This window comes from Odocoileus virginianus, chromosome 23 (assembly GCF_023699985.2).
Source record: "Odocoileus virginianus isolate 20LAN1187 ecotype Illinois chromosome 23, Ovbor_1.2, whole genome shotgun sequence".
Lineage (NCBI taxonomy): Eukaryota > Metazoa > Chordata > Mammalia > Artiodactyla > Cervidae > Odocoileus > Odocoileus virginianus.
This window is the reverse complement of record NC_069696.1, coordinates 53181097-53312898: the sequence shown is the minus strand read 5'-3', so window position 1 is coordinate 53312898 and position 131802 is coordinate 53181097. Positions and strand designations below refer to the sequence as shown.

The 131802-nt window shown below is 41.4% G+C and overlaps 4 protein-coding genes across 9 annotated transcripts; 2 read left to right on the top strand and 2 right to left on the bottom strand.

The window, feature by feature from the left end:
• The first annotated feature begins 39743 nt into the window (after positions 1 to 39743).
• SNRPF (small nuclear ribonucleoprotein polypeptide F) lies at positions 39744 to 47291 on the top strand. Its single transcript, XM_020900637.2, has 4 exons — positions 39744 to 39854; positions 41725 to 41850; positions 46539 to 46603; positions 47161 to 47291. Exons 1-4 carry the CDS (start codon positions 39852 to 39854, stop codon positions 47225 to 47227), a joined length of 261 nt encoding a protein of 86 aa, XP_020756296.1. The 5' UTR covers positions 39744 to 39851; the 3' UTR covers positions 47228 to 47291.
• On the bottom strand, positions 46302 to 84344 carry CCDC38 (coiled-coil domain containing 38). 6 transcript variants are annotated; one of them, XM_070454149.1, is made up of 17 exons: positions 84117 to 84344; positions 78993 to 79049; positions 76476 to 76576; positions 75205 to 75370; positions 74636 to 74700; positions 72157 to 72320; positions 71953 to 72033; positions 67339 to 67493; positions 65523 to 65612; positions 63691 to 63748; positions 60289 to 60358; positions 58425 to 58576; positions 57100 to 57235; positions 53164 to 53352; positions 52050 to 52255; positions 50394 to 50490; positions 46302 to 48459 (listed from the first exon to the last, which is right to left on the bottom strand). In XM_070454149.1, the coding sequence occupies exons 1-17, from the start codon at positions 84184 to 84186 to the stop codon at positions 48346 to 48348; spliced, it is 1971 nt and encodes a 656-aa protein (XP_070310250.1). In that variant the 5' UTR covers positions 84187 to 84344; the 3' UTR covers positions 46302 to 48345. The 6 variants fall into 6 exon arrangements, with proteins under 6 accessions (XP_070310250.1, XP_070310251.1, XP_070310252.1 ...); XM_070454150.1 differs by having other exon boundaries at positions 46302 to 48456; XM_070454151.1 differs by lacking the exon at positions 53164 to 53352.
• Positions 84345 to 84442: 98 nt separating this feature from the next.
• On the top strand, positions 84443 to 98674 carry AMDHD1 (amidohydrolase domain containing 1). The gene is made up of 9 exons (XM_070454154.1): positions 84443 to 84594; positions 86357 to 86463; positions 88066 to 88130; positions 90059 to 90336; positions 92465 to 92690; positions 94472 to 94596; positions 95929 to 96022; positions 96814 to 96974; positions 98081 to 98674. Exons 1-9 carry the CDS (start codon positions 84458 to 84460, stop codon positions 98166 to 98168), a joined length of 1281 nt encoding a protein of 426 aa, XP_070310255.1. The 5' UTR covers positions 84443 to 84457; the 3' UTR covers positions 98169 to 98674.
• A 4529-nt stretch (positions 98675 to 103203) lies between these two features.
• Positions 103204 to 129227, bottom strand: HAL (histidine ammonia-lyase). Its single transcript, XM_070454148.1, has 20 exons — positions 128654 to 129227; positions 127759 to 127819; positions 127626 to 127653; positions 126934 to 127008; positions 126770 to 126842; positions 126611 to 126677; positions 126243 to 126280; positions 125299 to 125424; positions 122317 to 122456; positions 120006 to 120053; positions 119253 to 119400; positions 118392 to 118487; positions 118239 to 118297; positions 117212 to 117292; positions 115874 to 115939; positions 115389 to 115554; positions 112571 to 112705; positions 107496 to 107604; positions 107327 to 107396; positions 103204 to 104849 (listed from the first exon to the last, which is right to left on the bottom strand). The coding sequence occupies exons 1-20, from the start codon at positions 128898 to 128900 to the stop codon at positions 104709 to 104711; spliced, it is 1974 nt and encodes a 657-aa protein (XP_070310249.1). The 5' UTR covers positions 128901 to 129227; the 3' UTR covers positions 103204 to 104708.
• Between the last annotated feature and the right edge of the window lie 2575 nt (positions 129228 to 131802).

Sequence of the window (131802 nt, the reverse complement as noted above, 5' to 3'; positions counted from 1 at the left end):
GAGCGAACTGAACTGAACTGAGAGCGCAAAGGTTCCACTCAGATTTTCTAGCTCTTCAGCTTAAAATCAAATAAACTATTCCCCAGCACACACAGCTTAGAAGGCCAACTCTAAGATGCCTATAGTCTCCTAAAGCAGCAATTTTTAACAATGTTATTCATGTTTAGTTGATTTACAATGGTGTGTAAATTTCTGCTTACAGAAAAGTGTGTTCTTTTCCATTTTGGTTTATCGCAGTTTATTGAATGTAGTTCCCTGTGCTATACAGTAGGACTTTGTTATTTATCCATTCTATATATAATAATTTGCTTCCTAAAGCAATAATTTGATACAAAAAAAAAACTTCTCAAGTGGGATTTCAAGATAAATAATATAGGACAATATATTCAAGTTGCTAATTAAGCTAGGTATGCTTCTAGTTTGGTTTTACCTCCAGATCTTAATTTCACTGGATAATTTTTAATCCTAAACTTGGGCTGTGATTTCAGACACAAGCACTTTTCTGAATGTTTTCATTTCAGGTCTCACAAGATTACCGTGCAATTTAGCAGGTAAATCTGTGACATAATTTGCTCTAACCCTAAACTGAGTATAATAGACCTCATCGTAGAACACAGATTCAGTTACCAGGAACATCAGAGAACCTCATTAAATAATGTCAAACCATACACCATCTTCAGAGATCAGGATAACAGCTTCAGAGCATTAATACACTTTGAAAGCCTGTCAGCTGAGTGGTAAAGAAAATGGAAGACCTTAGCCACCCAGGAGATCGGGGTATCCAAGGGCATGTGATTGCAGTTGCGAAAAAGCAGTATTAGAATTTATATTAGAAAAAAATTCCAAAGAAGTAGGAGATTTCTCAGTCTACTAATGACCCTTTAGGGCACTTTAAGGGAAAGTCCCTGTAGCTCAAATGGTAAAGAATCTGCCTGTGAGGCAGGAAACCAGGGTTTGATCCCTGGGTTGGGAAGTTCCTCTAGAGAAGGGAATGGCAACCCACTCTAGTATTCTTGCCTGTAGAATTCCATGGACAGAGAAGCTTAGTGGGCTACAGTCCATGGGGTCGCAAAGAGTTGGACACGACTGAGCGACTAGCACACACACTAATGACCCTGTAGGAAGTTGGCTCTGTGGAACTATCATTTTCTCTGGCTTCCTACCCATCCAACAGGGGTAAAGAAGGAGGTTCAGATTACTGTGTCTTACTCTGGAAAAAAAAATGTCAAAACCTGCAGACTTGAAGAAATAAGTAGCTAAATACACTAGCTTTGAATTATTTTCTCAGTCTCACTGGTGTGGTCTTGGGTATAGTACTTTTAAACACACAAGGAGAGCTGAATACACTTGTAATTTTCTAGTATGTGTTCTTTTTTGTATACAAAAGAATATTTAATCGCCCCTCTATGGACTCAGAATATTCTGCACTCAGTAAACAAATATCTTGGATATGCATGAAATCTAAAGGGATCAGTAAATAAAAATAAAAACCCCCTTTGAAAATTTGGGATGAACCTGTCCTAATGTGCTTACTCTCGACAGGACTTAAAAAAAAAACAAAACAAAACTACTGCAACCAGTAACAATAGCTAGTGTTTATTAGAGACTTACAGTGTGACAGACTCTGTGCTAAACATGTGACATGCATCACCTTCATTCCTCACAGCTAGGGTAGGGACAGACCTTCAGTCATCATCTTATTTGACAAATGTGAACTGAGGCTCCCACAGCAGGGTGGAGACAGTAACCCAAACCCCTGTTCTCTAAAGCCCATGATCAAAGCCTCTATGTCCATCATGGGTCTCTGGGAAATATGGAAAAGCAGTAGAAAGAGCAAACCCATTGTAATGAAAGGGCAAGTCAGCCAAGACGGCGGCTCAGGCTCTCTTGCCCCATGGCCTCTCACTCTGGCCCCGCATTCTGTAAGCAATGATCGCTAACAGCTGAGATCACCGACAGCTCTGTGTGTGAGCATCACAAGGCTCTCACTTGCTCACGAATGCTTGTTGAGGCACACTGCATGAGCGTCACCATGAAAGTCGGCTGCTGCTGCCCTGGGGCTGCACTGGAGCGACCTCATGATTACACTATATGAGGTTGTGATGTGGCTCTGTTAGGGTTATGTTGTGGGTGCCGCCACAGCGGCTGCATCAGGCAGGAGACAGGCTGTGTCTCTCCAGGAGAGAAGAAATGTGCCTTCCGTTCCTATGCGCCTCAAGTCTCCTTCCAGCCTTAGTCTGCCCCTTGCCCACCCTGGGTCCAGCGAACAGTGTGGACAGTGTGAATAGCAAGACAGTTGGCGTCACGAACAGGATGAACAGCAATACACCCATCATACCAAGAAAGAAGTTTACATTTTGGTATATACTTTTCTGATTGTATTTCTAACCATATAATTTTTTTTCATACTCTGACTTCTTATTATTGACTTATTACAAATTATTTCAAAATAAATCACCACGGCCAATAGCTATTCCAGTGATTGGATACTCCTTGTTCAACTTAATGCCACACTTGTTGGACATTTGGGCCATTTTCAGATTTTTCTGTAAATTATATTTGCATAGCTATTTATGTGAGCTAAATATTTTCTTAATCTGAGATTGTTTACAATCATTAAAATGGAAATACATTTAAAAGTCACATTAATTACATTTAAGGTCACATTGCACATTTCTTTTCAAAAAGGGTTATTTCAGTTTGTACAACTACCTCTAATATAGTGTCTATTTTACCTCACTCATACCAGGACTGGGTATGAGTGAAGTAAAATAGAAATATTTTAGAAATTTAAATATTTAAATATATAAATATTTAAATAAAATAGAAATACTTTAGAAATATAAATTTCCTAGTTCAGTATGTGAAAAGTGATTTTTTAAATTTGCATTTCTTTTCCTGGATTATATGTAAAATTAAACATTTATTATAAAATTTTCTATGCTTGCTAATCAGGTTTTCTTTAAATTTTTAATTTATTTCGGCCATGTTGGGCCTTTGTTGCTGTGAGCAGGCTTTCTCTAGCTGCGGCCAGCGGGGGCTTCTCTCTGCTTGCAGAACCTGCTTCTCATTGCAGTGGCTTCTTTCGTTGCGGAGAACGGACTCTAGCTCACCAGCCCAGTAGTTCTGGAACACTGGCTTAGTTGCGCTGCGGCCTGCAGTATCTCCCCAGACCAGGGATCAAACCCACGTCCCTGCATTGGCAGGCAGATTCTTAAGCCCTGGGCCACCAGGGAAGGCCACTAATTGGTTTTATTTCACCCTTTTTATTAGATTCCTAAGGTGGAAGCTTGGATTATTGACTTTAGTTCTTTTCTAACATATGCATTTAATCCTCTAAGCAAATTGATTTTGCTGTGTCCCACAAATTTTAACAAGTTGTACTTTTATTTTTCTTTAATTCTAAAAATCTTTAAATTCTTCTTGAGATTACTTCTTTGGCTTATGAGTTATTTAGAGGTATATTGTTTAATTTCCAGATATTTGGGGATTTTCCAATTATCTTTCTGTTACTTGCTTCTACTTAATTCACTGTGGTCTGAGAACATACCATGCTTGATTTCTGTTCTTTCAAGTTTATTAACATGTGTTTTATGGCCCAGTATATGGCCTGCCTTGGTATATATTTCTTGTGTGTCTGCCGTTGTTGGATAGAGTATTCTATAAATGTCAACTTGATCAAATTGACTGATCTGTTCAGGTCATCTATACCCTTACTGTTTTCACCTTTTTCAATTTATGCTCACTTTTTACAACTAGTGAACAAAACAACAGAAAAGCAAATAAAAAACTTTACACTTAAAGTTTATAATGGAGGAAACAGATTTCCATGCATGCTTTTCATGAAGTTTTTCATTTTTGCCTGTTACCTCATTCTAACAATGAAAAGGATGTATGAAAGGAAAAGGTGGGTGAGAGCATAAGCCAGAAACACAGAAGAAAGTGTTGAAAGGAAACACCAATTACGTCACTAGCCTGAGATTTTTCCATATTCTAAATGATGCTTTCACACCTATTTTAAAAAAAAAGCTTATTTTCTCTTTGTCTTCTTGAGAATTCATAATTTTTAATTAAAAAGTGATATTATAACTCTTAAAAAGAACATCTATAATCTTGTGATTTGAACTGACCTTGTTTTCACTGTAAAATATCACAAAATCACAGTTATAGAGTTGTAAAGTATGGAAAGTTTGGCTGATAACATAGATTATAGTTTTGAGAGCTCCTTCAGAAGCAATCAGACTATTTGGAAAACCTCTTTCATAATAAATGTCTTCTTCCTTTAAAATGTAATCGCCGAGCCAATCTCAGAAGCAAACACTGACTGCATACTTGTAGCAAGCCGATTGTTGTATTTTAGTTAGAACAATCCAGAAACGTGAACCATAGGTTTACTTTTTAACTCCAACCCTGTTCAAAGATCACTTATTGGCCTCTGAAGGAACAGGTGGCATGTCTGTTACAGTTTAACAAGTGGCCTTTGGGTGAGGTATAGTCGCTCAGATACCTCTGGATGCTTTGGACGCTCTCAAGTGTGGCAGGCTGCACTTGCTAAAACATTCTCCTCTCTAGAATTGGAAACCCAGAGTCTGTGTCTCAGGCATTGAGCTGGTATTCCAGACTTCCCTTCTGAGTCATAGATGAAAAATGCCATCTTGCAACTGAGGCAGCATTCCTTTGCTAAGAAACCACATTCCTAATTTCCCAATGTTGATATTAATGTCCAATTCTTGGTATATAAGATAACTTTTGTGTTTGCAGTATACATATATCTGAGCATTCATCTTTCTGATAACAAACTTCACAGGGACTTTTTTTTCCTACCATAGGTAACTTTAATTATATTAGACTCCCCCCAAATTCCAGACTCACTTCAGATACCAGCAACTCAATTATATTTCACTACTCATAGCTATTGAGTTGTGTTGAACTGGAATTGTATTATATATTCAAAGTTAATGTTAAGGTTATTTACTTTCTTCAGAAATTGAGTTCACGTTTTTATGAATATGGTATAACTCTTCATGTATTTAGGTCTGCTTTAAGATATTTCAATAGACTTTCATATTTTATTCATAAAAATATTGTCAATCTTTAGATTTATTCCTAGACACTATTTTATCTTTCTAAGTGTCTTTTTAAAAATAGCATTTTAAAAATCATTGTTGTTGGCATATTGGAACATAATTGATTTTTTTGTGTATTGATCTTATATCTAGCAACCTTACTAAATTCTTAGTTCTGATAATTTTTTGTTTTTTTGGACTTTTCTGTATAGACAGTCTTATCGTATGTGTATACCTTTGGTTTATTTCCAGTGCTTATAAATTTTATTTGTTTTTCCTTGATAGTTACACTGGCTAGAACACTTAGTATATTTTCAATAGTCACAATACTGGATGACTGATGAGCTCCTTATTTTGTGAGGTAAGCAAAGTGTGTGTGTGTGTGTGTGTGTGTGTGTGTTTTGGCCAGCTCCAGCTTGTAGGATCTTAGTCCTCTGACCAGGGATCAGACCGAGGCCCCCTGCCATGAAAGGGAGGAGTCCTAACCACTGGATTGCCAGAGAATTCTAAATAAAGTGTTTAAAAGTTTCATTTTTGTTTTTTGTTTTTTTTTAACCCAGCACTAGGTGTTTTGTACTGAGAGAAATCAAATTGTCTAATCTGCCCTATTGCTAGAGTCATAGCCTACCTTTAACCATTTCCCATACCTTTACCTACCTTTTCTACTAGGTAAATTGCTCTTTATACATTTTCTGAGTCCATGTTTCAAATTCACTTTTCTCATTTCCAATGGTGTATTTTTGTGAAATTGAATATTGATTGTGAAATCAATACCCTAGTGAGAAACTGTCTCTCTCTTTACATTCAAATTATTGATACTTCTTAATATTCATGGCTTCTAGGAAAAACTTAATTAAAAATGAATGTATTTTCAAAGCCAATGAGATGACTATGGGTCTACCTAGCACATCAGTGTCCTATGTATCTTCCTACAGTCTTTCTAGTGCTTCCAACATGCAGCTTGCTTTCTTGCACATCAGAGGCGCCATTTACATTTCTGTCTCTGTGAATGGCACTCCCTGAAATTCTGCAGCACACGACCTGCAAGGCTGATGTGGTGGCCTTGCCTATGTATTTCACTTTTCTGTCTAATTAGGACTCTGGAGTCTCTCTCAAGCAAGTAGTGATAATCTGCAAATGTCTGACTCCAGAAATAACCCTAAATGTGTTTCAAAAAGATTCTTTGGCTACAAGCAGAAAAATGCTGTCTAGGAGACATGTTATGATTATAATGTAGCTATAGTAGGGTAGCCTCCTTCTTCCACTCCAAGTCAGTGTTGATTAAATGTTCTTTAATTTTAGTATTATGTAATTAAGTAAATTGTCACTTCTGTTTATATAAACACACGATTAGGATGAGGTGAAAAAAAATGGAAAGGATTAAATGCATTGCTTGGGGGAAAGAGTCAATGTAAAACTATTAAATTAAAAATATCACCAGTAGTAGTAATAATATCCGTGATTAAATAATGGTAAGGTGCTAATGATAATAATGAGTCTTAGTTGTTTGGTTTAGTTTCATTTTTTTACCTGACGTATAGTTGATTTACAGTGTGGTGCCAAATGTCTGCTATACGGCAAAGTGACTCAGTTACACACAGATAGACACTCTTTTTTATCTTCTTTTCCATTATGGTTTATTACAGAATGTCAAATATAGCTCCCTGTTCTGTACAGTAGGACCTTGTTGTTTATCCTTCCTATATAGAATGATTTACATCTGCTAATCTCAAATTCCCAGTCCTTCCCTCTCTCACCCTCCCTCTCCTTGACAACAAGTCTGTTTTCTGTGTCTGTGAGTCTGTTTCTGTTTTGTAGATAGAATCATTTGTGCCATATTTTAGATTCCACGTATAAGTGGTATCATATGACTTTGATATCACTTTGATATCTCTTTCTAATTTACTTTACTTCGCATGATAATCTCTAGTTGTATCCATGTTGCTGAAAATGACATTATTTTGTTCTTTTTAATGGCTGAGTAGTATTCCATTGTATATATGTACCACACCTTTATCCATTCATCTGTGGATGGACATGTAGATTGTTTTGACTATTTTGAATAGTGCTGCTATGAACATAACGGTGCATGTATCTTTTTGAACTATATTTTGCCCAGGTATATGTCTAGGAGTGGGATTGTTGGATTGTATGGTAATTCAATTTTTTAACTTTCTGAGTAAACTCCATACTGTTTTCCATAGCAGCTGTACAACTTACATTCTCATCAACAGTGGAGGAGGGCTCCCTTTTCTCCATACTCTCTCCAGCATTTGTTATTTGTAGACTTGGCTTAGTTGCAAATTTAACTTGCTTTGGGGCTTACTTTCTGCCATAAGAAGTTCCTAGGAGAGTGGACTATATACCATAGCTGCCACCTTCTCACTAAGAAGTGTCAGTGTTAGCGACATACGCCAGACACACAGTGACACCAGATTTCCAGTCTTTGAGCTATCATCTTGTGCCCAAGCAATGTCAAAATTAATTTATCTGATGACACCCGCAAAGTCCTCTTTAGAAAGACAGATCTTCAGTTATAGACTGAAAAGGGGCAAAACTTAGAGCCAATTCATCTTTGAACCCGTACATCCATAGCTTCGAGTTACATATATTTCACTGATTCATTCAGTATTGGGTAGCACAGTTAGGCCTCACAGATGATAATACCACAAAGGAAATAACGTGTGCTGAGTACAAAGTTGTTGCTGTTCAATTACTAAGTTGTGTCTGACTCTTTGCACCCCATCGACTGCAGCTCACCAGGTTTCCCTGTCCTTCACTGTCTCCCGGAGTTTGCTCAGACTCATGTCAGCTGAATTGGTGATGCTATCTAACCATCTCATCCTCTGCTTCCCTCTTCTCCTTCTGCCCTCAATCTTTCTTTCCCAGCATCAAGGTCTTTTCCAATGAGTCTGTTCTTTGCATCAGGTGACCAAAGTATTGGAGCTTCAGCTTCAGCTTCATCATCAGTCCTCCCAGTGAATATTCAGGGTTGATTTCCTTCAGGATTGACTGGTTTGATCTCCTTGCCGTCCGAGGGACTCTCAAGAGTCTCCAGCACCATAATTCGAAAGCATCAGTTCTTTGGCATTCAGCCTTCTTTATGGTCTCTCACATCTGTACATAACTACTGGAAAAACCATAGCTTTGACTATATGGACCTTTATCAGCAAAGTGATGTCTCTGCTTTTTTTTTTTCAAATTTTATTTTATTTTATTTTTCTGCTTTTTAATATACTGTCTTGGTTTGTCATAGTTTTTCTTCCAAAGAGCAAGCGTCTTTTAATTTCGTAGCTGCAGTCACTATCTACAGTGATTTTGGAGCCCAAGAAAATAGAATGTGTCACTGCTTCCACATTTTCCCCTTTTATTTGCCATGAAGTGATGGGAATGGATGTCATGATATTAGTTTTTTGAATGTTGAGTTTTAAGCCAGCTTTTTCACTCTCATCAAAAGGCTCTTTACTTCCTCTTCACCTTCTGCAATTAGAATGGTATCATCTGCATATCTGAGGTTGATATTTCTCCCGGCAGTCTTCATTCCAGCTTGTGATTTATCCAGCCTGGCATTTCACATACAAGCTAAATAAGCCGGGTGACAATATACAGCCTTGTCGTATTCCTTTCCCCATTTTGAACCAGCCTGTGGTCTCATGTCTGATTCTAACTGTTGCTTCTTGACCTGCACACAGGTTGCAGTAAGGGCTTGCAACCAACCTGTACTGTCAGAAGAAAAGCACTGGATGGAGCCGAAAGAGGAGTGTAGGTCAGTCATGACCTCGATAGAAAAGGATAAAATTTGGATGCTTGGACGTATTTGCAAATAATGATGCTAGCATAGGAACTAAACAGAAGGCAAAGATAGAGACCACAGGTTATATAAAAAAGCTAAGATTAGTCAAGAGTTGGAAAATAACTTAAGTTAAAAAAAAATAAAAGCAGTCTGCCCTGCCAATGTATAAAGTATAGTAGGCTTGTCACTACTATAACAAAGGTCAGCATAGTCAAAGCTATGGTTTTTCCAGCAGTCAAATAAAGAAGGTTGAGCACTTAAAAATTGTTGCTTTTGAACTGCATTGCTGGAGACTCTTGAGAGTCCCTTGGACAGCAAGGAGATCAAACCCTAAAGGATATCAATCCTGAATATTTATTGGAAGGACTGATGTTGAAGCTCCAGAACTTTGCCACCTGATGAGAAGAGCCGACTTATTAGGAAAGACCCTGATTCCAGGAAAGATTGAGGGCAAAAGGAGAAGGCGGTGGGAGAGGATAAGATGGTTAGATAGTATCACTGACTCAATGGACATGAGTTTAAACAAACTCCGGGAGACAGTGAAGGACAGAGAGCCTGGCGTGCTGCAATCCATGGGGTCTCAAAGAGTCAGACACCACTGAGCGACTGATCAACAACACCCTTAGGTGGCCAGGGACAGTAACTGTACTACTTCATCCTTATATCCCCAATGCCGGGCACAGAATAAGCTCTCAATAAATACATGTTGAAAATGGAAGGATGATCAATTAGATGGATATGTGACTTAATTTAAAATATCCCAACTCACAAATGTAACATGTGGCTAAAGAAAATCTGTTTCTGAGTTGTTTTTATGGGTGTGGTTCACCCAGCATTGGTGACACATCAAGAAAGATAACAAACAGACTTAGAACAAGCTGCAAAAATGATCTCACTGTAAACAGCATGGGTGCGCCGGGTAGATCAGTTCTCATACAAGCACAGTCATCATAGAGAGCTTTCATATGACTAAGAAGCTGCGAACAGAAATCGAAGAGATTTCATCATTAAACAAATAGGAAACATCAAATAGGTAATGGAAAATTTTGAATGAGGATAGGAAGAAACATTTTTAGTTATTTTTATAACCTTCGGCCTTTCATTCCTTTTCACATATTGACCTTTCTCTCTTCCTATTCCCCTTGTCCTCTTCCTTCCCTACCTTACAAGGCAGGGATGTTTCCCTCTGATCCATTCAAGAGCACCATCTCTGGAGGTTAAGTAACTTGCCCAAGATCACCTAAGAAGAGACAGAGCCAGGATTTGAAAAATTGGACACCAGGGCCGATGGCTATTACCATTCTACTAAACTAGATGATGCAGTAGTTACATGGCAGGATGAAAGCAAATGCCTTGAAGTTGCCGTGGGTTTTCTCGATATTCTGTTGTTAAGCAGCATTATCCTTCAACTCAAAGATTCCAAGATTCCAATCTTCTTCACCACAAAAAGCCCCCTAAATGTTTCCAAAATATCCAAAGAAATTTGAAACAAGAAAACAACAAAGATCCAGGAATCTCCAGGAATAAAGAATAGAGGTGGGGTGGGGGAGAGGGTGAGCGTTTTACCCACCCACTTAACCTCATTCATAAAATGGGAGCAATAATGATATGTATTTTGTAGTATACAAAATACATATACATGTAATATGTATATGTATTTTGTATATGTATATTCAATTCCATAGAATTGAATAAGTTCATTAAAACACTTAGAATAATGTTTGGTACATTGTAAGCATTTAATAAGGTAACTGTTATTTATCTTTTTTCTATCAGGAGTTGTTGTGTGTTTTTTTTCTGATTTTTTTTCTAAAAAATATTTCAGTTTTCTAAAACATTTTCTAAAAAATGTTTTCAGTTCCTGTCACCCAAAAATGTGATTTCTACCATGTACTTGTATTTTTTAAAACTCTATAGAATTTATTTGGATATTCCATGTTGTAAAACAACACAGCTCACCTTACTCTTTTAACTATGAATTTATATTGCTTTAACAAAAGTGAATTAAAAGATTATTGATCTTGTTGCAAAGGCAGAATAGTGAGATGCTTAAAAGCCCAGACTCTGGCATTCTAACTCTAGAAGAATCCCAGTTCTTCCACTCACTAGCAGAGTGACTTTGGGCAAATTATCTACCCTCTGTATACCTCAGTTTTCTCATCTATAAATTAGGATAGTAGTAGTATCTACTTCATAGATTTCTTATGAGGACTAAATAAGTCATTTCAAGTAAAGATCTAGGAATATACCTTGTACATAGCATGCACTTACATGAGTTTTTATTTCTCTTATATTTTGTCTATATAGTTGGAAAATGTATTTTACCAGTTGATTTTTTAACATTTAGCAGCAAAATGTCCATAGGGAAACATTCAAATTCCCCTACTCTAAATCCCTAAAATATATATAACATGTGGTTGAAATTCAGACCTTTTTATCTGCCTAATTTTAGTATATTATAATTATTGCTTTAATTCTACTTTAATCCTCAGATACTTTGTTCAGGGTAGTTGTCGTTTATTCTCTTAGCCTGTTACTTTTCCTAAAACTCATGCTTAAGTTTAAACTTGTTTATATAATTTTATATTAAGCCCCTTTCTATCAAAGCAAACTGTTAAGGTATAGTAAATGGTAATAAGTGCTTAGAATATTTTATCTTTTTTTACAGACTCTGCTAAACATTATAAGGCTTAGGACTCAAAAATTAAAATACATGTACATATTTTTAAATTTTATGCTTAACCACTGTTTACAAGTGTTGAAGTTAGCAACAGTCTCAAATCAAGCAGAGAAATACGCTAGTGACTCATCACATTTTCATGCTGCTTAATTTTTAGGCTTCCTGTGTGAATTAGCTAAGAGATACAGCAATTTAAATAATAATGACTAAAACTTTTTCTATTTCCTGTTTAATTTCTTTCTGAAGGAAAGTATTGGTGTTTGAATAGTTCTCAGATATTCTCTATTTAAAGAAAACCAGGGAATTAGAATTCTGTTAACAAGCATATTTTCTAGACCTAAGAATTTTAGATGAAGGGAAAAAGTTAAAAGAAAAAAATTTTTTATTGTTTAGAAATAATAGGTCTATGTAGCTCTAGAGTTTAAAAAGTTCAATCAAATATTGTCAGTTTCACATGATAGAATGTTATTTTGTGAACTCTCCAGCCTTGTCCCAGTGTCTGACTTCATTCACATACCTGCACAGCAGATATTGCTGGCAGTAAGACAGTCACAACCTCCCCTTGGAAAAAAGATGAATGAAGAATATTTGCCATTTGGTTCACTCCTTGGAAAATACTAGAAGTATAATAGGAAAAAGAATTAAAACTATAAAGAAATTTTTAAAAAATTATTAAGAAGTCAAAGTGATCACTTCTCTTATTTATAACGATGGAAAATATTTTATTCCCATTACTGAGGGTGTAGATAAGGCTTTCTTGAACTACACCATGTCTACTCATAAAACTGAATATTTAAAAATATAATGTACAAAATTTAAAAACTCTCCTGGTCCAAAATCAATTGACTATTCAAAAACCTGTGTCTTCCTCTGCTTCCGTTTCATGATTTATAAAGAATGAGCTTCAGCACTCTTTTTAGAGCATAGGTTGAAAAGGCATTTTAATTTCCATCTCAGGGTAATTTTAAAACCACATCAATTATTTTTCATGTGCAGCTGTTTTTTATCCACAAATTATTGCTCTAGGCATTTTTACTTCACCACACAACTCAGAAGAGAAGGAATGAAGGGAAACCAGCTAATCTACAAATATTTCACCAACAGTAGATCAGACCACATAAAAGTGAAGGGGGAGTTATAAACCAACATTTCTTTAGGAATAAGAACTACTCATTAATAGTCTGAACCTGGATATATAATCCACTTTAGTGGTGCTGGTTTAGTCACTTCAGTTGTGTCCAACTCTGCGACCCTATGGACTATAGCCTGCCAGGCTCCTCTGTCCATGGGATTTTCCAGGCAAGAATACTGGAGTGGGTTGCCATGCCCTCCTAGGGGATCCCCCCAATCGATGGATCAAACCTACATCTCTAAGGTCTACTCCGTTGGCAGGCGAATTCTTTACCATTAGCACCACCTAGGAAGCCCATAATCTCCTTTATTTGCATTTAATTGTCACTAAAGAGTTGACTCCTGATTTATTTTCCCCCTACCATTTACTCATTTAATAAATATTGATCTATGTGCTTGGAAACATAAGTGAACCGTAAGAATGTTCTCAACTGGCTTACAATCTGATTGGGAATATAAACAATTGTACACAAAACAAATAGAGAATAATATAATGCAATAAAACACAGTAGAGACTGGGAAGCCCAGAAGAGGAAGGAGAAGAAAAGCAGCAGCAGCCGATGGAGATGATAAGCTAAAGAAAGACAGGAAAGACATTCTCCAAAGGTATGAGTGAAGGTCTAAAGTGAATACGGAATGTTTGGATACACTGGGTAGGCAAGTCATAGGAGCAAGGTTCACAAAGGCCAGTAGAATAACAGAATTTAGCTCTGGAATGGAACTTAGATGTAATCTTTCTGAAGGTTCAAAAAATCTCTTTTATAGCATCTCTGAGTGATAGCCATTTAACACCTACTGTTACATGTTTCTTGTTTGTTTGTTTAGCAAAACACTAATTATGCTCCAGGTTCTACTCTGAAGACTTCACCATTAACTCAAGTGGTCTCATAACAGCCTTGTGATAGAAGTATAATTGTTTTCCCTACTATACAGATGAGTAAGTGAGGCAAGGAGAGGATAGGTCATTGGCCTCAGGTCACGTTGCTGTGAGTGACTGATCCAGGATCCTCATGCAGAGTCCACACTCTGATCAGATGTTTACCCCTTTCGAGGGTAGATGATCCTTCCACTTTTGTCCAGATCAAGTGATTAGACATGAGGTTGAGACATGAGACATGTGGCTTCTAAAATTTTTCCTATATTTCAGCATTATTTCTGATGTAGATTTGCCTCATAATAATTCAGATTTCAAGCAAAGTATACTGTAGAACTCTAAGAATTTGAGTGAAAATCTTCCCTTACAGTGGTTATACTCTAGTGACCCCAATATAAACCAAAGGCATCAGAAATCAAAAATGCCCTTAACCTACCAAACATCATAGTTTAGCCCAGCCTACCTCAAATGTGCTCAGAACACTTACATTAGCCTACAGTTGGGCAAAATCATCTAAAACACAAAGCCTGTTTATAATAAAGTGTTGAATATTTCATGTAATTTAGTGAATACTGTGCTGAAAGTGAACAACAGAATAGTTATATCAGTGATTTACCCACTTTATTGTGTGGCTGACTGGAGCTGCAGCTCACTGCCACTGCCCAGCATCATGAGAAATTGTACCACATATCACTAGCTCAGGAAAAGATTAAAGTTCAGAATTCACAGTACAGTCTCTGCTGTATGTGAATCACTTTGACATCATCAATATAAATTGAACCAGAAAGAAAGTACTTTTCCAAAGAGCATGAGGAAGCGGAGCTACCTTTGAGGAACACCTGGGTCTGATGCTACCTCCCAGCAGCTTTTAACTTCTCCCCAGGCTGAGAAATTCTCAATTTTAAAACATCCTAATAATTTTAAAGTATCAATAATGATGGTAAAATAAACAATCAAATTTAGTATGTGGTATTATCATATAAAAACAAAGTATTTTATCATAGAACCAGACTCCGACACAATGCTCAAATATTATTACAAGATTTTGGCTATAGAACCAGAAATACCAGTATTTAAGCCATGACTCATATAAGATGATTTTCTCCAAGGAGAAGGTTGGTCATTCAATTAATCACTTAGTATAATAGTGTTTATGAAGAAAAGTTCAGATGTTTCTAAATTCTAAGACCAGAGAGAAAAAGTTAAATCAATGGCTGAAAATTTACAGATTTTATTGAATAAATGATGAAATATTTGGTTGTGAAAATATGTTTTTCTCTCTAGAGTTACAAAGTTTATATCATTCTTTAAGAAAACATCTTAGGAGCATCATCAGTTATAAAGAAGGATCAGAATTCAGGCTTTTTGCTTTAAGGAAAAGGAACTCTGAATATTTCTTTAATTGCCCAAATAAAACAGCTGCAATGCAGCCTTTTATACCTCTGATAAATGCCATATGCTCTTTGATCTATTCGCGTTGTGAAAGGTTTTGGTGGACAAATAATTAGAACTCAAGATAGATTCTGTTCACTTATAGCAGGTTCCATTTTCTACATGTAAGTTCACAATGGATGCTATAACCCACTAGGTCTATACGCAGTCACTGCACCAAATTAGGACTTGAAAATATTCTTCATTTACTTTACCAGGGCCTTGCACATTTATCAGGGTTGCAGGTGTGTGTGTTAATCACTCATTCATGTCCGACTCTTTGAGACCCCATGGACTGTAGCCAGCCAGGCTTCTCTGTCCATGGAATTCTCCAGGCAAGAATACTAGAGTGGGTTGCCATTCCCTTCTCCAGGGTATCTTCCCGACCCAGGGATCAAACCTGGGTCTCCTGCACTGCAGGCAGATTGTTAACCACCTGAGTCACCAGTAGGATTGCATAATAAGAGAAAAATAAACCCTGGTACAATTTTCATATCACTGACATGATCTCTGTTGAGTAAAACCACAATTAAAAGAAAAAAGAGCAAACTGGCTCAGTATATCTATTGTAACTATGGCCTTACATTGTTTAAATATAAAGAATTGTCATGTTAAAGAAAAATTCTGTTTGTTATTCAACACCTGATATTGGTAGCTTCAGACTGTGACCAACAGAACTGAGAGTTCCTGAAAAGAGGAGACCTTTTAATAAGGAAAGAATCTGAAACAAAGACAATAAACAGATTTCAAATTTACTTGGTTTTAAGAGTCTTTACACGGTGTAGTGAAATTTCATTAGTTTGCATTCATAACATCAACTAATATCACCTAGCTAGTGCCAAAGGTTACTTTTGAAATATCTATGATGCAATAACATCAATAATACAAATTTAAAATAGCTCTTTCCATTTAGAATGCATAAAATGAAAACATCTGGACAAGGTGACTCAAGGAAATATTTTTAATTTGTAGAGCAATTCCTGGGATTTAGTTTGCTCTGCAGGGAGGAACAAGCTTCCAATAAATATTTTCCCAAATAAATATGTTATTACATTTTTTTCTTTTTTTAAGTAGTCTAATAGGAAAAAAATATATATGTAAATACTTTGATTGGTATCTATAAATCAAATGTTTCTGAAGTAGATATTGCCCACATTTGCCTATACCTGGATTTACAGGGTTTGTCTCTATTTTCATTCACACGATCAAATCATTAAGCCACCGTCATGGATGCAGGCATCAGCCACACATTCTAGTTATTGCTGGAGTGAAAGTGGCGGTCAAGAGGTTTAGGAAAAGCAACTAGGTAAGTGCTTTTGCCCATCTCAAGAAGGGGATTCCAATCTGGGGCCATGCATGAGCTTTAATGAGGTCTGCAAATCTGCAGAAACTGCATGAAAATTTTTGCTTAAATGAACATTTTCAGAGTCTATAGTTTTCGTGATCATCAAAGGTCCTTATCCCCCTAAAAAGTTAATAATTGTTGATTTAAGGAGTCTTTGTTCATGGAAAATCCAGTGTGCCAATAAAATGCTATATGACTTTAAATTAAAAGATCTGAAATGGGAATTCCATGGCAGCCTGGTGGTCAGGACTCGGTGCTTTCACTGCTGGGGCCTGGGTTCAGTCCTGGGAAGTAACAGCCCCTGGGCCTTGTGCAGTGTGGCAAAGGGGGGATCGGGATGGGGAACACGTGTAAATTCGTGGCTGATTCATGTCAGTGTATGACAAAACCCACTACAGTACTGTAAAGGAATTAGCCTCCAACTAATAAATGGAAAAAATTAAAAATTAAAAAAATGTGCCGAGTAGAACTGAAAACAAAAAAAAAGATCTGAAATGATGTCCTGTCCCCGGTTGACCACTAACTGAGTTTTGAGATTAGAGTCACAAGTTTCTCCTGAAAAACACTTCAAACACCCAGTTGCCATTTGAAAGAAAAACTATTCTAAATGTAATGTGATACATTTTGGTAATACTAAACAGTTTTCTGTTAAAGTCTCTTGTATCCCTTCTTCAGTTAACAATATTTTGGCAACAGTGTTACATGCAGTAGATGTTGAGAATAAAAACCAGGAACCAAAACAGATATGCCCCTCACCTTACAGGATGTATATATAGCAGAAGGCACTCAGTTTTCCTCCTTCTTTACATCAGCTGGAGAGGGAAACAGATGTCTAAGACATACTCAAGTTCATCTAATTTCAACTCAAAGCACTCACATTTAACTGAATGAATGAAGTAAAGTGACATCTAGTGTTGGTTAAGTGGCAGTGAACCATGTATACATACACTGAGGCTTTAGCTTATTCTTTGGAAATAATGTTAAACTTGACCAAGCCTTGAAAGCATAGTTTTGTTTTCATTTTTAAAGATATTTTAGAGTAATTTTGAAGTAATCAGAATTTGAATGTTGATACTGTTTTTACTTTCATAAAAAAATCTCAAAGTGCAGAGAGAAGTATCATATAGACACTCAAGTATCTATCACCCAATTTTGGCATTTTACTGTATTTGCATCAGATAACTTAAAAGTAAAACATAGGAGACACATTTGATGCCCTTTGAACTCTCTCCTGGCTTCATTTGCATCTTTTTCTCCTCAGAAGTAACCACTATCTGGCTTACTATTTCTGTGGCTGTTTTTATATTTTTATTACATATTTATGTGCCTATAACATTTATAAAATAATACTTTTTATGCTTGATTTATTGATAAATAACACACACTGAATAAATCCTCTGAAGCTTGCTCTTTCTATCTCAATACTATACTTTTCAGATTTATTCACATAGATCTTTAACTCTAGTCATTTATTTTAACTGCTGTATGGTAGTAATCCATTGACTGAATTATAGCACGATTTCTTTATGGACATTTAGATTTTTTTACAGGGCCTTGTTCTTTTAAACCATGCTACAGTGAACATTCTTGCATGTGATACCTGTGCACACCTTTGAAAATTTCTCTAGGCTGTATACCAAAAGGTAGTACTCAGGTGTATACTTTAAAAAAAACTATAGATATTGAGAAATTGCTTTCCACAGTGATTGGACCAATTTACACCCTCATCAGCAATGAACAACAATGGTGTAAAGAAATGTCTATTTCTTCACCATCTCACCAACACTTGATATTGTCAGGTGTTTAAATCTCTAACTATCTGCTTGGTATAGAATGTTATTTCATTGTTATTCAGTAAGTGTTTCGCTGATTAGCAGGAAAACTGAGTTTCTCTAACAAATGTTTTTACCATCGAAGTGTCTACCGTGATTCGCCTGTACCTCTCTGTCTATTGGATTACTGACATTTATCCTTACTGAATTGTTGGAGCTCTTTCATTGGATAACTGACATTTATGCTTACTGAATTGTTGGAGCTCTTTACCTACTTTTGATATAAGTATTATGTAGGTTCAACACATTGCAGATATTTTATTGTTCCCAAGTTTACAGTTTGTTTCTTCACTGTGTTCATAGAGTCTTTTATTTCTGATTGAACCAACTTTAGCTCTCTTGCCCTTTCTCCCTTTATGCGTGCTAAGTTACTACAGTTGTGTCCAACTCTTAGCGACCCCTGAACTCTAGCTGACCAGGCTCCTCTGTCCATGGGATTCTCCAGGCAAGAATACTGGAGTGGGCTGCCACACCGTTCTCCAGGGGATCATCCCAACCCAGGGATCAAACTCACGTCTCCTGCCTTGGCAGGCAGGTTCTTTACCACTAGTGCCACCTGGAAAGCTCCGTTTCCTCTTCATAGCTCAAGGAATTTTTTCATGAGCTTTTCTCCTAGAATGTTTGAAGTCCTGATTTTCATATTTAGTTTTCTATATTGCTAACTTTTGTGTATTATGTGAGGTAGGAAATTTGTTTTCTTTTTTTCCTATGAATAGTAATTGTTCCTGCATTATTCACAGAAGAAACTATCTCTTCCTTACTGTTCACAGTAAAAATTAGTTGTGCCCAATTTCTCTTGTGTAGCACTACTTGAATAGGACCTTTAGTTTCCCTCCACTGAATCCAGTGTATCTACTGATGCAATGAATCTGTGGGCTTTTCCGTACTCACTGAAATGCTGGACCTGGCTTGCCATCTGCCTGAGAAACACTGGGCAATCTCAGGCCATTCTTCCTAATGTTCCAAGACTGTGTCTGTGTTCTCACCAGTTCCTGCAGTCCATACCCTTGTTTGTGTTCCTATTCTGGGTTCTGAGTTAAGGTGACAAACCATCCTGGTTTGCCCAGGACAGAAGTCTCCCCAAAGCAGGACTTTAAGTGCAAAAAATGGGACAGTCCCAGCAGACTGGAATGGGCCAGTTGGTCACCTTAGTTCTTCCACCTCCAGGTTTAGCTTCCTCCCATGCTGACTCCTTTACTGTTTAAAGCTGGTGCTGTCTCCGTGTTCATCGGTCATCTTTATACTGAACTCATATTTGTTGAGCAGCTACTCGGTCAGAGGCTGTGTGAAATGTTTTCACATAGCGTATCTCACTGAATAGTTGAGACTGTTATGCGTCTTTTTACACATGAGGAGAACTTATATTGATAATTGGCAAGAATCACAAAATTAGTGACACAAAAGACTGAAAATATTTTATTTCTACTAAACTTGCTATCGTCCCATCCGTAGGAAAACACAGCTGTAATTTCATATATGGGATCCACCCTTATAGGAACTCAAGTACTAACTGAACTTCTGGGTGGAATTCCATTATGCCCAGCTTCTTGCCGTCCATACAATTTTGGTCAAATGTTATTCCTGGTACTTTTGACAGTGCATGAAGTCGACTTCATTTATTATAAAGCAAAAGTCACAATTCCATTTGTTATACAACAGTGCAAACATCTCAATAATTTATTAGGATAAAAAACAAGAAGAAAGAGAAATACAAATATTATAGCATGGTGCTTCACACTGCTATGTCAGATTATATCCCTTCAGTCAAAATGTTACTGCATGGATGTGAGATCCTTTCATCTTACTTCATCCACTTTATCAATCTTTTCCTTTTTATAGCTTATTTAAGAAATCCTTCATTGTGATCTCTACTTTACAAATCCCAAATCTTATGTATAAATTATTAATACAAAGCCATTTGTATTAATACTAGTTCCGCAAATATTAACATGACTTAGATGGGAAGAAGAGAATCCAACTAGTTTGGAAAACAAATTTCTTTGTTCCTGAACTTTTCAATCTTTATTTTGTCAGTTTGCTTTGTTACTTCCCTACATAGAGATAGTATAGCATCTTTCAAATGATTTGACCTTGGGACATTTTTGTTTGTTTTCTTTTCATAACTTTTCCCGTGTTTTGGAATATACATAGAGAAATTCTGCTTTCATCCATCACAGCAGAATACCCTCCAGAGGGCAGCAGATTCCCTTGGCATATGGACAATTACCTCTTGATTGAATAGGCTGACAAGAGTCCTGGAACATAGTCTATGATTATTCAGTTCATAGATGGAAAATGTCTAGTTCCTATAGCAGGAATAGGCATTGAAATCTAGCTGAAAATAAATGCGTGGCTGAAAATAAATGTGCAGTACTAAGATATAATACTGAAAAATAAACCAATGGAGTCTCTCATTAAACACAAGTACATCATTGGATTAAATAGTTCAGATAACAGATCACATCTTTTCTTTTTTTTTCCATTTATTTTTATTAGTTGGAGGCTAATTACTTTACAACATTGCACTGGTTTTTGTCATACATTGAAATGAATCAGCCATGGAGTTACATGTATTCCCCATCCCGGTGCCCCCTCCCACCTCCCTCTCCACCCGATCCCTCTGGGTCTTCCCAGTGCACCAGGCCCGAGCACTTGTCTCATGCATCCAGCCTGGGCTGGTGATCTGTTTCACCCTAGATAATATACATGTTTCAATGCTGTTCTCTTGAAACATCCCACCCTTGCCTTCTCCCACAGAGTCCACAAGTCTGTTCTATACATCTGAGTCTCTTTTTCTGTTTTGCATATAGGGTTATTGTTACCATCTTTCTAAATTCCATATATATGTGTTAGTATACTGTAATGGTCTTTATCTTTCTGGCTTACTTCACTCTGTATAATGGGCTCCAGTTTCATCCATCTCATTAGAACTGATTCAAATGAATTCTTTTTAATGGCTAATATTCCATTGTGTATATGTACCATAGCTTCCTTATCCATTCGTCTGCTGATGGGCATCTATGTTGCTTCCATGTCCTGGCTATTATAAACAGTGCTGCGATGAACATTGGGGTGCACGTGTCTCTTTCAGATCTGGTTTTCTCGGTGTGTATGCCCAGAAGTGGGATTGCTGGGTCATATGGCAGTTCTATTTCCAGCTTTTTAAGAAATCTCCACACTGTTTTCCATAGTGGCTGTACTAATTTGCACTCCCACCAACAGTGTAAGAGGGTTCCCTTTTCTCCACACCCTCTCCAGCATTTATTGCTTGTAGACTTTTGGATAGCAGCCATCCTGACTGGCGTGTAATGGTACCTCATTGTGGTTTTGATTTGCATTTCTCTGATAATGAGTGATGTTGAGCATCTTTTCATGTGTTTGTTAGCCATCTGTATGTCTTCCTTGGAGAAATGTCTGTTTAGTTCTTTGGCCCATTTTTTGATTGGGTCATTTATTTTTCTGGAGTTGAGCTGGAGGAGTTGCTTGTATATTTTTGAGATTAATCCTTTGTCTGTTGCTTCGTTTGCTATTATTTTCTCCCAATCTGAGGGCTGTCTTTTCACCTTGCTTATAGTTTCCTTTGTTGTGCAAAAGCTTTTAAGTTTCATTAGGTCCCATTTGTTTATTTTTGCTTTTGTTTCTAAAATTCTGGGATGTGGGTCATAGAGGCAGATCACATCTTTTCCTTCTTCATTCTTCAAACTACAAATACTAACCAAATGTTCTATAAAGAATAAAATGAAGTATTAGAACCAAGATTGGGAAATAATTTAGATAAGGCAGCTTGTTACCTCAGTGACTTTCATTCGTGGCTGTGATTTAGAATCACAATACTAATGCCCAAGTCCCACCTCAGAACAATTAAATTTGAAGCTCTGTGTTTTAGTGTTAGGCATGAGATTAAAAAAATACTCCCAGATGATTTAATGAGCTGCTAGGGCTGAAAACCACTATATTATGATGATCAAATAATGCTTTAGGGAAGTAGTTTCTGACCTTTTCAAAGAGGAGCAGAAATTTAGGCTTTTCCCCCCACAGGAAATGGTTTAGGTGTGTGTGCATGCACACTCAGTTGCTCAACCGTGCCCAACTCTTTGCGACCCCATGGACTGTCGCACACCAGGTTCCCTGGTCTGGAGAATTTTCCAAGCAAGAATACTGAAGGGGGCTGCCATTTCCTATTCCAGGTGTTTTAAATGTGGAAGAATACAGAAAGGAAGAGTCATTCTTACAGCTTCTGTCCAAAGTTAACCTACATCAACATCTTTATTCTTTCTTTTAGTCATCAGAATTGCATACAACAAAATCAAACAATAACTCCACATTTTATAGTTCCTAATGGCATCCGGTCCCATCACTTCATGGGAAATAGATAGGGAAGCATCTAGTTTATTTTATTTTTTTGACTGACTTTATTTTTTGGGGCTCCAAAATCACTGAAGATGGTGATTGCAGCCATGAAATTAAAAAGACTCTTACTCCTTGGAAGAAAAGTTATGACCAACCTAGACAGCATATTAAAAAGCAGAGACATTACTTTGCCAACAAAGGTCCGTCTAGTCAAGGTTATGGTTTTTCCAGTGGTCATGTGTGGATGTGAGAGTTGGACTATAAAGAAAGCTGAGCACTGAAGAATTCATGCTTCTGAACTGTGGTGTTGGAGAAGATTCTTGAGAGTCCCTTGGACTACAAGGAGATCCAACCAGTCCATCCTAAAGGAGATCAGTCCTGGGTGTTCATTGGAAGGACTGATGCTGAAGCTGAAACCCCAATATTTTGGCCACCTGATGCGAAGAGTTGACTCATTGGAAAAGACCCTGATGCTGGGAAAGATTGAAGGCAGGAGGAGAAGGGGACGACAGAGGATGAGATGGTTGGATGGCATCACCGACATGGACATGGGTTTGGGTGGACTCCAGGAGTTGGTGATGGACAGGGAAGCCTGGCATGTTGCAGCTCATGGGGTCTCAAAGAGTTGGACATGACTAAGCGACTGAACTGAACTGAAACTTAACCTCAGGAAACATTTCCTAGACTTAGAGCAAAAGACATCATTTTTTGCCTCCAAAACTTCATTATCACTTACCTTAACAAGTAGCCTATCACATTACAAGTCAATCCATTGGACCCATAAGGGCCTCATCTGACAAAAATGAATTCTGTTCACTTGCCACCTGAATAGAGCTAAGAGGATTATTTGTGCAAAAACTAACCTGTGAGACAGAGGAGGATGGAGAAAAAGATTAAGAAAATATGAATGAATATACATCTTTCCTGGATGGCTAGAATGAGAAGTGTAGGCTGTAGTTACAGATCAGAGGTTTTCTTCATGCAAAATTAACAGATTTACAATGGGAAGTGAATGCATGGAAATGTGTCTCCTTTACATCATATTCTTACCTTGAGCTCAGTTAATGTCAATAACCTGGTAGGATGGCCATTTTTAGGGCATCATAAAACTGGAGACCTCCTGAAAACAATGATATGTCTTTGGACTAAAAGATAGTATTTGAAAATAAAATTCAGGTAGAAATATGGATGCAGGTCCTCTGACAGCTGATAGAGATTTTAAGCAAGGAAACAAATCCATATTTTGTAAAAGACTTTAGAAATCAAACTAAAAATGCCTAGCTAGGTCTAAGAAAGTGTACTTTGAGTGGTCCAAAGGAATGTATTATTATTACCCATATTTTATGGATGAATCAGAGAAATTAATTTCCCCAGGACTGCAAGCAAATAAGAAACAGACAGGCTTCAAAGTCTGCATGCTTGACTACTGCACTGTATTGCCTCAGAACTTGCAGAAAAAAATTCACGTTGCAGTACAGAACACACATATTTGTGCATATCACATATATTTCCTGTTGTAAGACACTTAATTTAACATCTCTAAAACTGGGGTCTACAATTATAATTGACACCTATATTGATACATAAGTGATACTTATAACTATAATTGACACATGAAACAATGGTGTGTCTTTGAAATATAGTAAAATAAATCTCATAGGCACTTGTATTTTCTCTTTCTTATAGAAAGATGTTCATAAAATCAGAAATTTTTTTAAAGAAAAGTTATTAAATAAATACAAATTTCTGCAAATGAACGTTCACTTAATCTTTTAGACACCAACCATTCATTGAGTTTGGTGATCAAAGTAGCAAAAACTCTGAAATCAGACAGACTTATGTGAAATACTAGTCAAAGCCATTTTCAAGCTGTGCGACCTTGAACAAGTTACCTAATCTCTCCAAACCTCAGTCAGATGATGTTAATAGTAACTCTTAAAGTTATCATGAAGATTCAGTGTAATAGTCCATTTAAGGGACCAGCACAATGTGTAGTACACAGGTAAGTGGTATCCACTATTATCACTATTAATTTTAAAATCTTTTACTTACCTCTGTTGTGTTACACAGTGTTCTAAGGTTAGGTAATGACCTTAAAACAATGAAATAAAGAAAAGATTTAGCTCTTATAAAGCTCATATATATCCTAGTAGAAAGGGACAAAATTATTAATATATATACTTTGTGGTCAGCACAGGCAAATCACTTAGGGTTTAAGACGTGAGTTACATACAGTAACAGCAAAGTAATGCTCAAAATTCCCCAAGCCAGGCTTCAACAATACGTGAACCATGAACTTCCAGATGTTCAAGCTGGTTTTAGAAAAGGCAGAGGAACCAGAGATCAAATTGCCAACATCCACTGGATCATCAAAAAAGCTAGAGAGTTCCAGAAAAACATCTATTTCTGTTTTACTGACTATGCTGAAGTCTTTGACTATGTGGATCACAATAAACTGTGGAAAATTCTTCAAGAGATGGGAATACCAGACCACCTGACTTGCCTCTTGAGAAACCTGTATGCAGGTCATGAAGCAACAGTTAGACTGGACCTGGAACAACAGACTGGTTCCAAATTGGAGAAGGACTACGTCAAGGCTGTTTACTGTCACCCTGCTTATTTAACTTATATGCAGAGTACACCATTAGAAATGCTGGGCTGGAGGAAGCACAAATTGGAATCAAGATTGCTGGGAGAAACATCAGTAACCTCAGATGTGCAGATGACACCACCCTTATGGCAGAAAGTGAAGAAGCCTCTTGAGGAACATGAAAGAGGAAAGTGAAAAAGTTGGCTTAAAGCTCAACATTCAGAAAACAAAGATTATGGCATCTGGTCCCATCACTTCATGGCAAATAGATGGAGAAATAGTGGAAACAGTGGCAGACTTTATTTTGGGGGGCTCCAAACTCACTGCAGATGGTGACTGCAGCCATGAAATTAAAAAGACACTCCTTGGAAGAGAAACTATGACCAACCTAGACAGCATATTAAAAAGCAGAGACATTACTTTGTCAACAAAGGTCCATCTAGTTGAGGTCATGGTTTTTCCAGTAGTCATGTATGGATGTGAGAGTTGGACTATAAAGAAAGCTGAGTGCAGAAGAATTGATGCTTTTGAACTGTGGTGTTGGAGAAGACTCTTGAGAGTCCCTTGGACAGCTAGGAGATTCAACCAGTCCATCCTAAAGGAGATCAGTCCTGAATATTCATTGGAAGGACTGATGCTGAAGCTGAAACTCCAATACTTTGGCCAGCTGATGAGAAGAGCAAACTCATTTGAAAAGACCCTGATGCTGGGCAAGATTGAGGGCAGGAGAAGGGGACAACAGAGGATGAGATGGCTGGATGGCATCACCGACTCGATGGACATGAGTTTGAGTAAACTCCGGGAGTTGCTGATGGACAGGGAGGCCTGGCGTGCTGCAGTCCATGGGGTCGCAAAGGGTAGGACTTGACTGAGCGACTAAACTGAACTGAATATATAGTAACCTAGTAAACTAACTGCTGGGCTTCCCTGGTGGCTCAGTGGTAAAGAACCTGCCTGTCAATGCAGTAGATGCGTATTCGATCCCTGGTCAAGGAAGATCCCCTAGAAAGAGATGGCAACCCACTCCAGGATTCTCACCTAGGAAATCCGATTGACAGAGGAGCCTGGCAGGCTACGGTCCATGCAGTCACAAAAGAGCCAGACAAGACTTAGTGACTAAATAACAACAAACTAATCACTAACATCTAATAGTAGAAAGTCCCTTTGAAAGTAGTTATGTCCTTAACAAGGACAATTAAGACATTTCTACTTACGGTCTAGTAAGAGATTCAAACTAGTCAATCCAAAAATATTTTTTGAATCAAATTAGGCTGCCTATCTCTTCTTTCTAGTTTGCTGTGAGCTGGGAAGCTACAAGGGGCCTTCTTACAGACAGTTTTTTTAAAAACCAGTTTCCCTCTAAAAATGCTACTGTAGAATCACAGGAAATTTTAAAATGTTGAATATTTTCAATCACACACTTTAATTTCAATTACACAAGTAATTACAATTACTTCCAGTTACATATTCAGATACTAACAATTACACATTCAGATGTTTCACTCATTGCCATGTGTCATTCTGACATAGTAATTAAGTTGTCCTTCATCACTAGGGTGACTTTTTTTTTATCATCAATGATATGCTGAGTCACCCAAAAATTGAATCCACCACATAAGATGAGTTCGGCCTCAATGACTTCATGATCTTTTACATAACTGCAACCATCTTTACGTTTATATAAGATAAGAACTAGAGCAAGTGAGATGGTTTAGTGGCTAATTTCTTTGTATCAGATGAGAACTAGAGAAATCATGCTGGTTTCATGACCCTTACCTCAAGGCTCAGGAAAAAGTGTCTGAGCCAGTACAGTTTCTCAGTTCCAGTCTAAGACCATGTTCCACATAATATTCCTGGTCTCAATTTAGGAACTGAAAGAGATTTTCTTAAGTATTTTCTTTTGTGAATATGAAAGTAACATATATACTGGTTTCTGAATATTTGGTAAAAAGAGAAAAATATAAATATAGCACAATCTTATCACCCAGAGAGAGCCAAATACTAACATTTTTACATATTTTTCTCTAGAAAAAGGAAAACAGTAAAAGAGGTGAATACATATATATAGATAGATAGATAGATTAGGGACAGGATATAAACAAATGTATAGGTGAAATCAACAAGTAGAGTGCTTACTACTTTATGAAAATAAATAAAAACAAGATGTAAATGACTCTTAGAAAACTATAAATTACATTAATTGACTCAAGAATAAGCAGTTGTTGCTGTTTAGTCACTAAGATATGTCTGACTTTTTTGTAATCCCACCAACTGCAGCCTGCCAGGCTTCTCTGTCCGTAGGATTTCCCAGCCCAGGATACTGGAGTGAGTTGTCATTTCTTTCTCCAGGGGATCTTCCCAGACCAGGGATCAAATCTACGTATCCTACATTGGCAGGCGGATTATTGACCACCGAGCCATCAGGAAAGTCCCCAAGAATAAACAGTAGAAAACCTCAATAGATCTTCAACTATGAATGAAACTGAAAACATTTGCAGAAATTTACCTCCATGAGGTAGATACCATTATAACCCCCATTTTACAGAATGAAGAAGCTACATGCCAAAGAATTAGCAGAACTGGGACTTGTCAGTGGTTTCCATGATTGCAATCACCACACTCTATGTGGGTCTGGACCCCAATGAGGAAAGATTCTTCCTATGGTAGACAAGCCATTTAACAATCAGTAACCCAGCGCCTTTTCTGTGCTAAGCATTGCTGTGGATGCCGGGGACGCAAAGATGAATAAGTACACCATGGTCTCTGTGTTCAAGAAGCTTCAGGTTGAATCAAGACCAACAAATAACTATACAGACTATACTGCAACATAACAATTGTATTGCCAGAGACTAGAGGAAGGACTGATGCCATGGGAGATAGGGAAGGGATCATGCTGAAAATACCATTTGGGCTGTCTCTGGAAAGGCTGGCAGAGAAGGGAGAAGAAGGCATTGCATGCAGAGGGAAAAGCACGTGTCAAGCAGAGCACTACAGATAATCTCCAAGTTGATGTGTCATTAAATCTCTCTTCGAAACAGTGCAAAGAGGCATTATGCTGCTTTGGACAGAAGGCAGCAGTTCTCAGCAGCTTCTTCTCCTTCCATCATGACAAAAAATGCTCTCAGTTCACTTTAAGGGGGCAGTGATATTTGGCAGAAATCTACTGCATTTCTTCCTTAATGAGTTGTCAGAGATTCTGCCATGCCATTTGTCTTCTAAGCAAGTTATTATGAAGGCTGTCAGTAAAGAGTAAAAATGAGGATAAGCAATATATTCACCAGTCAACAGGGGGCTGAGAATCTGTGCATTCAGAAGCAGCAGGGGGCTGTGGGAAAATGTCTGTCCTTTAAGCAAGCCTATGAAGGACTACCATTCAAAAGAGAGGGTAGATTTGTAAGAAGCTAGGAAAGTCTTTAATTTCAACTCGCAGGAGCTTTCTTTGGTTCCTATATCTGCTTCCAGACAGAGAGTAAAATAAAGAATAGCAGACATTCTGATATAAGAGTGATCTTAATTTGGACCCACATCAAAACCTAATTTGGAGACTGACGGACGAGTCTGATACTATACGGAAGGTTATGTGTATCGGTAATTAAGTGGACAATCACATATGTCAAAATAAATCACATTCAGTCTGCAGTACAGAAATTTTGCTCTCTAACTTAGGCTATTAACTATGTGTAGAATTAAAAATTAAGATAGATTGTATTTGTTTGTTTTCCCTGGGCTTCATACAGTTTGCATCAGAAGTGCTAAGGAGCAAAGTTGGAGAAAGATCCTGGCTCTGAGGTTCAATCCTTGTGGGATTTTGTGCAAGTTACTTAGCAACTCTAGCTAATAATAGCTGCCTCACAGAGTTGCTGTAAGGATTAAATGAGATGATATATGTAAAGTGTTGACATATAAGTGCTCAATAAATGGCAGTCATAATGATGCTGCTGTTGACTTAAACATTATTATTATACAGATCTGAGAACAGTCTAGACTTTCCCCCAAGCATAGCAAGTTCCTATAAGGAGAAGAAAACTTTTATTGTCTAAATAATTATGGATAAGTAAATTATATTATGAATAAAAATATTTGTGTGCTGAATAAATTTAATCTTGTGTCAGTTATAAAATCTAATTTGTCATATATAATTGGATAGGAGCAGAATCAGCTTTAGTTCCCCTTCTAAATTATTACATTTCTAATTGCTCTATTAGACTTTGGGAATCAAGATATAGACGTTTAACATCATTGCAAAATCTCATTTTACAGTGTGTGGTTTTAAAAAAATTATATTTTCTTGCCTAACACTGAACATACATGGAAAATGGAAAGGCTTAATCTGTAAGAAACACTGTTACTTAAACTGAAAATCTATTCTGTCTTTTATCTGGGAGGATGAAGGATTAATCTCATATAATTGAGACCATGGTTACAATTCAAGTTACAATAGTTACAGCTATATCAAAATATATATTTTCTATTTTAATCTTCAATTTATTCCAGTTATTAATTTAGACTATCAGAGAAAATGATTTATTTCAATCCCTTAATTTGACTAATGCAAAACTAAGGCCTACAGAGGTCAAAGGACTTCACCGAATATCTATGGGATCAAGTGTAGTACTAAAAAACATTTTTGTTTTCAGAATTGCAGCAACCATAAATAAGTTGATAACTGCTAGAAATAAATATTAGAACTAATTTGATGTGGAATAAACCTGACTTTTAAAATCTTAACTGGTTCTCACACCTAAGGATAAATATCAACTATTTGGAACATTGTAAATAAACTTAAGTGCCTCATTTCTACAGTTCTTTACACAATAGCCCACTATATTTCTACAATACATGGACAGGTTCTTCAGTGCCGTAAAAGTCAAAATGCTACTCAAATTCCATCATTTTAGACATTGGCTAGCAATGGATGTAGCATTATATTTGGCTTTGGGAAATTTCACTTTCTTGGTATATAACTAATACACCCCTCAAATATTTGTCTATATTGTATTATTCACTGTAATTACAGTATATGTTCACCAACAAGATCAAATAAAATTATTTTTTAACAAAAGATACTCTCTGTGTTTAAGAATAACAGAGAATGGCTATTTTTCTACAAGTCAGTTGATGTTACTATATAAAATATACAGTAATTATGATTGAAAAAACTAAAATAGACTTCTTAACCTTATACATCAACAATTTTTCACTCATTCACATTCAGTCATGCATGCAAAGCTGTCGTTTCCAATCTAGACTATTTCTGGTTAGTCTCTGCTCTTCGGAAGCAATGCCAATCAGAGTGATTATGTTATCACTGTTGTGGCAATTAAATGCTCTATTTTTTTTTTTTTTTTTACTACTGAAAGCATGACTGATCTGATACACAGTCAAATCATGTATAGTTCTGTGTCTGATATTAATGAATGCCCAAAATGCATTTTTCCGAAGTTATTTCTTCACAGTTAAAATGACTCTATTTACAATGAAAATCCTTCCTATTTTAATCAGTGGTTCTTAACCAGGGGCAACTGTGCCACCCTGGGACATTTGGTAATATCTAGGAAAATTTTTTCACAACAAACTATGGAAAATTCTGATGAGATGGGAATACCAGACCACCTGATCTGCCTCTTGAGTAATCTGTATGCAGGTCAGGAAGCAATAGTTAGGACTGAACATGGGACAACAGACTGGTTTCCAAATCGGGAAAGGAGTACGTCAAGGCTGTATATTGTCACCCTGCTTATTTAACTTATATGCAGAGTACATCATGAGAAATGCTGGGCTGGATGAAGCACAAGCTGGAAAAAAGATTGTCGGGAGAAATATCAATAACCTCAGATATGCAGATGACACCACCCTTATGGCAGAAAGTGAAGAACTAAAGAGGCTCCTGATGAAAGTGAAAGAGGAGAGTGGAAAAGTTGACTTAAAACTCAACACTTAGAAAACTAAGATCATGGCATCTGGTTCCATTACTTCATGGCAAATAGATGGAGAAACAGTGGAAACAGTGGAAGACTTTATTTTGGGGGGCTCCAAACTCACTGCAGATGGTGATTGAAGCCATGAAATTAAAAGATGCTTATTCCTTGGAAGGAAAGCTATGACCAACCTAGACAGCATATTAAAAAGCAGAGACATTACTTTGCCAACAAAGGTCCATCTAGTCAAGGCTATGGTTTTTCCAGTAGTCATGTATGGATGTGAGAGTTGGACTATAAAGAAAGCTTAACGCAGAAGAATTGATGCTTTTGAACTGTGGTGTTGGAGAAGACTCTTGAGAGTCCTTTGGGCTGCAAGGAGATCCAACCAGTCCATCCTAAAGGAGATCAGTCCTGGGTATTCATTGGAAGGACTGATGCTGAAGCTGAAACTCCAATACTTTGGCCACCTGATGCAAAGAGCTGACTCATTTGAAAAGACCCTGATGGGGGAAAGAGTGAGGGCAGGAGGAGCAGGGGATGACAGAGGATGAAATGGCTGGATGGCATCACTGACTCAATGAACATGAGATTGAGTAAACTCCAGGAGTTGGTGATGGACAGGGAGGCCTGGTGTGCTGCAGTCCATGGGGTGGCAAAGAGTCAGACACAATGACTGAGCTACTAAATGAACTGACTGAGGGACAATTTTGATTGTCATGACTGACGAGAGGTGGATGCCGCTGGCATCTAATGGGCGAAGTCCAAGGATGCTGCTAACATCCTCCAATATATAGGACAGGCACCTCGCTTCAACCCCAACAAAGAATTATTTGATCCAGGATATCTGCAGTGAAAAAGTTCTGGAGATTGATGGTAGAGATGGTTGTACAATAATGTGAGTGTAGTTAATGGCAATAAACTATATGCTTAGAAATAATTAACATGGTAAATTTTATGTTATGTGTATTTTACTACAACAAAAACATCAATATATCAATAGTTCTGAGACAGAGAGCTTTAAATCACTGAGTGTCCTTTTATAAGGAATACATTTCAGTACTTCTAGGAAGGCCGAAAGACTCTACACCTGGGAAAGTGATGTTAATAAAGCAAACAACTTTACTTCCTTCTATTAAATCATATTTTGTTCTCTCTTGACTTACCTCCAAATTTCTTTCATCCACTAGTGAATGATTCCAAACAACAGTTTCCTCACCAACATGCACACTGTTGAAACAAAAATGAAAACAGAAACTATAATTAGATTGTTTTTCCCCCCCTTAGGCTAGTTTCAGTTACATGCAACCAAAATCTTGACAAAGATAGGACACAACAGAGAAACTCGGACAAAGACCAAATGTAAGAAAATTTAACACGTGGGCTGTATGGAAAAGAAAGAAGAAAATAGCAATAAGCAAAAGACATGAAAACATATGTTCAGTTCTCTAGTAGTCATGGAAATACAAGTTAATATGAAATATTAATTCACACTAAACAAGTTGACAAAATTATAAGAGTTGGTAATACTGTGAACTCACAAGAGGCGTTGGTAGAAGTGTAAATTGATACAACCTTGTAATGGTTAATTTGATGTGTCATCTTGACTAGGTTATGTTATCTGGTTGCTTGGTCAAACACCAGTCTAGATGTTGCTATGAAAGTAACAATATATTTTTAGATGTGATTGACATTTAAATCAGTAGACCTTGAGTAAAACAGGTTACCCTGTGGAATGCGGGTGGGCTTTACCCTATCAGCTGAAGGAATTAAAAGCAAAGACTGAGGTTGCTCAAAAAAGTGATTCTGCCCCAAGACTGCCCTGACTATATTTTCAGTTACTGAACTGCTCTGCAGATTTCAGGCTCAAACCAATAATATCAGCTCCCACCTGAATCTGTAAGTCTGCTAGTTTGCCCCAAAAATTTTGGGCTTGGCCCACAATCTTGTGAGCCAGTTTCATGAAATCTCTGCCCGTCTCTCTGCCTCTCACTCCATATTGTATGTATGTGTGTGTATAATCTCTGTGTGTTTATGTGTCTGTGTGTATACACACAGAACCTCTTGGTTCTGTTTCTCTGAAGAACCCTAATACACATCCACTTTGAAGAACGTTTGGCAATTTCTGGAAAAACTGAAGATGAGAAGGTCTAGAAAAGCTGAAGATGGGCATAGTCATTTTCAGATCTAGATATGCAGCCTGCAGTTCCTCTCAAAGGGGAAACTGAAATTGTCATGGAGAGGTGTAAAATAAGAAGAAGGAATGGAACTTCTATGTCTTACAGTGTGCGGTGGGGTGGGAAACAAATATGACAAATGTTAGAATGTGCTAAAAACAGAGATGGAGTATGTTTCATGTTGCCATATTGTTTTCTGCCCTTCTGTATTTTGTAATATTCTGACACTTCAATAAAAGCAGTTTTATAGCAACTTTTGTTAAACCTGATGGCAATGGAAGTGGCCCTGACTGACAGGCCAAATGCACTTAAGCTCAAAGGGGAAAAGACAGCCTCAGCAGAGAACAAGGATGGGTGAGGATAGGTTAAAGGAGAAAGTGAGTGACACTTGAGAACCCCAACACTTTCAGAATTCCCTTTGTGCACAAGACTTCCTTTGACTTCAAGATGGCTCATTTATCATTAACTGGCAAAGTAGAGAACACACATTTGTCAGATTAACATGACGCCCATGGATATCATTGGTCATCTTGACCTTCACTACTTTGTTAAGGCAGTGTTTGCCAGATTTCTGTAAAGGTAGTGTTTTCTCTTTTTCTAGAAGTTTTTGAGTATCATCTTGGAAAATGTTATAAATGGTTAATTTGCTATAATATCAAGTAGAACCCTTTGATGATTATCACAAATGATTTTTATTAGAAATTGAAAGAAGACAGATCACAGCAAGGAAAAACTATAAAAAGACTTGAATAGGACAACGGTAGGAAAAAAATAAGAGATGTTGCTTAATCCCTAGTACTTTGCTGTTTTTCTCTCTGCCTTCCTTTGTCTTAAAAGTTTTTTTTCTTCTTTCTTTCACTAACTGGGTCCAACTAGGTCCAAGCAGGCAGGAACCCAGCTTCTATTTGTTAATCTTTGGATCTCCAGAGCCTGTAACAGAGTCAGTGATAAATAGATACTTATTGAAGAAAAGGGAAAAGAAAAGATGGGAGAAAAAGAGGAAATAACTGACCATAACAGATTATCAATATATTCCTTAATATTTATTTTCTGTTACATAATCTTAAACTGAGCTTCACTGATTTATATTTTCTCCCTCTTAAAATATTTTCAAAACTAGATTTTTTAACTCAATATCACTCTAAATTTCTATCTTTTTCTATTGGCCACCTGACCTAAATAAAGTTTTACCATGCTTGCTTTAACCCATAGGAATTAATTTCAAATGCTGAAACTTCTAATTCCCTAGGAGGTAAATAGGCAAAACTGTTAGCTACACTAAAAATATGTACCAAATCAGACTACAGTATTGTCCTTACTCGTTATTTGTAGGAAATATACACTAAAGTATTTGGTGTGATAGAGAATCACGTTGGCAACTTACTAGCAAATGATTCAGGAAAAATAAAGTTAATGTGCTGTGCTTGCAATGTTTCAATAAATTTGAAATTATTTCAAAATAAAAATAATAATTTCCTTTCCATGAATGTGATTGATTAATTAATTGATGTCCTAAGGGTTAGAAAGAAGCTTACATGACTAATGTATTAGTTTATGTAAGTGCTGCCGCTGCTGCCTAGCTCTATCTGACTCTCTGCGACCCCATGGACTGTAGTGGCCCTCCAGGCTCCCTGCCCATGGAATTTTCCAGATAAGAATACTGGAGGGGGTTGCCATTTCCGACTCCAAGGGATCCTCCCAACCCAGGGATTGAACCTGAGTCTCCTGCATTACAGACAGATTCTTTACCAGTAGTGCCACCTGGGAAGCCCTAATTTATTTTAGGTGGAACCAAAAAAAAAAGCCACAAACCTGGTCACCATTGCAAGGTTTCCCTTCTCTGAAAGCATCAACCTAAATTAAGACTAGAAAGAGCAGCCATACCTTTTGCTTAACAAGAGTAGCGTCTGCAGTGGAACTCCCAACTGGGAAGAAGAGAACAAACATTCAGACTACAGTTTCAAGGCTTTATTCCCTTTCTCATGTACAGTTCTACTCTATGGCATGTCTGTAAGATAATCTAGATCACAGCGAGTCCGGTCATCATTTTCTTCCATGTGTTTTATTCATTCAGTCAGTACTGGCAAAGTGAAGCTCTACCTTGGGTGGCATCTGATTGAGTGATGGACTAGGGCCAGTGAAGGCAGGAATCTGCAGACAGAAGGGTCCGTGACCTGACTGCATTCCATGGGCCAATACTTGTGGGCTCGATGTGGCCAGACACTTCAAGGATTGTGCTCCAGAAGAGCAGACTGCCTGCCCCTTCCTAGTTAGAAGAGCCTTGCATGTAGAGGAAAGTGGTCTTTGAGCTTGGTTGTCAGCTGCTCAGGGCTGTTCCCTACCAGTGCTGAGAACACTTAGCACTTGGAACCTTTGTAGAGAGAGCCGGGAGCCACCAAGCCCAGCAAGCTTATTACCAAGCAACCCAGACAGAGCCACAGGATGGTCAGTAGACACCCTTGTTTGTCTCACTACACTCTGTCAACATTTATCAGTAACACTGAATTTTTGTTTACCTGGAACCAAAGGAATTTGAAGTGAAGTGCTTGTTGCTCAGTCATGTCCAATTCTTTGCAACCCCATGGGCTGTAGCCCACCAGGCTCCTCTGTCCATGGGATTCTCCAGGCAAGAATACTGGAGTGGGTAGCCATTTCCCTCTGCACGGGATCTGCCTGACCCAGGGATCAAACCCAGTCTCCGGCACCCTAGGCAGATTCTTTACTGCCTGAGCCACCTTGGAATCCAACAGGGTGGGTAACAGGTGAAAAGTAGAATAACAAATGTATTTTTTTTTTAAATTGAGGGACTTCCCTGGTAGTCCAGTAAAGACTCTGCAGTTCAAATGCAAGAGGGAGTGTTCAATCCCTGGGCCCCAACTGGGGATGATGCCAAAAAAGAAAAAAAATTTAGAAGTTTGATTCACTGGAAACACTGGAGGAATGAGAGAGGCAGGAGACTGCACAGCACAGGAGACTGTGGGGGGAAGGTCCATGTGGTTTGGTTTGGTTTGTGTTTTGAGAACAGTGAAGCCCACTTTTGTACAGATAAACTTCCAAGTGTCTGTAGGATTAGAAACTTTACTCAAAATTCACCACTGCCACCCTGTGGAAGTACAGCAAGGAATCAACCTGTGTTTAAAGTCAATATTTGAAGCTGGTCATCTGGTTGAGGAGTTCCTAGTCTTTTTACCTCTGCATACATGCTCAGTTGCTCAGTCATATCCTACTCTTTGTGACCCCATGGACTGTAACCCACCAGGCTCTTCTGTCTGTGGAATTTTCCAGGCAAGAATACTGGAGTGGGTTGCCACTTCCTTCTCCAGGCAATCTTCCCAACCAAGGGGTTCAACCCGTATCTCCTGCATCTCCTACACTGGCAGACTGATTCCTTACAACTGCACCACCTCTAAAGGGTTTTACTCTCTACCTTTCCCCCAAATTGAATCTATAATTTGTGAAACTAAAAACCATCATTTATTGACAATTTACTTGCCCATTTTTATAAACCAGATACATCTATAAATGCCAGTTGAGCTTCTGATCCATGATTATTAACTAGTATTTATATTTTTAGTTGATCTCATTTTAATAAAAAGCAAAGGAGCATCAAGTTTTCATCAGTCTTATACAGTCTCTACCAAACGTACTGACCTTTTCCAGTCCTGTGGCAAAAAAAAAGGTCAGCACATTTAATAGAGACTCTATGCAGATATGCAAATGGATCATCGAAAAAGCAAGAGAGTTCCAGAAAAATATCTACTTCTGCTTTATTGACTACACCAAAGCCTTTGACTGTGTGGATCACAACAAACTGCGGAAAATTCTTAAAGAGATGGGAATACCAGACCACCCGACCTGCCTCCTGAGAAAGCTGTATGCAGGTCAGGAAGCAACAGCTAGAACTGGACATGGAACAACAGACTGGTTCCAAATCGGGAAAGGAGCACGTCAAGGCTGTATGTTGTCACCCTGCTTATTTAACTTATATGCAGAGTACATCATGAGAAATGCTGGGCTGGATGAAGCACAAGCTGGAAGAAAGATTGTCAGGAGAAATACCAATAACCTCAGATACACAGATGACACCACCCTTATGGCAGAAAGTGAAGAGAATCTAAAAAGCCTCTTGATGAAAGTGAAAGATGAGAGTGAAAAAGTTGGCTTAAAACTCAACATTTAGAAAACTGAGATCATGGCATCTGGTCCCATCACTTCATGGCAAAAAGATGGGGAAACAGTGGAAACAGTGTCAGACTTTATTTTGGGGGGCTCCAAACACTGCAGATGGTGACTGCAGCCATGAAATTAAAAAGACACTTACTCCTTGGAAGAGAAGCTATGACCAACCTGGACAGCATATTAAAAAGCAGAGACATTACTTTGCCAACAAAGGTCCATCTAGTCAAGGCTATGGTTTTTCCAGTAGTCATGTATGGATAAGAGAGTTGGACTATAATGAATGCTGAGCGCTGAAAAATTGATGCTTTTGAACTGTGGTGTTGGAGAAGACTCTTGAGAGTCCCTTGGACTGCAAGGAGATCCAACTAGTCCATCCTAAAGGAGATCAGTCCTGGGTGTTCATTGGAAGGACTGATGTTGAAGCTGAAACTCCAATACTCTGGCCACCTGATATGAAGAACTGACTCATTTGAAAAGACCCTGATGCTGGGCAAGATTGAAGGTGGGAGAAGGGGATGACAGAGGATGAGATGGTTGGATGGCATCACTAACTCAATGGACACGAGTTTGAGTAAGCTCCAGGAGTTGGTGATGCACAGGGAAGCCATGCGTGCTGCAGTCCATGGGGTCACAAAGAGTCAGACATGACTAAGCGAGTGAACTGATTGAACTGATTAAATGTACCATTTGTTAGTTGTTTTGTTTACTTTTAAATAATAAAAAATAGTTTGCAAAGCCTTAATACTACCTGCTAAGTGAGCCAAGTCTGTGGCCTATGTTCATTGATCTAATCCAGAAGTTTTCAATGGGGGACAACTGTCCCACCCAGAGGATGCTGGGCAATACCTGGAGATATTCTTGGTTGTGAAAACTTGGAGGGAAGGGGTTGCACGTGGCATCCAGTTGGTAGAGGCTAAGGATGCTGCTGTGATCCATTCATTCTACAATCAAAGGGCAGGCCCCACAGCCAGAATTGTTTGGCCGAAAATGTCAGCAGTAGTGAGGGTGAAAACTGTGATCTAGTCCAAAACTGTATAAATGAAGAAAATGAGACCCAGAATAATTAAATGATTTTTCCTTTTATTTTAAAAAACTCAGTCTGATTTTAAATTAGAAAATTCATTCAAGGATTCCAGAAATAGAACATAAAACTTGGACAGACATTTATCCAAAAATATACGAGAATCCAATAAGCACATGAAAAGATGCTCAACATCATTAGTCATTAGGGAAATGCAAATCAAAGCCACAATGAGATGGCTTATTAGTAGGATTACTAGGATAACTATTGGAGAAGGAAAACAGCAACCCACTCCAGTATTCTTGCCTGGAAAATCCCATGTACAAAAGAACCTGGAGGGCTACTGTCCTTGGGGTCCCAAGAGGTGGACACAACCGAAATGACTTAGCACATGGGATAACTATGATAATATTTTTTAATGTTAAGTGTTGGTGAGATAGTGAAGTTAGAAATCTCACACATTGCTAGTGGGAACATAAAATGGTGCAGGCATTGGGGAAAGCAGAGTGGTACAAAAATTCAAGTACAGAATTACCAGATGACCCAACAATTCCACTGTTTTTATTAAAAGGATTCATCCGCGATAGCATGAACATCCTCCAACTCAACTATAAATGCAGTATAAAGACCGTTGCGGGCCTCTGCCCCCAAGGCAGAAGAGAGAGATGTGCGGGAAGACCACCACGCCATATTCTAGACTTCATCTGAAATATATTCTGTACTTGATCTTCTCCGAGTTTCAGCTCCCTTAAGTCTATCCAGTCTTGCTTCTAACTCCAGAGACCCAAACTCGTTCTCCCAGGTGTACAAGGACTAAGGAGACCCCCACCAGCTAGAAGTAGAAAGTAGAACGTTAAGTCGCTTAGTCGTGTCAGACTCTTTGCGACCCCATGGGCTGTAGCCCGCCAGGCTGCTCCGTCCATGGGATTTTCCAGGCAAGAATACTGGAGTAGGTTGCCATTTCCTTCTGCAGAGGATCTTCCCAAACCCGGGATGGAACCAGAGTCTCCCGCACTGCCGGCAGGCTGTTCACCGTCTGAGTCACCAAGGAAACTCTCGCTGGCCAAGCTGGCGAGAAATCACGATCCCTCTACAGGGTCCGCAACAAACCCTCGAGGTAAGAGGAGCGTCTCACTGCCTTTGCTGCGTCGCAGGTACTCATTCTTCCGGCAGAGCGAAGTAGCTTGTTTTCCAATGGCCGCGCGCTACAGGGAAGGTACGCAGCCGTTGGCGCCTATGGTTGCCAGGAGACAGGCCAGCCACTTTCTCCAATCAGCGTGCATCTCTTTGAGTCCAATCACAGAAGCCAGAAGAGCGGTAGTCTGAGGTGAAAGGTCATGCTGCTATTTGGCGGCCATTTCTCTTAAAGCCCTGTGTGGTTACTTCAGTCTCGAGGGTCCCACAACAGTTGCGTCGGCGGCGAGTAGCCTACAGCGTTTTCCCACTACTGCTGCAGTAGTCGCGATGGTAAGGAGAAAGAGAACGACCGGAGTTGCGTGTGAGAGAGAGGGAGGCTCGCCGGGCCTGGCGGTGGTTTCGCGCGCTTCCCATTCATCCGCGTGAGGCGCCGCGGGCTGGCTGGCCGGCTCTCTCTCCACGCCCCGGTTGTCTGAGGCGCGCCCTCCTTCCGAAGCCCTGTCTTTCGCTCCCTCGGAGTGCCCCTGCCTCCTTCCTCTTCGTTTGAATCTGAGCCTGAGGTGTTCTTGCTGCCTGGGGCCCGGGGTCGGGGTAAAGATAAAGCGACTTTTCACGTCCCACTTGACGCACTCCCAAATCCTGTTTCGTCCAGTGATGTTGGGAGGCCCCACAGCCTTTTGGAATACTGAGCCCAGCCTTTGAGTATTCTCAAATGAATTTGTTCATTTAGCAAATGTTTACTGAGCGCCTGCTACCTACCAGGGCCTGGGCCCGGTAAAAGTTCTAGGAATGTAGGGTGAAATTAGTTCTAGGAATATAGAAATATAGTTCTAGTAATACAGGCTTGGAATGTAGGGTGAAAAGTATTGATGTGGACCGTGCCCTAGGTTAATTCAGTCGGTATGGTAGAAAGACGTTAATCAAATAACGATAAATGTGTACTTTCAAGTAATGTTAAGTGCTGAGAAGGGCTGCCGTGGTACATCAGAAGGGTGGTTACGGTGTGCAGCTCTTGGAGGAGGGATTTAACCTGAAACCTAAGCGTTGTGAGAATACAGCTCCTTAAAGAGCAGGAAGAAGTGTGTGAACGCCCAGCTCAGGGATCAGGAGCACAGGCTCTAAACCGAAAGGAAAACCTGACCAGCTGAAAGAATTGAGAGCAGGCTACAGCCACTTGGCTTCTTAGGCTTTATGAGGGGTTCTGGATTCTACTCCCAGGGGCATTAGGAAGCCATTGAAGCATTTTGAAGCAGAGATAAGATAAAAATAATACTTGCCTTGTGGCTGGTAAGTTGGAGAAAGACAAGAGTGAAAATTGGAGTCCCACCTGAAATCACCCCGAATATGTTTATTCTAGAGGAGTTCAGTAGCCAGGTTTCTTGGTTCTTTTCCTTCTTTGAGCTGATGAGTGAGCAGATGAGGAAAGGGAATAAAGTCTGAATTGACTGGGGATACTATTGGTTTGCTGAATAAACAAGTTTAGGGATTGCCCATAGGTAGGAGACACTGCAAGTCAAAGAAGAGCCAATACTATCTCCTGGAATTCGAGGTGAAAAGCTGTGGAACGAGATCTGCCCCCTGCCGCCTCCTGTGGCCTCACACAGAACTAACTCCTGTGTCCCAGAGATCACCTTATTGATTCACTATTCCCTCCTTTTACACAGGTAGCCCACCCTGCCTAGATCAGCCCTTTTCCCTCCAGAAATACCTCTCATCCTTTAAAACAAGGGCACTGCTTATTTCAGGCAATCCTCCCTTTGCTTTTAACCCCAGATGTTTGGTATCCTTGTACGCAGCATATCTCCTCTTACTACATTGGAAAATAATTCTCTATTTGTGTGTTTTGACCCTCCCACTGTGGGCTTCATGAGAACAGGGACTGTCATCTGCTCTTTTTTCTTTTCCGTTTTTGCCTTTACCTTTGTTTCTTTGTGGCCTTGGAACAATGAGTGATGTATATTAGGTATTCAGTGTTTCTTAAGTCAACAATGCATACTTCTGTAAGTTTTGGTGGGTTGAAGATGAAATTGGCTGACTAGGTATTTTAATTTCTCTGAAGCTCTTCAACAAAAGTGAAAATTATGTAATAAAGTGAGAGGAAATCAAGAGTTTGCTTCATTTGGACACCATAAAGTATTGGTGGTTTAATAAAGAAGAGAATTAATCAAATTGGATTCTTTTTTTGTTGTTCTTTATGCAGAGTTTGCCCCTCAACCCCAAACCTTTCCTCAACGGATTAACAGGAAAGCCGGTAATGGTGAAGCTTAAATGGGGAATGGAGTACAAAGGCTACCTGGTGTCTGTAGATGGCTATATGAACATGCAGGTGAGCTGACAAGTTATAACTGACAAAAATAAAGCAAAATTAAGGAATAAGGCCAGGGAGGATGCTGTAACTGTGATCACTATGTGTGAGATTGGGCACAGATTTCACTCCTAGTGTTTACAAGTAAGAGCTCAGACATTTGGTTCACAGTGCGGTAAGACAGATACACTAGAGTGTACAGAAAAGCACACATTTTTGCAGCACTTGGCTCTGAGAGAAACTTTTCAAGTGAAGTCTTTTGATGAGTGCTAAATATATAACATCAAAGTAATTTGATAAAATCAATTCTTGAGGGAGAAAACAGACCAACCAAAGGAATTGATGAACTGACTATGTGTCTGTTAAATTAGCTACTGTAAATGTTTCGGCCAGGTTTTACACTTTGTGTTTATTTGTGATTTTAGAATGTATAATGTAAAATTTACCATTTTAATCATTTTCAAGTGTGCAACTCAGTGGCATTAACTACATTCACACTGTTGTGCATCCATCACCATTATCCATTTCAAGAACTTTTTCATCATCCCAAAGTGAAACTCCTATGCCCATTAAACAAGAACTTCCCATTCCCTCTGCCTCCTGGTAAACACTTTTTGTCTTTATTCTAGGTACCTCATATAAGTGGAATCTTAAAATATTTGTCCTTTCATGTCTGGCTTATTTCATTCAGCGTGGTATTTTCAGGGTCCATCCATGTTGTAGCATGTATCAGAATTGCATCCCTTTTTGTGGTTGAAGTAATGTTCCACTGTGTGTAGCAGTCCCTTAGTATCTTGGGTCGTTGGTTCCAGGACCTGCCTGGGATACTGAACTCCACAGACACTTGAGGTACATAGTTAGTTCTCCATATCGCGGTTCTGCATCAACTTGTCCATGCAGTTCAAACCTCTATTGTTCAAGGGTCTACTGTATATACCTCATTTTACTCATTCTTCTGTTGTTGAATATTTGAATTGTTTCCACCTTTTGACTATTGTGCATAATGCAGTGAACATAGGTGCACATGTATCAGTTAATAGTCTCTACTGTCAGTATGGTAATTCTTTAATTTTTTGAGGAACTGCCAGACTTTTCCATAGCAGCTGCACCATTTTACATTCCACCAGCAATGGATGAGGGATCCAATTTCTTAATATCCTCACCAACACTTGTTTTCTGTTTTTATAATAGTAGTCATCCTAATAATATCAAGTAGTATCTCATTGTTTTGATTTGTATTTCCTTAATGATTAATGATGTTGAGACCTATTTATGTGCTTACTGGTTATTTACATATCTTGAGGAAAATGCCTATTCATGTCCTTTGGCCATTTTTAAATTAGGGTGTTTGTTTTTTGTTGTTTAATTCTAGTAGTTTCCAGCCACTTTTTTGAAGAAAATATTTGAGGTTATATTTTCCTGAAGCATAGGCATTTGTGTGACTGATTAATGACTGATGAATGAATTTTAAAGGATACCTAGATAGGTGGTCCAGAGAAGGCAATGGCACCCCACTCCAGTACGCTTGCCTGGAAAATCCCATGGACGGAGGAGCCTGGTGGGCTGCAGTCCATGGGGTTGCAAAGAGTCGGGCACGACTGAGCGGCTTCACTTTCACTTTTCACTTTCATGCATTGGAGAAGGAAATGGCAACCCACTCCAGTGTTCTTGCCTGGAGAATCCCGGGGATGGGGGAGCCTGGTGGGCTGCTGTCTATAGGGTTGCACAGAGTCGGACATGACTGAAGTGACATAGCAGCAGCAGCAGCAGATAGGTGGTCAGTCCAATTGTGACTCCATATATTCTATACTGGTTATGTTTTTAAGTGAATACTCATAGGAGCACTTATAGGCTCAAAGCTGAGATTTTCCTTAATCTGGAGTTTACCACCCGAACAGACCATGCCCAGGTGCTAAGCAGTAATCGTTTACCAGGGCTATAGAAAAATTGGAAGACTAGACCCATTGTGCTAAAAATGTTGCAGACATGGTGGTGATTACACAAGTTTGTGAATATACTAAAAATCACTAACTTGTACACTTGAAGAGAATTTTATGCTGTAAGAATGATATCTCATTAAAAGAAAGGAATAAAAAAAATACCTGCCAAATATTTGGTTTTAGAAGTAATGTGGCTTTCTAGTGAACCGGAGAGAGTTATGAAATGTTATCTCTGAGTAACTAACCACATCAGTGATGCTTTTTTGAGTTTTTTCACTGGCACTGAATATATCAGTGAACAAAACAAAGTTGCTGTCCTCACAAAGTTTGTGCTTTAGTGATGGAAGATAGTTATGTAGTGTGATATCAGGTAATGGTAGATGCTCTGAAGAAAAGGAAAGCAGAAATGGAATAGTGTGACAAGAGTGTACAGTATTAGATGGATAGCCAGGGAAAGCCTCTCTGAGGAAGTAAATTTAAGCAGAGACCAGAATTGAGTGAGTGAGTGAAGACTATCTGGTGAAACTGAAAGTCGCTCAGTCATGTTCGACTGCTTGCGACCCCATGGACTATAGGTCATGGAATTCTCTAGTCCAAGATACTGGAGTGGGTGGCCTTTCCCTTCTCCAGGGGATCTTCCCAACCCAGGTTTCCCACATTGCAGGCGGATTCTTTACCAGCTGAGCCACAAGGGAAGCTCAGGAATACTGGAGTGGGTAGCCTATTCTTTCTCTAGCAGATCGTCCCGATCCAGGAATCTAACGGAGATCTCCTGCATTGCAGGTGGATTCTTTCCCAACTGAGCTATCAGGGAAGCCCTTTCTTGGGAAAGAGCATCCCAATTTGAGGGAACAGAAAGTTGCAAAGGCTGTGTGACAGAAACATGCTTTTTCTGTTCAAGGCTTGGCAAGAAGGCCAGGGCAGAGTGAGTTAATAAGTATGATAGAGAATTTGGAGTGGTAGTCATGGAATGCCTTTTAAGTGATAGAAAGACTTTTGGATTTTATTTAAAACGTGATAATATACAAACAGCTCATACAGCTCAATGTAAAAAAAAAAAAAAAATGGGCAGAAGACCTAGACATTTCTCCAGAGAAAACATACAGATGGCTAACAGGCACATGAAAAGATGCTCAGCATCACTAATTATTAGAGATGCAAATCAGAACTACAATGAGGTGTCACCTCATACCAGTCAGAATGGCCATCATTTAAAGGTCTACAAATGATAAATGCTGGAGAGGGTGTAGAGAAAAGGGAAGCTTCCTAAACTGTTGGTCAGGATGTAAATTGGCACATCCTCTAGGGAATAGTATGAAGGGTCCTTAAAAAGCTAAAATTTATAGAGTTACCATATGATCCAGTAATCCAATTCCTGGGCATATATCCAGAGAAAACTAATTCAAAAAGATAACATGCACCCCAGGGTTAAGTCTTAAAGAGGAAAATGTAGAATATAAAAAAATGATACAAATGAACATGTTTACATAAGGGACTCAGAGACAGGGGAAACACACCTTAGGTTACCAAAGGGAAGGACGGAGAGGGATACATTGGGAATTTGGGGTTAACAGATACACACCACAGTATGTAAAATAGAAAAACAAGGATTTTATCTATAGCACAAGGAACTAAAACTACTCTGTATTTTGTAGTAACCTGTAACAGAAAAGAATCTGAAAAATGTTTGTGTAACTGAATCATCTTGCTGTACACTCAAAACTAGCATAATAATGTAAATCAGCTATAGTTCAATTTAAAAAAAAAAAGTGGTAGAAGGCCTTTGAAGCATCATTGTATAATTTAGAAGCCAGTTAAATGTTGATGAAAATCTGCTGGAAATAATCACTTTTTTTAAAAAGCTGGTTGATCTTTTGCATACAAAACTGTCTGCAGTAATTTCAGGCAAAACCATATCCTCTACAAGGTTATTTTTGTTGCCTAGGAGAAGGAATAGTATCCAGTAGCATGATTGATTCATTAGCGTGTTTTAAATGCTTTATCTAACATCCTTTCTAATCCCTGTTTTTCTTTCCCTTTGCCCACTTACCTAGTTTTTGATGGAAATTTATTTGTTTTCTTTCCTGTTCATTTGTTTTTTGAGCCCCAGTAGTACTGACTATAATTTTTTTTAATTCACAAGTAAAGTTTATTAACTATATGTAGAAGGAAAGCTAAACATTTTGATGTAAAGTTAGAAATAATAGAGTTCTCTAAAATAACCATAAAGGTCGCTCTTAATTATTTAACCTCCTCTTAAGAACTTTTTTTTTCCTGTTTGTTAGCACATATTTTTTTTAAATCCTTATTCAGTTCTTTAGTTTGGTTGTTGAATAATGTAAGAGTATTTGGCATTTTAACCATAGCTTTTATACCCATTGGGTTCCTCAGTATGATTGATACAATGTTGTTACCCCAAGAAGTTACTGTCTAGTTCTTTAGAACTGAATTATTGAAGCTTATTCATAAATTGGAGAATTCCTGACATGTTAATGTTTAATAGAAATATACATTACTGAGAGATTTTTAAAATTGTGTTGAAACAAGCTTTATTATATATTAGTTCTACATCCATCAATGTTAACTTTACTTAATGTTCTACATGAAACCAAAAAGGACTACAGTAGTATTGGAAAGCTAACCTAATTGTTGTAGATAAATATACGTCATTGGTACAGAAAGGTCTCAGTTAATAAGTTCTCTCACCAGTGTTAGGTATATAATACTGTTTTCCTCCGGTATGATAATACATTTTCTTCTTATTTAAAGCTTGCAAACACAGAAGAATACATAGATGGAGCATTGTCTGGACATCTGGGTGAAGTTTTAATAAGGTAACAATGTCAGTAGTATATATAAGGAGTTGGTGATGAGCATTAGAAATACATGTTTAAATAAACTATTAGTGCCTCAATCTCAGACTTATTTTTTTTCTAACTACTATTAATTTAGAATAAAATGCTACAACTAGACTTCAAGAGTCATGAAATTGTTAAACTTGGCAAAGCAGATTTAAATACTTTGGAGCTGTTCATTCTTAAGGTTTTTGTAGTGTGGATGTTAAACTTTGTAGCTCTTAACTGTGCCTTTTTCAGTGGTTTTAGTTGCAAGAACTTGATTTTGAATTTTGGGTGGGTCTGTCAGCTGTTAGGTATTTGTATTTTACTTTCTAGAACTAGCTTTACACCTCTAAATTCTAGTCATTTTAACAACAACATTGCATAAAAATAGTACTGTGTGCTCTATAACAACCAAAGATCATTTTTTTAAAAGAGAAATGATGTGTTGTAATCTTAGCGTTAATATTTTTATAATGAAAAAAATCTAGTAATAATTCAGATCTTACATGGTTTCTTGTTGAAACAACAAAATGGTGTCTTTCTGTTTACAGGTGTAATAATGTCCTTTATATCAGGGGTGTTGAAGAAGAAGAAGAAGATGGGGAAATGAGAGAATAGCATCTTTGGGGGGGGAATTTTTTTATATATATTTGTAGACAATAAAAATCTGTTTGGTTTTCAATTTGACTGTGAGCGGCTATTCATGTTCAGATACTTACTTGCATATTCAGATGAAACAGTTCAAAGATTATTCACAGAACTAATGCTTTAAAAGCCACCAGACTTTATTCAAGTTTGTTTTCATGTAAACCCAATGCTGTATTTTTTTTTTCTATGAGAGAAATTTATTTATATTCTTTATAAATGTTTGTGAAAGTGGATGTCAGCCCTTGGAATTGTATATTAACTGAGACCTTTTAAAAGTAACTGTTTCTTTTAAAGTTATTTTTGAGCCACTTTTGACATATATAAATATTTTCTTAGAATTCATATAGATTGTGTTATTTTACTCAGTAGTCAATAAATTATACTTAACACTATATCATTGTAAGCTAAATGATGTATACATTACAGCTAAAATTGAAACACCACCTGAAAATTAAAATAGTTTTGAGTATAGAATACAACAGAAATTGTGACATCAAATGCAAGCTAAAGGCCTGTGGTTTGTTCACTTTCTTAAGTGAAGAATTAAGTTTTCTGAACAGAACACCTTAATGTGAATTAGAAAGCAATCTCAAGGTTGGTTATGTTCAGACCACATAATGTAGTGGTTTTCATTTAAGTTTTAAACTCCTCAAAATCAGTATTTTTAGAGTTGTACATTGTTAAAATGTATACTTGATGGTGATAAAATGTATATTATGAATTTTGCTGTGGATCAGTTGAAAAAAAATTATTTGAAGTCTCATGTTGTCAGAATGCCATTATTGCTCTTAAATGGTCACCTGCCATATAGTCACATTAACGAAGTAGCTGTGGATGTGTATCCCCAACTGGGACAACAGAAGGTATAAATGTTTAGCTATATAAAATAATGGTTAGGATATGGATAATAAAAGTCTTGAACAAAATAATGTAACTCATTTCCAATCATTAGGGTCTTTTAGAATAAGGGCCTGATTTCTGAAATTGGTTAGGCCTGTATGTGTGGCAGAATATTGCCATGACTGAAAAGCAAAATCTACAGAATATGCCTAAGGCATTCTGGTAATAAATGTCTTAACTGCTTCTGTTCAAGTGAAAAAATACTCTTCCTCCAGGGATTTCGTTCTTGTATCCTTGACTAAAAGTAGTTCATGTTTGTTACCAGATGGAGGTTTTGAACGGTAGATAAGTTGTCTTCCCTGCTGAAACAAAAGAAAAAAATATTTTTCATGTAACCGTTTTCTATTGAAGTATAACCCCAGAATACTAATTATTAACTTGATTTTCCCAAAGAATAATATAGTTTAAAATAATCCATTTACAAAGAGATTGATGACTAATGGATGTCCAAACGCAGGCAGAGTTATGTAGCAAATGGAGTACCATGGTATGCAGAAGACAGAGCAGTTAGGTGTTATGGGGAAATAGGAGGGTTTAGATAGTCAAATAGCTTGTGTTTCAGATACGGTAAGCCATGTTTGAGGCCAACACTTCATTTCTCAGTAACCACCAGTAGGAGGAGTAGCTAGTTCTCTGACTAGGAGTCGTACTTTCCTCTGCGGAGCAACAGTTACTAGCATTTAAAATCCTGGCTTTTGGAGGTGTTCCAACCAGGAGAGGCTTAGAGACACCCTGAAGCATACCTATTTATTCTCTCTGGGGCATATATTCAACTTCTGTCATGCTAATTTTTCTCTTTGAATTTTTTCTCTCCCTTTTGTTTGTTTTGCCTTTATATCTGAATTTGTGTAAATTAAAAGGATAAAAAAACTATTGTATTGGACATGAAATCTGATGAGACATCTCCATTATGTCTCAGAAAAGGCACCAGCCCTGTGTGTGACCACCCCTGCATTGCAGTATATGTGGCATTCCTGGCTCCAGGGAACTAAATAGCACTGGCAATCCCCACCCCTGCATTATAACAACAAAAATGTCCTTAGAGGACCAGAATCCTTGAATTCCTTCTCTAATGTCAGATTCCCCCACCTCCCCACCCTGCACCAGTCTCCTTTGACAACCTTTGTTACTAATTTCTGCCTGAGAAAACTGCCAGCAATGAAGTGTTCTGAGTGAAAACCTCTTTCAGAGGTCTTCATATATTGTTGACTTAGCAGCATTTTTTTTCCCAGTTTTCTTGCAGACCCCATTTGCATTCTCATTTTTAGTCTGTTAACTCAGTAAGCATTTATTGACTGTCCACTGTGTGCCAGGCATTGGGGCTACAAAGGTCATAAAACTCATCAGTGGTCACTTGGTGGGCTGAGTAAATAGTAGTTTATACATGTAGCAGGGTGTTAACTGGCTAATTATCTCTTGGAAGAAGAGGACAAGTCAGATCTTCATAGGCAGAGTTGAACTAGGTAAGTACAGATCCTTTTAAAAAATAAACACTTAAATAAAAATCATTACTTTTTTAACATAGTAATATTAACAGTTACCATACTTCACAACTTCTAAGTGCTTCAGTGGCTGGTTGTGAGGAGCATAATAAGCATTCACTATGTGTTAACTATGACTGTGCTTAGAATCAGCATCCACATTAGTTCTGCAGATAACTATGAAATTGCTTCCCTGGAATATGATTTCAGACTCAAACTCAGAGGAGGAAGAGAGGCATATAAAAACAAAAGACCCTTCATACCCAGGGGGAGTAATAGACCACATGTACTCGGAAGCTGCCCCATCCTAAACTTCTTATTGAACAGGTAATCTTGAAATAGGAAGAACCTCGGCTTCTGCTTACATGCTGCTGCTAAATCTGAAGTGACTCTGGGTAAATTATTTTAACTTCAGCTATAAATCTCAGTATTTTCACAATGTGAGAATTAAAAGACCCTTCCAGTTATATACAATCCACTATTATTTTTGCATTTCTCTAGTTTCATGCACCTGGAGCTAAAGAGGTGAGGGAGAAGTTTCTTTTACCAAAAAGTGAGTTTAATGGAGAACTGTAGACCCAATAGTTGAATTATTCTAAAAATAACAAGGAACCAGAGAGATCAGTTGAAACTGTCAGCAGACTTACTAAAGTTTAACCTGGATAAATTAGATGAGTTGGGTATTTTGTTTTTACATTACAGAAGCCCTCACACACTGATGTAGCTGGACCTATTAATATTAACAAAACACAGACCTTCTTTTTCTTTGGTTGTGCTACTGCTCTTTCCAGGGCAGCTTTTAGCCTTTCCTCCTGGTGTTTTTGTTTCTCTCTCATTTTCTCTTCACGCAACCTGTCAAAAGAGGAAGACAGTGTTCTAACTATAAATCACAGTCAAAAAGATCTACATCAATACTATTTGATAAAGAATTACCTAAATATTGTTAAGTCTCCTTTAAGGTTAAATGAAAATAATACTTCGTCTTCCCCCTGTAATTGTGGGTTTTGAATATTCAGGTGAAATTTCAAGAACAAACCCTGTTTATGTTGAAATGGAAAGAAAGTGCATGTCACTGTTTTGGAAGAAGCAAAATCTACCCAGATCTTGGTCCAAAACAAGCACCTCAACAGAGCCCTCTCATCATTTCATTTACAGTTCGGTACTTTATATTAATCTGTATGATGGCCACTTGGATTATTGATAGTTTCCAGTTATTTTCCCCTCTTTTTAAACCTTTGTTGAAGTATAACATGCAGAAAAGTACACAAGTCACAAGTGTATAGTTCAATTGATAAACACAAAAATATACTTTTCAATAAATCTCTTTGAATGTTATCCTCAAGGCCAAGAAATACTATTTTTCTTTGTTCTCTTTAGGGTTGTTAGGATAAAATTAAATGAGATGACCTATACACACTGTCTAGTCCACTGCCTGTTGCAGAATAACCACTTGCCAAGTGATGACTATTTTATGGATGTATATAATTATCAAGGTAACATTCACTGAACATTTTTTATGCAAAATTAGGTATTGCGTTAGGTGCCTCCAAACCATGGGAAAAAATCCACTAAAATTCTTTTTATTGAAATTTTCTACTGTGAAAAATGCAAATATTCTTAGTGAAAGTGAAAGGTCATCTTGTGGAAGGAGTGATTTCTCATAATTTCTTTAAAGTGTGCTTCATATTCAACAAAATCCCATCAGGATCACCTTACTATATTCTAGTCTTTGTTTTTATATGGGGGAACAATAAATCCCCACACCCCAGTAAAGTGGTAAGCAATAACAAAGTATCTAATATGAATGTCTGGTATTAGCGTACTTAGTGTATTCCAAGCATGCTTTAGTGCTTTTACATAGATTATTTAATTCAGTCCTCACAACTGTATGAGATAAGTGGCATTGCCATTTTACAGGTAAGGAAACTTACTTGTTGGCAGTTAGGAACCAAGGAAAAACCCTCATTACCTAGCTCTTTCAAACAATTTCTTCACAGATCGAATCTCTCTGTAGTTTTCTAATTAAGGAAATTCTAGTCTTAGGCCCTTTCACCACAAGTATGATTCTCCTTCCACATGATAATCCTTTGAATATTTTCATAAGTAGGGAATATTCAATCTGAAAATTCACTTTTTTTCAGACTGGAAGGACCCCTTGCCCATCTGAAACTATGTCATTTGTCCCTGGTGAACTCTTTCCTTCACAGTGCTCATTTTACCATTGGTAATGACATTTATTTCATAAGAATATTGATGAATATATCTCCATACTAAATAATAGCTCTATGAGGACAGCAGGTGTGAGTTTGATTCCAGTGTCTATATGGCGTATAATAGAGACTTGCCACATAACAGACTTCACTAATGTTTAAGTCTTTTATTACATGTATATCATAAGACAGTGACTGTACCTTTGCCTTCGTTCTTTCTGTTTCATCCTCTCAATTGCCTCCACATTTTCTTTAGGAATGGAGTCAATGAGATCACTCAATTCTACCAGGCGAGACTCTACTTTTACCAGCTTTTGAACTGGGTTGAGGCTTCCAACCTCAGCATCTCCAATGCAGACTCTGTATACTTGGTTAATTTTTTTACTAAGAGAGTCTATCAGTTTTTCCTGAGATTAAAAAGAAAAGGAGAGCAGAAAACATCTCATTACTGTTTGCTTGTTCATTCAATAAATGTAAAATTCCCCTTTAATATATTGTAATGAAAGGCTTTTATTAACATGTTCTACTAAATACTTCCTTTTTTAAAAGAAAAACTTTAATACAACATTAGAACAGTGAAAAAAATGCAATTTATGTCATAAATCATAGTCAGAGCAGGCTTCCCTGCCACAGTGTGGGAGACCTGGGTTCAATCCCTGGGTCTGGAAGATCCCCTGGAGGAGGGTGTGGCAGCCCACTAGTATTCTTGCCTGGAGAATCCCAGTGAACAGAGGAGCCTGGGGGACTGCAGTCCACAGGGTCACAAAGAGTCAGACACGACTGACCACTAAGCACAGCACACAGAGCATTACTATAATAACACCCTGGATTATTTCTTTAAAAGTATTTCAGTCTAGGTATAAAGTAATTTAATAGGATGCTTGAATGTTTTTGTGTATCATTCCCATTCAAGTAGACACTACATAAACATTTAAATCCTTTTTTTCCCCCACTTCAGTACATTTCCTCGCAGCAGTATGTGAACTCTTTTTTTTGTGCTTACTACCCTAATTGCTAACACTATAATCCTGTCGGACGGTTTTCTGCATACATATCTTATTGTCCCTTATAGACTGTAAGCACCTGGAAGGCAGGAGCTATTTCTTACGTTTATACTTATATATAAAGTAGCACCCATGTAACTATGCACTTAATAAATGTTTGCTGAATAAATGAATGCATTCTCAGAGGGAAAATAAGCAAACAGCTTCCCAGGCTGGCCTACAAGACATTTTGTTTTCATTCTCTCCATCTGGAAGCCATTCCAGTATTCTAGTCTAAGCGGAAGTAGGCCACACCTTGCTGAGCCCTGTACCTGGCCACTGCGCCGTATTAACTGTTGGTAGAGATGTTCGAGCTTGTAGGTAACATGTTTTGGGATCGTAAGAAATCTCTCTTTCTGTGTCTCCACTGTATACCCGGCATTCGCAGATAAAAGGATCTCAATAAACTTCTGGGCAAAGTAAATCGTTCTCCTGGTAGAATCCTGCCCCCATTCCTGCTTCTGCTCAAGAAGATGAGAATCACCATAAAGCCATGGGCAAATAACACTCAAGACAGACGTGGCTCCAGGAGCCATGGGAAACCCCTCCTGAAACCACAGACTCATTACAGAGCTACCAGCACTTGGTCACAAATCAAGACCTGTCACCAATAGTTTACTTCAAACAGCTTGTCTCTCCCACCTCGTTTAACAGGCTTTCTGATGGTCCTATTTACTATAAAGCCCCCTTTCTTTCCTCCTACAGTAACACTTACTGTACTCCCTACTTATATTTAAAATATGATTTTAGGAAGTTTGGAGAAATATCTATAAAATAAAAGGAAAACAAAAGTCCTGTTTGCCATAAAACTCCTTTTTTCTCCCCCTTTCTAAATGACATTTCTATCCCGTTTATACTAGCAACACAATCTTTTTAGAAATTTTAGATATATAGAAAAATATAAAAGGAAAAAAGTAAAAGTAACTCATCAAGGGGATAAAATATTGTACATTGGACATGGAAAAGATTACTGCAGTGTGTGTCACTAAAAGTATATATTCTGAGAAAACATCTTGAATGTGAGAATGATTAGTAGTTGATGGAGATATGGATGGTCAACAACCTTTCATCATGTCTTATTACTTTAAGTTCCCCCTGTCAAACAGGAGAGGGGCAGACAAGGAGAGATGTTTTATTAAGATAACAAGAACAGCATAAGAAACAGGATTGGGGAATGATGTATGAAAAACAGATTGAGGGCCTGGCCCAACAGAGCAAAAAGGCCTAGAAAAAGGGAGCTCCAAGCATAGACGGGCCTGCAGAAGACAGAAACTAAGTGTAGGGCCCATCTCTTGCACTGCCACCAGATGGCGGGCCCAACCAGAGCGCCTCGGAGGAGAGGCAGCCGAGAGGCTGCAAACGGGGAGGAGCCGCGGCCCCGCGCTGCTGGCGGGACAGGGTCTTGGGAGGTTTGAGTTCTGGGCAAGAACTGCATGCCTTTAGCAATGAATGGGAAGTGGACAGGGGAGGGGGGAGAAGTCCAGAAGACATTTAAAGTCCTTTCCAACTCAAGGATTCTGTCATTCTAATTCAGCTCACTTTCTGCTAAGTGCTGACCACAGACAACTTTCCCAGAAGAACTTGATCAGCTCCCTGTGCCAAACAACAAAATCAGAGAAGAGGGCATTCAGCAAATTGAACAAAGGGATATTTCATACTCCACTTCATGTTCAGTGAACAAACAACTGCACGAAACATGTACGACTCTCAGAAACATAATTTGAGAGAAAGAAACCAGACAAGCGGGTATATTAATGATTCCAGTTATATACAGTTCAAAAACATGAAAGTTAGGTGATGTGAGTCAAGGTAGTGGTGACCTTGGCTGTACGGGGGAGACCAGAAGGGGCAGGTGGAACGCTTCTGGGGCTGGTACATGGTGTGCTCACAGTGAGTAAATTCCTTGGGAAAGAAACTTGGGATTTGTGCAATTTTTCAGTATTACATCAGAGTTAGATTTAAAGTTGTACATTGTGTACTGTTTTTAAAGTAAAATATTAAGTCAAGGGAAAATGTTTTTAGGGGATTAAATACAGTTAAGAGTGGAAATTTTAAAAGAACAAAATACTCATAGCTCCAAAATACCTAGGATAATTTATGAATATCAGAATTAGGCACTGCTCTGCTTATTCACTCATAAAGGACCATGTTTTGCACATTTCAGTATATGAAAAGAATGGGAGTGGGGAAGCTGGGAAATTCTTGGAAAAGAACACTTTCCCCTGCCAGTTTTCCTGTTCTGCCTCTGCTTCTCTGCCCCAACATTTCACTTTTCTAAGAGACACTATGAATTATTAACTCCCAGTTTTTCAGAGTGTATAATACATGAATGCCAAAATTATACTTGTGACCAAAATGTCATAGTCTTTTAAAAAGTAATTTTGAGATCAATTTTGTCTTCTCCATTTCAGGATCAAGCTGCCTCAAAGTTTGAGTATTGAAATACTACTTTTTTTCATAGCCACCCTAAATTTGGAAGAAAGGAGCTTGTGGAGGGCACTGGGAGATACCACTGATATCTACCTGACATTTTTCATGTTAATCAGCTTCAGAACTATTTAAAACAGACTGAAAGGGTGAAAACAACCCAAGTGTCCATTGACAGAAGAGTGGATAGACAAATTATGATATAAAAATATAGTGGAATATTATTTAGCCACAAAATGAATAGACTTCTGACTCATGCTACAATGTGGATGAACCTTGAAAATATGCTAAGTGAAATAAGCCAGACACAAAAAGTCCAGAAACTGTATACTTCCATATATATGAACCACTGAAAACAGGCAAGGGTTTCTCTGGTGGCTCAGTGGTAAAGAATCCACCTGCTAATGCAGGAGACAGGGTTTCAATCTCTGGGTCGGGAAGATCCCCTGGAGAAGGAAATGGCAACCCACTCCAGTATTCTTACATGGGAAAGAAAGTACGGACATAGACAGGATCCTGACAGCCTACAGTCCATGGGATCGCAAACAGAGTTGAACACAACTTAGTGACTAAACAAGACAGACAAATTTATAGAGATAGAAAGTAGAACAGAGGTTACCAGAAGCTGGAAGATGGGAGAATTGGGGAATTATTGTTTAATGGATACAGAGTTTCTATTTGGGATGATGGAAAAGTCCTATAAATAGTGGTGATGATTATGCAGCACTGCAAATATAGTTAATGCCACTGAAGTGTACGTTTGAAATGGTTAAATGGTCAATTTTATGATATGTATATTTTTTACCACAATTTTTTTAAAGGTGTAAAAAAGACTGCATTGAAGAGCTGAAAGGTGACTATCATCATGCTTTTTGCTCTAGCAGTGCACAGCCCCATCCCTTCCTTCCTTGGTGTTACACCACATAAGAAGTGTGGACTGTGACTGGAGCCATAAACAGGCTTGTTTTTGTAACCCTGCCTGCTTATGGGTGAGGGAGCACAGTCATCTTCTGATAGAGTCCCCTTAAATCTATCCCTGTTTGAAAGTCAAGTTCATAACTATAATTGTGATACTAGTCTCACATACGAGTTTTGAATTTTTATTTCATTCAAGATTTTACAAGGAAACCAATGCTAGCTGGAGTTTATTATGGGTCTTAAAACTAGCCTGATCATTCATTCAACAAACAGTTATGGAGCACCTGCTTTATAAGGTTGCTAAACTTAGCTGAATAGAAGGGTAAGACAGCCTTGCCCTAGGGTTTGCATCCAGCTGGGAGAGACCTGCATGCAAACAGGTGAGCACACTAGTGTATGTCACAGGTGCTCTGGTGATAGATCTCTGCAAACCCCGGAGGGGTCACAACCTATTACAAGCTCAGTGTTGGGAAGACACTCCATTCAGTGCTGAGTCAGTGCTTCCTGTCTTCATTATTTGCCCTTCAAATTAATACCAAAACGATCACAGACAGTGAACTACTTCATATGTATAGTCATGTGTATACTGACTAAAACAAATATATTTATAGGTGGGGAAATCTCAGCATCATACTTGGTAACCTTTTAAGAGAGTGCCAATGATAATTGAATGTTTTCTATCTGTTGTGTAAGTTGGCTATTACATATTAACAAGGTAATTTCCAAGCAGGTTTTCAGCCTCTGTCATTAACCTGGGACTTGTGGTTTGCTTAATCCTCCTATTCCAATACTTAAGACACAGAGAATGCAGATTCTTATTACCATGAGCCAAAATAAAATTCCTGCAGGCAAAGAACGATTACCTGAGCATCTGAGTTATATTCTCCAAAACTAAATAGCCTGGACCTTAATTCCAGCTCTGCTGCTTTTTCTTCTTCTCTTACACAGTTGGCCTTGAGCAATTCCTTGTGTTCCAAAAGAAACTCTATGTTGGTATTTCTATTGCAAAGAAGAAAGAGACCTTTATCTGTAATCTATGATTCAGTGAAATAAACCACAGTCAGGAGCTTCAATACTCTCTAGATCATGTGTCAACATCCTATGTCTAGTAAACCAAATAGAAGTTTATATTTTAAGACATGGACAAAGTACCTGCAACTTTTCAGGTTAAAGTAAGAAAAGTAAATGCACAGATGCTTTTTAACGTCCATCAGGAAGTATTTTCTCACCCCTCTACTTCTGTGGCTCCCCTGAGTCCCCCAAGTAGAAAAAGCAATAGAATTGAGGTATTGGAAACCCAAGCTGGGTGACCTAGGAAGTCACTGTTCTCAAACCTGACTGATAATCAGAATACCTGGGGAGCCACTGGGAAAAGTAGAGACTCCTGACTCCTTACTTAGAGCTTCTGATATAGATCCCCTTTTCCTGCCCAACCATACCCATCCCATCCCTTCATGTCATGGTGGGGGCACCGTACACTGAGGACTGAAGTCAGGAGACAAGGATTAAAAGGAGACAGTAGTTTACTGGGTGGCTATGAGATTATGGTTTTAAGTTCTTCTAATATGTCCCAAAGTTCAATGCAGTTTGACTTAACTATTTAAAAAGATTGACATCTTCTGGTGCATATGAGTCTTCCTGAAAAGGTTCTGCACATTTTTACAATGAGTATTAGAGTAGAAAGAATATTTTGAGTCATCAAATCCAGCCCCCTTCCCAAGAGAAATCGCTTTTATAATAGCCCTGATATTGATATGTACATTATAAAATGATAACAATATTTAAGTAATGAAAAAACTTTTGCTGAGAGTCACAGCAAGGAAAATGAATTTATTAGCATTATCATCCAAAGCATGATTTGGTCAGCCAGATGACAGCGTAAAATTGCATTGAACAAAGAGTAAGGCAGTAGGTGACATTTTGATTCTTTATAACTTTCTATGTTGTCTTATTCTTGCTAGCTAGGAAAATATTTTGAAAAGTGAAAGGAATTAAGGACTAAAACTAAAACCAGTCTATTCTGTGTAAATATAATTCCTACTTTTTACATTCTGCCATGTGAACGATTAATAAAAATTCCTCCTAAAGTCTGGGAGGCCACAAGGAGGGGCCACACCTAAATGAAGGCGGGCTTCGTCTCTAATCGGAGACTGGCTAACAGACAGTCTGCTTGCTTTTCATGACTTACATTTTATCCTGTATAACTTTTTCTCTTTTATTTACATCTTCAAGATTTTCATCTACATCTTGGGAATATTGTACCAAAGTAAGATTCTGCTCTTCCAGCTCTGTGAGGACTTGAAGTAACTCTTCAGGCTCTTTGAAATAAAGTTCTGGCTCCTAATCAATAATGAGGAATGTAATTAATTCACTTAACGTGCTACCTGCGCACATACGACTTATCTGGGAAGAAACAGTGGGGTGAAGGAGTGCTGTTCCGATTACAAGGGAGACATGGGCAGCCAGAGACCACAGCCTACTTCCATGTGAGAGCTGGCCTGAGGGACGAGAACACTCTGCGTGTTGCGGGGGAGATGAGGTTATTAGAGAAGGGGAAAGGAAGAAGAGAGTGAGGAAAAGAGAAAGAAGTGGGATGGAGCGGAGGAGGAGGCAAAAGCAGGGGAAAAGGAAAGGCAAGTTTCTAGGGAAAGACAAGAGAGAAGAAGGAGAATGAGGAAAGAGAGGACTAAGTGAAGGTCATTTTCTCCCCACATTTTAATAATTTTCTGTTTTCTAAAACTTTAAATATGTTTATATCACTTTAAATAAATTTAATTCATAGCAAGATGACTTGGATATTTGCACCCCCACATTCATCAAATTTAATGTAGCCAAGAACTGGAAGCAAGCTAAATGTTCATCAGTGGATTGATGGATGAATAAAGAAAATATGGTCTATCCACCCTTAAAAAATAAGGAAACCCTGTGATTTGCTACAATATGGATGAACCCAAAGAACATAAGGACATGAGACTAAATGAAATAAGCCACTCATGAAAAGACAAATACTGCTTCCACTTTTACGAGGCATGCAAAGTAATCTAACTCTTAGAAATATAAAGTAGAACGTGGTTGCTAGGGGCCAGAGGGAGTAGGCATAGGGGAGTTGTTCAGTGGGTGTATAGTTTCCATTGTACAAGATGAAAAAGTTCCAGAGGTCTGTCACACATCAGCGTGTTAATAGTTAACACTGCAGGATCATACACTTACTAGTTAAGATGGTAAGTTGTGCTTTTTCCACACACACACACACACACACACAAAGATGATTTGGATAAGGTATGTTATATATAGTATACAGACAATGCTTTTAAGTGTTTTTTGTTCCTTTTCTGTGAGTTTCTGTGGTTGTATTTAGGGTGAGATTAGCTCACAATCAGACCTGTATCCACAAAGAGCTGTTTTGTTGAAGGTCAATTTATCTCACAGTCCAGCTACTCAATATATCTCAAGCCCCAATAAAATGATAAATAATCAGAAGGTGGTTTCAGAGGAAGATTGTAGATAATATATATCTCCTAAATTGTTACCTTCTAAAGGACACTTATTTACTTATAATTTTGTAAAAATCTTTCGTCTGTGCCTCACAGCATCCAGGATCTTAGTTCTCCCAACCAGGATCGAATCCATGCCCCCTGCAGTGGAAGTGTAGAGTCTTAACCACTAAACTGCCAGGGAAGTCCTGACATTTATTTTTCATTAAACATCTGCTGACAAACATGAACTATACATACAACTAGAGAACAGTATTAAAATCATATTTTCGGGGCTTTCCGTGGTGGTCCCGTGGCTAAGGCTCCATGCTGCCTGTGCAGAGGGCCCAGGTTCGTTCCCTGATCAGGGAACTAGATCCCACATGCCACAACTAAAGATCCCGCATGCTGCAACTAAAACCTGGTGCAAACAGGTAAATAAATAAATTTTTTACAATCATATTTTCTTCTGAAAGGTTGTGGAATATTTGGAACAGGACATTTTAATTTCAAAAGAAGACATAAGCATCTATACTTTTCACCAAGCAATATTTAAGTCAAGACAAATAGTCTGGTTACCAGATCGTAGTCCATATCATCATCTAAAAAGAATTCCAAACTGTCTTCTGAACTGATACTCTCAGTTTGGCTGTAAAAGGAAAAGAAAATGCCTGATTTCTGAGCCATTTTCTATCAACAGATTTGCTTTCATTTCTAAGTTATTTTTGGAACCTAAATGTAACCTAGTTCTTTTAGGGAATTGCAGGAATCCATGGATTCCACCAGTATGCAAAAGAAAAATCAGATTCATTCCCAGACAAGGGTGACACATGCCAACAAAGAAACCACAAGTAAGGGTGGTACCACGTGGTACCGATTGTTTGAGGGGCATCTGTAAAGTAACTTCTGTTCAGGCAGAGGAAATGTTGGTCGGGGAGCGGGGTGGGTGATGAGATACATACTTAAAGGATAGTTGTGTGGCTTGCAAGGTGGCTCTGAAAGAATCCTTTAAGAAGGATAAATTGAAGATGATTGGAATGTTAAAAGGGCAGGGGCTAAGGAAGGAGTAAAGCGGCTGCTGGTGTGACCCAGGTAAGTAATGCTCGTAGTGATGGTGGAAACAGGTCAGTGGTTGGGGGTCGGGAGGAGAATCTAGAGACGTAAGAAAGAAAGAATTTGTGGGAACCAAGAATAGGAGGAGCTACCGGGACAAAGAGAGAAGAGACAAGATGACTTCAGCGTTTGCCGTCTGTGAGCCTGGAGTAATGGAGGTCATGCTAACAGGAAGGAAAACACTTTTATGGATAGAATAAGGACAAGATTGGGCTCCCCTGGTAGCTCAGCTCGTAAAGAATCCCCCCGCAATTCAGGAGACCCAGGTTCGATTCCTGAGTCAGAAAGTTCCCCTGGAGAAGGGCATGGTAAGCCACTCCAATATTCTTGCCTGGAGAGTCCCCATGGACAGAGGAACCTGGTGGGCTACAGTCCTTGGGGTCACAAAGAGTTGGACACGACTAAGCATAGCACAAGGACAAGATTAACATTTGCTTTGTTCAGGCTGAGTTTGAAGGGACAAAATAGCCTACTTGGAGCTGCCCTTTAGCAATGGGAAATACGTTGCAGGAAAATTGAGAGGGCCACAGAAGTCAAGGGATACTTGGCAAACATGCCCTGAGAAAGCACTGGGTACCACTGTTCACTCCAAATCAATCTTCTCCCACCTCTCTGACACTGTGTTACATTTTAGGTTTCTTTTCTTTGAGTCTGTGTTTGCTCAGCCTTCTTCCCTCTCTTTCTACCCATCCTCTGGGGCTGACCCTCTCATAGATCCAACCACTACTGCATACCGCCTCCCACCTCTCTGTCTCTCCGGAGCTCTGGACTTCAGTGCCCAGCTTCCAGCTGAACATCAGCATCCACCTGCGTGTCCCACAGAGAGCTCAGACGAATGCATCCAAAGTCACACTCCTCATTTTCCTCTCAGGCCTGCCCCCCTTACTGTGCTCCTGATGCCTTTGAATGGCAACGCCACACACAGTTGCCACATGAGAAGTCTGGGAGTTATCTGTGGCCACTCTGTTTATTGGGGGAAGCCCGTAGGTAGCACTTCCCTGCTGTATCCCACAGCCTCTCCTTCTCTGTTCCGGCCGCCACTGCCTGGCTGGAGCTGCTCTTTCTCTCTCATCTGATGAACTGTGACCACAGGTTCCTAACTGGCCCCTCTCCCTCTAGTTTTTTCCATTGTTTCCTGTCCATTCTGTTCTCTAAAACACTACCATATCCCACTTTCTAAAATGTAAATGATTTGAGCCTCTGTCACATTCTTGCTAAAACCTTCAGTGACCCCCAGGGCACTTGGAACAAAACACAGACACGTTTGGGATGACCGCACTGCTTCCCTGCTCATGAGACAGTGCCTAGTCTTGTCCACTTACACCCCGCAGCCCAGCCGTTCTGAACAGACCCAAACACTGCCACCCTCTTGCCAGCAGGCCCCTCCCTCTTCACTGACCCCTCGTCCTCTCAGCAGACGCAGCTTAGATGCCATCTGACCTGGAGGGTGTCCACTGATCCCGCCCCTGCTTCTTCTCCAGCCCCTCACCTCTCCTCTGGGCTGAGGACCCTGACTGTCCTTCCAATGGTATCATGGTGTGATGCAACTGACAAACTCCTTGTCTGTCTTCCTCACTAGACGGTGGGCTTGTTGAGAGCACAGACTGTCTTTTTTTATTCTGGCCCTATAGGGCACTCAGTAAATACGTGCTGAGTAAATGAAGAAGCTAAGCAGCAGAGAACTTTCTGAGAAAGTGAATGTGATGTTTGCGTATTACTTTGTGCTTCAACATGGAAAATCCTTATGATGATCTTCTGTATTTGATTGTATCTTGACTGTACTGATGTCAATATCCTGTTTATGCTGTTATACTACAATTTTGCAATAGATGTTACTATTGGGGGAAACTGGGTAAAGCATAGTGAGACCTCTCTGTATTTTTTCTTGTAACTGCATGTGAATCTATAATTCTCTCAAAGTGAAAATGTAATTAAAACACAACAAAACAGTGACTCTAAAATGCCACAGAAGTAGAGTGACCCCGAGGCCCCTGAAATTTCAGAATACAGTGTCTGTGTCAGCTTTTGCCATGGATAATACACTGCTGGCCCAGATACTTCCTTTGGGGTCAGAGTATCCATCCTGGACATCAATATATTTTCTTACAGCTCCCCTAGGGTAGCTGGGGGCTTCCCTGGTAGCTCAGTTGGTAAAGAATCCGCCTGCAATGCAGGAGATCCCAGTTCAATTCGTGGGTCAGGAAGATCCACTGGAAAAGGGATAGGCTTCCCTTGTGGCTCAACTGGTAAAGAATCTGCCCGCAGTGTGGGAGACCTGGGTTCAATCCCTGGGTTGGGAAGATCCTTTGGGGAAGGGAAAGGTTACCCACTCCATTATTCTGGCCTGGGGAATTCCATGGACTGTGTAGTCCATGGAATTGCAAAGAGTAGGACACGACTGGGCGACTTTCACTTCACTTCGCTTCAGGGTAGCTAGGGTGGATAACTACCACTTTCTGAAATAATGAATATAAATGAGTCAATAATCAAGTAAGGGAAGAAACAAACAAAAAAGTGCTTTCTAGTCCTATAGCAGCAATTCTGAAAGCCATGGTAAATTTGCAAACACATGAGTCAGCAGAGTAGATCAAAAACAACTAGGCAGTGGACGCTGAGAGGCAAAGACCCAAGAGGCAGGGTGTGGGTGGTTTCTGCAAATAGCAGATGTAGGCCCTCGTCAAAGGATGTGGGAAGACCTGTGAGAACTTGGTCACCTGCCGAGCACATAGAAATGGCAACCACTACCTCCAGCATCTCTTATGGTGGGTATGGATACATGGCACATATGTTTAAGAAAGGCTAAAAGAGATATTGCTTAAAAAAAAAAACAACACCATTTCCAAGAGAGGTAATCAATATGTACCATACTTTGATAAGGATGATTTCTTTTCCTCTAGGTTGGGAGTGATCCTCCTGCGTGATTTTGCTATTCAGAATGTCCAGGTGAAGTCCACATCGTTGGTGATGGTGGAGGTGAAAAGAACATGTAATTAGGAATTAGTGCTTGCTATTTGGTGAAAGGGATTCATTTTTCTGTACTGATATGCCCATTACTTTAAAAAAAAATTATTATTAGAAACAATCCTATAGAAAATGATGCTGTTTTATTCTACTAACTTTTGGTTCCAAGCATAAAATCAGAAATCGCTGTTTGGGGTGGGGATGGGTACATATTGTCTAAAACATGGCACAAGTCAGGGACGTAAACAGTGAATATAAATCACAGTTCTCTTGTTACCTAATCATATACATTTTTAATCACAGATTTTAAAAGATCAAGATATAAAACAAAAATGGTGGACTTTAGTTATTACCAATGTCTGGGTCTGACCATGGTCTGAAACTGAGAAGTGGGCAGCTGGTCTTGGATCTCTGCATCCACTGGCCCCCAGGTCATGCTTCCTCATGCCTGAGCTTTTGTGGCTTCCAACCACCCTTCTTGCTATTCTGTCTTGAAACTACAGCAGGCCTCACTCCCCGAACCCTCTACCTGGAAAGTCCCACTTATTCTTCAAAATCCAGCTCAGATGTCACCTCCCCTTAAGACTTTTCTGAATCTCTCCCTAAGGGGAGAGATCACATTTTTGGTTTTTGCCCCCAGGCTCCTCACCATCACTGCTGGATCATTTGTCCCATTACATTGTATTTGTATAGTTCCAGCGTGCAGAACTACATCCTATTCATCTTTGTGTACTTGGAGTCTCGAAAAGTTGCTGATACATAGTATGCCTCCAGTATATCCGAGACGAGTGGGGGAAGGAGAGAAAACGGACAAAGAACCAGTGGATTCCAGCACCACCGTAAATCGGCGTCTTAAGTTTCTAAGCTAATACTGGAACACATATTACTAAAAACATCTTGGGAAGGGATGCTATTCAAACTGAGTCACTCCTATATTCAAGATTTTAAAGAGAAGAAAATATGGACCCCACTACCTGCTTCCTCTACACTCCCCTCCCCTGCACCCTACTCCAGATCCTCTAACAGACAAAGTAGTATATCTTAAATAATTTGGGTCCAAATTGGCCTCACACTCTGAAAGAACCTTTTCAATCAGCTGGCCAAGTGCACTTATGCCAGTGTTGTTTCTGGGCAGACAAACTGTATGGATGAGCTTTACCCCTACCACTAAATACATCTGATGGTTGGCAGCAGGATAAAGGGGAAATAGACTCACTGGAAGTCAGCTTGCCTGCTGGCATCGAATGACTACAGGGCAGGGGCTGGGCAGGGGTTGAGGCTGAAAGTATCCTTAGAGTTGATTATGAGCATGGTAGAGCTTCCTCAGTCTTCCCAGTTACTTCCCTGAGTCACTGGCCAATGACAGTCACCTGGTTGCCATTGGCCTGGATTGTTGGGCCCCGGGAATTGGTCCACCAACACCAGAGGAACAGCCTTGAACCAGAGGAATGAGGAGGCCCAGCCAGGAGGACCTCAGAGGATGTGCTAGTCAGCCGGGACACCTTGGACAAGATCCTCTGCCCCTGACTTCTCTGCCGGTTCTATTCATTCACCCACCTCTCTGAGTTCTGTAATAATGCCTGGAGAGAGAGACACAGAACACCTCGCCCCGGGATTCAGGCTGCTGTGGACACTAGGCTCTGCTTTCAGCGCAGTCCATAGGCCCTGCATCTCCACTTGGAGCGGGCACCTTCTCTGACTTGACTTTTGTGGGTGAAGTGCCAAAGATCCACGGTTACCTTGGCTACCTCTTCCCAGAGAAGACTCTTCCGAGAATGATGTCCTCCTGGACTCGTCAGTGGTACCCTCTCTTCTCCTTGCACTTAATTCTAGAAAGGAAAATAAACAAGCTGGACTGGGGGAACACTTCTGAGAATGAGAGCTTTGTTTCAGGGTGAAGACCAAGTTACTGTGAAAATTTCCAGGGACAGATGTGAGATGGGGACATGGTAACCAGCATATGTATTATGCAGATAGCCAGGGCTGGTCTCGGGAGAAGGCAGGATGGATGAGAACTAACCTCAAGGGCCTGAGAAGTCTCTTTCCCACATCCGTCTATCAGAACTTCTAAAATCGTGGTGTTAACCATTCAGCCCTCTGGACTGAGACTCAGCGCTTCACTGAATCCTAAGCTGTTAAATGCAAATTCTTCTGTTTCCTCCCCATGTGTTTCCTCTCTTGTCAAACATCACACTGAGTTTAACCCGACGTCATGGCTGTGCTTGACACTTTATACACACGATCTCGTCTAGGCAGGGCAGCACACGGGGAGACCCGAGGGGGCTGAGCAGGGCAGCCGCCCCTAGTGTGCCAATGAGGGCTTATCAAGCGGCTCTCGGGAAGAGACTCTGCCTGACGGGCAACCCGCCGGTGTCAGTGGCATCGGTGCTCTCACCCCTAAGGCTCGGGACAGCCCTCCGCTGACGAGTCTCTGTGCGGCTTTCTCCCCTCGGCGCTCTGCTCGGGGCCGGGCCACCGCGATGGCCTCCCCGCCCCCAGCTCTGTCTTCTCCGCCCACAGAGACGCCGAGGTCCCTCTCCCCTCTGCGTCCTGGAGTGCTGTCTAGGCGGGGCCCTGCGGCCAGCACAGGGCTCACTCCTGCGTTTCCCTGCTCTCGGGGGTTGCTCTGATGTCTTAACATTGTTGTTCCCTGTGTTTTTCAGGCAAGAGGATGTGTCTGGTCCTCGTTACCCCAGTGTTGCTGGGAAGGCTGTCTTCATCTTTGATTTGTGACCCTACATTCATCACTTACGTATGAAATTCTTACACATAATAGGATCTATTCCTGTTCCGCTGAGCTTCTTAATGCCAGTACCATATAGTTTTCATTTTTGAGACTGTGATAATCTCTGGATCATTTAGACATTATTATTAAGACGTTATATAATGTCTTAAAGGATTAGTAACACACCCACCCTCACCTTCTTAGTTCAAAAGTATTTGTCTGTCTTTCTAGATGAACCTCAGAATCATGATGCAAAGATCTACCTAACCCATCTCTCTGAAGAGTTTTTGGTAACATTTTTATTATACTTCCATAAAGCTTATACATGAATTTCAGAAAGATTGGCAACTTTACAAAATCAATCTTCCTATCTGATAACATGTTTCTCATTTGTCAAATCTCCTGGTCACACATTGAAGGTTATTATTGCTTTCTTGAATGTAACTTCCTTGTGTATTTTCTAATTAATAAAGTTAACCTGTTTAGCTTAATATAGTATGTTAATAAAGTATAACTGACTTTGTGTCCAATTACTCTACAGAATGTTTTAACAAGTCAAATTGTTTTTCAGGTTTTTTATTGGGGAGAGGTTTGTAGGTATGCTCTTCTCACTATCTACAAATAAAATATTTTCTATTTTTCCATGTATATATTTTTATTGCTTCATATTTGAAATTAACCTGAGTTTCCAAATTAATCATTTATAATAACAAGAGTTAGTGGGATTGTTCAGGGTCTGCCTAAAATAAAAATTCTAACTATTTAATAACAAACACTGAAGAAGAATATTTTAGAATTAGAATATGTACTCAATTGAATATGGGACTTACTTGTCATACTTGGAAGCATGACATTCACATTTTCTTTACTCCGTGACACCCTTTTCATTGCTTGCTGGATTTGCCATTGTTTTGGAGACAGTTTCAGCAGAAAAAACCCATACTTCATGTACTCTCTAAGGAGGAATTCTGTTTTTGCTATTTCACTACTCAAAAGAAAAATAGATATGGTTAGATATACTTGTGTGAAAGCATGTTCATTTTTTAAATAGGTTTTACAAAAGTCATTCTCTTGATCATGTATTTGAATAATAATTTGCTTAACAAACACTGTAAATATAGCCATAAAAATAGGGATTCAATAAGCTATGAGACAAGAGGCAAGAAAGCTGTAGGAATGTTATTTGAACAAAAATGCCCAAGAATAGGCACATATAGAAGAGACTGATGATCAACTTACCGGGTAATGGCTCACTACCCAACATGCATAGATGCCAATATCACGGCACTAGCTTTTGAGAAAAGAAAGAGCATTCTTGAGATCGACTGGCAAGAAGACAGGAGGCAAGCCTCTTAAATCTGTCTCCTTCCTGGTCAGTCACCCTCTCAATAAAGCTCTTTCTTTTCTCAAAAGCTGATGCCATAGTACTGGCTTCTCTGTGTATCGGGCAGCGCGTCCTTGCCTGGAACAACTTTGGTGAACCACAAAGGGACCTTGGTCTTACGAGGCCAGAGGTGCCGTGGCCCCTAGTGGAGCGTGTGCCTCGCCACCGAGCGGCCACCTAGGCCAAGTTTGTCTAGAAGGTCGGCCGTCGGGTTCCTGCTCCTCCGGCCTGGCATGCCAGGCTCCTTGGCACTACTTTCACTTTTGAGAAAAGCAGCAACTCCCAAATCAGACGTCTTTTGGGTGAGTAACCTCACTAAAATGCACCTGTGCCTGTCTAATAAGCTTCTCAGGATTATGGGTTAGAGCCCCACCCTGGGGAGATTTTTGTTGGGTTAGAGTCCCAAGGCTAAGATCATGTATTAGAGCCCCACCCTATGGGAGCCGGTATAAAAGGTTGTAGCCGAGGTACTCGGAGGATGGGGTTAGAGTCCCAGGCCTTTGAATTTTGTTGTTTGTCTCTGTTTATCTACATCTGGCTGTTTTATGAGTTAGGATTGGCCAACAGGGGTTGGATGACTATAGCAAAACTTTATTAAACCAGATATGAATGAGGGCTCTCATTCCCTAGAAGACTTAATGTTAACGGAGGTGTGGGGTGTTTCTTCTGGTTTTTTTTTTTTCTCACCTGAGCCTAATATGATGGCCTAATGGTATTGATACCGGTGTGTATTCTCAATGGAACAGCCCTGGTTACTTTGTCGGGGTGAGAGGATAAGGGAGGGAGGAAAGCGTGTAAAGCAGGAACATCCCCCACCCCAGTGAGACATATCCTGTTCTTGGGTTAAAGGAATCCTATATGGCTGGAGCAGTTATGTTGGTTTTCCCTCACTGGGAATTTCAGCCCTTTTCTGGGAGCCAAACTAGCAGGGAGTTAGCACTGAACTGCTTGAAAGCCTCTCTCTACATAAAAGGAAGGTTTGCTTGGAAGAACAAACGTAAGTGGTGGTGCTAAAGGCCAGGGGCTACACGGAGGCCTTGGGCTGAGTGCATTCCCCCTGGAAATAGCCCAGGTGTCTAGATTAGCATGTTTGTGATTTCTGCCAGGGAGGTAAAATGTTTCGGCCATCCAGGAAGAATAATCCCAACATGCTCAGAAAGGAAGTGAGGGTTTGTATATTTCAGCCTCTATCTTCCTGAATTCCTCTCTCAAATTCATCTCTGACTGAGCTAAGACAGCCTCCTCCCTTCACTTTTTGCAAGGTGGTACAGTCATCTCTTTCACCCTCCCCCTCATCAGGTAAGTTTTCCAAACTGGCGAGTGAGACAGGCTGGACTTTCACAGATGCCTCTGCAGTAAGCAAGCCTGCCCCCAGTACACAGAGGGGAAACTGTTAGGAGCCTCTGGCCAAACTGTCTCGTCTTGAAGCTGCTGGGAGCTTCCTCGGCAGCTGGGAGCGTGGGTGGCTTTGGGGCCACAGTCCTGGCAATCGCCTCTAATGGAAAGCTTCTCAGTGTCCCACAAGAAGCTTCACACCCACCCTGGCCATTTCCGGCTGCTCACTGGCTTCCCCAGGGAGCTCTCACAGCCAGCTTGTGAACAGTCGCTACCGCATTTGCTTGCTTCTTTCCAGAAACCAGACTAGGATATGGAATTGGTTCCTACATGGTACAGTTCCTGCTTTCTCTCTCACACCTCCCAAGACTGACTGATTTCCCTCTGCTCTTTTGCAGTGGGGAGGGTGGGAAGGCATTTTCTTAGAGTTTTGCAATGCATAGACTATTCTCTTGGGTGTGAAATCTGGGGTGTTGATTTCAGAGTTGCTTGCTTGCACACTGTCTCTTGCTTATCCATTCTCAGAGGGGCCAGCTGAGCCTCAGAACCAGCACTGAGGCAGAAAGTCCATTGAGGGGGCCAGGATCGAGTGTGCCTAGGTGCTCCCTATAAAGGAGCAGCATGTGCTCTGGGCCCCAGATTGGCAAACCCTGGCGCTTTCCATCATCTCCCATGAACCCAAGGGCTTTCCAGGTGCAGCCAGCACTGCAGCATCCCATGGACCCCGAGCCTCTTGTAAGACTGACGTCCAGGCCAATCTACGGAGGCTGGGGAAAGGCAGCAGGCACTTGCTCACGGCAGTTGTTCCAGGCTCTTCCATGTTTTTTCTGGCCAAGAAGCAAAGTGCTTTGAGCACAACAACAGGAGACAACGCAATCAGCCAGCGGCAGAGCTCCAACTTCACTGGGGGCTTGTTTTCCCCCAGAGAACAGGCTCCCACATGTAGTCCTGGCTGTCCCACCATCAGCTCTGCCTCGCACTGTGAATATCAACTTTCCTCAGATCAAGAGAAAGCAGGTAGAAGACATCTGACTGGCTTCTCTAACTTGCTTTGCATTTTTTTTTTCAGCAGCAAAACTATACTGGGTCTTTATATCAGAATAAGAATTTTTAGAACAGATGTAAAATTATGGTTCAAGGTAAGACTCAGAAAAAGCCTGTCCTGCCTGAAGTCAGAGCCTAATGATGATCTTGACTCACTACATTTGGCTCCTCCTTGGGCGCCCAGTGTTTTCCTCTTTTTAAAAAAAATGTTATTGAAGTATAATTGATTTACATGTTGTTAATTTCTACTGTACAGCAAAGTGATTCACTTATATATACATTCTTTTTCATATTCCTTTTCATTATCACAGGACACTGACTATAGTTCCCTGTGCTGTATAGTAGGAATTTATTATTCATTCTGTATACGAGTTTGTATCTGCTAATTCCAAACTCCAGTCCTTCTCCCACACCCTGCCTCTTGGCAACCACAACTCCGTTCTCTATGTCTGTGAGTCTCTGTCAGAGATATGGGCACTGGTGTCATGTTATTTTAGATCCCACACATAGGTGACACATGGTCTCTGTCTCTTTCTCACTGCCTTGGTGTGAGCGTCTGGGTCCGCCCGTGGAGCTGTGGACGGCGCTGTCTCCTGCACTTTATGGCTGAGCAGTGATCCACCGTGTACACACACCGCATCTTTATCCGTTCGTCTGTCGACGGACACTGAGGCCGTTCCCACACCTCGGCGACTGCAAGGAGCGCTGCAGTGAACACGGGCGCATCTGTCTTCTCAAATGGCAGCTTTCTCTAGATTTATGCCCAGGAGTAGGATTTCAGGATCGCTGGGCAGCTCTGCTTTAGTTTTTTGAGCAAACTCCATTCTGTTTCCTACAGTGGCTGCACCAAGTTACATTCCCACTAACTGTGCAGAAGGGTTCCATTTTCTCCACACCCTTTCTGGCATGTGTTATTTGTAGACTTTTTAATGACAGCCATTCTGACCAGTGTGAGGTAATACTTATGTACTTTTGATTTGCATTTCTGTAATAATTAATGATGTTGGGCATCTTTGCATGAGCCTGTTGGCCACCTGCATGTCTTCTTCTGAATGTCTAGGTCTTCTGCCCATGTTTGACTGGATTGTTTTTTGTTATTGAGTTGTGTGAGCTATTTGTATATTTTAGAAATTAAGCCCTTGTTGGTTGCATCATTTGGTCCCATTTGTTTATTTTTTGCTTTTAGTTCTATTGCCTTGGGAAACTGACCTAAGAAAATATTGGTACATAAAATCCTCATTTTAATATCAATGTTAATTTCAACAAGTGTGAGTACAAATATAAAAAATACTGCCAATTATAATTGTAAGATAATTGCAAAAATAGTAAAAGCATCCTAAATTCAGAGATGTTAAAATGGGGTGGGCGCGGGGGGAAACAGTGCCTTAGAATGAAGAAAAAAGAACATTTAGGAAATCTGTTTACCTCTAACACTGGTTTCCTTCTTTTCAGCTAATATCTTGTAATGACAAGTTAGAGAAACTTTTCAGCCAGAGGTCACTGTGTCCTGGTCCCCAGGTAGAGACAATCCTTGATCAACAAATTACTTATTTTTAAAATGTGTTCATACTTATGAAGTCACCAACTGACCAGGATTAGTCCCCCTGAGGTCTTGCCAGGCACCAGTAGATTTCAGTGGGGGCAGGGACAAATGATGGGTAGAAGACAGGCCCAGCCTCACCTTTTCACCGACTGGATCTCCAAACTCGCCTTCTTGAGTTCCGCCGTCATTTGCAGCTTGTTTATAGTTTCCTGCGCCGCACTGGAAGAAATAGATTTATTAGTCTGTTTTGTATTGGGCCGTGTTCTGAGAAACTAACAAGAAGAAAGAAGGGGGTAAACAGCGATTTGGACAAAGCAGTGGGGGGCGGGGGAGAAAACAAACATTTTGAGAGCATCTACAGATCTCTGGTCGTTTTCTCGAAGGAACTCTTCAAAGGCTGCCGCGTCTTCTTCGAGCTTTTTTTCTGCTTTCATGAGTTGCCTTTCCTTCATCGCTGTGTGTTTTTCAAACCTTAGAATGGTGTTTCTTTTGGTTGACAGAGTATACTGGGAATATTGAAAACACAAGTTCATCAAGAACATGATTCCACATTTCTAGCACATTTCAAAGGTCTCAAAACAAAGGGGAAAATAACCTGCCTGGTCTGTGATCATTTGTATTAGAAATAATAGCGTGCTGCAGTGAAGGAATTTCATGAAGGAATTCTATTTTCAGGGTAGTTAGAAGGGAGACTAATGCCTCTCTTTCACTTTTATGAAGAGGCTTGATATTGTTCCAAAATAGCCCCACAAATAAAAACAGCTAAGTGTCTCCTCAGGCTCTATCCTAAAAAGGGGGGGAGGGGCATGTTCCATATTTCTCCAAAAAGCAGGTCCACTTAGTGTTACCCACAGTGTCCTCCGCTACTTTCTGGGCCTTGGGAAACTGGATTGTCTGCAATCACAAAGGCTTTCCTATAGGAAGTACCGTGGGAGAGTCAGGGTCCAACAATTCCTCCAAGCCAGCCCCAGGGTCAGGGGGAGCGCAGGGCTGGGGGAGTGGGGTGGGAGAGTGCTTAACCAGCCTCAAAGCACCCTGTTTAGATCCTCCAACACAACTTTGATAGCTAGATTCTGTTTTGGTTTTGGGTTTTTTTTTTTTACTACATAATGTAAAAATCTACTTGTATTTTTAATGCCATGCATGAAGAATAAAGTATAAACAAAGCCACAAACATTATAATGTGAATGGATTAGAATGTGGAAATGAGATAACTTTAAAGGAACAACAACCAGGACTTCACTGGTGGTACAGTGCAGAGGACACGGGTTAGATCCTGGGTCCGGGAAGATCCCACGTGCCTCAGACAACGAAGCCTGTGCCCCACAACAAGGACCCAGGGCGGCCAAAATAAATAATCAGTGAATTCACTTTTTAAAAATACAGTATTTCTAAATATGAATGGATGTAAAATAAAAGATTAAAGGAAAAAGACAACCAAAACTTAGATACTCCACGTGTATAACCGCCAAATATTTGTTACTTCATTTGACAAACAGTTACTGTGTGCCAGGTCTGTTTTAATGGTTCTGTTGGAGCAGTGAACAGAATAAAATGGATTGCTTTTGTGAGGTATTCATTCTAGCAGAGGGAGATGTCGGTTAAAGAGGAATAAGTGGTCCAGGGGGCAAGGGCAGGAGATTACCACCATGTATAGCCCAGGAAAGACTCCCTGATACAGTGAAAACTTAACAGAGACTGGAAGGAAGTAGGGAGCAAATCATGTAGACGTCTGAAAGAGGAATCTTCTTCCCAGAAGGAAAAGCCCCCTGGGCAAAGGTCCCGAGGGAGCGTGTGACTGGTGCGTCCCGGGAGCAGCAAGGAGGCCAGCGTGGCTGAAGCACAGGATGGCAGGGAGGAGGTCAGAGAGTGCGCAGAGCTGGGGGCAGAAAAGTCACCTCTTCAGCAGAGGAGGGGCCGGGCCAGACTGACTACAGGGGGCAAAACTGGAAGCAGGAGACTAAGGAAGGTACAATAATTCATTCGAGACCTACTGGGGACGTGGGCTACAGCGGCCTCAGAGCAGGTCGTGAAAAGCAGTGTGACTACAGATATATTTGGAAAAAAGTTATCCCAAAGGGTATTTGGATGTGGGTTGTAAGAAGGAGTTGAGGATAACCCCAATGTTCTGGGACAAAGTAACTCGAAAAATGGAATTGCTGTTGACAGAGATAGGAAACACTGCCTGAGATTCAGGTTTGCAGATGCAGGGGAAAGGATAACAAGGGAAGTTTTGGAAATGTGAAGCCTGACATCCCTATGGAGCATCTTAAGTAGAGATGTTAAGAACTACGGTTATAGTCGTTGGGTCTGAGTTGCACTGGTGAATTTGGAGTTCAGGAAGGAAAATCACAAGTAAATTTGGAAGCTCTTAATAGGATGGTAGGATTTAAAGCCTCCAGCCTGGAGGAGGGTGGATAGAGTGTAGGGTGAAGTGTGAACCCTGGGGTATTCTAGCATTTTAAGATCAGGGCACAGAGGAACAAGAAAACTGTGAAGGAGTGAGCTGTCAGTGCTGTGGAAGAACGAGGACACAGAGGGTCCTGGGAACCAGCTGAAGAAAACTGTTTCAGGTGAGGATGATCACCTGGGCCAACAAATGCTAGAAGCAGAAGGAAGACTGAAATGACTGAACTGGGCAGTAGAAGCGGTGCTGGTGGAGTGACAACTGAGTGGGTCTGGGAGAGGCTGAGTCTCTAGGATGGGGGGCGCAGTGGGGCTGGGCCTGTCGTGGAAATGTCAAACATCCAGGTGAAAATGTGGCAGTGCGTTCAGGAAGTCTGCAATTCGGCTAACAGGAGAAAGAAAGTATTTTAACTACCTCGAGCATAAACCTGTCTCTCTGGTCATTAATAAATTCATGGGTGGTCCTTTTTGTGTCTGCACCTTTAAAGAAAATTGAAATAGACAGGTTTGGTTCATTATCCCTCAGAGATGTTATATAAAATAAAGGCTATGTAATTAAATTATTGCATACAATATGTATCTGAGTTTTAAAAATACTATATTTTTAGAAAAACTTTTTTCCTAGCCACTGAAGTTACTTTAACAATATTATAGTAACTATCATTTATTTTATGTCCATATTCCAGGAACTTCACTAGACTCTTTACATCCATAATTTAACTTAATTCTTTTTTTTTTCATAATTTAACTTAATTCTGTTAATACCTCCAATAAGGTTCTTGTTACTATCCCCATCCTGTGTGTGAGGCCCTGAAGCTCAGAGATGTCACGAAGCTTGTCCAAGATCACACAGCTAACAAGTGGCAGAAGGTATAGTCACTGGTATATCATTACCCAGCATTTGCCTCTTTTTCATACAGTTACCTGACACTAACAGTAAATATTCAAAATGATATTCTTAAACAAACAGTAATTTAGACTTACCTTCTGTTAATCTGAGAATAAGAGTGGGATCTAGCCCCAGTCGTTCAACTGAGGCATCACCTGTGTCGGCGAAGATTGCTATTTGGCCCAGGTGTGAACGATTCTTCATTCGTGATGAAAAAGTAGACTTTTGGTAGACTTTCATGCTGCGGTTCATGAACTTTTCCTGCCCAAGTGAAAAAGTTTAACAGAATTTCTAATGTACCAAAATGATGTTGTCTTAAAATAGTGATTGTATATATATATCATTTGCAACAAGTCCTTTTCTCAGTACTAGTTCGTTAAACAAGCAGCTTCAAGTTCTCATGTCTGAAAGGTTTTGTCTGGTTTTCAATCCCTTCTCATAGGAAGCTGAGCACAAAGAAAGAACAGTCAAACTTGATTAAACATGAACTTCACAAACAGGAGATTAGAAAGTGATCTGGTTTTAATTTCACAGTTTCATCTAGCTCAGAATGCAGGTCACTTGGAGATTGCACTGATTGAAAAGGATTGATTCTGTGGAATTGAAAACTTGAGAGCAAATAGACCTCCCAAGTAGACATTCAAAAAAAAAAAAAAATCACGCAGTGATGTGGGGTCTGATCATACAAGCAGGGAAATTAACTGCAAGGCATAGTTGGGAAGTAGGCCACAGGTTCATACCAACTCATTCTAAAATGACGCCTTTTCCTCCACTTTTATTCCATCTTCCTCCCCAGTACACACATATACATTCTCTTATTTGCATCTGCCTGGCAAATACTGACTTGTTTTTAATGATTCAGTTCTTGTTATCTCCTCAGTAGTCTCTATACACATACCCCATCATGGCTCCCACCACCCTCTTCCCTTTTTTCACCAACAAATACAAGTGTCCCTTTCTCTATGCATGCTTCTGTTACTGTATTTCAACTCTAAGATGTCATTTGTAAGATGCACTATCATTTTATGCAGTGCCAGTGCTGTATGGCATCCCATCTATGTAGCTGAGTCCCAATTTCAGAAATGTGAAAATGCAAGAAAATGTGGGCATCAGAATCGGCGGATAGGGTATACTGCACCTGTCATACCAGAATGTAGAGCTGTGCCTGTATTCTCCAGTAGGTAGTGATCGCTAGCTCCCTATCACGGCTGGACGCTGTCCTAATATAGCGATTACACCATCTCCTAGCACAGTGGGAGACATGCAATCTGACATCTGACTCTATGTCTCAAACCAGCAAAGTTCATAAAGGTGATGGCTAAGAGGGTATGATTCTAACATTGACTGCCACTGTGGTTTATCTTACCCTTTTCTTTGCTGCCATTTCATTTTCTTTGAAGAGAAAGAGATCTTTAAAAAAGATTTTATATGGCCTGTCCTTTTTGATCGTCTCATCTTTTTCTTTCTCTGTTTAAAAAACAAACAAACAAACAAAAAAACAGAAAACTTCTGTCAATCCTCCTGTTGACCAGAACAGCAAGGCTCCCACCATCCAGGGGAAAGTAAGTGAGGGCACCTGGGTCTCTGAGGAGGAGGATCCATGCAGCCTTGCCCCCAACAAGCCGGGGATGTAGGGCCTGGATCATGGGGGCAAGAGCCACAGTTCCTCTGATTCCTGGGGAAAGGGGGAGGAGCCACTGCCCCAACCAGTACAAGGTAGATGAACACACAACACTGGACTGATGAGACTGGCAGCAATTTAATCAGTCACATACGCCCCAGTGTGGGAGGATGCCGTGGGCCACGCAGGGCCATACCACATCACTCGCGCACTCAGAAGCAGCGGACCAGAAGGAGCGGCAGGAGGCAAGCTCTGTCATAACAAGAGGGTTGAATGACCTCTGGTTCCTACAGGAGGACGTGACTGACTTGTTTGAATAGTTTCACAGGCTGGCAGGAACGTGAAACCCATTATGTTGAAGAGCTATGAAGCGTAGCTGGTCCTGCTGATAGAGGAATTAGTTTCATGGGGAACACTTTCCACTTGGTGGATTCCAAATCTGCCAAGAGCAGGAGGACTTAGGGTTAAGCCTTTAGAGCCCGCTGAGGCTCCAAGATGTCAAAGCAGAACATGAAATTTTAGGTCTTGTAATAAATGAGCAGAGACAGTTGAGGGTGGGTCCAGGCAGCTTGGGCTTGGAGATGGAGTGTGGATAAGAGTAGGCAATAGGCTTGATGGCTGCCCCAGGTGAGGGAAGGGAAGGTATGGGGCGCAAAGTATTGTCAAGATCCTAACTTTCGTGGGTTCTGGTGGGTTCAGAGGGTCATATAATGTTATTAATATGTAACTTTATTAATTTATAAGCAGGTCATGGGCTCAGGAAACTGGTCCCAAAGATGCTGTTCATTGCTCTGTGAGTAATAAAATCCTTTCACTGTGACCCAAGAGTTTTGTATCCAAGCAACTGTGGAAAGCAAACTTATTAGTTTGTAAATAGGGGAACATCTTAGATCCCTCATAGTTCTTGACAAAGTAATACAAAATTTTTAAGAAAGGAGGGATCATCTAATACATACTATTCTATTATACTGCATCTTGGTTTTATCAGTTGGCAATATCTTAGAAGTTCTTTCCATATCAACACATATATATTTAGCTCATTAAAAAAAAGCTATCTAGTAGCCAATTCTTTGGATGTATTATACTTAATATAACAAATCCCATATCAATGGACATGATGGTTGATCCCAGTCTTTTGCTATTATAAATAATGCTGCACTGAATATTCTTATACGCCTATCTTTAATCACTTGTTCAAATGTATCTGTAGAAGAAATTTCCAATATGGTCCTATTTAAATGCTTTTTAAAGTTTGATAGTGGAGCAGAGGCTACTAATGGTTCTCTGATACCCACTCTCCATTATTCTAAGAAAGACAGCCTTCAACTCTAACTTGGCACACGGGCCCCCAGAGTTAAGACTATATGTCTCAACCTCCCTTGGAGCTAGATATAGCCATGTAAATAAGTTCTGGCCAAGGGGATGTCAGGAGGAGTGGTGAGTGACGCTTCTAGGAAGTGTCCTAAAAAGAAGGAGTGTGTACCTCCCTTCCTTACTCTCCCCCTTGCTGGGAGGAACATGGGTGTTATTGCTAGTGTGGAAGCAGCCATCCTGGATAAAGAATACAGATCAGCAACAAGCTAAAAGCCTGGGCCCCTGATGTGAGCTTTCATAGGAGCCGTGGAAAGCTTCTATCCAGAGTTTGTTACTTAAGAGAGAAATAAACGTCTGCCATGTTTAAGCCACTGCTGTTTTATATTTTCTGTCAAGTGCAGCTTAAACCTTTTCATTCTAAACACAGATAGGGCTATGTTTTTTCCAAAGACAATGCCTCGAGAGCACCTGTTATCCACAACGCATTCTTGGTGTTGTCCAATTTTTAAATCTTCATCAAATTTATAAGTGATAAAAGGTTATTCTTGTATACAGACCAATACAAATTCCTTGTCCATTTGTAAAGAAGCAGAAAAATGAAGAGATAAAGGATGATAAAAGAAAGGAGAAGACAGATTTTGATAAAGGGTAGTTCTTGTGTCCTTTATTATGATGAATAATTGAGCTAATTATTTTATATCATGAAGGTCTCTAAGAATGTAGCTGTGATAATTTAATGCCCCTCTGATTTGAAGATTTTTTTTCAGTATTAAAAAATAGAAGGGAACTTTCTCAGCAGGGAGTTCATAAACTCTTTACATAGAGAGACTAAGTCTGATCTTATCATGCAGCCATGCAGTGTTCCCCTTTTCTTATTGCCCAGTCCACCATGGAGACTAACTGTAACTAGCTACCAAGCAAGAACCCAGTAATTGATTTCTTCTTTACCTGCAGGAGTCACTGGTGATAGTGACAAAAACTGGGATGACATTTTGTGTCTTGGCCCTGTCCAAAGAAAAGGAAATACATTTTAAAAACTCTATAAACATTACATAATACATAGCACATGTAAAGGGAATCAATAGTCTCTAGAAGTTGTTCTACCTCTGTATTTTCATAGGTATTAATCCCTCTATTGACCAATGGGCTGATGATGAACATAAGGGAGAAGAAGAGAACCAACTATTCTTAGAAAGGGATTGTAAAGTTCTCAAACTAAACCAATAGGATATACTAACCAGGGGAAATAAGTCAAAGACAGTGAATGGTTTTTGTGTACAAAATAGAAATAGCAGGATGACTAAGGGGCTTCCCTGGTGGCTTAGATGGTAAAGAATCCGCCTACCATGTGGGAGACCTAGGTTCAATCCCTGGGTCAGGAAGATCCCCTGGAGGAGGGCATGGCAACCTACTCCAGTATTCTTGCCTGGAGAATCCCATGGACAGAAGAGCCTGGCTACAGTTCGTGGGGTTGCAAAGAGTTGGACATCACTGAGCAACTACGCACAGCACTCCCAAATGAGAGGGAAAATGTTGTCAGATTGCCTAGCAGATGCCTGCAAATTCACATCTAAAATACATGTACAAACCCAACTTCCAATGGAAGAAAAAGAGAGTTGGAAAACCAGGGATTGAAAATGGTAATGTTTGATTGCAAGCCATCATTTTTAGAGGAAACACAGGCTTGTGATTAAGAGCCTGGACTCTCATTATGCTTCTTCACCCTTACCCCTCAATTTCCCCATCTTTCAAAAGGGATGGTAAGAATAGCACCTACCTCCTGAAGTTGTTATAGGAGTTAGCATATGTCTTGCCCTTTGGACAGCATCAGAAGCATAGTAAGGGTCATATAGGTGTAGGCTCATGGAGAAAATACTCTAAGAATGGAAGATACTTGGTGTGTTTGAGAACAGCAAGAGACTAGTGGAGCTTAACCAGTGAATAAAGGGGAGCGTGACAGCCAAGGTCAAAGAGACAACAAGACCCTATAGGTCATTTACTAATTGGAATAAAGATCATTAAATGAATCACTCTGAGTGCTGAGCTGAGAAGAGACTACAGAAGAGGTTGAGGGTCAGGTAGGGAGATCTGTTGGGATGCTACAGCTATTGAGAGGCAAGAGCTTACGGGGTCTCTTGGGACAGTAGTGGACGTGGTGATATATTTGGAAAGTAGAGACTATAGGACTGGGTGATGGTTTGAATATGGGGTATGAGATAGAGAGCCCAGGAATTAAAGGATGAAATTGCCATCAATGGAGACAGAGAAGACTGTGGGGAAAAGGGAGGTTGGGAAGAACAAAGGTTCAGTTTGGAATATGATAAATTTGAGATATCTATTAGACCTCTAAGGGGACTAATATAAATATAAATACACTAATATAAATAGATACTATTCTTCCAAGTGAACACCATGCTGGTTGGTTTAATTAATTCTTGCATTCTTCTAACATTATGCAATCACATGTGGTCACTGCATAATATAAAAGACAGGTCCTTTGATGCATGTCATCATAGGGTACCATGAATGCCACTGTGGAAAGACCCTAGCCTTTGGGGACAGGCATGTTTGAATCTTGTTTCTGACTCTTCTTGGCTCTCTCTCTTAGGCCTACCCGATGAAACTCAGCACATCTAAACTGCTTCTTCCAAGTATGGATACTAATTTTCTTTCAGCCTTACAGCCTTGTTGTAATTTCCAAACACAGATATTGTATGCAAAGTGCTTACTCATGATAGACAGATAGGGAAACAATTGCTTATACTTTCTTCAAAATAGATATCCAGATCTGTCTTCTTTCTGGTCCACTCTGTCTTATGAACAACCACAGTACTTGGAAAGAATAGGAGGGGTAACCGACAGCCACTTTCATAAGAAACCCTGAATTAAAGTTCTTGAAACCAGGTTGTTTGAGAGGAGTAGACCACAAATATTGATACAAATTTGGGGAATCTGACCCACCTTATTGGGTTTCCCAAGTGGCACTACTAGTAAAGAACCCACCTGCCAATGCAGGAGACTTAAGAGATGCAGGTTTGATCCCTGGGTTGGGAAGATCCCCTGAAGGAGAACATGGCAATCTACTCCAGTATTCTTGCCTAGAAAAACATGTGGACAGAGAAGCCTGGCAGGCTACAGCCCACAGAGTCTCAGAGAGACCCACCTTAGCACAGATTCTTAACATTCCAAGCTTTGTGGAAGCAGAGAAAGAGGAACAGGGGTTTGACATAATAATATCTAAACCTACAGTCCTAGAGCAACTTTCAATGAATTCCCAATAACAGTATGTAGCAGATGTTATTTGAAGCAGTTTGTGTTTGGTTTTCTCAACAGTTCTCTCTATAATTCAATGGAACTGGATTTGCAGATTCTTTCATCAGGATATAGAAAACTTTGTCTCTGAAATGCAAATGAAGATTTAGACAGGTTCTTTCAGACCCAATGCCTTTAACAGTATGTAGCAGATGTTATTTGAAGCAGTTTGTGTTTGGTTTTCTCAACAGTTCTCTCTATAATTCAATAGAAGTGGATTTGCAGATTCTTTCATCAGGATATAGAAAACTTTGTCTCTGAAATGCAAATGAAGATTTAGACAGGTTCTCTCAGACCCAATGCCTTTCAATTTTTCCCCACCCCCTTCCCTCCCACTTGGACAAATATTCGGAGAGAGGGCTGTGAACTGTGTCCTTGGATGGTGTAGAGAGACCAGTGCAAGCAATCTTCTTTTATTTACCAGAAAGCTGGGAGCCACTACGTCCTTGGCCTGCTCCCTGACCTGCCTCTCTCGATTAGGTCAGAAGCAGAGCATGGTGATGAGGAAATTACTTTCAGCTTGACCTTAAAGTCCCCACTGGCGTCAAACTAGCTCTTCTGTATGGACTCTTCTGTTGACATTTCTGACTGTACCTTATGCAAACTGAAGAAATAATTGCAGGTCCAGGAGAAGGAAGAGTAGGTGAAAGAAACCAGTCAACGTGAGTCCCGTGGTGTGACAAGGACTTTGTAAATCAAAGAGCTGCAGATGCTGGTCATTCCAGAAGCTAAATGTGCTCTCTTCAGCCCTCTGCAATTACCGAACAATGACTGGAGGAGAGAAGTCTGCTCTTAACCTTCTCTTTCTGCAGACTTGTTTGCAGGGGCGTCTTTAGCAATGTTGTCTGTGTGGACTGTAATCGAATACACTCAGTTCACCCACAGATAAAATCCTCATGAAGAAAAAGGACAACTTCTTTTAGACTTACAAAGAACTTGTAAGCTTTAAACACATGGTAAATGCTTTGAAGGACTATCAGTTGAAATCAAATCTTTAACTTAACTGACCAGCAAGACAAATAACAGGATTAAAATAAACTGACAGTAATAATCAGTAATAATAGTATTACTTCTTTAGAGCTGTGCACTGGGCTAAGTGATTTACACACCATCTTATTTAAAGCTCAGGTAAGTCCATAAAGTAGAAACAATCATCCCCATGATATAGGTGAGAAAATGGAGGCTTAGGGAAATTAAGCGAACCCCCAAGGTCAAACAGTTCATAAGTAACAAAAGCGGGATGAAGACAAGTTTATCAGACCCCACAGGCTTCTATGTTCCTATAATTCCATCCCATCCTTTATACCTAAAATTGTATATATCTGCAAATATGCCTATAAATGCAAAATGTAACTGATTTAGCAGAAATTTTATAAACATTAACATTTCTCTATAAATTAGTGACTTTATGTGTCTCTATTTTCCACTGTTTCTACTTCTATTATTTCTCTGCATATATTATACTTTTCTTTTTTTTTTTTATACTTTTCTTTTTAAAGCTGTGAAAGACACCTCTGTTTGTGATTGTGTGTCTGAGCTGTGGGTAATCTATAGATTTTTTTTTCTCCTTTAGTGTCTCTTATTTACATTATCTATTTAATTCTTTCCCATTTTTCCCTTCTCTTTCTTACCTGACTGATCTCTTTTTTATGGCCATAATATGAAGCTTAACTATATTCTTATTTATTGTGTTCATTTAAAGGAGTTCTTGCTTTCTGTTCTTTGTTATAAATGGCTTTATAATGACACAAAATTGACTTTTAGATTTTGTGGTTTTGCCAGCCTCAGCTTTCTTTGATCATATGTTATTTGCATCCATCAAGTGTCTTCCTTTTGACTGTAAAGTCTTTGCTGGGAAGAAAAAGGGCCTTCCTATCTTTGAATGTCCTACAAGGCCTAACAGAGAGCTTCTAATAAGTGTATAAACAAAGTGAAATATTTAGAAGGCTCAAAATCCTGTGCCTGCCAGTGTATTCACAGCAACTGACAGGCAGGAAGAGATGTGGCTAAGAATTATACTTATACTTGAAAGTGAAGGAAAGTGAAGTCGCTCAGTGGTGTCCGACTCTGCGACCCCATGGTCTGTAGCCCACCAGGCTCCTCTGTCCATGGGGTTTTCCAGGCAAGAAGACCGGAGTGGGTTGCCATTTCCTGCTCCAGGAGATCTCCCTCGCAGGGATTGAAGCCGGGTCTCCCTCACGGCAGGCAGACGCTTTATCCTCTGAGCCACCAGGGAAGTCTCCTTACGCTTGCGGTGGTCTCCAATCTTGGTGGCTAGTTGAGGGCAGGTCCCGCTGTATACAGTTGGGAGGGGGAACATCAAGCTGAAACCAGTTTTACCTCAACAAGTTGGGATCCAGGAGCGTTTCCAACCTATCCTTCAGGAAGGGGTTAGGGGAAGCTGGGTGAAGGCGCCAATCGATTCTTCAGTCTCCGCTCGGTCCTCGCCCACTCCGGTAGTAGGAGACGGGAGTGCAGCTGGCCAACCGAAAGGTGGGAGGCACCGTCACCGCGCTCGCGGCCGCGCGGACCCGGCGCGACTCCACCCGCAGCGCCCCGCCACCGACCCCCGCTCCCTCTGCGGTGGCCCCTGCGCCCCAGGCTGCCGCTCCAGCCCCCCTGGGCAGAGGAGTCTCCCCACTCCGTCCCCTCCCGGGGCTCCCTCCAGGTTCTCCCCCCACCTCCCCATTTCAGCTCCTCTGGGGTACCCGAGTCCTCGGCCACGCCCTCCCGCCGGGTCACGCGATCCTCGCGGCCCGCCTTTCTCTCTTCCCACCGCCGAGCTGCAGTTTTCTCGTCTGTGAAGTAGGGACAGTGATTCCTGCCGCATTTACCCAGAACGTGACAAGGTGACCGGCGAAGAGGAGAGGCCATTATAACATTTATCACTAATCAGCGTTCCTGCCGTCGTCCTCTCACCGCCCTCGCGCTGGTGGAGGGGAGGCCTGCATCCCCGCAGTCGGGAAACGCCCAGGCTGGCAGCCCCGCCCCGCGCCGCCCCCCGGGCCGCGGGCCACACCCCCGCCGGCCTGCCCGCTCCTCGTCCGGCCGCGCTCGGCGCCGGCCCCGCAGCCTCCGCCAGACCCGCGGTGCACGGCGACATGGCCGGCAGCCACCGCCTCCTGCTAGAAAACGCACGGCAAGTGGTGCTGGTGTGCGCCCGCGGCGAGCGCTTCCTGGCCGGGGACGCGCTGCGCAGCCTGGAGGTGCTGGAGGGCGCCAGCCTGGTGGTGGGCACGTAAGTGGCCGCGCCGTCTGGGCTGCGGGCGCCGCGGGTCGCTCGCTGCGCGGACCAGTCTGCCAAGTGCTCTTTCTATAACTTGTGCACTGTGGAGGGAAAGGCGGTAACAGGCTTCCGGCACCCAGGGAGATGGTTGTACGCCTGCCTTTCAGGCGCCTATTGCTAACGTGTTTGGCCACTTTGGGTTGTCATTCACTTGGAAAAGAAAAGCACTCTCAAGCTGCACAACCCACTGAGCCGCATCAGGATCGCGCTTCTGCTGATAAAATACGATTGCAGCAATCAGAAGGGGTAGGGGTTCTCTCCAATGCTTCCTGAAGTGTGGACAAGGGCCACCTGCCTCATATGGCCTGAGGTGTGTTTTTTTTTTTTTTTTTTTAAGACAGATTCCTGATCCCTCCCCACCCCCGTATTCCCAGATCTCCCCCCAACAAGTTTTATTGAGATATAATTGGCATACAGCACTGTTTAGATTTAAGGTGAACAGCATGAATTGACTTACATACATCATGAAATGATTACCAGCAAGTATAGTGAGCATCCATCCTTTCATACAAAGTCAAAGAAATAAAAAAAAAAAAAAGTTTTCTTTGTGACCAGGACTCTTAGGACTTACTCTCTTAAGAACTTTAATGTGTAACATGTAGCAGTGTTCATTATATTTATCCTGCTACACATTACATCCCTAGTACTTATGTATCTTATAACTGGAAGTTTGTACATTTTGATTACTTTCGTCCAGTCCCCACCACCCGCTCCGCACCTATCTTCAGGTCTTTTGAATCAGGATCACTGTGGGTGAAGTTTTGAGATCGGAATTTTTACAAAGCGTATCTTCCACCTACTTCTACTGTACCCCAAAACTTGAAACCCACAGAAGCCCTTTATGTGGTGATGGTTTGGGGTGATAGAAAATTAAAATTCAGCCACCAGAAAGAGAGGACATTTTTCAGTTATTTTCATTTAACCTTCTGAGAGTAAAAGAACAGCCGAAGCTTGGAAGTCAGACTTGGAGTGGGCCTGGGGGGTGGATTCCCATCTGAATTGAAGAGCCAGTGAGGCTGAAATTACACCGAGTTTCATCCCTTATCTGAGGCTGCTTAGGGTTGTGTAAGAGCGCAGTTTTTAGGGACGCTCTGTGTGTTTAATTAACAGAGGAATAAAAATATTCCCAGTGTTATGGTCAAAAATTTGTTAAAATCAGTTAACAAGAATTGCATGGATGTAGGAACCTAGGGTCAGTTGATAGCCATATTCCACGGAGTTCAAGGATCTAGACCCCTACCTTCTTGCTCAGCTGAGCACTCCACTGTTTCTCACAGTCACTCCATCGTCCAAGACGGCTGTACCTTCTCCCATTATGATGTCTCCATTCCAGCCGGTAGGAAGGAAGAGAAGAAACTCCTACTGGCTAGAACTGAGTCACGTGGCCTCACCTGGCTGATGGGAGACTTGGAAATGAAGTCTTTATTCTGGGTGGTCAAGACTTCAGCTAAAATTTAGGAATCTAGCACTGTGGGAAAAGGAAACATTGATCTTGGGGAACAACTAGCAATCTCTGCCACGCATGACTTTGCCTTGCATGTGGCTAGAGTCAATTTCCAAAGACAAAAGCTCAAGAAGGAAATACAGTAAATATTGACTGATTGAAAGTAAGTTCATTATACTTACTGGTAATCATTTTATAGTTTAAATCATTGGTCAAATTTTTCACAATATTTCCTCCAAATTTAGTGATAATTTCTTGATTTTTCTTCAGAGATGGGTTCATAAAAGCCATCGGTCCTGCTGATGCTATCCAAAAACAGTTTTCAGAAGAAACATTCGAAGAAAGAATTGACTGTTCTGGGAAATGCGTCTTGCCAGGTATTAACCTCTTTTGCAATAAAGGCCTGAAAGCAGTTTTAATAAAGAGGAATAGTAGTAGCTTGTTTTAAATAAGGTTTCACAATATATAAAAATATAATATCTGCCATTTATTGAATTTATACTAGTAAATGTCTTAACTGCTTTACAGACACATTTTCTTGTTGAATGACACTGAACTGCCTTGTAAGTATCATTGTCTACACATCATAGATTAGAACACTGACGTTTATATGTGAAATATCTTACCCAAGATCTCTAAACAGGTAAAGGACCAGCTGGAATCAAATGCACTCATTCACTCCACTTCTTTCCACTCACATGCTGAAAAGAAACCAGCTGTGTTGGGTTTGGGTTTGGGTTCAAAAACTGTCCAAAGAATTTTATTAATCCATTGCACAGGGGAGGCAAATAGGGCAAGCTGCTTTCTCTAATTCTAGAATAGACTCTAAATTTCTATAGAGTATGAGACAAAGGGCCCATCTCCAGGCAGAAAAAGCATAAGCCAAAGAACCCTAGAAATTTCACCAAAGTTCATTTTTATCGTTAGTGATTGACAACAATCAGTTTATTAGCCACCATATCCTAAATTATCCATGTTTTATAGCTTCCCTGGTGGCTCAGGTGGTAAAGAATCTGCCTGCAATGCAGGAAACCTGGGTTGGATCCCTGGGTTGGGAAGATCCCCTGGAAAAGGAAATGGCAAACCACTCCAGTATTCTTGCCTAGAAAATCCCATGGACAGAGGAGCCTGGTGGGCTACAGTCCATGGGGTCACAAAGAGTCAGACACGACTGAGCACTAACACTTCACTCCAACATGGCTTTTATGTAATCATCTGAAACAAAGTTCACACCAATTTTGAGTTTTGTGCAGACATAGAGGCTAGGGTTTATACTTTTAAAATGTGTACTCTGAATACATGACAGAACTTCTACTATCTGGCTCTTGGGGCTCAGGAGAGAAAGTCAGGGTGAAATCTGAGTAGAAAGAGCAGAATGTGGTAGAGAAAGCAATCCATATAGGGACTTTTGGTTTTACTCTAATCAAAGCCACTAATGAATCATTTAATCCATAAGTACTTTAAATGCTCTGGAAAGACACAGTTTACCAAATTGTACCTGCATAAACAAAAGTTCCAAGTGGTTGCTTTAAGGTTTCTCTTTAATTAAAACATATTTCTTGAAGAAAGATTTATCTTTATAATTTCATATTTTGCCTTCTCAAAGTGGAGGGTAGGGATTGTATTGTTCTTTTTCACACCTAGATTATTCTTTGGTGATAGAGTCCTTGGTTTTGCTCAACTAGTAGGTTTGACATTCTGTTCTAAATTCTTGTTTGGAGAGCATGGATTTATTGGGCAAAAGGAGCTGTGTTTCTTTAGAGGATGTTTTCATCATGTTGATTCAGTCTTCCATTAGAGCCTTCTAGACCAACCATGGAGAGTCTTCTTGGAACCACACAGACACCTTCTTCCCCCTCCACCATCCTCCAAGATGGCTATCACTGTCATGCTTTCCCGAGAACCGTATTAGAGTCTGTCTACTGTCCAAGTGCTTCTGATTTCATAACTGTAAACATGATGTGATTTATTGATTACAGGTTTAGTGGATGCACACACACATCCAGTATGGGCTGGAGAAAGAGTTCACGAGTTTGCAATGAAGGTAATTGCAGTAAACAATGGCAAATCAAAATAAAACACAAATATATACAAAACTTTTTCTAGAGTTTGTAGGCTGTTAGACTTTACAACAAATGTCTATGTGTCTATTTAATGGATATTTTTTTACTAGCTTTGACTATGGAGATAAGTTACTACAAAGTTAACTAATTTATGACTTGGTGCCAAATCTTTATGTTATGCATAGGGCTGTCAATAGTTTGAAGTATAATAGTTTTCAAGATATTTTAGCTGCCAAATGCTCCTTTTAAAATAGAGTTTTACCTGTTTTGCGCACTAATTTCCCCTTTTCCCCCCATTCCATTCCCTGGTAGCCTTTAAAGGGACTCCAGGAAGCAGTTTGAAAATCACCACTCACTGGGGTCAAAGTTGGAAAAATATATTATTAATCACAAAATAAAATAAGCTTTATATTGTTCCTACAGAAAAATGAGACATTAAGAAACATAAATTATAGTCTTTTATCAGGCATTAATTAGCCACAGTCAACCCTCACATCCCTGGTTTGAGCCATTTTCACACTGTTTATTTGTTTGTTTTTAGTAGACCTTTTTAGAGCAGTTTTAGGTTCACAGCACAATTGTGTGAAAGATTCCGAGATTTCCCATATACCACTGGCCTCCAACTTCTGTCCAAAGCACAGCCTTTTCTATTTTCAACATCCCTGACCCGAGATGTACATTTGTCAGCATGGATGAACTTACAGTGACACATTATTATCACCGATAGTCCACAGTTCTTGTTACTGTTGACCCTTGCTGTTGTGCATTCTCTGGGTTTGAGGAAATGTCTGCTGACTGCATCCACTACTGTAATATCATACAAGGTAATTTTACTGCCCCCGCCCCGCCAGATCCTCTGTGCTCTGCCTGTTCTCTCCTCCTAAAAACTAGTAACTGCTGACCTTTCTACTGTTGCCATAGTTTTGCTTTTTCCAGAATGTCATATGGTTGGAATCCTACAGTATGTAGCCTTTTCAGACTGAGTTTCCTTCATATTTTTTCTTCACACTGTTTTTTAAAAAACAGTGTATCCTAACAGCCAAATTGGATAATTTAAGAAAAAAAAATGTATTCAAGTATTGTCTACCTTTCTCAACAATCTAGAGTTGTTTTTTAAGACTTTATTAAACCACTGAATTTCAGAGCCTAAAATGTAGAGGTTTGCAGTCCAGTTCTCTAATTATCTGATGCAGAAAGGACCAAACCCACCAGCTTTTTGTGAACATGAAATCCTTGAAGATCATTTATTATCAAACCATTGAAACTTTCCTTAAAAGCTCTAGTTTGCAATACCTTGAATGTGACAGAATTAAGGACAAAGGAAACGGGTATGGCAATGGGAGCCCCTGGGATGGCATATTTTGCACCACCTTCCTTGCAGCTCAGAGTAACCGGAGCTCATCAGGATCTCAGAAGAGCCTTTTTATTTTCTTGAGTGACAGAGGTCAGGCCTGAAACTCCAGGCGGCCAAATACCGAGGGGTGCAAATGCTCTGGGTCTCTGGGTGGAGACTCAGGTAACGACAGTGGGATCCCCTGATCGCCTAAGCTTCACTTTCTCATAGGTGCTGAGATCAGCTGGTACACACTGGGACTAACTGGATTGTTAAAATACTTTCGTACCTGTTGGTAAATTGTCGCTACCCTGAGACCCCAGGTCCCTACCACGTCTCCCATCTCTGCCACCCTGGTCCCTTCCTAGCATACCTCTGACTCCCACAACTCCCCACCACCCTGGCAGAGTAGGGACTTCTAGAATTGTGTGTCCCAGCATCCTTTCTGATTGGCTATGGTGCCTACGTCATATCAGGTGTCAATCATGATGAATATCATCCCTGGACAGAGGTTCTGCAGACCTGCCTGCAGCCTCCCTTCATTTTCCAGACCTAAGGGTGACCCTGTGTGTTCAGTTGGCAGGAGCCACATACATGGACATCCATCAGGCTGGAGGAGGGATCAACTTCACGGTGGAGCGCACTCGCCAGGCCTCTGAGGAGGAGCTGTATAGCTCCTTCCAGCAGCGGCTTGGGTGCATGATGCGGGCGGGCACCACGCTGGTGGAGTGCAAGAGTGGATACGGCCTCAGCCTGGAGACGGAGCTCAAGATGCTGCGGGTGATTGAGCGTGCCCGGCGGGACTTGGACATCGGCATCTCGGTCACTTACTGCGGAGCCCACTCCGTGCCAAAGTAACCTCAACAGAAGGGACCAGGGTTTAACTCGGGCAGTTGAAAACCGGAAGGGGTCGTGTGGGGGCGTCTGAGTGGGGGCTGTGTTCTCCAGGGGCCTAAGGGGCACCAGCACTTGAGCTCTTGCAGGGGAACCAGTAGAGCCTTTGGAAAGGTGCTCTGATTCTAAAGGTCAGTCATCTCACAGGCATGGTTTTAGAAAGGTGGTCTCCATCAGACCCACCCATTTGCAAGTCACTTCATGGTGAAGGAAAAAGAGATGTTCACAACTTTTATTTTTTGATCAGCAAAAAGAAATTGCCCTGATCAGTTCAATTCAGTTCAGTCGCTCAGTCATGTCCAACTCTTTGCGACCCCATGAATTGCAGCATTTTAAAAATGACAGATGCTCATTTAAGTAGTTTCCCATGACAGTGATCACAGAGGCACCTTTTTTATAACACCCTGTAGAGGTGGAGCAAGTCTTGACATCAAGATGACTCAGCTGGGTTTTTTTTCTGTTCATCTGTTTGCTTGTTTAGCAGCAAACACTTTTGTTTTATTGTTGTAAATGTGTTTTTCAGTTTTTCTCTTGATCTAAAAAGCTTCTCCCATGTGGATTTGACATAGAGAATTCTCTACCCTTCTGTCCCTGCATCTTGTCTGTCCTGGAACCACTACATCAGAAGGCCCACAGTTCCAGAACCAAAAGATCCAAAAGAGATCCAGACTACAAAATTCACAGGGTGTTGCCTATGAAGTATGAAGTTGTAGTAACTAGGAGAATAAATGCCGCAGGCTTACAAAAATGGTTTAATTATTTAAATAGCCCATTTAATTAAATAATATTTAAAATTAATAATTAAATCATTTCAGGTTTAATTCAATTTTTTACACTTATTTAGTTTTGTGAACTTTGAAAAATAGACATTTTAATGTTAATATTTGTTTACCATCCTCAATCAGAGGAACCAAAAAAATTAACATTGAAAATTATTGTGAAAAATTTACAAAATGAATTAAGTAGAAAGAAACATAAACACTGAATATTTACAGTGATGTTTGTTGTATGTATTTACTGTTTATACTTCTGAAATTATTAAGACTTGAAACTGCACTAAGACTTCTGGGATATCCTATCTATGATAGTCTGTTTTTCGTTATTTTTTTCAGTTGAAAAGACAATGTGACATGGTAGAAAAGTCTGAAACTTTGGAGAGACCTCAGACCTGGGTTTGAATCCAGCTTAGCTCCATCCAACTGGTTGATTTTAAGTTTTGATCATTAATTTTTCTGAACATGAATTGTTCATCTGTAAATCAGCAAAATAACACCTTTCCTATATGGTTGTCTCAAAAATAGAAACAACATAAGTACCAGTCTCCTCATAGTCCACATCTGTCTACCCACCCAGGCAGTTTTTGCTGAGAGTTTTCTGTGTGCCAAATACACAGCTGATGTTTTACAGAAAAATTCTCCATCTGCCAGTGAACCTGTGAGCTTTCCTCTTCATCCCCAAAGTTAAAGGCCCAAAGGATGCCCCATGACGTCTGCATCACGTGTCCAAAGTTATACAGCCAGCAAGTGGTGGAGCTCTGGGGTTCTCTGACCCAAAAGCCCAGCCCATTCTCAGATATAACTACCCAGGAATCTTAGAATTTCTGGGTCTCCTTCTTCCCCTACGTCCGATGAGATAGAACTCCTTAGGCAGGTACCTCTAGAAACTGTGGAGGAAGAAAAAGTCAGGATGATAGCTGGACCCAGGTATGGGGCCCACAGTTGGGTGTCAGGGAAGCATCCAGCATGTCCTCTAAGTGTGCTTGGCAAGAAGATTCAGGTTTTCAGCCAGGTGGCCTTGCTGACTTTCCCAAAGGCAGCCCCAGTATGCCAGAATGGGTGAGCCATCTGTCTCTCTGCCTCTAGGGCCAGTGTATACAGAAGTCTTGTCAATACCTCTGTTAGGCCGGCTTGTCCCAGTTGTTAAGAGTCCTGAGTTATACATAGCTTTGATTCTTTCTTTATCTTTTTGAGGCTCAGGGTCACATATCTATAGTTTCTTAAGTTCTCCAAGTACCAAAGGCTGCTTTCTCCAACAATTTTTTTTTTTTTTTTTAAACTTGCCTATGGTGATCTCCTTTTCTTCTCTCAGAGGAAAAACTGCTTCTGAGGCCGCTGATGACATCATCAAAAACCACCTCCCAAGGCTGAAGGAACTTGGCAGAAATGGGGAAATACACGTTGACAATATAGATGTGTTCTGTGAAAAGGGTGTCTTTGATCTTGATTCCACCAGAAGAATTCTTCAAAGTGGGAAAGATATAGGGTTACAGATTAACTTCCATGGGGATGAGCTCCACCCCATGAAGGCTGCTGAGGTATGGTTGTTCTCTTGTTCTTTGTCAACACTCGTGCTATGGAAAACTCGATGAGTTTGTTCAAAGGAAGGAATGACCTTCTGAAAAGATAGAGGATGGGGAAATTTGTTAGAAATATGTGCAGGTTGGTCTGGTTGAGCTTTGGAATCCTTTTTTGCTAATCATTTGCTTTTATTATGTCCTCCTGGTGATACTAGTAGGAAGAAAAAAAACCTTTGTGATCTCATTTACTAAATTCACAACCTATTTTGATTGTCATTCGAAGTCACCCTAGCACTGTCTCTTAATTTCACATGAAGCTTCTAGAGTTTTTCTGTGGCAGCATTCAGACAAATTTTAGTGGAGCATGCCTTAATAGTGACGGGATGATTTTCAGATTGTTAAGTCTTTCCCAGATTCATTTATTCATACTTGGAAGAAATTCAAAATCCCCTCCACGTTTCATCTGAGTGACTACCTCTCTGGAATCCTTCCCAAACCTCTCTAAGAGTGGGTTATAGCCCCTCCCTGTCCTTGTTCCGCTGTTTAAAATCTCTGTGATTCCTACTGGACATGAACACATTGAGGACCACACCCATGTCTTCTTGTGTGTGTGTGTGTCTGTGTGTGTGCACACGCTTAGTCACTCAGTCATGTCTGACCTTACCCAGCCTTATTTCCTGGAGGTTAACACAGTGCCTAGAGTGCAAATGGTCTTTAGAAAGTAAATAGTTGTTAAATGAATGAGAACTGGGTGATCAACAAGATACTTTGGGCTGTACAGAGTAACTGTGAATTAAATGTGAATTAAATCAATAGAAGTTGATAATTCCCTGGATGAGCAAATCAAGTTTGGAAAAGTTGAGGATGATTCTTAGATCAAAAGGGAACCTGCCTTAGGGAGCATCGTCTGCGCTGTCCCAAGCCCCCAGAGCCCCGATCCCAGTGCCCGTCCACATGAGCCAGATGCTGATGGGGGCTCTTCTTCCCTGCCCTGGGGTGGGCATCGCAGCCTCCCTGGCTCACAGTGGAATCAGCTATCAGTCTTCTTTCCTTGGACTGCTCATCATGTCACCTTTCAGCCTGGGGCACTTCGCGCGTGTGTGCACGTGCGCGCATGTGTCAAAATTTGTCAAGTTCAGAAATAATCCACTTTAATACATTCTTATCCAAGCATTACCTCTTCTTAGTTGTCTTCTGACAACCTAGCATAAACTTTTCATCTGGAGGAGAGCCAAGTTCAAGAAGATAATCTAGGGACTTCCCTGGTGGTCCAATGTTTAAGACTCTGCGTGTCCACTGCCAGGGGCCCACATTAGGCCCAGGAATTAAGACCCCGAAAGCTGTGAGGTGTGGCAGAAAAAAGAAGATATTTTCAAGTTATACAAATGATTCCACACTCCTAAAGTCTGTTTTCTCACCTCATCTGTTTTCTCTGAGGCAATGGCATTCCAGGTAACTTTCTTGTAAATTTATGATGTATAACAATCAGATTTTACTACCAGCTTTACTCAATGTTTTATTCTGATTCATAAGATTCATAAAATTTTCTCTTCTAGCAAATGTTTAAAGATCTTGGTAAGCATTTGTGTGTAGGAATAGTTTTTGAAGTAGCATGCTAGCTAAATTTTCAAATGAATGTCCACCATAAACCCTTTACCCACTTGGAGCCTTGTGCTTACAAGAGGTAGTTGGCAATAATAGAGTATTGTTTGTTTTTGTAGGAAAAACCATATACTGGCACTTTATTGATTTGTTGTTGCCGTGCGTGAAACCTCTCTTTCTCTGTCTATCCTGCTTAGCTTGGGGCGGAACTGGGAGCGCAGGCCGTCAGTCACCTGGAAGAAGTGAGTGATGAAGGCATCGCTGCCATGGCAACAGCCAGGTGCTCCGCTGTCCTCCTGCCCACCACGGCCTACATGCTGAGGTGAGGCTGTTCTCCACCTCCACGCAGGAGCTGCAAGTATGAGCTGTAAAGGCAGAGACTTCCAAGATGCCCAAATATTACTTCATCACCCTTACTTTTATAATTAGAAAAGAGGCTTTATACTTTAAAAAACACACATAAGATGTTAGGAATATTCTGAATCCGAATGAGTTGCTTTCTAAGATGATGCAAGTGGGGACCATTATCCTCATAAATCCTACAAGTAAGAGAAGAGAGGAGATGTCTAAGTGTATTTTGTGGCATCTCCCAGGGATCTGGCTGTGTGCCTTCCATGGATTGAGTCTTTGTCTAGTTGTGGTAAGCAGGGACTGCTCTTCGTTGCAGTGAGAGGCCTCTTGTTGCATACCGCAGGCTCTAGGTGTCCGGGCTTCAGTGTTTGGAGCGCATGGGCTCAGTAGTTGTGGCTTGAGAGCTCTAGAGCATGGCCCGGAAGTCGTGACGCACAGGCTTGGCTGCCCCGCAGCATGTGAAGTCTTGCCAGACCAGGGCCGCATTGGCAGGCAGGCTCCCGTCCACTGAGCCACTGAGAAGTCCTCCGTTCATCCTTTTAAAACATCCAGTTACCCCGCACAAAACAAAGTTCAGTTCACACTGGACTCTTTTGCAATAGTTGTCACCGAATTAAATCTGTCTTCACCATGTTAACTAGTGGCCAGCTTTGTTCATCTTTGATTCAACTTTTGAGCCATGTCCTAAAGACTAAATTGTATTTGGTCAAGGAGATCAGGGAAATACCCAGTCCAAGAATAAGCACAAACATTGTCCATCTTAGATTCTTGGACCTTCAGATGAATTTTAAAGAACCTACAAAAATGTTTGAGACCCCCACCTTCCAAAAAGGAGAGGGAGAGATATGAATTTTAAAATTGCAAAATGAACGTTAATTTTAAAAGCATTATTTAAACCTTGTTGTTTATATTTTGGAGTTCTAAAAAATGTATTATGTTTGAAAACAATTTTCAGTTATACTTTTCTTTCTTCACAAGAATGTCTCAATATAGTGATTGTCATGATAATCCCCAATTAAAGAAGTTAGTCATACCCAAGTGATTTCAAAAGCAGGACGGTAAAAATCAGGAGTCCTGGGGTTATGCTAGATCCCACCGCTAATCACTTAATCTTGAGTTTCTGTTTCTTCTTCCAGAACGTGGAGGATCTGGATATCTTGTTGTTATTGTTGTTGAGTTGCTAAGTGGTGTCCGACTCTGCGACCCTGTGAACCGTGGCCTACCAGGATATCTTAAATCTGCTTAAATTCTGAACATCTTTAGAATTCTTGAGACTGATATCTTTTTTCCCCCTTCTCGTTAGACTGAAGCAACCTCGAGCCAGGAAAATGTTAGATGAAGGAGTCATAGTGGCCCTGGGCAGCGATTTTAACCCTAATGCGTATTGTTTTTCAATGGTAATTATTCTTAACATGCCTTTCTGAACAGACTGAAACTTCTACCAAGCATATAAATAATTTAAAAATATTTCAGTAACTGGTAAAATGTATCAAAGATCTAAAAATATCTTCTGGTGAAACAAGAAAAAGAATGTGTAGACAGCAGTATAACTGCGTATTTCTGTGCCTCTTGATTGCCTCCAGGCTTAGGGAGAGGAGAAAAAGGGTCTATTATGCTTTGATGCAGCCTTGGGCATTGTGGTTTTACAATAACCTATTCTCCCCCTCAGAACTGAATAATCTCAAAGAAGTTTTAGTAAGCAAATATGGAGGTGAGCTTCCTATGACAGTACGTGACCTTGAAAAGGAGTATTTGTGCTCATATTCAACTCTTTCTGCAACCCCATGGACTGCAGCCCACCAGGGTCCTCTGTCCATGGAATTTTCCAGACAAGAATACTGGAGTGCATTGCCGTTTCCTCCTCTGGGGGTCTTCCTGACCCAGGGATCAAACCCGCATTTCCTGCATTGGCAGGCGGATTCTGTACCACTGAGCCCGTAGGGGAGACCCTTGAAAAGTAATAAATAAATATTAAATACATATGGGGTGGGTGGGTGAGCAATCCCTGTAATAAATCTTTCCCAAAGCATAAGAATCTTTACATTTAAATTTAAAATTTTTCTCATATTAATTCACCCTGCTTTACTTAGGCATTTATCTATCATTATTTGTTGTGCTTTGTTGAGAAATGTTCTAGGTGGCAGTTGTCTAGTTGCTTTTCTTCAATGCTTTTCTCTTCCCGTCTTAGCCAGTGGTCATGCATCTGGCGTGTGTGAACATGAGAATGTCCATGCCCGAGGCCTTGGCCGCAGCCACCATCAATGCCGCTTATGCCCTGGGAAAATCCCACACACAGGGATCTTTGGAAGTTGGCAAGCAGGGAGATCTCATTATCATCAATTCACCCAGGTGAGTGTTCTCCCAAGTAAGCCATTTTATTGTATGAAAATAAAAGTGTTAGTAGCTTAGTCGTGTCCAACTCTCTGCGACCCCATGGACTGTAGCCCACCAGACTCCTCTGTCCATGGGATTCTCCAGGCAAGAACACTGGCGTGGGTCACCGTTCCCTTCTCCAGGGGATCTTCCTGATCAGGGATTAAACCCAGGTCTCCTGCACTGCAGGCAGATTCTTTCCTATCTGAGCCACTGGGGAAGCCCCATTTTATTGTATGTCCACTGTCACATGGAGACTTGGTTAAAACCCTCTTCCACTGATGATTCGTGTCAGGCTCTGTGTAAGCTCGGAGAAGCTACCCAGTCTTCTCACTGTCCCCCTTTTCTAAGCAAAAAGTCTCCCTCCAGGTCCTAACTGCAGGTAGACCAACCTTTCTGGTCTCTCACCTGTCTTCCATCTTTCGTAGATCTCTGGGTTTCTTCTCTGTTTACCTGGACCTTGGACCTGTGATGCTCTTTGACGCGGGTTTTGTTTTTCTTCTTGTGTGCTGACCTTTGCTGCTTGCAGGTCACAGCTCGAGCTTGTCGCCCTGGTTCTAATTCATTACCTCTCTGACTTCTCCTTCCTACTGCACCCCAAAAGCTTTGTTGAAGTTATTCTGCCTCTGGTTTTGTACTGTTCACCCATAGTCTGCTGCCTCGTGGACCTCCAGTGTAACAATTTGAGTCTTATTGTTCTAAATCTTAAAGTTGTGGATTCTATGGTGTCTGGACCCTAGCAAGTCTCTCCCAGCTCTTGGACCTCATGCTCAACAGAAGAGGGTGGCTCCATAATTCTACTCTTGAGGATCATAAGCTATTGTCTCATAGAAAGTAATGCTAATGTTACAATTTATGCATCATTTAACTGAATCAAATAGTTTAAGGTCAGATATTTAATATCATTAAACACTGCTTGATTTATCATAGACTGATTATCATGGTACTCTGTCTTTTTTTTTAAAGCCCAAATATTAACTACTAAGTATAAATAAATTTTTAGAGAATGTATTTTTAAATTAGCATTTATTGACAAAGTAATCATTTTGACTTGTATGCATTAATGTTTGATTTCTTTCTAGATGGGAGCATTTGATTTACCAGTTTGGAGGTCATCATGAATTAATTGATTATGTTATCGCTAAAGGAAAAGTCATCTATAAAAAATGATAGATCTATAAGGAAAGAGGAGACTCTTCAACTGTATAAGTCAATACAGTTATATCAAGAGTTAAAATACCTTAGTAGTTTAGAGAATGATGTCATTTAAATATATTTAAATATTTTGTTATTCCACTTGAAAAACCCAAGGGATTCAATTACTTTAACATGTGCACATTGACATATAATCAGGTAAACAACTTGTGATGATAGTCTCAAACATTAACTTCACAAAGTTTTGTTATAAATATTCTGCAGATTAATTCATTAGTGTCCTCTGAGGGGAGGGTGTTCTTCTATTTCTAATTTCTTCTCAACCCTTACAATAGAGCTTCATGGCAGAGTTCAAGACTTGTCATTTTATACACAGGTACAGGGACCTTCTTGTAATGGATGCATTTTGATCAAATCCAATAATACACTTTTTTAAAATTGTTTTTAATTTTTTGATTCTTCACATTAATTACAAATGTCTGAAAAATTTTATAGCTCTCAATAAATACTTTCTATCACTATTGTTGTTTACAGCGACATGAGAAATCAGTCAGTGGTGTTGTCTATTAGAGCTTTTAAGGAAATGAACAAATTACAGAAGAAAGTGGATTACATACAGGAAAAGTGGATGATTATATAAATGGGTGTCTCTAAAGCCTTATGAGTTTACTTGAAATCTTTTAAAATGCTTTCATCATCTTAATAATCATGATCAAACTATGTTCTGTTTAGGAAGAGATGACTAGACAAGTAAACAGTACCTAAATTATCACCCATTTCAAGTGGATAGAGCCTGAATCAATGAGTCTTTACTGTGTTCAGTAGAGATCAAATCAAGCGATCCCTTGTCAGGAGGTTAAAGGTAATGGTGCACGTCGCAATCACTGGCTAGTAGCGCAGTCTCTGGAGTTCGGCTCCTCACATGCTTGGTGAAGAAGCTGAAAGGGGGTGCGGGAAGCCTGGTTGCTGTGGGTGATAGCTCCCCTGTGACTGGTCTCCTAGTTAATGGTAGGAGTCTGGGGTGCAGGAGATAGCTTGAAAGGCCAAAACTAAAGATTAGGTCTGTCCTAGAGTCCAAGCCATGCAGAAGTATATCCTTACACTTACGGAATAAGCAGGTGAAGCACTTATTTTCCCTCTGTGTGTGCGCAGTTGCTCAGTTGTGTCCAACTCTTAGAGACCCATGGACTGTAGCCCGCCAGACTCCTCTGTCCACGGGGATGCTCCAGGCAGGAATACTGGAGTGGGTTGCCATGCCCTTCTCCAGGGGATCTTCCCAACCGAGGGATCAAGCCCAGGTCTCCCATTCTGCAGGCGATTCTTTACCATCTGAGCCACTAGGGAAGCCCTTTTCCTTCTTGGAAACATTAACTCTAAATAAGTAGCGTTCTTGCCTTTTTTGAAAGAAACCAGAAGAGAATGCCCACCTGAAACTGCCTTATTCCTCCCAGACCAGTGTCCTACAAGCCCCTTGCAACTTGTGGAAACTGGCTAGAAACGCAGACCCTCAGCCCCACTCCACATCTACTGAATCAGAATCTGGTCTTAACAAACCCACAGATGATTTGTCTGCCCCCTTGAGTCTGAGAAGGGCTGCGGTCTAAACCCTTGCCACACACGGTGCCTCAAAACCTCCATTTGCTTTTGTTGCCCTGGACCTTGCAGCACCCTTTCCTGCCCTAGAGTGCTTTCCCTCTCTTAATGTGGGAAATTGGAGCTAGTCCCTCCCCATCCCCACCATGCACCCATTCCTCTGTGAGCGCCTCTAGAGCATTGTGCCCAGCTCTCATTCTCTTTAGACTGTGTGTTAGGAGAGGGAAGGGCCTGGTCGTGTCCCCAGGATCTAGTATAGTGATTGGTTCATAGGAGGTGATCAATGAATGAAGTAATGAATGGCTGCACAAGCATACAGATGGTCATAGTGAAAAGTGCTTATTAAAATACACTCAGCAGGCCAACCCAGGAATGAAGTGTTAAAGAAAGTACTTGTTCCACATATTGGAAAGAGCATATGAATTCCTTAATGTAATGTCATTTCTGTAATGTACATTACAGAATGTAATGTCATTCTGTAATGTAATGTCATCACTGCAGATGGTGATTGCAGCCATGAAATTAAAAGACATTTGCTCCTTGGAAGGGAAGTTATGACCAACCTAGACAGCATATTAAAAAGCAGAAACATTACTTTGCCAACAAAGGTCCATCTAGTCAAGGCTATCATTTTTCCAGTGGTCATGTATGGATGTGAGAGTTGGACTATAAAGAAAGCTGAGCACAGAAGAATTGATACTTTTGAACTGTGGTGTTGGAGAAGACTCTTGAGAGTCCCTTGGACTGCAAGGAGATCCAACCAGTCCATCTTAAAGGAGATCAGTCCTGGGTGTTCATTGGAAGGACTGATGCTGAAGCTGAAGCTCCAATATTTTGGCCACCTGATGCAAAGATCTGACTCATTTGAAAAGACCCTGATGCTGGGAGGGATTGAGGGCGGGAGGAGAAGGGGACGACAAAGGATGAGATGGTTGAATGGCATCACTGACTCGATGGACATGGGTTTGGGTAAACTCCAGGAGTTGGTGATGGACAGGGAGGCCTGGCATGCTGCGATTCATGGGGTCGCAAAGAGTCGGACATGACTGAGCAACTGAACTGAACTGACTGAGTGTAATGTCAAAAGATGATGCTTATGGGGAAGTAAAGGTAAAACCCAACAAGAAACAATGTCATGATTAGGTGGAAAGGGGCGTTGCCATCCTCAACTTGGGAGCTTGGAAGGATTTTGATGTGAAGGAAAGGCTCCAAGATGGGGGATTATGGGGGTGTTCAGGAGAGGGGGAGGATCTGAGCCCTCCTAGAATGAAGGGCCGGAGGGGGCAAATGGCACCCCACTCCAGTGCTCTTGCCTGGAAAATTCCATGGATGGAGGAGCCTGGTAGGCTGCAGTCCATGGGGTCGCTAAGAGTCGGACACGACTGAGCAACTTCACTTTCACTTTTCACTTTCATGCATTGGAGAAGGAAATGGCAACCCTCTCCAGTGTTCTTGCCTGGAGAGTCCCAGGGATGGGGGAGCCTGGTGGGCTGCCGTCTATGGGGTCGCACAGAGTCGGACACGACTGAAGCGACTCAGCAGCAGCAGCAGTGGAGGGCTTGGGGTGGGGGTACTGGGACTGTACGGTTGACTCAGGTTTCACGAGACTTGGAATGTCAGGCTCACTAGTTGGAACTTCATTCTTAAAGTCATGGGAGGCCACTGCAAGTCTTTGAACAGGTTAGGACAAGGACACGTGTTTGCTGTAGAAAGAAGAATCCAGTTTTAGTCAACACAGTGGGCACTCAGATATGTGCTGTGTGAGTGAACTCTGGAAAGACACCTTAACCAAGTCCTTTGGTGGAGAGAGCAGGAGGTATCAGGTGCTAGAAGTCTGGATGGAAAGCTCTCAAAATGGCAGTGAGATATGCACACCCCCTACCTGATCATGGCTTGAAAAACAAGGAAGCCTATTAGTTCCGCCTGGAAGCTCACAGGAAGGACAGGCTTCAGGACCCTGAAGACCCAGAGTCCTCCCCCCGCTCCTGCTCTGTCCTACAGTGTGGGGGCACCCCAGGCTGGGTCCCCCCCGGTGCGGCAGGCTGGCAGCCGTCAGAGAGGCTGTGCCTCCTCATTCAGGTCAAGCAGGACGGGGAGAAAGCCTGCTCTCAGGACAGAAAGAGTTTTCTAGAAGCCTCTGTTACTGACCAGGGTTCTTGGCCTCCTTAGCCAATGGAAATTGACCAGAGACCAGACAAGAAATGCAGGCAAGGCTTTACTGGGGCTCCTGTTGCAGCAGGGGTTGGGGGGAGGGTGAGAAGAATCTGCAGGTCCCCTTGTTCGCTGGCTCCCCGAGGCCTGGGGGAACTTGTTCCTTATATGGAGTGAGGGTAGGGGCGTGTCCAGAGGTTGGCCAGAGGGGTGGCTTAGGTGGTGGTGTGTGCAGGGGGCACCCCAGTACCTGCTTTTGCTCACCACCCGCTTCTTTTGCTCCAGGCTCTTTAAAAATTGCAGTTGGGGTTTTTTTTAAATCTTTTTGCAGCTTTTGTCCAGAATTTGTCCCAGCTGACTGTGCACATGGTTCATTTTAGTCCCATAGTTTAGTTTCTTTGTATTTTGTTTCTCAAGAAAAGGTGTGTCCAGGTATAAGCATTGCAGCACCGCAACAAAGGGTCCCAGGACCCAGGCCTGCCTCACCTCCAGTAACATTCTTCTCTCGTCCACCCAAGCTGTGTAGCCCCTACCGTCTCTTGAACTAATCACCCCGTAAAGGGAACGGGACCCCCTTGAGACGAACCAGGCCTGTGCCCTGAGCTGAAATGAATTTCCTCCAACTCTTTTTTTTTTTTTTGGTATAATGTTAATGTTAACATTAAAAGTTTACACTTAATAAATGAATACCTTCAACCAAAGTAAACTCCCAAGTGTAAAATGATCATGCTATTCATAAGATAATTAGAAGCTTTAATAAAAAGACCAGGTGACCAGTGACTAGGTCAGTGACCAGGTTCAGAAATGAGACACAGCTTTAAACAGTAATGAGAAGTAGCTTCTTTGGAATTTTTCAGGTTATGTGTGGAGTTTCATGTATGTGGTAGGTTGTTATAGTAACAGCCCCCAAATCACATGCCCTTATGTGTTACCCTTCCAAACTGATGTGGGCTTGACATGTGACTCGCTTTGGCCAGTTGGACATTAGCAAATGTGGCACAAAAGGAGCTTGAAACACCCTTGCACTTTAAGTTTTTCTCTCTCCTGCCCTAAGAAAGCAGGTAAAGAAGCCGAGGTGAGCTCACCTGGATGAAAATCATGATGCCTCTAGCTCTTCTGGGCTCCTCAGCGGGGAAGAGAGAGAAAGAATGTCTACCAAATCAGTCACGTGTCTAAAGACACTTTGTACCGTGTGAACATTCAATGACAAAAGTCCTACACAAATGTAATTAACTGCAATTAGAATAACCTTTTCCTGATGAGGTGATATACTTTGTTATAAAAATCTAAGAATACAGCAGTGACATAAGACAGTAAAGACTTAGTTTATTCCACATTTACCTTGAAATTCCCTTGAGGGCACAGTGACAGAGCTGTATAGAAAACTCAATAACAAAGGGCCCAGAGGACCAGCCCTGGCCACCAGAAAACCCCACAGCAAAGTGACAAACAGCCTCAAACCACTGGGCTGACTTGCTCCACTGCAGTTCGTGGATGAGAATGAATAAACGTCACTCCTGTGTCCACATTCCAGCAAAGAACAGCATCAAGAACCACCTTTTGGTCAACAGGTTCCTCAGCACATTTTCGTTTGTACCTCTGTCTCCACCTTTCCTGTGGATAGGCTGCAATTAGGAAAAACTCTGCTGTGAAATGCATGTTGGACCATTTAAGGCTGTCATCAGGCGGGAAAGCGGGCAAGCATGCTGCCCTTTCCTTGACCAAATGCAGTCGTTAGAGCCACGGTTTCACTGCACGTGGAGAGAGCTTTGCTCTTGTTTGCACAGAAGGGTGCAGAGTCATAGCCTCAGGGAGTCAAGAAGTCATTAGATCCAGCCTTCTTCTGGACAATTACACTTAAGCCTTCCCAAGAGGTCCTTTATCTTCCTCACTGGGTAACATCCTGAGGCCCATCTGATCTCTGCCAACAGGGCCTTGTTTTAATGATTACCGTTACAGAGAAGGGCTGGTTAACTTCTAAACATCAGATTCCTTACCTGTGAAATGAGGAGGCTTCTTAAGCTAGGTTATTACAAGAACATGAACAAAGTACTCACACGTAATAAGGCAGCAATATCACTAACCTCCTACTACAGTTTAAGCATCTGAATCCTTTCTTTGATATGTATAGTGGCATTTGATAAATATGAAACAGTTCATTGAGAACCACTCTAATAGCAATCTTTCTATTCATTCCTTAACTCCTTGACTCAGAATGTCTTGTTGACCAATTGACTATTCTTTACTACAATTCAACTAATAAGAAGTAGCTTGAGAACAAATTATGACTTAAAAAGTATTGTTTACAAAGACATATTAAGGGACATTCATCATATCATGGCTTAGTATAATCCACCAAAGTTAACTAGACCTTGTCAAAGCAAAAACAAAGAGAAAAAAACAAAAAACCAAAACAAAAGAAAGAGTCACAGAAGTCTAATGTTTTTGGAAAAGAATGCCATCAATCTTTTTCAAGATTTGAGTTCATCTAATGTCAAGAATCAAACATTCACACAATTGTAGTTACTCTTCTCATCCTAAGTAATGAGTGACCTGTAGATATCATTAAGAAATAATTAAAGTCCTATAACCCGGAAACACCGTTTACATCCCTAACCAGGTCAACAAGAACACAGTACTAGGTTTAGTAAATGTAATATTATCACCAGCCTAACCACAGCAGGTATTATAAGACCCAAACCATATAATAGATTGATCTACCTGAGAAAGTTCTCAGGTCTCTCCCTCAACATAGTACTGTTTTCTGTAAAATTAAGTACTATCTAATCTGCTAATTCATGACAAAAAGCATTAAAGATCCTCAGACTCTGGGATCTTGGTAGATTTCTTGTGCAGAAATTCCAGTGAAAATGCTGTTGGAGAAACAGGTCTTGATTCCGGAATATGCTCCATCCTGTATTTTTCAATGTATGGTGCAGCTACTTCCCAAACCTGAGACACAAGGACAGAGCAGTCAAAGTACTGACAACATTGTTTTCACATGAGTTAGACAACTTCATCTGAAGTCAAAGCCATTATCTCTACCTGACTGGATACATAGCTGCTGTTGGCTTGCTTTTATCATAAGCCATTTAACACATGACCTGTCAAGTAACAGCTTTTAAAATACAAAGTTCAAAATGTTTCTAAAGTGACCATTAAGGTTTTCAGCTGTTTGCTCTTCTAAAGCAAAACAAGCCAGTGAACAAACAAAACCTAGAGGATTCAGTGTGGATGGAATTAAGGATAGTTACTCAAGGGCAGAACTGTGTGTTTTCTGAGGCAAGCCTTTAATGATAAGAGGCAGTGGATCTCCTCTGCCCTAGTTCCTCGCCCCGTGCACTCTGTTCTTTGGACCCTTGTTGCTCAGAGCATGGCCCCTGGACTGGCGCATCAGCGTCACCTGGGACGAGTCAGAATGTCAGCCCTGCTGCAGACCTGCTGAATCTGAATCTGCATCTTAACAAGATCCCTGGGAAATCCACATGCTCTTTACAGTCTGAGAAGCATAGCTTCGTAGCCTTGTTCAGGGCTACCCATCAACCTGTTCCCTTTCAAGCATAACACCTTCTCAAATGAAGATCTAGTTTTTAGTTTATATTATGGCTGCTTTTTATTCGGTTGCCCCTGATAGGAAAGGAGCATTTCCTATTCGTTTGTATTACCTTAGAAAATGTATTCTTTCAAAAGCGACCCCATGGACTGTAGCCCTCCAGGCTCCTCTGCCCATGGAATTTTCCAGGCAAGAATATTGGAGTGGGATGCCTTCTCCGGTTTCAAAAGCTAACCTCCTTGAAAAGGTACCTGCACTGCCATGCTCACTCCAGTATTATTTACAATAGCCAAGGCAAGGAAGCAACCTAAGTGTTCACCAACAAATGAATGGATGAAGAAATTGTGATACACACACACACAGTGGAATATTATTCAGCCATAAGAAAGAAGGGGCTGTTGCCATTTGCAACAACACAGATGGACCTTGAGGTCATCATAAGCGAAATGTCAGACAAATATCATATGATCTCACTTGTATGTGGAATCTAAAAAAAAATAAATAAAATAGCTCATAGATACAGAGAAGAGGTTGGTGGTTGCCAGAAGCAGGGAGTGGGGGAGTGGGTAAGGAAATGATTTGACAGTAGTCAGAAGGTACAAAATTCTGCTTGTAAATAAATCCTAGAGATGCAATGTACAGCTTGGTGACTATAGTTAATAATACTGTATTGTATATTTGAAATTTGCTAGAAGAATAGATCTTAAGACGTTCCTATCACAAGAAAAAAATAACTGTGTGGTAATGGAGGTTAACCTACTGTAGTAAACATTTTGCAATGTATATAGAGATCAAGTCATGTTGTACACTAAGATAATGATGTATGTCAGGCATATGTCAGTTGAAAAAAGGCTGAGTTCTTGCCTACCTCTCTTCTAGCACCAAAGCTGGCAGCAAGCAAGGGAATTCCCCCTCAAAGGGTATGGGGAACACTTAGAAATGACAGGGGTGAAGGTCAAAGGAAAAAACTATTCTCAAGAGCAGAGCAATAGTTCCAAAGGAAATCAAGCAACTCTAAGGGACATGATAGCTACAAATTACTGCAGAAGGTTTAAAGGAATTTTAAAAATATATTTTAAACATGAGTCTGCATTCTAGGCATCTGTCCCAATTAGACAAGTCTGTAGTCAATGGAACCAGAGGAAACAAGTGGTAAAGAGAACCCGTATCTCACCCAGCATGATGGGGAGGACACAGCAGTGCACAAGGTGGACACAGAGCCCTTTGAATAAAAACTCGGGAAGTTTGTCTTCCCTTCAGGTCTATGCAGTTGCTGGAGCTGGTAGAGGCAGCATTACAGAAAAACAGTGTACTTCTGAATAAAAGAGAACCTTCTTGGTGAGGAAGAATCTATGAACTTTCATCTTATTTTCTCCCCATTGAATACTTGTCCCAAAATTCTATTTAAAATTCATTAAAAAAAATTCATTTCAGCTCCTAATCCTTAGACAGTCAATGTTTGGATGCAACATGGGGCACTTGCGAGTTTGTCAAATAGCTTCTTAGTGACCTTAAAAGTTGCATGAGTACCTTTTGGTTCACTTCCAAAAAATAACCATGAAACAGAAGAATAGGAGAATGTTTCTCTACTCCCCACCCCCACTCCGCTTCCCCTTGTGGTGGGGTGATTTAGTCATGAAGTCATCTCTTGTAACCCCATGGACTGTAGCCCACCAGGCTCCTCTGTCCACAGGATTTCCAGGCAAGAATACTGGAGTGGGTTGCCATTTCCATCTCCAGGAGAATCTTCCCGACCCAGGGATCGAACATGGGTCTCCTGTATTGCAGGTGGATTCTTTACCAACTGAACCACCGGGGAACCCTTGCTCCCTCTTAAAAACCCCAAACTAAAAAACAAGTCAGAAAGCCAGCTTACCTTCTGCTCTACGAGCAGCCTGTGCGCTGCCTCAATGTCTGGGGCCATGAAGCGATCTTTTATCCAGGGCCTGCAGAGAAAGCACGTCACACCATCAGCCAACGTTAACCGCTGCCAGGGTCCACGGTTCTGAAACGGTGTCACTTTCCAGGGATCTGTTTGATTTTACCTCACAACAGAGCGCACCAGGTCATAGACCTTCTCCAGTGGAGTGGTGGTTTTCAAGGGGCGGAGGAACTCTATGCCCTGGCAGGCTGCAAGAAGCTCGATGGCCAACACTGAAACAAGGAGGGACGAGGGGATGGCTGGTTAGAGTGTGACTTCATGCTTGAGGGGTATAAACCCCACGTGAGCTGCCAGCCGACTAACGGATAGTTGGTTCTCAGTCTATCGGTAGAATGAAGCTGCCTTGGTATTTGTACACATTTAAAATCTACTTTTCTAACCCCTCGGCTGCATCTTTAATGCTGAGAAGGGCAGGACTACCCAGGTAAATCAGCTTTCTCCTTCTCCCTTCAGCTGATCAAGATGGATAACCTCTGTTTCCTACTTCCACACTTGTGTAAATTTCCATTTGTCTTCAGTCTTGCTGTTCTCTATGGCCTGAAATACCTGGCACATACACTTTCATCAAAAGACTGAAGGAGTCCATGAATGAGCAGATAACTCTTTGGTTGCCATGGAACTGTTTCTCTAATGTCTATTTTAAACCTTCAATTTCAAAGGCTCCCAACAAGACCACATAGGGAGGATAAGAGAGTGATGAGTAAAGGGTGCAAGGTTTCTTTCTGGAAAGATGAAAATGTTATAACGTTGACTATGGTGTCAACTCACAACTCTGAGTATATTCACAACTCTACTAAAACCCACTGAATTGTACAATTTAGATGGGTGAATTGTATAGTATATGAATTATACCTCAATAGAGCTATTGCCCCCCCCAAAATGGATACTCAACTCTCTTACATTTATCTTAAAATAGTGCTATTTTGTCAGCCAATTGATTCCAATACAGTTGCAAAGATTGAGGAATTTAGAACAATGCCTAAAGGAAGGCAGTTTCTCTTTAAGAAACAAACAAGCAGTGATTAAGAAGGCTGGAAGACTTTGACCTAACATTGCCCCACCTATGAACTATCTTGGCCAAAAAATGCTGGATCTAAACCTTGTCAAATCTTTAGGACCAACTGCAATCCACAAAAAACAGGACAGAACAAACGTACCACCACAAGCACAGTTCAGTTCAGTTCAGTTCAGTTGCTCAGTCGTGTCTGACTCTTTGTGACCCCATGAATCGCAGCACACCAGGCCTCCCTGTCCATCACCAACTCCTGGAGTTTACTCAGACTCATGTCCATCGAGTCGGTGATGCCATCCAGCCATCTCATCTTCTGTCGTCCCCTTCTCCTCCTGCCCCCAATCCCTCCCAGCATCAGGGTCTTTTCCAATGAGTCAACTCTTCGCATGAGGTGGCCAAAGTACTGGAGTTTCAGCTTCAGCATCAGTCCTTCCTATGAACACCCAGGACTGATCTCCTTTAGGATGGACTGGTTAGATCTCCTTGCAGTCCAAGGGACTCTCAAGAGTCTTCTCCAACACCACAGTTCAAAAGCATCAATTTTTCGGCGCTCAGCTTTCTTCACAGTCCAACTCTCACATCCATACATGACCAATGGAAAAACCATAGCCTTGACTAGATAGACCTTTGTTGGCAAAGTAATATCTCTGCTTTTTAATATGCTATCTAGGTTGGTCATAACTATCCTTCCAAGGAGTAAGCATCTTTTAATTTCATGGCTGCAATCACCATCTGCAGTGATTTTTTTAGCCCCCCAAAATAAAGTCAGCCACTATTTCTCCATCTATTTCCCAGGAAGTGATGGGACTAGATGCCATGATCTTAGTTTTCTGAATGTTGAGCTTTAAGCCAACTTTTTCACTCTCCTCTTTCACTTTCATCAAGAGGCTTTTTAGTTCCTCTTCACTTTCTGCCATAAGGGTGGTGTTATCTGCATGTCTGAGGTTACTGAGATTTCTCCCGGCAATCTTGATTCCAGCTTGTGCTTCTTCCAGCCCAGCCTTTCTCATGATGTACTCTGCATATAAGTCAAATAAACAGGGTGAAAATATACAGCCTTGACATACTCCTTTTCCAATTTGGAACCAGTCTGTTGTTCTATGTCCAGTTTTAACTGTTGCTTCCTGACCTGCATATAGGTTTCTCAAGAGGTGTGGTATTCCCATCTCTTTCAGAATTTTCCACAGTTTATTGTGATCCACACAGTCAGAGGCTTTGGCATAGTCAATAAAGCAGAAATAGATGTTTTTCTGGAACTCTCTTGCTTTTTTGATGATCCAGTGGATGTTGGCAATTTGATCTCTGGTTCCTCTGCCTTTTCTAAAACCAGCTTGAACATCTGGAAGTTCATGTTCACGTATTGCTGAAGCCTGGCTTGGAGAATTTTGAGCATTACTTTACTAGCGTGTGACATGAGTGCAATTATGTGGTAGTTTGAGCATTCTTTGGCATTGCCTTTCTTTGGGACTGAAATGAAAACTGACCTTTTCCAGTCCTGTGGCCACTGCTGAGTTTTCCAAATTTGCTGGCATATTGAGTGCAGCCCTTTCACAGCGTCATCTTTCAGGATTTGAAATAGCTCAACTGGAATTCCATCACATCCACTAGCTTTGTTCGTAGTGATGCTTCCTCAGGCTCACTTGACTTCACATTCCAGGATGTCTGGCTCCAGGTGAGTGATCACACCATCGTGATTATCTGGGTCGTGAAGATCTTTTTTGTACAGTTCTTCTGTGTATTCTTGCCATCTCTTCTTAATATCTTCTGCTTCTGTTAGGTCCATACCATTTCTGTCCTTTATTGAGTCCATCTTTGCATGAAATGTTCCCTTGGTATCTCTAATTTTCTTGAAGAGATCTCTAGTCTTTCCCATTCTATTGTTTTCCTCTATTTCTTTGCATTGATGGCTGAGGAAGGCTTTCTTATCTTTCCTTGCTATTCTTTGGAACTCTGCATTCAAATGGGAATATCTTTCCTTTTATTCTTTGCTTTTCGCTTCTCTTCACAGCTATTTGTAAGGCCTCCTCAGACAACCATTTTGCCTTTTTGCATTTCTTTTCCATGGGGATGGTCTTGATCCCTGTCTCCTGTACAATGTCACAAACCTCCGTCCATAGTTCATCAGGCACTCTGTCTATCAGATCTAGTCCCTTAAGTCTATTTCTCACTTCCACTGTATAGTCATAAGGGATTTGATTTAGGTCATACCTGAATGGTCTAGTGGTTTTCCCTACTTTCTTCAATTTAAGTCTGAATTTGGCAATAAGGAGTTCATGATCAGAGCCACAGTCAGCTCCTGGTCTTGTTTTTGCTGACTCTATAGAGCTTCTCCATCTTTGGCTGCAAAGAATATAATCAATCTGATTTCGGTGTTGACCATCTGGTGATGTCCATGTGTAGAGTCTTCTCTTGTGTTGTTGGAAGAGGGTGTTTGCTACGACCAGTGCGTTCTCTTGGCAAAACTCTATTAGCCTTTGCCCTGCTTCATTCTGTACTCCAAGGCCAAATTTGCCTGTTACTCCAGGTGTTTCTTGACTTCCTACTTTTGCATTCCAGTCCCCTATAATGAAAAGGACATCTTTTTGGGGTGTTAGTTCTAAAAGGTCTTGTAGGTCCTCATAGAACCGTTCCACTTCAGCTTCTTCAGCGTTACTGGTTGGGAGCAGCTGTAAAAAGATACCCCACGTCCAAGGTAAGAGAAACCCAAGTAAGACGGTAGATGTTGCGAGAGGGCATCAGAGGGCAGACACACTAAAACCATAATCACAGAAAACCAGCCAATCTGATCACAGGACCACAGTCTTGCTAACTCAGTGAAACTAAGCCATGCCATGTGGGGCCACCCAAGACTGGTCATGGTGGAGAGGTCTGACAGAATGTGGTCCACTGGAGAAGGGAATGGCAAACCACTTCGGTATTCTTGCCTTGAGAACCCCATGAACAGTATGAAAAGGCAAAATGATAGGATACTGAAAGATGAACTCCCCAGGTCGGTAGGTGCCCAATATGCTACTGGAGATTAGTCGAGAAATAACTCCAGAAAGAATGAAGGGATAGAGCCAAAGCAAAAACAATACCCAGTTGTGGATGTGACTGGTGATAGAAGCAAGGTCTGATGCTGTAAAGAGCAATATCACATAGGAACCTGGAATGTCAGGTCCATGAATCAAGGCAAATTGGAAGTGGTCAAAGAGGAGATGGCAAGAGTGAACGTTGACATTCTAACAATCAGCGAACTAAAATGGACTGGAATGGGTGAATTTAACTCAGATGACCATTATATCTACTACTGTGGGCAGGAATCCCTTAGAAGAAATGGAGTAGCCATCATGGTCAACAGAAGGGTCCGAAATGCAGTACTTGTATGCAATCTCAAAAACGACAGAATGATCTCTGTTCGTTTCCAAGGCAAACCATTCAATATCACGGTAATCCAACCATAAGCATGCTCACAGGTAAATCAAGAATGTCAATCTCTCAGAAAAGAAAGCTGGTTTTCAAACTAGTCAATGACATGAATTTTTTTTAAAAAGGGGGGAGGGAGAGGAACTGTTGTAAATGAAAAGAAGCTTAAAAGCTTGACCACTAAATTTAAAGAGTGGGTCTTGAATCTTGGTATGAACAAACACTGGAAAGGCACTGAAATAATCTGGAAAATTTGAATATGTACTCAATGATACCAAGATTTATTGTTGATTTTTGTTGGATGTGATAATGGCAGTGGGTAAGAAAGCATTTGTATTTGAGAGAGGAAGTGTGCAGGAAGAAAACACGATGACAGGGATCTGCTTGAAAATGATTGAGAAATTTTTTTTAAGAAATGAAGTATAATATATAAACTGTGAATCTGAGTGAGGTATATATGAAGGTTTATGGTACTAATCTCTCCACTTCTGAATGTTTTAAAATTATTTCATTTAAAAAAAAAGCCAACTGATGAACTGGCTTAGCCAGAAGGTGTGGATTCTTAATCTTCAGCCAGCATCAAAATAACCTAGAGGGCTTGTTAAGTCCAGATTGTTCTGTTCTCAGAGTCTCTGAGTCAGCAGGTCTGGGGCAGGGCCTGGGTCCCCAGGTGATGTGGATGCTCTGATGGGGATTCCATGCTGAGGACAACTGGCATAGTGGTCGTCAGTGAGGCCTGCATCCCAGCTGGCTGGGGTTACCTTGCTCCACATGCTCAATGACCCTGAGAGCCTTCCTGGCTGCCCATCCTCCCATGGAGACGTGGTCCTCCGTGGCCGCGCTGGTGGAGAGGGAGTCCACGGACGAGGGGTGGCACAGAGCCTTGTTCTCAGAAACTGCAAGAGGCCAGAGACTAAGTGAGGGACATATTGTTCCTAATAGAAAGACGTGCCAGATGACACATGGCTCCCCAAAGCGCTCCTCAGTGTGCGCTGCCCTCTCCAGGAGTTCCTGGTCATTGTCACAGCACTAGATGTTCCAAAGTTACTTTGGGAAAAGGAAGTCTTGTGGGGTTTTTTTTTCCCCAAAGTAAGGACCCTTAAAATTGTAGGGAGTTCTGAGATAGGACTGGGAAGGGAACTCTCATATTATAAAACAAAGTTGAAAACACAGCAAGCATTTGGCATGCCAGGGAGACTAAGGGAAAAAAGAAGTGATGGTCATTTCCAGGACTTGGAGAATAATCTGGTTATGTCAGCACACGAGGTAGGATCAAGATTCAGGCATAGCATTTGCAGGTTGAGGCTGAACCCACAGACCTTGAGCAAGAAGATTTAAAGTTGAAACTGTCCGATGATGACATAAGTGGATGTACTCAGTTTAAGGAAGGGCTCAATGACAGCTGGGGATGTCTTGGAGATGTTGGGGGAAGTCTAGAGTTTGGCCTAGGTTGCTGTCTTTCAAACTTTATTGTGCATGAATCACTCGGCCTTGTTAAACTGCAAAGGTTGCATTTCAGGTGGGGCCTGAAATTCTGCTGTTCTAACAAATTCCCAGGTGATGGCTATATTTTTGGCCAGGGGACTATAATTTAAGTAGCAAGGACCTAGATTACAGAGTTCCTTCTCCCCAGCTTCGGAAGCCAGGAAATGTTCAAGTCAAGAGTTTTTCCCCCACTTTTTCTTTTCTTTTACCTATGAGAGCAGCTTTGAGTTCTTTTCTATGCTAAAGGGTATCCGGAGATAATCCAGTATAAACTACAGTGATTCACTCATCCTATTTTGCCCAGAACTTTCAGGTTTCAGCACTGCAAGCCCTGGGCCCCTAAACCTGCAATATGAATCACCTGGTTTGGTGGCGCTTGTTTAGAAAAGTAACTTACAAGTGGCCAGAAAAAAAAGAAAACCACCAATTTATAATGAGAGCAAGCCAAGCAACTTCAAACAGCTAGGGCAGCTAAACACATTCAAAGGAGACTCCTCAACTTCACAACATTCTCTAAAAATCAGTGACCACCCCACCATGTTAATGTGGGGGCTTCCCAGGTGGCACTAGTGGTAAAGAACCTGCCTGCCAATGCAGGATATGTAAGAGATGCAGGTTCAATCCCCGGGTCAGGAAGATCCCCTGGAGGATGGCATAGCAACCCACCCCAGTGTTCTTGCCTGGAGAATCCCATGGACAGAAAAGCCTGGCAGGCTGCAGTCCATAGAGTCTCAAAGAGTTGGACATGACTGAAGTGACTTAGCACGGATGCGTGTTAATGTGAGAAGTCACTGCCTTTTAAAGGGATTTTTTAGTAAGGAAGTAAGTGAGCAGATAGAAGATTCTGGACAGAAGATGAATTCAGTGGCTCTTTGTTAGCTGTGTTGAGTCTAAGTGTGAGACTTAACTGAAGAAGTGGTGAGGAATAATAGTAACAACTAATATTTAGTGCTTACAGTATGTCAGGCACAGTTCCAAGGCTTTCCATGCATTAATTCACTAACTCCTCAGAATAGCCCTATTGTAGGTTTTTCACCCCCATTTTACACAGGAGTAAACTAAGGGTCAACAGGATTAAGAGACTTGCTCCATATCAAACTGCTGATAAATGGACAGAGACAGGATTCAGACCCAGAGGCTGTGTTCTTATTGAACTGCCATTCTATCCTGCCTGTTGGGTAGGCTTGCCAGAAAAAATTGCACATGCTTAGCTAAATTTGAATTTCAGATAAAAAAATAATTTTTAGTAACAAATAATGTGGTGAATAATTCAAATTTAACTGCATTAAATTTATATTAAGTGCATCCTGCATTTCTGTTTGTTAAATTTGGCAACAATATTGCAGGATTAAGTATTGATCAAAATGAAATCCTCATTAATTGAAGTCTGAGCAGATTTGGGAGCCAAAATTCCTGGGTTTGAACTCTGCTTTACTTCTAAATAGCTGTGCAATATTAGGTAGGTTCTTTAACTTCTTAGATCTTCAAATATCCATCTGTGAAAGAGGAAATAATAGTACCTGCCTCTTGGTACTGTTTGGCAATTAAGGGAGTAAATATAAGTAAAGCCCGTCACACTTCCTTTGTGCCAGGCCCTGTTCTGATGTTATTTCTCTGTCCCTTACAGTCTTGAGTCAGAAATCTGCTATCTTCCAGCTCAATTTTCATAGAGAGCATCTTGCTGCTTATAAGCATTTTTGTGTGTTTAACACAGCCTTATGTTTTTAGTGGGAGTTTCACCAGTAGCTATAAACATCTTTGTCTTTTTCCTTCTGATGTTCTTCAAATTGAGGGTAGGGGGAAAGCCACAAAAGGAAGTTCACATGTGATGTCACATTGTTTCCTACAGAGAAATCATGAAAACCCCCTATTTACAACCTCATTAGTCTATTATTACATTTCAGTGTAATGTTGCTTAGGTTATATTTTAAATTTTTTCTTGAAACATGCATTTGTATTAAGAGAGGCAGGATGCACATAGAGGGGGTGGAAAAGTTAGATCTCATTCAAAGACAGAATGTGATACTTTGAGGTGAAATGGAAAGACCTATAGATGGATGGACTTGAACTCTGGTCAAAAGTCAGGGTCCTTACCCAGGGCTGCAGCGGTGCAGTGGGCTATCATGAATCCAGAATTCAGACCGCCTTCGGCCACCAGGAAGGCAGGCAGCTCGCTGAGGGAGGGATTGCAGAGTCTTTCGATTCTTCTTTCACTAATTGCAGCAAGTTCATGGACACCAATGGCCAAATAGTCCAGGGCCTGAAAGAGTGTCTCAATCAGGTTGGCCTATATTGGGATATGGGCTTCCCAGATGGCACTAGTGGTAAAGAACCCGCCTGCCAATGCAGGAGACATAAGAGATGCAGGTTTGATTCCTGGGTCGGGAAGATCCCCAGGTGAAGAAATTGGCAACCCACCCCAGTATTCTTGGCTGGAGAATTCTATGGACAGAGGAGCCTGGCAGGGTACAGTCCATGGGATTGCAAAGAGTTGGACATGACTGAGTGAGTGAGTGACTAAGGCTTTCATGCATATTGGGATATGCTTTCAGGGTCAGGAGCAATTCTAAAAAGCTTACTTTGGCTGGATATTCACCATGGAAGTTTCCTCCAGAAATAGTCTCTCCCCTGTTGGCAAAGACCATCTTTCAAAATTGGTTAAGGCTTCTGCATAACACTTGCTGAAAACCTGGAGCATAAGTCTCTCCCTAACCGCTCATTTTTAACACTGAGGTGGCAGCCTTTGTACAAAGGTAGGGTGGAGAGGAGAGTCTGCACAAGTAGGTGTTGACCTACCGGGATACAAAGGTAAACAAAAGAAAACAGAACACAGCCTGAAGCGAGCATGTCAGAGAAGCCACACTGAACCCCACACAGCTGCTGTCTGCTGGCCCAGGCTGTGCGTGGGTCTCAGGGCCGCTCGGCAGCTCTCTCTGGGAACCGAGGCAGATGTGAGGGAGAGGAAATAGATCCCTGAGGGGCTGGACGGTCTTTAAAGGCAGTGCTGTCTCTGTGACGCCTTTGCCAGGATGACTCCTGACCCATCACATCACATTATAAGGAGCTAAGTCAACACAGGACATTTTGTAGCAAAACAAGGTGGCGCTGGGGAACCCATACTGCGAAGGAAAGCTGCGCGCCGTCCTTAAGAGATGGAGGCATTCTTACGCTTCTCTGTACAAGTATGGGAACACTGATTTGAGTAAAGTGGCACTAGTGGTAAAGAACCGGCCTTCCGATGCAGGACACATAAGAAAGGTGGGTTCTTCCTGGGTCGGGAAGATCCCCTGGAGGAGGGCATGGCAACCCTCTCCAGTATTCTTGCCTGGAAAATCCCATGGACAGCCTGGTGGGCTATAATCCATCAGGTCGCAAAGAGTTGGACACAACTGAAGTGACTTAGCACTCACTCACCACGTCAGAAATAAACTCAGGATGGGGAAAGTCATAACTCTGATCAATACTCAGGTAAATGTTAAAAGGCTTCTGTGTAGTACACCAAAGTGGCACTGAACCCCAGGAAGGCTCCTATAAATGCCATGCTACTCAGGGTCTCCACAATCACACTTGTGATGTAGTCTTCATCCTTCTACCAACAACCCCAGCAATGGGTTTCAGGGCAAATGCCTTCGTGAGACCCTTCAGCTGATGCTGCAAATATCCCCTTTAATCTTTCATCCATCAGTTTCGGAAGCACAGCATGTTAGACTCCAAACCTGAGGCAAGGTTCACAGACCTGTCTCTGCCACTTATCGGCTCAGATCTACAGCCAATAGAGGCATTTAACCTCAGAGCCCAGGCATTTAGTCTATGAAATGGAGCAACAGAGAAGTTATACAATTTTAAGATCTTCATCGGATCTTAAAATTACCAGCTGAAATTCTGTAATTACAGCTTAGTAAGCAGTTAAAAGATACAGGGTTATCTGTTGCACTGTTAATTTCCGTGGTTATGATGTTCTTCACAAATGCTATTGTGTCATTCACCACACCATGGACCTAAAAGACAGTATCAAATGAGTTAATACATGGAATACACTGTGTCTGGGGCCTGACACATAGTCTGATATTCCTATCAGAACAGTAAGAACGTCTAAGCTGGAATTTATTCTTACTGTAGAGCTAATATGTCAATCATTCCCCATGGACATTTTTCAGTCTAGCTGAGCTAGAACTAAACTTGCTGAGAATAAGGAAAAGAGCATAAAATGAAATGAAAATAAAAAATTAAATTTTATTAAATCATTTTCATTTAATTTATTTTATTTAATTTAAATTTTTAATTATTTAAATTTTCATTTAATTTAATTTATTCTGTGGAGGATTCTTCAGTACACTATGGCTTGGAACTTAGTACAACCTGAAATACTGTCTCACTCTTGAGATGAGATTAGTTAGCTCCTTATGCTACTAATTTCTATTTGCAAATGAGTTATAACATCTGCAATACAGGTTGCCTCACTCCAGTTTAAAGTTAAGACTCACAGGTTCATTTATAATGGTTTATGTCTGCCTGTTAAGTGCAGATAGATCTAATCATGGATATGCCCTTGAATTGTAGTTGGATTTTCCAATACATCCCTGGCAGTTCTAATAGGGAGAACCAGTAAAACTCCATTGACTGGTTAGGATGGTCTTCTTAATAAGAATTTTTTAGAATTTTTTAAGCTTAGGGCACTAAACCTAAACAAGAAGCTGTCTATTGGACTTCTCTACAGGGTGGTTGAGCAAAGCAATTCAAAGGGAAACACACAACTTACCATATAGAACAGAAACTTTGTAATAACTGGACAAACGGGGGTATATAGGATATACATCATTTTTAAGAGAGGCCGTAAAGAAATCCGGATTACCATTAACCAGTACACGACTTCCTGACACCTTCCTCTTTATCCCTATCTCAGATTGGAGGAAAGAATAGAAACTTGTTGGGTTTTTTGTTTACCTGTGGACAGCAGCGCAAGGTGTATGCATCTTGAACACGATCGCAGAACCTGTGACTTTCTATGGAAAAGGTAGAGAGGATGGCAAGGGGCATGTTAGCAATTCTTTCCAATTATTTTCAAAAGCAAATAAGTTCAAATAGGCATGCCCAGACCTGCTATTTCAGATGGGTGGTGATCCGAGTCCAAGAGGGACCGAAACCGAAAAGCAACTTCAACTTGCCCACGATGAGGGCGAACAGCATGAATGTCTAGAATTGATGAAGGAGGAAAAGTCTGAGCAATTCTTATATTGAGTGAACTCCCGTCACTGGCACAGGACCGCCCACTGTGCTGACCCGGCCCTGAAAAGCCCCAGGGGTCCTTAACCATTGCTCAGAATTAGAAACTTAACTCCTAAAGCAAGATTTTCCGTATTGACTTTATTCTTTCTACTTTAAATAGCCAAATGCAAACTATGAGTTGAGCCCACAGGGAACTCAACTCAAGACACTGGGCCTACCCTGAAAAGATTTAGGCTCATAACAGAAGGGAGCTCAGTGGCCTAATTTAATTAAGTCATTTTTAGACAGGGTGTTTTTTTTTTGGTCCTACTGCATATAAGAGTGGGGAGTCCTTCAAAGTCTAGAAAAGATTTCTAGAAAAGCTATCACTTGTACAATTTTTCTCTCCGATTTTCTAACGGGCACTAGCAGTAATTCCATGCCAATTCTCAAATCCTGCCAACAGATCCTTAAGACAACAAGTAGCTTGATGGGAGTCAGAGCTGGTGGTCTGGGGCAGGTCACTTAACTCTCTGGGTCAACATCTGCCTGTGAAACGTGGTCGTTTCAAGGATCACGTGTGGCATAACCGAGAGGAAGCTGCAGCACTACTGTGATGGTCCCCCTAGATGGTCGTCTTCTCCCCACCATCTACCCCACCACTCCCACGTCCAAAGACCCTGACCACCCCGTCCCACCCGCCTCCCAGCTCTGGCTGAATGAACAGCAAACAAACAGCAGAACCATGCTGACCAGTATCGAAGGCTTTGGTGGTGCCCTTGAGCACCTCGAGGGTCAAGGCCGCCACTATGTCAGCTTGCCGAGCGATGGCACTGGCCCTCTCCACAGCCTCAGAGCCCAGGGAGGTGATCATCTGCGTCCCGTTGATGAGCGCCAGACCCTTCAGGTGATGCAAGAGACATTTCCTAATGCTTTTTGTTGTAACAAGCACTTCTTGTGCTTTCCTATGAGGAAAATTGGCCTTCAGCTGAATGATGTTGATCCATGGCTTCTAAAGTGCAGGGCGGTGATGGTTGGTTAAGTACTCAAGGATGAGTGTCATCATATAAAATTTGGCAAATGGTACAGCTGTGACTAGTTTCCCTGTCATGAGGCAGCAGTGGAGTTCCAATGTAGACGGCATATAAAACCTTTAGCTCTTCATTATTCTATATTTCTTCAAGTTCTCATCTCATCTTATAAGACACCTTGAAAAATTTCTGGTCTGAGGCTCTTGGCTTAGAGTGTCCTAAGTGATGCTGGTTTACAGCATCATTCAGGGATCCTTAGAGATCCTGATTAGAAGTTTAAGTACTTCTGTAAAAGAATCCCTGAGCATCTCTGTACTGGAGATGCCTTTCAGTAAATAAGGGAGAGTCCTTTCTTCAATGACCAACTTAAGCAAACATGCAGGCTATGTTTAAGAAACCAGTGAGGCTGATATTAAGACTGAAAGTAGCGCATAACGATTTGTTAAAAGGAACAAATTTTCCTTGAGTCTCTTACCTCTTTTGGTTTCAAAACAATTGGCTTCAATCCATGAGCTGCGAGGACCTGTAGAATGATTTAAAAAGTGAAACGGGTTATCAAATGAAATAACAGCATATTTCTAATTTCATGTAGAATCTAATAAAAGTAAGCTCAAAGGTCTGTCTTCTAAAGATTAGACTTACTTAAATTGGCTCTGTTCATCTTCGCTGATCTATTCTCTAGTTCTGTTCTTTAGTCTGCAAGCAGACTTAGCTTTCGAATAACTTTTGTACCTAAAATTATCAGAGGCTAGTGTCTACAAAATCAATCCTGAATAATGGGTTCTAGGCCCTTTGCATTGTTTACACTTTCATGATTCACTTTTTTTTTTTTTTAACTGCTGCTTCCTGAGCACATGTGCATACCCAGATGCAGATGCTCCAAGGCTGGGCTTCTAACTCTGCCCACACTCCCTGGCCTCTAGAGCTTGACCTAAAATTCTCCACCCTCATCCTACTTGTATGAACACCAGCAGAACCTCACACCATCAGAGCAGGGCTTCTCACTTGTATGGCATATGTGTGAGCACCAGTGAAGAGGGGGTGTATGGCCTAAGAGATAGACACAACATCCTCAGAGGAAATGGGCAGAATAATCTTCCGCTGAAATAAAAGAAGTGAAAGCAGTCACCAGGTTAATATTCCTCCAGGGAAGAAGGAGCAGCAGGGGAGAAGGAAGACAGAGGTAGCACAATTGACTATCATTTTCACAGCTTATTAAAACACCAGTCACATGCCTAATTCTGTCCTGGATGTGGGTCTGAGGGTAGGAAAAATGGAGACAGACAAGTTCAAGGGCAAATACCGTCATAGGAATACAGTCATAGGCAAATACAGTCATAGCAGCAGGTTAAGTGCTCCAGGGGGTGGGAAGTGGATAAGGTCCAGTGGGAAATAGTCGCGTAAGATGCTGGGGAAGCACAGAGGAGGGCAGAAGGGACTCAGCAGTGGTGGGGCACAGGGGAAAGAAGAGGAGGGCAGAGACGGACATTCCTCGGGGGTCTCAGCAGAAACAGGAAGGGAAGGGTGGACGTGACTGGCCCCTCCACCTCGGACACAGCACGCTCCAGCTGCAGGCACCTCTAGCTTCTGTGATGTACAGTGTTGGTGGGGAAGGATTCGGGTGGCTGGGTAGGGGGGCAAGATGGCAATAATATGTCAAGACTCTTGTAAGCCACTTTCATTTTAAACATTATCCTAAGGACAATGAGAAAAATGACAAGTTTTGGCCAGGGCATGGTCAGAATTGCTGTGTGAAGGCAGTTGAGGGGGACACTGGATGTAGAGAAATAATCAAGATTAGTCTGTAAAGAAGGAAGGTGATCTAGAACTCAAACCCTTAGAAGGACCACCTGTTCTCTTGACTTCTTTCTCCCTGGTCCTCTGTCCCTTGACTCAATGTTAAGTGACCTCCCAGCAAAAGGTCAGAGATGATACTTCAAACAAATATTTGGGCTGCTCTGACAACCCAGGGACCAAACCCACATCTCCCGCATTGCTGGCAGATTCTTTACCATCTGAGCCAGCAGGAAACCCTGAGTGAATGTGTAGATGAATAAAGAAAATATTAAAGCTTTGTCAAACCCAGGCCCTTCTGACTGACCACCAGGATGAGAGTTTGGGTGTGTGTGTGTGGGGTGGAGCCTCCTTTCCAGGGACCTTATATCAGGGCCATGATCCACAGCTCTGTACCCATTAGACCAGCAACTAGCTAAACCTCCAACAATGTGTGACCTCCTGGATAGGTACTAGGAGTGTTTTAGGTGCAGAAGAAGTTCCTGCAGTGAACACTAGCAGCTTTACCTTTTTACCAAGGTGATCACCAGGTCCAGGAGGCTGATGGTTGTGTAGGGAAGCTAAGAGTATCGCTTAGTTGGACGCCTGTAGTGCACTAAGGGACTTCCCTGGTGCCTCAGATGGTAAAGAATCTACCTGCAATGCAGGAGACCTGGGTTCAACCCCTGGGTTGGGAAGATCCCCTGGAGGAGGGCATGGCACCCACTCCAGTATTCTTGCCTGGAGAATCCCCGTGGACAGAGGAACCTGGCAGGTTACGGGCCATGGAATCACAAAGAGTCAGACATGACTGAGTGACTAGGCTTGCACACACATTGCCCTAAGGCTCCTGACTCTGTCTACAATTCTAAGCTTCAGTTATCACAGCCATGGAGTGGGAATGCTTTGTCATCAGGCTGCAGAAAGGATGAAGTGCTAGCAAACACGGAAGTCTACCTGGGGTCCATCCTGGGGAAATGACCGTCACGGAAGGAAGCTATTGTTAGTCTTACGTATTTAGCATCAGCCCAGCCGCTCTTTGGAGACCACATCTTCCCTTCTCCAATCAGCCCGAGAGCGAGATGAGAGAGCGGGGCGAGGTCCCCACTGGCACCGACAGTTCCTTTCTCTGGGACATATGGAAGGCAGGAGGCTGGGAGAAACAGAGACCCTGGTTACGTCAAGAGTTCTTCATTCCAGCCAGCCTTGCTTTGACACTGAGACCAACCAATCCCAAGGGATCTAGTATCACAAATGGCACAGACACCCAGGGAAAGACAATTCCTTAAGCACAGGTAATGCTTAAGGAATCTGGCTGAGCTGCTGTAGAAAGAAAGAGGCAAGGGAGAGAAAGAAGATAGGAAGGCAGACCCTCCTGGGAGTAAAGCCTTCTCCATAAGCCACTTTAAGTTTAGACTCTATTCTAAGGACAATGGGAGGTATGACAGGCTTTGGCCAGGACATGCTCAGATATGCTGTGTGAAGGGGTCGGGAGAACTCTATACATAAAGAATTTAGATCAGACTGCCTAGCAGAAAGGTGATCTGGAACCTGTATCCTACAATGGCCATCTCTTCCCTTCTTCCTTCTCTGCCCCTGGGTCCTCTGCTCCTTTGTTTACTGTTACCGTACATGTTCTAATCTGGCCTAGAAATTTCTGGAATTTTTAGCAATGTATCTTAAAGATGTGATCAGGAACTAGCTGTTGTTCATTGCCACCTTATTTCTAGGAGCAAAAAGTAAAAAATGTGCTGAAGAGGTAACTAAGAGAATTCCATAGGACCAAGTAGTGTGTAGCCATTAAAACCTATTAGAGACTATTTGAAATCAAGTAAATGTTTGTGGACATGAGTTTGAGCAAGCTTCATGAGTTGCTGATGGACAGGAAACCCTGGTGTGCTGCAGTCCATGGGGTCGCAAAGAGTCAGACATGACTGAGCGACTGAACTGAACTGAAATGTTTATTACATTAAAAAAGTAATACAGAATTTCCCAGGTGGTCCAGTGGTTAAGAATTTGCCTGCCAATGCAGGGAACATAGGATTGATCTCTGGTCCAGGAAGATTCCACATGCGACAGAGCAACTAAGCCCGTGAGCCACGACTATGAGCAACTCCTGAAGCCAGTGCGCCTGCAGCCCGTGCTCCGCAACAGGAGAAGCCTCCGCAGGGAGAAGCCCGAGCTCCGCAACAGGAGAAGCCTCCGCAGGGAGAAGCCCGAGCTCCGCAACAGGAGAAGCCTCCGCAGGGAGAAGCCCGAGCTCCGCAACAGGAGAAGCCTCCGCAGGGAGAAGCCCGAGCTCCGCAACAGGAGAAGCCTCCACAGGGAGAAGCCCGTGCACTGCAGCTAGAGAGTAGCCCCCACTCCCTGCGACCAGGAAAAGCCCATTGAAAGCAACAAAGACCCAACGCCACCAAAAGTAAATAAAACTTTAAAATTGTTTTACAAATTGTTCTAGAAGGATAAAGTGTACCAGGGTGTTAACAGGGGTTCTCTGGGGGAGGTGAAGTCATGGGCAACTTAATCTCTGCTTTTCTGCCTGATTCCTGGTCACCTAGTCAACCAGCTTACCACCGCTTCTAAATGGACATGTACTGTTTTAGATGAAATTCCCATGGGTGGTGGTTTAGTCACTAAGTCATATCTGTCTCTTGCGACCCCATGGACTGTAGCCAGCCAGGCTCCTCTGTGCATGGGATTTTCCAGGCAAGAATACTGGAGTGGATTGCCATTTCCTTCTCCAGGGGATCTTCCCAACCCAGGAATCAAACCTGGCTCTCCTGCATTGCAGGCAGATTCTTTACCCACTGAGCTATGAGGGAAGCCCCATTAAAAGGGAAATTCCCATTAATTTACTAAAACAAAAACAAACAAAAAGGCTATGTTTCCAAGGTAAATTCAGACTACTGATAGCATTGTTTTTTACAACTGCTAAGTGATGTCAGTAGGATGAAGCCATGCCATCCGTAGGTCAGCTTCCAGGCCATAGTTCACCCTGGGGAATTCTCAGAATTCTAGGACCCAGAGGTGCCTTGGGCTCACCCATAAAGCATAGGTGGGTTCACAGCTGAAGCTGGACTATCTGGGATTTTAGGCTTAGAGTTGGGAGTGGAAACAGGTGTTGAAATCACTGGTGTTCTCTTCAGCACAGCCTTCTATACTATAGATTGTTCATTCACATTACTGTTTACTTGTTGGCATTTATAGGTCACTTGTGCCTATAGCTGGGAAATTCCTCATGCCTCTGTGCTATGTGACTGCCCGGCCCTGCTTCTGCGCCCACTTCCTCACCCCCCAGGTCCTGAGCCTCCACTGATCTAGAATGCTTATCCTTATCTGTGGGAAGGGATAGGCTTGGCCTCCCAAGCATGTCACATCTTGTCTCCACACTGGAATTTTCCCAAGAAGCAAGCCCCAAAGGGTCGAATTGCTTTTTATCTTGTCACTAGACAGCTATGTGATCACAGCAAGTCTTTCATCTCTATATTTCTGTTCTACCTTTGGAAGAGGCTGAATTTCAGTTATTTTTAAGTCTGGCAATCCCACCAGTTGGGGAGCATGAAGAGTTCAGATTCCCAGGCACCAACCAGAAGTACTGAATTGGTCTTTGGGATAGACATCCAGGAATTGTCATGTTTCCCAGATAATCTGAATAGCTTCTCTAACCACATTCAAGTACCACCGAATCCAAGGTTCTCTCCAGCTCTGAACTTAAGGCCAGACTTAAGGGGCTTGTTCTGATTTTAAATATGCTGAATGCTAAATGAAGGGTGATAGAGAAGGAGCAAAGTTCACAGGAGTAAGAGTCTCTGCCTCTGCCCCCCCACCTTCTGCCCCCATATAGCTATCTTCCTTCTTGCCAAGCCCACTTCCCACTCATCATCATCAGTTTATGTCTTCTTAGCTCACCAATATCTCACCACCCTGTCAATCAAGTCTGCCTGTGGTACCCACCCAGCCTGCATGGAGGGTTATTTGGGGATCCATTGCATTACCATTAAATACTTCGATAACTTGTTTGAGAGTCTCCAGGGAAATGCCACTGTATCCTTTGGCTAAGACATTGATCCTTAAAGCCAAGAGCATCCGGCATCTCTCAGGGATTAGTGGTTTCCCAACACCTACAAAACAGAACTGATATTTTCTCTAAGATAAACAAAATCCTCCTCCTCCCAGCCACCTCCATCTCAAATTTCTCTCCACCTCTTGGTTCAGGTAGTTGCACTGCCTTCCCTTCTGATTGTCACACTTCTTCAGGTCTCATCTTCCAGACAAATGTGAGACTCCAGTTTTGCCTCCCCAGTTCCCTTCCTTGGAAATTTCAGTGAGCCTGCGCCCTCCCCAGCACCCTTGGAATGGGGTCCAGTCTTCTCACACAAGCTCTCTTGCAGTCTGATGGGAGGCAATTCTTGACAGTTTCACTTCTCACCACATCCAGATCCACTCATCCCTGAGTAATTCCATCCCCTGACTGCACCATTCTTTTGGCATGACCGTATTCATGTTCCTCATCCCAATTCTATCCTTCCATCTAGCCCATTCCTTTCTCTGAGATTCAGTTGAAAGGATATCATGTCTGCTGCTCTTCTTGCCTCCTTGGCAGCAGAAATGGCACCCACTCTTTGGAATGTGCTAGTGCCGGTGGCTGATACAGGATGTCTGATGCGGCTGCATGGTCACCCCAGGTACCCCCGCAGGGTGCCGCCCCGCCCCTCCCCTCCCCCGGCTCCTCCCACCCCTACCCGCTTACGGAAAGCAACACAGTACAGTCTGCCCTCCGCACCTGTGGATTCCTTATCTGTGAATTCAACCAACAACTGACACTGGTTGAATCTTTCAACCTGTGAATCTAAGAACCTAGAGATACTGAGGGCTGACTGCACTTCATTCATCAAATCAAACAAAACCTAGGTGGCACTGGAGGTTTGGAATGAGTTACCTGAAGAATGTGAACGAACTAGGTTGAACTGGAGCTCCCTAGAAGAGAAAGTGAAGAAACACCTCTCAGATACCTCACCATGAAAATGTCCCCTCAGCTGGGAAAATAAAGGAAAAATAGTTAAATCTTTGGAGGGACAGAATAAGGCATGATAGAGCAAACGGAAGAAACAGCAAGTCTGTATTCTCTACGTCAACTCGTGTGTGAGTTAACCTAAGTTTCACCCTCCTTGTCTGTAAATTGGAGCAAGTATTATTTCCATTGTTGAAAGGAATTTCTAAAATGAGAATCTGTGTGTCTTTGGTGGGGAGTGAATCAAACTTATGTGAATGTGTGTGTGTCTTTGCTGGGGAGTGTATCAAACTTACTCGAGTTTACTGACAGGAATTACAGTTCTGGCAAATTTCCCAAAACCCGTAGTAATGCCGTAAACAACTAGAATAAAAAACAGACATCATACAATTGGACGCAGGCTGCATTTTTTAAGTCTATAAAAAGAAATATGTAACACAAAGAGAAAAAGATACCAGTTTTTTCTTCCACGATTCTGTCTATGACTTCCCTGGATTTTTGCACCCTCTTTTCAGCAGTGGGGGTGAGCTAGGAAGACATTGGGCAGAGCTGAACATGTTGAAGACTTTACATGGGCAGCAAGAAAGGTTAGGACATCACCCCCCTCTATTCAGCATACCTTGATTTTGTAGTGTCCCTTGCCCAAGCTGACCAGGTCCTCTGTGGTCAGACTGTCCCCATCTAAGGCGATGTACTGCACAAAAAGAAGGGAATCTCTGTGAGTGTGAATAGCTTGGTTGCTCAAACGAAAGAGCAGGGAAGCGTCGAGCAGAATTAAGCTGTGGCACTTGAGAAATTTTATCACTACTATGAAACATGAATATGGTAGTTGAAAAGACAGCTTGCTGAAGAGGAGGTTAAGGAAGAAAAATTAGAAATGGAAAAGCAGGACTTCCCTGGTGGTCCAGAGGCTAGGAATCCACCTGCTAATGCAGGGGACAGGGGTTCAATCCCTGGTCCGGGAAGATTCCACATGCCATAGGGCAACCAAGTCCATCTGCCACAACTACTAAAGCCCACGTGCCTAGAGCCAACGCTCTGCAACAAGAGAAGCCACCACAATGATGAAGCTCCCGCTCACTGCAACGAGAGAAAGCCCTGTGCAGCAATGAAGACCCAGCACAGCTAAAATAAATAGGTTAAAAAAATAAATGGAAAAGCAAAATGTCTTTCCCTATTACACAGAGCTAGATAATGTCCTGTCCTCATGGGTTATGTTTTGCTCAGAAATTTTGCCAGCCCTCCCCCACTTAAATGAGGAGAGGGGGATACTTAATTTTCTTAACAGAAAGGAAGTGGTTTGAAACTTACCTTCTCAGGTTCCCGGTATTTGCTGTATCTGAAGTCAGGTAAAGGAAAATACCGGGGAATATGGAAAAGCCCCCAGCCCCATCACTGGTGGGAGGGGCCCCAGACAGACCAAGGAGCCTGCAGGAAAGGATACAAGTAAACTCCTTCTGGCTGCGAAGGAATGAAGTCGGGAGACATAGCATCTCCTTCTATAACTGAAACAAGAATGCAAGAGATACTCTTAACGAATCACAACCCAGACTCACATTTGGCATAACCGGTAAACCAAGAAAAGAGCTCTTCAATTGCCTTCAAGTTCTATAGAAATGACTGCTTTAAAACAACTTCAGATGCTTTCAGAGAGCAAGAAGTCAGAGATGTAGGCATGCGTGAAAAGGTTTAAATGAAAGTTCAAGATTCAGTCTCCACTTCCATTGCCATTATCAGCTTTATTTTGTTTTAAATTTATTGTTTCAATATATAATGCTTTTAATATTTAGTATTTGAAATGCATTTAATAGATTTAATATTTAAACCTATTTGTTTTAGTGTTTGACAGTTGTGTTAAACAAAATTGATTTAACTTGGTTTTAAAGTGATGCTACTGGCCCCGTCTGCTTGGTTCTTTTGAAGAGCAAAGGGACTTTGAAAATGATCCAGTAAGCAAAGGGCTTTGGCCCTGCAGTCTTGAGTTCAGATCTAGTCTTTGCTATTAGGAAGTAACTCTCCCCCTTTCTGAGTCTGCTACCTCATTGTTAAAGGTGGGTAAGAATACTGCCTTCCTCACAGGGGTGTTTGAGAATTGAAGATTCTCAGGCAGCATGCATTTTCCCCAGAGTAGATCCCCTGGAGGAGGGCATGGCAACCCACTCCAGTATTCGTGCCTGGAGAACCCTATGGACGGAGACTGGCGGGCTACAGTGCACGGGGTCGCAGAGTCGGACACGACCGGGCGACTGAGCACCGCCGCGCACCCAGGAGGGACAGGGGCCGTCTCTCCGGGGACGCCCGGCTCCATGCTTTGCGGCCCCTCCCCTCCGGCCACTCACCCACTTCCACGAACTCGTTGTCCTCCAGGGCCACCTCCAGCGGGTCCTCATTGTCCAGCAGGCCCAGGCCTTTGCAGCGGCGCACGAGGAAGCGGGCGTCGTCCACCGAGGCGAAGCCGCCGTTGTCGGGCTTGTTCTTGATGTAGCGCCGCACGGCCTCGCGGCCCAGCCAGCCCACCGTGAGCTGCGCGTCCTGGCAGGGCACGGCCAGCCACTCTCCGCGCACGTGCGCCGTGTACCTGGGCATGGCTGCTCCGCCGGCGGCGGCCTCGGGCGGGCGGGGAGCGCTTTATCGCGAGTGACTGCGCGGTGCGGTCGGCAGCCCTAGGGTGGACTTTCAAACACGCCCCCTTCCTTGCCCTGACTCATTCACCCAGGGGACAAATATTTATCGAGGGCCCCATGGTGTCCGTTTGAGGTTTTGCCACTGAGCGAGGAGCAAGAGCGAGGGTTGGCGCTGCCAGCTACCTGCCCTCCATGTCTGCCCCGGACAGGCCTGGGGTCTCCAGCCTGGGGGTCCCGGCACGGGCGGGCCCTGCTGCTGACCTCCCTCCCCTGGTTTCTGTCGGTGTCCCTTCATTACCGGCAGCTTATAAACACCATGTTCCTGTCTTTATCTGGCATTACTCAACTGTAAAATGCTCTCCACACCAGGAAGTGTGGCAATCCCCATCCATTTGTTTATTCCCCAAATACCTGTTGAGCAACTCTGCCCTAACCACGACTAAGGTTTTCTGAAGCCTCTTCGAGATCATTTTCACAACGAAAGGTCACCATCTGGGTGACAAGCCACCATCGCCTGGAGGTGAACAGCTCAGACAGCCATAGGTGGGGCGCAGCTCCACCGCTTATCAGCCTGGGGCGGTAAGTTATTGACCAGCCTGTGTTTCCTCATCCAAAAGCAAAGGGAATTATTTCCTCACTGCACTGTTTGCAGTATCTGTGCCTTGTATGTGCTAGGTTGCCGTGGTCGTGGCCGACTCTTTGTTGACCCCATGGAGCCCACCAGGCTCCTCTGTCCATGGGATTCTTCAGGCAAGAATACTGGGATGCATTGCCATTTCCTACTCCAGAGGATCTTCCCAACTCAGGGATCGAACCTGGGTCTCACGTTTCCTGTATTGTTAGGCAGGTTCTTTACCACCAGCGCCACCTGGGAATCCTTACCTGTGCTCAAATCCTGGCCCCGCCATTTCCTGACTGTGTGACCTCTGGGCAAGAAACTTGACTTCTCTGGGCCTCGGTTTCTTCATCGACAAAATGGAGATGATAATAGTACCTATTTCAAAGGGCTTTTGGGAGTACTAAATGAGTTCATACATGTAAAGCTCTTAGAGCAGCACCTTGTACAATGGAAATGCTAGGAAATTGCCTGTGATGACTATCATTGAGACTTTTTAAAACAATATATTAAAAAAATATTTATTTGGCTACATCGTGTCTTATCTGAGGCACATGAGATCTTCATTGCATCATGAGTGATCATTCTTTGCTTGGCTGGATATTTCTTACTTCTTCAATCTCACTTTAGGCCTGCTCTTCTCCAGGAAGCATCCTCTACACCCTTCAGTGGGGGTAGATGGCCCTTCTCTGGGCTGCTGTCCTTCTTCTTTAGCATTATATAGAAGTTTTTTAAATTGAAGCATGGTTGATTTACAGTGTTAATTATTGCTGGACAGCAACCATGATTCAGTTGTATATACACATATACGTTCTTTCTAAAATGGTCTTTTCCATCATGGTTTATCACAGTGTGTTGACTATAGTTCCCTGTGCTATACTGTAGGGACTTGTTGTTTACCCATACCATGTGTAACAGCTTCCATCTGCCAGCCACAGCCTCCTGCTCCCTCTCTCCCCCAACCACCTCCCCAGTAGCGACCACCAGTCTGTTCTCTGTGTCTGTGATTCTGTTTGTTTCATGGATAGGTTCATTTGTATCACATTTCAGATTCCACATGTAAGTGACATCATATAGTATTCATCTTTCTCTTTTGGACTTACTTCACTTAGTACGATAATCTCTAGTTGCATCCCTGCTGTTGCAAATGGCATTATTTCATTCTTTTTTATGGCTAAGTAGTATTCTACTATATATATATATGTTAAAGAAAGAAAGTGAAAGTTTGCTCAGTTGTATCTGACTTTTTGCGACCCTGTGGACTGTAGCCTGCCAGGCTCCTCTGTCCTTGGAATTCTCCAGGCAAGAATACTGGGGTGGGTAGCCGTTCCCTTCTCCAGGGAATCTTCCCAACCCAGGGATCAAACCCACGTCTCCTGCATTGCAGGCAGATTCTTTACCGACTGAGCCAGCAGGGAAGTGCCTGTATATATGTACCACATCTTTATCCATTCATCTGTCGATGGACATTCAGATTGTTTCCATGTCTTGGCTATTGTGAATAGTGCTGCTAGGAACACAGGGGTGCATGTATCTTTTTGAACAGTTTTGTTTGGATATATACTCAGGAGTGGGATTGCAGGATCATACGGAAGTTCTGTTTTTAGTTTTCTGAGAAGCCTGCATACTATCCTCCACAGTGGCTGCACCAACGTACATTCCCACACTGGACGATTCTCTCTTCTCCACGCCCAGAAATTACTTCTTTTTGTTCACTCAGAAATTATGTGCGAACCCAGCCTGGTACAAAGACATTCAACATACACTTATTAGCTGAGTAAGTGTATGTTGAGCTGAGTAAGTGTATTTGCTGAGTACAAAGACATTCAACATATACTTATTGCTGCTGGTGCTGCTGCTAAGTGGTTCTGTCGTGTCCGACTCTGTGCGACCCCGTAGACAGCAGCCCACCAGGCTCCTCTGTCCCTGGGAGTGGGTTGCCCTACACTAATTAGCTGAGTTAAGTGTATGTTGAGCTGAGTGAGTGTATCAGCTGAATAAGCGTAGCTGCCGCTGAGCTGACCCCAGGTACATCCCCATGAACATTTGCCTTTAGCGCCCTCTACCTCCTCCATCACATCCTCCAAGACCACCCTCCTGCGTCCCTGGCCCCAATCCATGTTCAGTATCACTAATTAGTGTGACTGAAAAACGACATCAGCTTAGAGTTTGGGGTATGCTTATAGATCAAGGGCAGACTTCTAAAGCATCATCTGGGTCCATGAATTTGCTCAAGTTCAATCACTTA

Coding starts and splice junctions, on each gene's coding strand:
- HAL (XM_070454148.1), bottom strand. CDS start 128,900: ATGCCCAGGTACACGGCGCACGTGCGCGGAGAGTGGCTGGCCGTGCCC. Junction 126,843..126,933: donor AGGGACACTACAAAATCAAG/GTATGCTGAATA, acceptor ATGTCTTCCTAG/CTCACCCCCACTGCTGAAAA. Junction 118,298..118,391: donor CCACCCATCTGAAATAGCAG/GTCTGGGCATGC, acceptor CCTTTTCCATAG/AAAGTCACAGGTTCTGCGAT.
- CCDC38 (XM_070454149.1), bottom strand. CDS start 84,186: ATGCGGCAGGAATCACTGTCCCTACTTCACAGACGAGAAAACTGCAGC. Junction 79,050..84,116: donor GGCGGTGGGAAGAGAGAAAG/GCGGGCCGCGAG, acceptor TTCTTTGGACAG/GGCCAAGACACAAAATGTCA. Junction 72,321..74,635: donor GAGACAGGTTTATGCTCGAG/GTAGTTAAAATA, acceptor CAATATTCCCAG/TATACTCTGTCAACCAAAAG.
- AMDHD1 (XM_070454154.1), top strand. CDS start 84,458: ATGGCCGGCAGCCACCGCCTCCTGCTAGAAAACGCACGGCAAGTGGTG. Junction 90,337..92,464: donor GGAGCCCACTCCGTGCCAAA/GTAACCTCAACA, acceptor TTCTTCTCTCAG/AGGAAAAACTGCTTCTGAGG. Junction 96,023..96,813: donor ATGCGTATTGTTTTTCAATG/GTAATTATTCTT, acceptor TTCCCGTCTTAG/CCAGTGGTCATGCATCTGGC.
- SNRPF (XM_020900637.2), top strand. Junction 41,851..46,538: donor ATGGCTATATGAACATGCAG/GTGAGCTGACAA, acceptor TCTTATTTAAAG/CTTGCAAACACAGAAGAATA. Junction 46,604..47,160: donor CTGGGTGAAGTTTTAATAAG/GTAACAATGTCA, acceptor TTCTGTTTACAG/GTGTAATAATGTCCTTTATA.